This window comes from Anolis carolinensis, chromosome 4 (assembly GCF_035594765.1).
Source record: "Anolis carolinensis isolate JA03-04 chromosome 4, rAnoCar3.1.pri, whole genome shotgun sequence".
NCBI lineage: Eukaryota > Metazoa > Chordata > Lepidosauria > Squamata > Dactyloidae > Anolis > Anolis carolinensis.
This window is the reverse complement of record NC_085844.1, coordinates 110,574,030-110,718,208: the sequence shown is the minus strand read 5'-3', so window position 1 is coordinate 110,718,208 and position 144,179 is coordinate 110,574,030. Positions and strand designations below refer to the sequence as shown.

The 144,179-nt window shown below is 39.4% G+C and overlaps 1 long non-coding RNA gene across 1 annotated transcript; it reads right to left on the bottom strand.

The window, feature by feature from the left end:
* Nucleotides 1-65,834: 65,834 nt before the first annotated feature.
* On the bottom strand, nucleotides 65,835-128,417 carry LOC103279392 (uncharacterized). Its single transcript, XR_506750.2, has 4 exons — nucleotides 126,973-128,417; nucleotides 97,955-98,074; nucleotides 86,516-86,609; nucleotides 65,835-67,088 (listed from the first exon to the last, which is right to left on the bottom strand). It is a non-coding gene; the product is annotated as an uncharacterized LOC103279392 (long non-coding RNA).
* Between the last annotated feature and the right edge of the window lie 15,762 nt (nucleotides 128,418-144,179).

The window sequence follows — 144,179 nt, the reverse complement described above, 5'->3', positions numbered from 1 at the left end:
ACCCCCCGCTACAGACCTGTCAATATCTGTTTGAGATAGTGCCTGGAGGGACTCTTAATTTTTTGCGTCTCATATACTTAGCATGGGGATTTGGTTAACCAGTTAAAATTCATGAGTAACCTGAAAAATTTGGGGGGGTTGAACCCCTACCCTACCCCCCCCCCCCCCGCCCCGGCTACAGGCCTGGTTGAAGACCTATCTCTTCCAACAGGCCTACCTAGTCAATTTTTAACTATTAGTTTTAAACATTGTTGTCATTGTTGTTGCTATATTATATTTTTATTTTTATTACCATAGATTGAAAGCTATACTTATCACTTCAATTCATCTTCAAGCCCGCCTGATCACACCATGGACTAAAGCTCCCAGAACCCTGCTGAAATATCAACTACTCTATACTACCTCCCAAAACAACACCAACCACAACCACAACCACCACAAGAACAGCAAAAAAACCCAACAACAACAAAAAAAAACCAGATAGTTTCAAGACAACACAGTCTGATCTGAAAACTATTGTCTGAATAATTTGTTCTCGACCCATTATGGATTCGACTAAATCAAGGTGTTTTTCTTTAACATTTGTGGTTCCACTGATCTATGTAATTCCAATTTATTCAATAGCACATTGGAATGGCAACTGATGGGATGCCATTTAATTTTATTAATATCCATTTCAGTTTTATTGTTGGCATGGCCTATACCTATTTAGTGAACTCTGAGGTAAAAACAAATTTCTTCTATATTGAAGTTTTGTTTCTTCCATTTTGTACTGATTATTACATTTGTTACGTGTTAATGAAAATAATGAAAAAAATGAAGAGAAAGCAAGCCACAATAAGGTTAATAAGACAATTTCTTCAGAGCAGGGTGATAGCTTTGCTTTCATTGCCAACAGAGGCTCATTAAAGAATTTTAATTAATTTGAGATATAGAGGGCTTGAAGATCTCCAGTATGAAAAAGAATATTTTCTCACTAGAAGAAATAAGTTGTAACCAAGTACATTTTATATGTGACAAACTGATGGGGAGAACAACCCCAAGTAGAGTGATGTGGCAAAAGATAGAATCTGGAAGCAAGTTGCAAAATGGGGATGTTGGGATCTTCATAATGAGCATTTTCATCCTTTCTAAGGTGTGGGGTATTGCTCCTTCTTAGGCCCCTTCCACACAGTTGAATAAAATCCCACATTATCTGTTTTGAATTGGGATATATGGCAGTATGGACTCAGTTATTTGAGTTCAAAGCAGATATTGTGGGTTATTCTGCCTTGATATTCTGGGTTATATGGCTTTGTGGAAGGACCCTGCCACCATATGGGTTTCCTTAGCTCAATGTTAGGATCGTGAAAAAATTGGCAACAGTAAAGGGTTTCTGAATACCAATTAGACAGTAACATGAATCCGTTAGCAACAACGTTCAGTGCTTACAGTGGACTTTGCAGAAAGCTATATTTCATAAATGGAATATCAGTCTGTTTACCAAGAATTGCAAAAAGCTAATTTATTATCAGCAAATGTTTAATCTATCTATATATCTAGGATTGTGCACAAAAAAAAATCTCAGGCAGAAAGGGGTCATCAAACAATGTCTCTGGTGGAAAGAGGTCACAAGTGAAAAAGGGTGACAAGTGGAAAAAAAATTTAAGCCCTGGCTTAGATCAACAACACTTCATCTCATTCCCTAAGTTTTCAGAACCAAAAATGAGGCCATGGAGTGGAAGATCAGTTACTTTTAGGAAGCTGATAAATTCAATATTCTCCCCCCCACACACACACCTCCCCTATCTCCCCCCCCCACAAAAAAAACTATAGCATTGTTTCAAAGATAGTTATAACTGCAAGTAATTACTTTTTAAAAGCTCTGGATTAGTTGGCAAACTTTTTTTTGTTATGTAAGACATAGAGTGTCTAGCAATGTCACAACTCACCAAGTATAAAAATAATTAAAATTACAGCTATACTATAACTGAAGCACTTATATTTTGTCTACTCATGAGCTCTAGCAAATTTTCTTGAATTACTGCACTAAGATGTTGAAGAAGAGAGTTCTGAGTACTTTGACAAAACTCAAGTTTCTAGGATGTCATAGGGTGCAACCTTGAGAGCTAAAGGGTTTCATGGAGCTCTCTGCAGTGTATAACCCTATACAATATACATATCAGTTGGTATCTATTGTTGTAGAAGCATAATGGAAATAATGAACTTTAAAAATTTTACAAAGAGTAACTGGTTGGTGTCTTCCTATCCACAAGATGGAGCTCCTGTCTTTTAAAATGTTGTACACACAGGCTAACATTGATTTTTTTTAAAAAAAAAAAATCAGCATACAAGCACATGCAGGCACCAATTTGACTGAAAAGGTTTTATTTTTGTTTCATTAAATTAAAGTGACTGTTTGAATTCATTAAAGGAACACCAATAAGAAAAAAATGACATTGGATTTTAAATATCTGATTAGACGAAAATGAAATGAAGTAATGGCCACATTTGCGCTAGTGGAATGACAGCTTTATTTCAAATTAAAGAACGCTGTAAATAATTAACCCAATAAAATAAACGTTGCCTACTGGGTACATTAATCAAGGATCTGACTCTAATATCATTAACTGTGTTGATAGTGTTTGCATATGAGATTCATCCAAAGGACAATTAAATCAATTAAACTTTGTTTCGTTTCAGTAGGTTAAGTCCCGAATGAGTTCAAAATAAAGCCAATAGGGAATTGTTTTAAGATAATCCTTCCAGATTTTTTTTAAAGTGTTGCATCATAATGCCATGTAAGCTAATCTTGGCAAAAATGTTGTTTGCTTTGTTTGCATATATTATTCTTTTTGAAAATATGCTATGAAAAAAATGATGGACTGGGATTTGGAATAACAAGGTTTAAGCCATAGAACCCATGGGATGATACTGATCCAGTCATTCTCTCTCTCCCTCTGTCCTCCCTCCTTCCCTTCTCCTCATCTCTCTCTCTCTCTCTCTCTCTCTCTCTCTCTCTCTCACACACACACACACACACACACACACACACACACACACACACACACACAAAGTTGTTGTGGGGATCAAATAGGTAGGAGGAGATTTATGCCCATTGCCTTGAACTATGGTATTATATAAATGTAATAAATAAATAAATAAATGCAAATAAACTCTGTTTCTATTTTGTCCTGGATTGGCTTTAATGGGCTGAATTCTCAACTAAGAAAGGAGAAGAAAAACCTTTGGTTTTGCCCAGTGGCCACTAATAATGTCAAGTGACACATCAATTGTCTCCTAATTCTGGCACAGAATTTGGCATATGTCATCAGTTATTGTGCACCTCAATTGCCAAGTCTTGAGCTGGCAAATGGCACTGAACATTTGTGAAAAATAATACAGGGAGATATCTATCCAGGACTCTGATGTTAGCTGGCGTGCTGGTAGAAATGTGAATAGCATGTGGATGTGGGAGGGAAGAAATATTGCAAATGTCAAGTCTATACTAGGGTTATAATGCCCTTTACAAAGTCTAATAGCTTTGCTCACCCTGGGGTTGAGTAGGGAATTTCCCCAATTTGTATGGATTGTTTTATCTACCTGAAAAAGTCATGGAGAATCGAACAATTAGCTAAGGTGGTGTTTTAAATGGGTTTCCATGGCAGTTGTTAGTGATAAATATGATCAATTGATATGCCTACTGGCAAATTTTGTGTAGGATAGTGTAATGAAGTGTGAATTTTTTAGTTTACAGATGTCATGTTTAATTGCGTTTTAAAAGGGTCAATATTTCAGTTACTCTGCACTCATGAGTTGGTTGCCATGGAGAAGTGGGCGGAGCCAACTGCCATTTTGGTGGATAAGTGCAGGTTTGAAAAAGAAGCAGTTAGTCTGTGCCCTGATGAGGTACAGTGAAGACTGACCCTCAGTTGAAGGGATCAGGGAGACTCAAATGCTTATTTTTGAGTCAATTTAAAATAAGTTTGGTGACTTATTTTAAGTTAGTCTGTCTCCTGATGAGGAACAGATAATCTGTGATTGTAATTCATAGGGTGACTGCAGTTTAGAGCAGTAAAGAAAGAAGTGACATTTTAAGAAGTTTGAAACACCTCATTATAGCTTTGCAACTGTTAACCAAAGTGCCTCTAAAGAGAAAGTTGCTGTAACCATTAAGCTTTGTGCCAGAATAAACGTGTTATTGTTCTTTTAAACATCGCAGCTTCTGTCATATATATATTATCATCTAAAACAAACAAGAAGAAAGAAGAAAAACAAAAATTAAAAGGTCTCCTCTCTAAGTAGCTAGTGGCTATATCTTCCCATAGTGGTGGCAAGCATGGATAATCCCCTTTACATCTGGTGGCCGCATTATAGACATCTTTACAAGTGATGACAGCAGTTATAATATAATAATATAAATTAAATAAACATTCTGATGTCTCTTTGCCGCAGATAGAAATTTGGAACTGCTTATGTATCATGCAATCTTGGGGTCGGGGGAAAATCTCCTGCTCTTGGGGTTGGTATCTGGGTCTTTTGCCCTCACTTGGGGCTAAAGTGGCCTGGAATCTTACACCCTCTGTCTAGCCTTCTAGTTTATTAGCTGGACCTGGGAGTATGCCTGACTTTAGGCATTCTTCTTGGGGATTATGGTGTTTCCTCTGAGAGGAGGCTGGTGACTCTTGTCATGGATAGTGTGGATGAGGATTTTTGGAGTGAGGGCTTGGCTGTTGAACTAGAGCCCACTTCCTCAACCACACCCAGAAGTAACAACTACTCAGTCTGCTGGCCAAACACAAGATGCTTCTGTTTAGCAGGCTGATGAAGGGTTAACTGTGCCTTCCTATGTGGAACTAAGATGAGAAAGGACTCAGTGGAGAAGATTAGCAAGGCTTGCTGAGAAGGCCAGCAATTGGGATGAGCTGTGAAAGTAGCATTTAAGGGTTTGCCATGCGTTACCTGATTTCTGGCTGTACCCATGCCTGGACTTTGGAAACTTGTTTCTCATGCAGGTTTTGTAATTTGGACTTCTTCTGAACTTTTGCTCTTGACTTGTGGACAGAATCTTGTTGTTTGGAACTTTGGTATTAGGCTTTGACTCTGGACTAGACATTTGCCTTTCCCTTCTGCTTGTTCCCTTGGTTTTTACTTCTACTGTGGGCTTTGACCTTGGATTGTTGTATTCTCTTGTCAGTGTTTTGAGGTTGAGGCTCATGATAACTCTGATCTAGGGAGACAAACTCTTCCAGCTGTTCCTGCACTAAATTGCTCCATTTAGATTTATTTTTCATCAAAAACAACTAAACAAGTAACAGTTAGAGTTTGCGTGTTTGTTGTGGATGTTCTTTGAATTTGGATCCAATTTAGAAGTTTAGCACTTTTGAAGAGAGTTTTGACCCACCTGCTTGCATGCCCCCCCCCACAAAAAAATATTAAGAATTTGAATCAAAAGGAGCCTTTAATTCTTAAGTCTCTGGTGTCTTTGGATGTAGCTGTGACCAAGCCCTGCTAAGAGGTAAAGCCAAATCTGTTGGTATGCCTCTCAGCCAATCATGGCTGATGGAAGAGGGAGGGGGAGGCAGAGATCGTTCATGTATTTTTTAAAAAGCTTGTTTTTAAAAACTTTGAAAATTCCCAAAAAAAAATCTGCGGGTGAGTGAAACATCATGTAACTTGATAGACAAAGAGTGGTAAATGTGTTCTACCATTGTAACAAGTTTCACCCCAACAGCTTTATAAATGTGGGAGATGGGAGCCCCCAAAGTTTCCCCATTATAGTAATTTAATGGGAAGTGAGGAGGAACCATATGCTCCCACTAACTACATTTCCCAGAATTCATTTGGGCTGCAGAAGCTATCTATGGCATTTAGACTCAGTCTGATTATTGTAATATATAGATATAAAATCATGGAATCTGCAAAGAGGAAAGTAATATATAAATCTGTGCTAAGTTGTGTCATTGTGTGTCAATCGGGGAAACATATTAATTGAATGTCAGGAGAGTTTGAGTGGTGCCTTTCTGCCCGGAAGAAGGGGTTCATAGCTCATTTTGCTTTGTGAAATCTCCACAAATTTAGCACAGTTTCTTCCACAAAAACAATGTTTCTGGAGTAGCACAACAACTTCCAAAGTAAAGACCACACAATGAAACAGGTAATAACACTTTCAAACTAGGAACAGATTTTCTTTATTATTAAATTTTTAATAAAAAAAACTTTGAAAATTCATCAAAACTCTGTGGATAAGTCAAACGTTCTGATATTTGGTGAGCTAACAGTGAGAAATGTGTTTTACCATTGTAGAAAGGTTCACCTCAATAGCTTTAAAAATGATGGAGATATTGATCCCTGAAGTTTCCCCATTGGCAGTGATGTCTTCCTTATTGAGCATGCACAACCACCATTAACAAAGTACTTACAAAGATTTGTAAATTCAGAAAGAACTTTAAAAATAAACTGTCAACACCCCCTACTTTTGAACACAGTTTAGAACCATTTTATTGGATCACACATGCCTAATAACAGTTAATAAAGCTGTATTTATTTTATCCCATCTCTGTTGTCTGATCTCGTTATTTCTCATATTGGGCATTGTGGGCAACAAATCTCTAATTGCATATCCATGAAGAAGTTAGCCTGATGTTACAGCAACATTCAGATGAAAATACACCTGTCTTTAAGATATTATCAGAATTTGCTCTCTGAGATAAATTTTTAAAACTGTTAAAAACCAAAATAAAGATTTCAAGCCAGTGACACTAAATAATTCAACAATAAGGAGGATGTGGAAAAGATGGGTTTTTTTAAAAAAAGTGGAATGACTAGAGCAGCTAAACAGAGTGACAGAAAAATGAGCTCCTCTAAGAACTACCAGAGGGTGCTGTCAGCCTGATTTGGAAGGATCTCAAGGAAAGTGAAATTAGTTTAAAGAATGCTAACAGAAACATGAAAATAATGCATTTTAGTTCAGTCAGTCAATATCACTGGTTATAGAATAGAGCTTTTTGTCATTTTTCATCAATCCCCTGTTTTCAGTTTCTGCTACCATTTCTCACCTTTCTCTAATCATAACTAGGCAAGAGCTCACAGTGGTAGGGTATGTGTCAGCATATGTGCCCAGCTTGGGACTTTGAAACTGTCAACCTGTGTGGTGATTTTTAGCGCATGCGGAGGAACTTGAGAAACTTATTTTTTACATCCCCCTGTGGCAACTGGATGATGCCAGGTGTGTTCATATCTAGAGGTTTTCAAATCTACCTTTTTTTGTTTTTACTGAATTCACCGCAAGCTCACTTTAGTGCTGGCTTGCAGCAATATCTGGCAAAACAAACAATTGCTTACTAGGGGTGTGCAAATCTTTGTTTTTAAATCATAAGTTATATCTAATTTGTACATTTTTATATATGAACAGATATTAAGAAACACATGGGGGGGGGGGAACGAACCTTGCAAAAATTTAAGAATTAAAACTCACCCAATACTTTTTCATTTGAATTTTGTAATGCTCGGAAAGCAGTTTCATTTTCAAAGAGGCGAAAGTCAAAAAGGCTGCCATTCCTGTTTACATTAAGACAGTGGTTCCCAACCTTTCAGCCTCCAGGTGGTTTGAACTTCAACTCCCACATTTCCTAACAGCTGGTAAGCTGGCTGGGATTTCTGGGAGTTGAAGTCCCAAACACCTGGAGGCCCAAAGGTTGGGAACTATTACATTAAGAAGATATGACCTGCCTCCCACCATGAGGAGAAGAAAGCTGCGGGGCAAGATGAGCAGAGTGAGCTTGGAAAAAGATAGAGAGCACAGAATTATGGGAAATGTAGTTTGGGAAGGCAAGGAGTCCTATGGCAGAGAATTCAAATGACCCGGCCTAAACTACATTTCCTAGAATTCTGCTCAGCATCAGAAAGCCCCAGTGAGAATAGGGGAAAGCTATTTTCCCTCTGTAGCAACAGCCAGCCAACCATGCAGTTTACAATTCTGCAAAGAGGACTGACTGATAATAGTAGGTAAATCTGAGCTGGGCTGGGAAGAAATCCCCAAATCAAAAGTCTATTGGTTAAAGATATTCAATAAGATATTGTGGCTTTTTCATTTAAAAAACTATTTTTGTTTTAAAAAATTCCCCAATATCAGTATATGATGAATATTTCTGAAACTTGGGAGGGAATGATCTCCTATTATCTTGTGTTATTGTATAGAAAATTCAAGGAGATAGCTCTTGTAATTTTTTAAAAATGTATATTTTTGTAGAAACTTTGAAAAATCCCCAAAAATTTGTGGATGGGTAAAACAATCTGAAACTTGATGGCCTAACAGTGGTAAATGTGTTTTATAATAGTATAAGGTTTCATGCCAATAGCTCTAACAATGTCCTGTTTTGTCTTTCAAGAACAGCCTTAAAACACTGTGGTAAGTAAATGAAAACTGCTTTACTTCAGCAAAACATAAAGTACAGCACACTCAATGGAATAATGCAAAAGGAAGCAAGGAAGTCTTAAAGTAAACACAGTTCTTAGTCTTTATTAAATTCCCAAATCAAATAGCAGTCATACTTCAGACAAAGAAACAGCAATAAATCCTTAGGAGCAGTTTCTCAGATGCAGACTTGAAGCAGGCACAAGGGGAGCAAAGAGTCAGTTTGTTACCAGCAAGAGCTGGATGCACCTGCTTCTTCTTTATAGCCCCAAGTCCCCTCAAAGCTGCTAGGCCAGTTCCTAATTACTCAGCTGCATTTCTGGAAGCTATTCTAGCTGAATGACGTCTTTGCTCTGTTTCCTTTCACCTCTCCTGAAATGTGAGTACTTGCAAAATCTCCTCCTCAGATTCCAACTCAACGTCAGATTCATGAACACTTTCCTGCTCACCTTCCTCTTCTGAAGAAGAGGAATCCCTAACAAACAATGAGGGAGAAAGCAGCTTTTGAAGTTTCCATGTTGTCACAATTACTTAATGAAAAATAATGAAAAAGTAGTTTCTCCATTACAGTTACGATACGGACCTCATCCAATTTCAGAAAAACTTTAGAAATGATTTTTTCCCCACCCCCCTAATTTTGTAATGAGTATTGAAACATTTTTTTTCATTGATCACACAGGCCTATTATGCACAGTTGTTCAAGAATTTCCTTTGAATATAGTGTGATTCCTTTGTGTTCCCCTTATATACATTTTTGCATATTTTTGTTAATGCATTCATTTTGTATACATTTGAACTTCAGATCAGAATGCTACTTTCTTAAATGGTGCAGATTTGGGGAACACAAGTGTATTCTGTTTCACTCAGAAGTTCAGTAGATTCAAATCTGGAGATCCCACTAAAATAGATCTAATGAATTTCTTCAATGTGTGACACCTAAAACAATTACAGCTTGGAGTCCATCTAGAACTACTGCAGTTTAACACCACTTTTACTGTCATAGCTTAATGCCATGGAATCATGGGAGTTCTGATCTTTCAGATCTTTAACTTAGGGTGCTTCCACCCAGCGGAAAGGTCCGCTTTGACTCAAGTTAAAAAAACCCAGGACAGGGCGCACACCAGCTGCAAAAGCCTGGTACGTTCCGGAAGGACACCCAGACACCGTAACGCCCTCCCCAAACCCCTTTAAAAAGCATCAAAAAAGTAAAATAACTTACCCGGCTGGCATTTCCCTTCTGCCGGCCCCCTCCTGGCACTTAAGAATGACATGCAAAGGGGGGGGGGGTAGGAGCGATTTTCCTCCTCCTCACCCCTTCTCCTGGCACGTCACTCTTAAGCACAAGAAGAATACGGCAGAAGGGAAATGCTAGCCGGGTAAGTTATTTTACTTTTTTGATGCTTTTTAAAGGGGTTTGGGGAGGGGGTTGTTGTCCTCATGGTTTTCAGGGCTAATTTAGCCCGGAAAATCACAGGACAGCTGTCTGGACTGCAGCTTCCTGGAAGGTGCGGAATAAACCCACTATCAAATTAATTCGCCACAAACCAGGGTTTTCCTGGTTTCTGGAGAATTAATTCATGGTTTCCAGAAACATTGTCTGGACAGTCCCTTTTTTGATGCGGGAAGTCCCACATTAAAGGGGCTATCTGGAACTGCCCTTACTCTGCCAAAGAGTGATGGTGCCTCACCGGGCTATACATTCCAAGATCCCATGGCATCAACTCAACAGTTAAAGTGGCGCCAAACTGTCCTATTTCTACAGTGTAAATGCATCCTTAATTACTGTCAGTAAGTTATCAGTGAAATATGTTTGAGTTTGGTCCCCTATTTTTGGTTTTGGCTTTGGCATCAGTCAACACAGTAATGCAACTCCTCTGAAACTGAATTTGTACTGCATTTCTGCACCCTTGATCTGAAATGACATACAAAGGTAAAGGCCCAAGGAGGTCTTGGTTTAGCAAGATTTCCACGGGACCCCAAAAGGAATTAAATGAGTTTTAATCTTTCGTCTAATTTCTCAGGAATATTTTCACATTTACTCTGAATACCACTGTGAATATGCATCTGCTTTTAAAATCACTGGGATATTTTTTCCTATGAAACTGTAATTTTACAGTTGTGCATCAGATGGAGATATCTCCTCATTTATTCATATTTAAATAGAATTCTTGATTGCTGAAAAATGAATAACACGGGACTCATTCCTTTATCACAATTTGGTGAAAAACCACAACTGTGTCTATGGATGAAAAGTCATGCTGAACATTTAGTTCTCACAGACATACTGTCTGTTTAATAAATAAAGTATGAAGAATTTTAGAGCCTTTGCTTTGGTCCTTCCAATAGTCTTATGCTTGTTACACCTTTGTCATGGCTGCGATTTCATCTTTTATTTGAAATTTATTACATACTAGGTTGGGGACCAGGCGATGGCCGGGTTATTTGAAAAAGGCATTATTTGTCTTTGAGTGTTAGGTATTCTCAGTTTGGAGTGGGTGAACTACAATTCCAAGAATCGTGGGACAATCCTGCCCAAACCTTGCCAGTAGTCAAAGAATATCTGTCAGTATCCACAGCAGGCTATGTTGAGTCTGTGTGCAAAGTTTGGTCCAGATCCATCGTTGGCTGGGTTCAGTGGTCTTTGGATACAGGTGAACTATAACTCCCAAAATCAAGGCCTATTCCCACAAACCCCAGCAGTATGTTCAGTTGGTCATGAGGCTTCTCTGTGCAAAGTTTGGTCCCAGTTCATTGTCAGTGGGGTTCGAAGTGCTCATTCATTGAAGGTAAACTATAAATCCCAGTACCTACTACACCCAAATTTCCAGGCCAATTCCCCTCAAAACCCACCAGTATTCAAATCTGGGCCTATTGGTTATGCATGGCAAGTTTTGTCCAGATCCATCATTGTTTGGGTTCATAGCATTCTGGGTGTAGGTGAACTACAACTCCTCTAAATTCGCCAGTAGGGGTCACAAGTGCTCTGACTTGATGCATGTGGACTCAATCCCCCAAACTCCTCCAATAAGCGTAGTTAGTTGCTGGTCAGTTGTGCTCTGTTTGTGATGCAGACAGATTTGAAAGGTAAGGGCAGTAGGCGGGGTCATGCAAATTCCACAGCAATGAAGAACCCCGGGATGTCTGCCTGTGGTGTAGGAAAATGCAAAATATAGGATGAAATGGTCCCCAAATGAAAGCATTCCTTGGGTGGTGGGCCATAGTGTTTGGGAAGGACATTGGCAGGGTTTAGGCTACATGTTCATGGAGCTCACTGTAACCGTAATGTCAGTGGAAAAGAGTGACTTGCTGGCTCCTTAGCACAGGGAACTGTAGCCTGTTTGTGGAGGCCGGAGGCTGTCTGTGTGAGCAGACACCCTTGCCACATACACACATACAGGTTTTTACTTTTATTATGGATATAGATCTAGATATAGATACATTCCACCATTCCTCTAGAGCCAGGAAAAAATACTTTTTCAGACTGCAGTTCCTAGAATTCCCCCACCCAATTTTGGGAAGCTGTAGTCAAATAATGTATTTTTCCCTCATATTCTGCTTTCCCTCAGGGAGTCTGAGGTGATATACAAACTTCTGTATTGTATCTTCACACCTTCCTTTCAGGTAGGCTATGGTATAAGACAGTAAATGAACTTCCCAGATGGGTAACACCCTGAAATTGCAGGAAAGTCATTATCTAATAATATAGGTAAGCCATCAACTAATGACAGCAATAATTCTGCAACAAATGATACACTTTTTCTTCAGTTAGTCTTGATCATAGGATTTTACCCAGGGAGGGGTAGGAAGGAGAGGGGGGGTACCAATTCGCTGTTCCTCTCACTCATCACCCATCAGAATAATTGACCATGATATTGCATCATCTTCAGATGAGAGCCTTTTAGTACACACATTTGAAAAAGTTAATGCTGAAAAGGGTCAGCAAGCCATTTAAATGACTCTACAGCACATTCAATGGTGCTCTTAGATGAATGGAATACAATTAACCCTGCTGCTGGAGTTAACTGCAGAAAGCTATTTCTCATATGGCAGAACTCCACATACCATAGTAAGCCAGTTTTTCTTCTTCCCTGCAATATCAAATAACTTTCCATTTAGCGAATGCCCTACTGTTGCTTTGAGAAACCTCTAATTAATATATTTAGCTAATTATTTCCTACTATGAAAGTAGGTGGTAAGTCACAGAAAACAAGAAATGCAAAACAAGTCGACAAAGACAAAAAAGTGGAGGCAGGGGGGATTTGAAATGCAACAATGCAGAAAAGGGTAGTTAAGGCTCACTGCAAAGATGCCTGAAAGAAAGTCAGGTTGTAATTTAAAATAACATCTCATTAGTTTGTTTAATTACTCTCTGCCAGAGGTAATTGATTTTAAGGCTGAAAACAGAAATGCACAGTACTTAGGGAAAAAGTAATTTTACCTCAAGTAAATTGGAGAGAAGATAAAGGTCCCTCCAAAGATATAGGCAGTTCTAATTATGAAGTGTGTGTTTTTAATTTTTGATACAGGAACAGTGCCAATGAAATTTTGATTCTGACATTCTATTATACTGATCTTCCCTTTTTTTGTACGCCAAAGGGGGAAACAGAATTGCATGAGAATCCAATTATAAAACATACTGCAAAGAATCCACCATCATGTGAATAAGTTTCTTTTTTGGAACAGGACATTATTTTTCACTCCTGGTGCCCCTTCCAAAATATATATATTGAGGAATAACCATGAAATAATGGGACAGACACAGATATTTGGTTTTTAATAAAGGTAAGTTTATTTCATCTAGAAAACTAATTTAATTCAATTATATCTGACTATAAGGGGTAACGAGAAGGAACCTGATGTAGGTCTGCCTGAGGCAAGATGTCTATCTGTGACCACTTCCTCAACTTCCATTGGACAAAGATCCAAGCTACCAGGCTTTATCAGAGGAAACCACAATCTTTCACAATGGCCCTAGTCACTGCACTTAAAGAAACCATTCAAGAGCACTACCCTCTATCAAAAAAGTGCCAATGTCTAGATTAAACTCTATATTCTCCCTCAAAACTTGCTTCTGAGTACCTATTTATAGATGTTACCCTAGGCCAATTCAAAAAGTCCTTCAGGTGCAATATGAAGTATGCAAAAAAAAAATCCCCATCAATAAGAGGAAAAAATCTTACCTAGTCCCAAAACAACTAGATAGACTCACACTGCACTAAGGTTAGGAAAGTGGGTGAAATTTCATAGAATCATAGAGTTGTAAGAGACCACATGGGCCATCCAGTCCAACCCCCTGCCAAGAAGCAGGAAAATCGCATTCAAAGCAACCCTGACAGATGGCTATCCAGCCTGTTTAAAAGCCTCCAAAGAAGGAGCCTCCACCACACTCTGGGGCAGAGAGTTGCACTGCTGAACAGCTCTCACAGTGAGGAATTTCGTCCTAATATTCAGGTGGAATCTCCTTTTCTGTAGTTTGAAGCCATTGTTCTGCATCCTAGTTTCCAGGGCAGCAGAAAACACACTTTCTCCCTCCTCCCTATGACTTCCCCTCAAATATTTATATATGGCCATCATTTGGAGCAAAGAGAAAGACATGAGGGGTCAGGACAGGCTGACCACCTCATCACAATAAGGGTTTTTGGCTCCTTGATTGTCTTCAGCGATGGAGCCTGCCAAGAGCCATCACATGTCGCAAGATGTTTTCTCACCAACAACGAAAGGTAAAGTCTCTTTTGGTTAGCTCCGGTGGAGCTACCCATGGTTTTGGTCCTTTCTCCTGTCTGGTGGGGAAAGGGCATCACACGTTGATATCCTTTTCCCCATCTGATGGGGGCAGGAGCAGGGTACCAATGTGCCTTGTCCAAATGCCCCATGTGATGGGGAAGGAGGGAGGGTGCATGGCTCACCTTGAGGGTGCATGGGTCACCTGGCATTGCCAACAAAATGAAACTAAACAGGAAGGGGGATCGGTATGATGAGGTCCCTAAATAGGGCTCTATCCCCTTCCTTGTGCTGTCTTGACAGGATAACCAGGCAATATTTTTTTATTTTGGCTTTGCATTCATGGAGGCCATCAAAGAGCCCCATACCAACAATGTACTTTGCTGTGTAGAAAGAAAAAAAATTCCCTACCATGACATTCAGTTGGTGTTGACATTGGTTTCCTTTTGGTGTCAAGTTAATATTTAGCTTGCTAGTATAGCCCTTTTGACTGTATGAAGCCATCAGCATATATACCTGATTTTAAATTGTTTTTGTCAATAGAATAGTGGAACAATACACTAGGGAAAAATCATTGATTGATCTACTCACATTTGCATGTTTTCGAACTGCTAGGTTGGCAGAAGCTGGGGCTAACAGCAGGAGCTCACCCTACTCCCTGGATTCAAACTGCTTATCTTTTGGTCAGCAAGTTCAGTAGCTCAGTGGTTTAACCCACTGTACCATCAGGGACTCCCAAAATATATTTATACATACTCAGATTTCACTTAATGGACTATGTCCACAGCATTACAGAAAGGACTATGCAACAGTGCACACAATTTCCATGCAGAAATTCTCAGCATCAGTATCTGGGATCCATATAAGCAGGTGATGGGAGAGACTTTGATTTCAAATTACAGTGACTTGTTACCAATGAGGCCAGGCATTGGAGGACTAGATGGACAAATCTGCCCTCTTATGAGACGATTCTCATGGTACTACCGTATAGCGTTATTTTTGTAATATTTTTGTGGATATTGCTTTTCATTTAGTAATTGAGAACCCATACTCTTGAATGGTTATCTGTGAAAGATGACTTCTCTCATTGGATGGTAAACTGCATTTACAAATGAATGTCTTGCTGTAGTTTTTGCCCAAGTGCAACTGCTCGGATTATGGGTATGTGAATAAATTGCAAGAAAGCCATCCTGTAGTAGTCTGGTCATTGCAAATGCAGAATAAACAGACAACAATGAATCAGCATTCATCAACTTAAAGCCTAAATTTTAATTGGTTGCTTTATATGAGACTTTGTGTAATAATAACAAATGTAGAAAACATCTTCCTAATCAAAGTGTTATCTAAATCTGTAAAAAGAGAAGTTACAATTTTACATAAATAATTTCACAAAAAGATCAAAACCTACAGAGGGTGGGGAATGTAAGCAAGGTTTTGGGCCAAATATTGATCCATTATGTTTAAACAAAGTAAGAAATAATGTTAGAGGCTTTAGGATTTAAAATTAGTGTAAAACACAATCTCTCGGGGGGTGGGGGGATCCAATATTATGCACCTCTGACTTGCAAAACTGAAAGATAGGTAGACCAACAGAGAGAAGCTGTCATAACTGAATATTACAAATGATAATGAAATAATTGTAAAATTCACAGGTAAATTATGAAGCAAACAAGAAAATATGGATCATTAGGATTATTACAACTAGCAGTAACAAGCTGTTTCCAAGGAAGAGAAGACCTGAGATTTAATTATCTCCTTTGTTCATATTTAAAAAGAAAAGATTGGCGCTTCTGCCAGTCGCTTGACAGGGCGTGTAAATACAACCACATGCAGGCATCTGAGTCCTGTCAATAGTCCTATGGGAGAAAAATATGGGAGCCATATTTTTGTGCTGTAAGCACAACTGCCTTAAGCAAAATCCAAGGCAGAATAGGAAGTGTCTGCTTTGGCAAAACATCTGAAGAATTCAAGAGAAGGCTAATGAAACAGCTCAGTGAACAAGTATACATCACTAGGATGCTGCACTGGTTTTCCCCTCCTGTTAAATGGGAGAAAAATCTGGAAGTTCCCTGGGCAAACCAAGAGGTCTCAAGAGATTTAAAAAAAAAACAAAAATCAAGGAAGTGAAATTATTCAAGAGAAATGTTGAATGTTGATAGTTCTATATAAGGAACCAGATCCAGCTAAGTATTATGCATACCATTTGAAACATTGTCTAGCAGACATTGCTCATGGTGAAAAAAACAATGGCATGACTATCTGATTTTTATGCAGTTCACATCACTTGGTTTTGCTTTGCAATGTATATTTCCATCACCAGTCATTTTCCTTGTTTAGCAGAGGATCAGGTAGTACAATAGTTTAAGGGTGGATAGATCTCTTGATTTTGGTTTCCGGTGGCTCAGTGTGTAAAAGCGCTGAGCTGCTGAACTTGCAGACCAAAAGGTCCCAGGTTCAAGTCCCGGGAGTGGATTGAGCACCCACTGTTAGTTCCAGCTTCTGCCAACCTAGCAGTTCAAAAAGATGCCAATGTGAGTAGATCAATAGGCGGGAAGGTAACGGTGCTCAATGCAGTCATGTTGGTCACATGACCTTGGAGGTGTCTACGGACAATGCCGGCTCTTCGGCTTAGAAATGGAGATGAGCACCAACCCCCAGAGTCAGACATGATTGGACTTAACGTCAGAGGAAACCTTTACCTTTACCTTTTATTTTTTTTTCTAATTTGACTAATCTTAATCTCAGTTCATCTCAAATGCTGGTGATTTTGTTAGGCTGCTTTAGAACATCTTTATGTGAGACCTACAATATCTAAACCCAGGTTGTTGCCTGCTCCATTTTTACCTGGTTTCGGAGTATTCATCCTGTCTGTCTTCAGCTGAAAATACAGTGGCAGCAAAAGGAGTAGTGCTCTGAAATTATGAGAGAGTATGCTGAAGTTAACATTTAATTTTGGAGAAACAAATGTGCTTCAGCTACCATTTGGATTTCTGACTTTTTTTCTTGGTGTTGTTTTGATCATTACAGATCTCATAGACATTACATGTAATATACCTAGAAAGGAGTTACACAGCTTCTCGGCCACATGGTGTCCAGCACCTATGATTTCATAAGGCTTAGATGATACCGCTAATGTAGTGGAAAGAAGAAATCTGTATGGAACAAACCTCCTTTGTAGTCCAGCTGTGAGATGCTGAGAACATTTGGGTAAACACCTGCCAGTAGTGAGATATTGATTCATGATAATCTTATTCAATTTGAATGTAAATAACCATAAAAAGGGAAGAATCCATAGATCATACAGAGGAAAGAAAAAGGAAAACCAGCAGGAAAAAATGCCTTTGTAGTTGCAATTGTAAAATGTTCAAGTGATCAAACATATACTGCACAAGAAAGTTATCAATCTATTTGTGTTGCTATTTAAACCCTTAAATTCCAAAAAAAGTGGAAGTTATGAGGAGGGGGACACACATTTATATTGGGCCATATGATTAGAAGATTGTTATATCAGCCCTATGTAGTGTTAGCCACAGTTTTGCCTATGCTGAATACCTACACACATGGGGGAAATTAAACTAAATTTGTATCACATCACTCTGTAAAACTGTCAATTTCACATAACATGTTCAAGATGTAATAGGTGACTTCAAATGACCCCAAAGAGAATATCAGACCTTCTTAAACTTTATAAGCAATAAGAAAACATTTAATTGTCTGGTATTAATGGTGTTGAGTTTTTTACCTGTATTTTACTATCCCATTTCCCCTGTCCCTAAATGGCCTTTGAATGCATTGAAATTCACCCAGACCATCTTAACTGAAAACAGAAACAACATCTGAAACAAAATTGGATGCATGTTACACTAAGTTTGACATGTTTCTTTTCCTGCATTATTATTATTATTTTTAAATCATTGGCTGAAGAAGCCAGTGAAGCTTCAAAAGCTTGCATGATGTATTTGATGTATTTTAGTTGGATTTTAAAGGTGGATTTTAGATATTGTTGTGCGTGATGAAGAAAGAAGGAAGCAAGGTGTTTAGAAAAATGATATACTCAAGATCTTATAAAGGGAACAATAGAATTTTAAATACTGACTGGGGACATTCTAGAGTTCTGATCCAAAAAAATAATGTCTCCAAATTCTAGAGAACACTAAGGCGGAGAGAAAGAAAAGAGGGAAGGGAGGATGTATTTTTGAAAGTCCTAGCTAACATCCCGAAAATAACTTTAACATAAACCCAATTTTCCAGAATTTATCATTGAACTTGATGTTATGTTTTCTGTGTATGGAACAAATTGAATTGGTATTTGACAATTTCTCCAGTGTGGTCAAAATGTGTTGATCTTGACCAGTTGGGAAAAATTGACTGGAATTAACACAGCCCTTGAAAAGATTTCATGAGAAATTTAATCTCCCCCCTCCTTTAAGAAAAACTGTACAACTTTGTCAACTTTGTATAGCTTTAAAAACTGCACAGTTGGAATGAAGCAGAATTCTTCAAGACAAAATCACACTGTTTGAATAATTCAACATTGGAGTAGAGTATTCCTTGACTACTAAGCCCTCTGGTTATGTACCTTAACTTTAAAAGCAATGATTATTTTCTTTTCTAATTTGCTTCATCTTTGCAATGGCTGCTCCTTTTCTGCTTCTCCTTTCCACTCTTTCTCAGCTTTTTAAAAAAACATTATTTGGGAGGGGCACCATCTGGTCCCAGAACTTTCTGGGCTTTGAGTCAGTGCTTCTCATTTTTCTTGACCTGCTTGCCTACTTCTTTTCTTGATAAGCAAAGCAGGTGGGGTGGGAGTTGCAGCAAAAGAGGAACAGCATTGGCAGGGATGAGAAGGAATCAGGGAACTTGAGTAGGCAGGCAGCTCAAGAAAGAAGGGAAAAGTAGACTCAGAACACAGACTTCATGGACCAAGATATGCAAAGAAGGTGTTATGGATAGCTTGCATAGGGAGGGTGAGGTGATGCTGGTTGAAGGTCCAGCATTAGAACTGCAGCCCAGCAGTGCTTAGTTGGCATGTGAAACCCAGAAAAAAATATTTCTATACTCTCTTCAAAAGTAGGGTGCGCAGGCACTTCATTTCTAAAGTCATTTCTGAATTTTGAAGGCAAAAAGTTTGAAATTTTCCAAAACTTCCAAATATTTGTAATTAATTCATTAATGGTGGACATGCATGCACAATAGTGAAAAACAGCACTGGGAGGGAATTTTAGGGGACTCTCCTGCCCTCATTTTTGAGCTATCCTGATGAAACCTGCCACAGTAGTAACACCCATTTACCACTGTTAGCTCACCAAATTTCAGAATGTTTTCCTTATCCTTTGATTTTTGGTGAATTTTCATAGTTTATATGGAAAACATTTTTTAAAAATAATTACAGAAATCTGTTCCTGGTTTTAAAGTGTTATTTGGTTGTCTTTACTTTGAAAGCCATTGTTCTACTTCAGAAACTTTGTTTTTGTGGCTGAAACTCTGCTAAACTGGTGGAAACTAAGCAAACCATAATGTGCTATTATAGCAACAAGTCCCTTGCGCAAAGACAAAGTTCTCACAGTGTAATAAAGTTTTGCCATGTTTTTGTGACAGAACCAATTAGGAAGTGACAGTTATCAACCAAGAACAGAAATCATAGCACACTATCAAGCCACTCCTGACAGATGCCCATCAGCCTCAGAATAAGGAAATCTGTTCCTGCTTTGAAACTGTTATTTCCTGTTTCATAGGGTTTTTTGGGGCTGAGAGTTTGTGACTTGCCCAACATCACCCAGTGGGTTTCCATGTCTAAGTGGGAAATCAAGCCAAGGACCAAAGGGGGTTGGGAATGTTAAGAGGAGAGAGGAACTGGGACATCTCAGGTGAAACAAACAAACAAAACAGATGGCCTTGAACCCAGAGGATTAAGCTATGTAACTTTGCTGCTGCTCCCCAGACGCAAGGAGGACAGTCCACCACCAGCAGAGAAGGTTTTTCGGAATGATGGGGCAGCAGTGCTTTGAGCAGGACAAAGGCATCAGATTTTTAAAACAAAACAATCCCTTTCCCCTCCAACACCCACTTTTGTCTCCAAAAATAAATGCTTCTTCTTACTCCTTTATTTTAGAAGAAACTGCTTCAGATTTTTAAAACAACCCCTTTTCCCTCCCCAAACTTCCAACACCCACTTTTGTCTCCAAAAATAAATGCTTCTTCTTTTACTCCTTTATTTTAAAAGAAACTGGCTGCGTCAGATTTTTAAAACAAAAAACAACAACCTTTTCCCCATCCCACCCCCAAAAATGCATTATCTTCTTTGCAAAGAGTTGACTCCTTCTTTTTTTCAATGGCTGCCAATCCCCCTGCAACAACAGGCCAGGCAGGCTGGCAGCAGCAAAAGACCAACCAACCAACCACCCTCCTTGCTCCAACTTCCAGGCCAGAATGAGCCTTATGGCATGCAGCAGACGTTTTTAAAGGAGGATGTCCAAACCCCTCCCCTTACATGAATGTCCATACCAATTGGGCAGGGAGGCAAGCCCAGGCTAGGCTGCTCCTCCCTGCAAACAAAGTTTGGTTGCTTCAAAATCGCTTTCTCATATATCCGGATAAATTACGAGCCCATTAAATGAATGGGCTCCAACACTTCGGAATTGAGCGTTGGAACCCCATTCGCAAATCGGAATAGATCCGATTTTATTCCAATTTCCGACAATTCCAAGGAATTCGCAAATGCCTAGTGCTTAGCAGCTCAATTTAGAAGAGCCTATGGAGGTACTAGTTACCACTTCTCAGCCTGCTGAGCAAGAACAATTAAGTTCCCCTGAGAAGACAGAAGAGTTGTTTCCAGCTTTTGTGGAACTGTGAAGAGAGAAGACTCAACTTCACAGGTCCTCTAGATTAGCACAGAAATGAGCTAGCAATAGGTAACACATAGGAACCTAGCATATAAGAGGCTCAAGTGTGACATCTTGTTGATGGCAGCAACACCAGTGTTTGGAGCTGTTAACTCAGACTGTTGTTTATCTTGGATTTGTGATCTCAGAACTTACCCTTAGACTAAGATTTTTCTGAATGACCTTGGACAATAGATTCTTTGGAATTCAGCTTTCATTGTTGGAATGGACTATTGACTTCTCTGGTGTGTTACCCTGTTGTTGTTGCCTCTTGCCTGGACTATTTGACTTAAATTGGGATAATTTGTTAACTCCCCACTTGTAAATGGGGTTGAGGCTCATGACAGAAATCAGCCTAGAAAGGATGGTGGAGGTGATAGGCAGTTGCGTTCATACATTGTCATTGTCACTTATTTCTTTGATTGTATAATAAAGTTTGAGTATTGAAGAATTATTGGGTTTGCTTGTGTGATATTCCATGGTGATTTTGCAGTACTGTGCTGGCATATGTCTGCATGTGGTCATTCTCACCATGATAAGACACTAATGAATTGAATCCTTTATATATTCAACCAGTGTACATTAGAACTGCTTGCCTTTTTGACAGCCTTCTCCTCTTTAAAAGTTACATAGCTCATAAGCACAGTGGGCAACTTCATGCTGGATGTAGCTATCTTGATTTGGCTGGTGAAGATGAGTACATTTTTGTTTTAGGTTATATTTGAAAAAAAAAACCCTCAAATTGTGTATTTATTTAATATTCAGGATGGAAAGAACATGAGGTTTTTAAAAAATCAAAAGTGTGAGTAAGGAAAAAGCCCACCCTGGTTTATAGCTCCAACTGAAAATACTTATGAGAACAGAATTACAGTGATGCTTAAAGACACCTTGGTTCATTTAAAGTATCCAGTTTCTGAGTCACTTAAATAGGGTGGTTCTAATTTTAAAATAGTATCCAACCTATTTATGCTATTTCCTTTGTTTGCTATTTTTTAAAAAATAGGAAATGATTAAGAATAGTAAGGATATTCAAAATAGCTTAAAACTTGTTTAATGATGCTTTTCTCCAATCTTCATGGTTTTGGGCAGTTAGTGCAGTTCTTCACAGGAACATAGTGGAGCTCCAACTGGTATGAAAAATACCGGTTTGGAGCACCTTTATATGTTGAATCCTTAGTATGTTCAACCAGTGTGCATTAGAACTACCTGCCTTTTTTTGACTGCCTTTTCATCTTGTACAGTTATATAGCTGGTAAGCACAGTGGGCAACCAGTATGAAGTTTCAAGCAGTATAAAAAAGTACTGGGTTAGAGATGCATTATAACTATACAGAGTTTCTGTCAATTGCCAATTTCAGCATGGCTGGAAATGAGGCAGAATTCCAATGGGGCGGCACTCCAACTTCTTTCCAAAAGACAGAAATGTCACTTACCTTAATTTTCTGTGTCTCTTCTTCCTGGTTTGCCCCCATGCAATTGAGCAAAGCAGCTTGGGACAAATAAATCCCTTCTCTCCTCTCAAACTGCTAGACCTTGACACATGAGGAGGAACAAGATAGTAAAGAACCCACAGATCAAAATAAGGTCTGCTTTCTGTATTTTGGGAGATATGAAATTGGAGTTCAAGGGGTTGGTGGGCATAGTCAACCTGCCTCTCCAGGCTACTTGAGCCCAGGAAGGATACGATGGCTTTTGGGATACAATTCTGGATCTGGCAAAGGGATCCAGGATGGCTGTTCCCACTCCTTTGAGAAGTAAGTAGGGTCTGGATTTCCCCTGAGTTTTTATTTTAACCCAGAGTGCAGCCACATTAAGCAGTATGCTCTTGGTTAACTTGCATCAATCTTCAAGTAGAACTGTCCTCTGTGTAAAATTTGCAATATTTTTCCATTTAATAGCATTTTCTATGTAGCAAGTCCCATTTCTTGCAACAAAAAATGATGTTTTCTGCAGAAAACAATCACATGTGAATTTTGTGCAAAACAAGTCCCAACTTTTAAACATTCTTTGAAAACTGCACAATCTTTGAATATGTTTTCAAAAAGAAAGACTAATTGCTAAAATTATCTCTAATTTCTTTCAAGAAACGAATTAATTAAGATTACATCTCTATGTATCATGGTTAAATGTCTTTCTCTTAAGTGACAGTCCTGCTATATGCATGACTGGCTACATTTACTTGAATGACAAAAAATGGACGGATACATTATTGGACAGAAAGGTTTAGATAGATGATTAAGGATCAGTTACAGCAGGAAGACAAAGAGTAAAGTAAGTAAGTAAACCATGCTCCACTTTCTCTTTTTCTTGCATCCCAAGAATTTACTTAGTATTGTCAGTCTCCATAAAATGATCCTATATCAAATCAGAGAAATTCTACTATTCCTTTCCCTTTCAAATCTATTCCCAATATCTAATCCTTCACATGTATTGATATTATATTCTATCAAAAGTAAATCATTCACTCTGCAGACTTGCCCTGGCATGCAAAAAACAAAAACAAAAAAACAACCAACTAACCAAACAAACAAACAATGGCTTATCTTTACTTATTAAAATGTTTTAGATATAAAACCAACTAGAATATGGAAGTAATTTTTCTTGAGTAGGATAGTTTCCTACTCACCATAAGGAAGGCTGAACGAAGGAAGATAGACGCTTTTGAACTCTGGTGCTGGAGGAAAATCCTGAGAGTGCCTTGGACCGCAAGAAGATCCAACCAGTCCGTCCTCCAGGAAATAATGCCTGACTGCTAACTGGAGGGAAGGATATTAGAGGCAAAGTTGAAGTATTTTGGCCACATCATGAGAAGACAGGAAAGCTTGGAGAAGATCATGATGCTGGGGAAAATGGAAGGAAAAAGGAAGAGAGGCCGACCAAGGGCGAGATGGATGGATGGTATCTTTGACTGGCTCGACCTTGAAGGAACTGGGGGCGGCAACGGCCAACAGGGAGCTTTGGCGTGGACTGGTCCATGAGGTCACGAAGAGTCGAAAATGACTGAATGAGACGACGACGAGGATAGTTTCCACCAAGCTAAAAGAATCAGATAGGAGTGGCCGCAAAAGATGGTAAATTCTGCTTAGGACTAGGGCTGCTTCCACACAACAGAAAAGTCCAAGCCAAACCAGGTTTAAAAAACCCGGGTTGAGTCAGCTTTTGGTCCACACATGACCCCCCAAAGCTTGCACTTTCCATGGGGGGGGGGTCTAGATGCCCTCCCGGTACCTTCTGGGAGGGCACTGAGACACCTAACCCCCCAAAGGCTTTAAAATATAAAATAACTTTCCCGGCCGCCATTAAACTAGTGCTGGAGTTCAGGTGAGTAGAAATGACACATAATTTCTACATGCCAGGAGAGCTCTGGCAGCAGTGTAACGGTGACTGGGGAAGTGATTTAATATTTTAAAGTCCTAGGGAGGATTTGGGGAGGGCTGTGTGGACTGACCCCTTGGTAGTTCCAGGACTACTGAGGGATCCGTTCACACAGGGCTCATACTGCATTAGACCTGGGTCTTTCAGGAAGTATCAAATTAATTTGGGAAAAAGCAGGGTTATCCTGCTTTGTTCTGAATTGATGCGGTTTTACCAGAGACATCATTTGAACACCTCCAGTAAAACCGTGGGAGCTACCGCATTATGGGCCCTGTGTGGATGGACCCTAAGTCTTTACCTCTTATCTGGATGTCATTACATGGTAGTGGAAATGATTAGGCCATCTGGACAGTGGTACCACAGCTATAAGGTTTGTTACTCTAGAAAGTGGTAACAGGCTTTGACACTGCTATTTCTTTATTATGTTTCATTAGTCCCATTATATTTTTACATATCCTCCTGCTGCTACTGCGGATGCTTTTTGTCCTTTGTTGGTGATGTCTATTATATAACAGTCAATATAATTATGACATTTAATGCATTTTTATATCAGCATTGTTCAAAGGGAAATTCAAGTTGGCAAAGAGTTTTCATAGAGTATCTCATGCAGAATGCAGACTTTTTAAACTTCAGCTGGGTCAGACATGCCTTTTATTGTATCCTAGTACTAACTTGTTAGATAGGAAGCCAAATTGAGAATATGCAGTTGTACACAGGTAGGCTCTCAATTCAAGAATTATGCTCAGCATGTAAATATTCCAGGAGGACAGGAACAAAGTGTTATTATAACTGATATGCAAGTGCAGTGTGATGGACAATGAGGTGATGACTAAAACAAGATAAATTACTCTGGGTATATGCACTAAGGTATATTTTTAATAAGCCTTCTGTTGATAGGTAAATCTTTTTTTAAAAAAACCCTTATGTTTATTGTTTTAGGGAATCAATCAAAGATAGGGAAGGAGATAAATTCTTTGAATTTATTACAGTAGAAAATGAAAATAAACATAAACAACACAGAAGAATAAGTATGAAAATAGGCTGGCAAATTTCTCATATGAAACTACCACTTCTCTAATTATTGGGAAAGTCTGATTGACCTCTTCAAGAATAATGAAATGACCTGTGAGTCATACCATACTGAACCAGTTTTCTTTTTAAAAGAAAAATAATAATAATGACATTCCCATACTATAGATTGAATGTAGCTTCATACACATAAACTGCTATGGCTCAGTTCTATGGAATCATGGAAGTTGTATTTATATAAGATCTTTAGCCTTTCTTGCCAAAGAATGCTGGTGCCTCACCAAACTACAATTCTCATCATTCCATAGCATTGAACTATGTCAGTTAAAGTGGTGTTAAACTCCATTAATTCTACAGTGCAGATGTACTCAGTATGTCATTCTTGGAAACTTGCAGCTGATGGTACAAAGTTCAGTGAATGCACACACACATGTCCATTCACACACAAACACGCACATAGTGCTAAGGAAGGCAGCCTAGCTAGTGTATGGCCATTGCTCAATAAGAGAATCTGTAGCCTGGGAGAGATTGATGTCTTTAGATAGCAGGGCCGATCTACAATGGAAAAGAGTAAAAGGAAAGGAGGGGGTGCTGTAGTGACAAAAATGAGTGTTATTTCAAGCCCCCTCCCCAAAGTGATTTTCTGAAGCCCTGAACTGAGAGACACTGAGAGCTTTCCCACTACCTGATGAAGGTGCAGCCAAGCTCCCAGCAACAGATTAAGGATTAGACTGGAGATAAGTGCTGGGACTATTTTGATCCCACACAAAACACGATGGACTGAGAAAACTCAAACCCATAATCCTGAAATAACTATACATTGTTCAAGCAAAGAGACTTTCCCCTCTGCTAGCCGATATTAATCATCAAGCATTGTTTCTTCTAAAGCAATCCCACCCATGTTAATGATCTCCTATGGGTAGAAAGGGATACAGAAGAGAGGCTCAAGAATTATTCTGATAAAAAGTTTTAAGTATCCCGCCATAACAATCACAAACTGTAAAGCTTACAACAATGAGTGTATTTTTGAACCAATAAGATTGTGGATCATGATTTGTATCAACCACAACACTGTCTATTCTTTCAAATGTCCATAAAATGACCATGTCTCTACTGTGGCTCATGTCAGATCTGGCCAACAGAACAATAAACTCTCAGTCTCTGTGTGTCTCTGTTGGAATGGATTGGAGTTGGCATGCCAGGAACAGAAACTGAGATTTCAGACAAGATAAGGATGATCTTCCACTGGATGGTCAGGAGTCTTCTCCTACTGCTGCCAGGGCTGGAAGCAGAGACATGGAAACACCACAGACTCCAGGGCTGGTCATAAGGATTTGTTTTTTTGGGTCATTGTTTTGTGGGCTGTGTAGATGACCCCTGTAACAGATTAGCCTACCTTAAAAGGCTGGTGTACAGGTAGCTTCAGGCCTTGCTTGCAAAAGCTAAGCAGAGCAAGGGGGAGGAGCGATCAGGCAACCATTACTGGAAGTGCAGTCTGATTGGCTGATGTAAATGGAGGGAGTTGCTTAGCAACTGGAGATGGGCGAAGCCAAAGTGACAGTTGGAGCTATGCAGTCAGAGAATGTATTCAGTTACTTAGGGAGTTAGTTGGTTGGTGTTGGAGTTTGAAGATAGTGATAGTTTTGTGAACTGTGTTATTAGAGAGATACTTCTTTGAGGAATATAGTTAAGAGCCTTCAGGGAAGAAGGGCTAAGTACTATATTGAGACTCTATAGTTTAGAGTGCTAGGGTCAAGTAACAGGAGAAAAGGTTTTTAAAAGGGTTTCATAGACCTGAACTGTACTCCTGTATGAAGGAACATATCTCCCCAAAATTCAAGTTATAAAACCATCCTTTGTAAGAGTAAAGCCTAATGAGGCCCGGCCCAACACGGGACACTAACCATGCCCCCGCATTGGGTGCCATGTTCCCAGGGCGCTATCAAGCCCCTGGGAGGCATGGCCACGCAATGCGGGATCGCGTGACGTGGGAGGCATGGCCAGGTCTGGCCCCACCTCCTGTGGCATGTGACCTGGCCCAGCCAGGCTGCAGCGGCAGTCCTTCCAGCGTGGGAGGCGGGGTCAGGGCATGGGAGGCAGAAATATTTTTTTACGTACCCCTTTAGATTTCCTCGGGCCGGTCCTGAGCCTAATCTTTTATTGAAACCACTATGCATTTTTTACTGTTCCAATATAAATAAACATCATATTCTTGTTTTACTTCATCTAATGAGTTTGTGTGTCTTCCTGACAATTCTAACAAAGAGGTGACCTGTCAGTTTAAAATCCTGACAAAGAGGTGACTGAGGTGTAATTAAATGGTGGTAGCAAAAGAAACCTGAATATTTGATTGGTGGCAGCAAAGAAGAAATATAAATTAATGAAACATATCGCACCTTATAAATAAAATACTAGTCTTGAGCATCCCCCCTGTTCCTGTCCTCTGTAGCCCCTTTGATAATGAAGTATCATTATAAACCTTATGTGTTTGTTTCAATGTGTGTGCACGTGCATATACGCACACCCATTCGCTAAATTTCCATCACTCAGAATGCCACTGTCTTGTAAATATAATGTTGATGAAATTCTGAAGGTGTATTGCTAATTTCGGTGCAGTTACTGTTCAGAGTATAATCTTCTTAGTATATTTCTTTGAAGAGAAGCTAATTGTAGTTACTGCCTTGTGGCTTTTAGGGCCTCTGGGACACTTTTATAACCAATCAAGGTACCTCCTCATTTCAGAGTTAATGAACCAAAAAGATGAAATACTTGTTTAGTTTTCTACCCACCTACTTCCAGTGCTATGCTCATCGCTCTAGTACGCCTTATGAAGTGCTGAATTAAATGAAACCTACATTTGGCTGGTAATGTCAAAGCAATCTTCATGTGAAAAGCTGATTGAATCTGTCCTAATGGCAGCCTATTATATCTTCATGCAGCTCCTTATCACTATGAATTATGTGGAAAATAAAAAGCACGAAGGAAGTTGCTTATAAATGGATTCATGCCTACAGTGTCCTGAAGGGGAGGCCCATGAAATAAGCACAGTCATCCTTTTCAAGGTCTTCCTCATCTGTTTGCCTATAATTGAGAGACCAGAGTTCACTTATCTTCTTGCTCACAAGAAAGGTAGAAAATTGAGGTGTACAAGGTTGCGGCTGTGTTCTTAGCCTTAGGAACTCTTTTTGATAATGCACTCTCACAACCATTTATAGGATAAACAATCTCACAGGGATTAATAAGACAGAAATAAGTGTATTTCTAATCTAATGAGACTTTTGACATTGGCTTTAGTGGAAGGTGGACTGTACCCATTATTTTTAGTTCTGTCGAGCTGTTTTGATGTTACTAAACAAGACAAGTACTAGAAATGTTTGGTAATGCATTGATTTACTTTCATATTTGTTTTTTTGTTTTTTTCATGTCAGGAGCAACCGGAGTTGCTTCTGGAGTGAGAGAATTGTCCATCTGCAAGGACGTTGCCCAGGGGATGGCTGGATGTTTTTTGATGTATCATATTTGGTGATACTTAGAGGAGACCTATGAACATCAATACAATTCATTACTCCATAAGTTTGCTTTACATATGATGCAGTGTGGATCAGGTTTAGAGTTGCAATACTTCAGCTTTGAAATTTAGAATTTATAGTAGTTTTAAACTGTAAGATAATTGCAGTACTAGCAAAATATCTGAGGAGCACTCTCACTTCAGAAAGTGAGGTGTGAGTACTTACTTTCAGTAGAAGTGGTCAGCAAGTTGGACGAGTCCAGAATCAGATCTAGTTGAAGAAAGTCAGAATATTGCTACCAATTGCCATACAATTAGACATGTCTACAGAACATGTATTTGGAATGCTTGAACTAACAATCTTTTTCCCGGGCTTCTAAATGGTTGGATAGAGTGCTACACATGCTCAAAGTGGGGGGCTATGGTTAAGCATTCTACAAAATAGGTGGATAGATGGGGTTGAATAGGTGAAGTTTACTGCTTCCTTCCCATTTGTTGAATGACTGAATAACTGGAGAGAGGATTAAGATATAAAGATATATTGTTGAAGGCAATCCAGCCTTCAAAGGGAAGATAAGAAAATTTCAATAAGCCTAGCAAATTTCTCAGGGGGACTTTGCACATCTCTAGAGACAACACTCTAAGCGTCATATTTTTCCACAAAGAAGAAATACATTACATTGCTCCTGCCTCCTCAGTCCCTCCCCAAGGCCTGACTGTCTTAATTTTCCTGTGTCCATATCCACAGTGAAATGTGTTTCCATATCTGTTTTCCTCTACACAAACACTCAAACATGTATTTAGTAGGCTTGAGCGATCCATGAAAAAATTGATTCTAAACTCGTTTCAAAAGCAGGGGGCGCCAGTGTTTCGTTTCTGATGTCATTTCTGAATTTTGCCCCCCATAAAATTCGAAATTAACGAAAATTCGTTATTTTCTAAATTAATTCGTTAATGGCAGACGCGCATGCGCAATTCCCAAAAACAGCACAGAGGGGGAGGACTTTACAGGACTCTCCCACCCTCATTTTTTGAGTGATCTTCTTCAAACTTGGTACAGTGGTAGAACACATTTAACACTGATAGCTCACCAAAATTTGGAACGTTTCCCTTATCCTCTGATTTTTGGCGAATTTTCATAGCTTTTATAATAAACCATTTTTTAATAATTGCAGAAATCTGTTCCTGGTTTGAAAGTCTTATTTCCTGTTAAATTGGGTTGTCTTTACTGTGAAAGTCATTGTTCTACTTCAGAAACTTTGTTTTTGTGGCTGAAACTTTGTTAAATTGGTGTGTGTGTGATATATACTGTGTATATATATATAGTCCCTGCATATGTGTGTGTGTGTGTGTGTGTGTATAGGTAAAGGTAAAGGTATCCCTTGACGTTAAGTTCAGTCATGTCTGACTCTGGGGGTTGGTGCTCATCTCCATTTCTAAGCCCAAGAACCAGTGTTGTCCATAGACACCTCCAAGGTCATGTGGCCGGCATGACTACATGGAGTGCCATTACCTTCCCGCCAGAGCGGTACCTATTGATCTACTCACATTGGCATGTTTTCAAGCTGCTAGGTTGGCAGAAGCTGGAGCTAACAGCGGGCACTCACTCTGCTCCCGGGATTTGAACCTGGGACCTTTCGGTCTGCAAGTTCAGCAGCTCAGTGCTTTAACACACTTCGCCATCGGGGCTCATGTATATATAATATACATACACATACACACAATGTGGAGAATATGTGGAAAGGTAGATAGATAAGTTGGGAGCCACAGCGAAGGCAACTTCCTGGGAGCAAGGTCTAATAATAATAATAATAATAATAATAATAATAATAATAATAATAATAATAATAAATCCCTTACAATATCCAAGATGGCTCACTGCTACAGAATCTTGGGAGGTTTAGTTTGGTATGGTACCATTATTGGCAGAGAAAGCTAAGCTGTAGGAGTTGAAATCCAATCATTTATCCTCCCTATAGAATCAATTTTATATGCATTTTTAGCTACAGAAAAGCTAAAATCAGGACAGTAAAAGAACAACACCCAGAAAATGGGAATTCCAGACAGGAAACAATCAGGGCCAGCTAATACCTCCCAACAAAGGATTCCCCCCAGGTAGGAAGCAGCCAGGCTTTGAAGCTGCAAGGCTATTCAATGCTAATCAAGGTGACCAATTGCAACATTCACACTTGCCTCCCACAGACAAGAGTTCTTTCTCCCACCCTGGACCTTCCACAGATATATAAACCTCACTTGCCTAGCTTCGCACAGACGTCAAAACCTCTGAGTATGTCTGCCACAGATGTGGGTGAAATGTCAGGAGAGAATGCTTCTGGCACATGGCCATAGAGCCTGGAATACATACCACAACAGTGTGATCCCGGCCATGAAAGCTTTCGACAACACAACCACAGTATCCATTCAAGTTCATGTAGCGTCGTATGGAGACCTGTATTGGGGGGAGGGAGGGTGCGAATCTGGGCCCCTGGGAGTCGTAGTCCTCCCTCCCTCCCTCCCCGGGAGCAGCCGAGGACGGGCCTGGCCTACACCCCCTCACATCCCGGGCCTCTTCCTCCTCACCGCCGGGCCCCTCTCTGTCTCTCTCGGTCTCTCCATTCCCGGCTCCATCCGCTGCCTTCTCGCCTCACAGAGAGACACCAGGCCTGAGCTGAGGCGAGGCGGCGGCGGCGGCCATTTCCCCCCTCCGTCTTCCTCCTCCTCCTCGGCCTCCTTCCCCCTCGCCCCCTCCCATTGGCTGAGCCCTTAACGCCCCTTTTGCTGAGGGGCAAAAGGAAAGGGCCTGAATGGTGGGAGTTTGGGTGATTTGCAAAAGCTTTTTTTTCCTAACGAAAAAAACGACGACATAACAAAAAACGGCCTCTCGCGGTTCGAAACCACGATATCCAGACGTGTGGACAATCAAGGCCGTATATTGCTTCAAAACTAACGAAAGTAACGAATTAATAACGGGTAACGGGGAAATCGAATTATTTGAGCAAGCCTAGTATTTAGTGATGATTTCAGTGCCATCTTTGTCAAGTACACTGGAATTCTTTATTGCTGCTAATTAGAGTTCAGATTAATCTCATTAAAGGGTTCTTGTAACTTTCTTTTCCCTCATTGAGCTAGGGCCAAGAATTCATTACCTGGAGAAAATAAATAAACCCTGCAATTCACATTGCCTAATGGGATGTCTGGAGTAAATAAAAACCACTTAAGACTGATTGACATCAACTGTCATGGGATCTAAACAGTACCAGCCTAGAGACATTTTGCTCCTGTTGCTAAAGGTCAAACATGGGTCTCATTTTGAATGCAGATTGGAGACAGGAAGATAGCACCCATGTATAGTTTTGTTATTGACAAGAATCAGATCATATTATGCAGGATGGAAGCACACACACACACACACACATATAGACACACACACACGTTTATTATGTGTTCCATTTCTCCAGGTCCTGCCCATTTAGAGAGCTGGGCATGTTTAGCCTGCAGAAGAGAAGGCTAAGAAGAGACATGCAATGTATAAATATGTGAGGAGAAGTCACAGGGAGGAGGGTGCAAGCTTGTTTTCTGCTGCCCTGGAGACTAGGATATGGAACAATGGCTTCAAACTATAGGAAAGGAGATTCTACTTGAACATGAGGAAGAACTTCCTAACTGTGAGAACTGTTCAGCAGTGGAACTCTCTGCCACAGAGTGTGCTGGAAGCTCCTTCTTATGGAGACTATATAAGCAGAGGCTGGATGACAATCTATCGGGGGTGCTTTGAATGTGATTTTCCTGCTTTTTGGCAGGGGGTTTGATTGGATGGCCCATAAGGCCTCTTCCAACTCTATGATTTTATGATTCTATTTCTTCCTCCATTTTTCCTTAGCTGTTTCTCTTCCTAAGATCTCAGAAAGGTAGCACTAAGAATCAGACTATAGAAATTCTAAAGGTGAATTTTTAAAAAAACACTTCCAAGAGAATAATCATAAACTGTTAGGATACAATATCGTATCCTATTATCTCTTTAAAGTCTGGATTTTATTTCCTATGTATTCAACTATGTTTGTTGTTGCTGAATGAGTGAATCTTTTTTTCTAATAAGCTCTTCATTTCTACCATTTACTTGTTACACAAGTACAAATGCATCTTTCCATGCTGGTTTTCATGCAAACCAGTATGCAATGTGTTGGATTAGTGCAAATGAGTGAGGATTCCATTCCAGGTTTTGTTTTGGAGGGGAGAGGGATACATTTTATAAATTTCTATAGATTTTTTTTCACATTTGGAGAAAAAATAATTAGAGATTTAAATCATGTGAATGTATTGCCTAATGCCAATGTATTGCCAACAGATTACTATTTATGTATTTACAACAGATTTCACAATGTGAAGGATTCCTGCCCACTCACCTTTTTCTTTTATAAATATGAAAAGGTGTGGTAGAGGGTTCTATGTTTTCTGAACCAAATGTATTGCTGTTGATTTTAACTTGCCATAAGCAATTCAGTTGTATATTTCATCCATGGGTTTTTATTTTAAGAAGACAAGCATTTAACATCTACTGCATTTCTGCAAAGAATCACCTGCTTTACGGGATAATATTAACATTCATTATAGAATATTCTCTCACTTGAATCTGTCTGTATATCTGAATCTCATTAACTATGCATTACTAGTTTTCCTGGAAATTGCTTTCTGCATATGCACTGCATAACTGCTGGGTGTTATTATTAGGCAATATTATTATTTTTGTTCTCTGTCTGATGCACAAATCAAAATATGGCATGTATAAACTTAATAGAAAATTTAGGTTTTGGAGCAGTTCCTTTTAGAAGGAATGGATTCTTTTTCTTTTGGCATAATTTTCTGGGAACATCATTTGCAACAAACTTGTTGAATGGAATGAAAAAGCAAAAGATGGCATTGAAATCTTGAATTTTTGCCAATAGGGCAGATTGAAGTGTTGTATAGTATATTATCCATGAAGGATAAAGCTACATCTTTGAAAACTTCATGAGTTTTGCATGTGAAGTTCATGTTCTTTTCCTAGAAAAACATTCTTGGAATGTTGTGTTTCCAGCAAATTTTCCCAATGCAATTCTCATCTACCTTTAAAAAGATCCCCCACCACACACACACACACACACACACACACACACACACACACACACACAAACGGATGCAACTTTAGTCATTGTGAACATTTTAATGAAACTCTTTATGTCATTAGATGGATCCACTTTGGGCCTCATCTACAATGCCATATAATGCAGTGTAATAATTGCATTACCTTTGTGCATCCATACAATGCACACAAGCTAATGCGATTGAATCCAGTGTAATCCCATTAATCTGCCTTGTCTCTAGGTTAAAAAAAACACTTGAAAGTGTCCAAATACTGCATCAAGATCTAGACATTTCCCATTTTATGGGCAGCGAGCATTGTTTTCCTGGATCCCAGTGTGGGATCCAGGATTATGTCCCCACAGCCATCCTGTGCTCCCAAGACCCAAGCAGCCTGGGGAGGTGGAATGCCTGTCCCTTTCTGCCCTCAAATATCTCATTACCCCTCCAAAATTATGGACTCCCCCTCCGTGCTTCCTGATTCTTTGTCATTCAGGAAGCAACAGAGTTTTAGAGGAAGGGAGGAGGTTTACCCATCTCAAAATCCTTTGCTTCTTGAATGACAAAGAATCAGGAAATCAAGGACCGGCAGTGCTGGAAGGGGGCAGATGCATCATTTTAGGAGATATGGGACTACTGGAAGCCTATACCATGCCCCGCTGAATCAGCTCCAGCCCTGCTGGGCTGTCAGACTGATGTCGTGCTGTGGACGTGGCTTACGGCAGTCTTGTGTGAACTCCAAACAAACTTTTTTATGTCGCTTCTAAGCCACATTTGTGCCTGTGTGGAAGGGCCCACAGTCTGCTTTCAGTCATGTTAAGCCTTTTTCATGTTTGTGCTTTTGACTTTTTTTAACAATATAAATATATGATTTGGGTTATACAAAATTTAAAGAGCTACAAATAGCCATCCTTTGTATTTGTTTGTAGCAAGATAATTGCTGAAAACCTGCTGGATCCAAACCTGCCAAAATGTTTTCTCTGGGCTATATGGGAGATACAGTACAGACCATCTAGCTCAACTAGAATAGGGGTAAAAATAAAATCATCCTTCAGGGGTTGCTGGACTTCACATCCCAGCAACCTTAACCTGCACAGCTAATGATAAGAAATGCTGGGAGACACAACCCAATGATATTTGGAAGACTTTGTAATTCCTACATCTGTTCTAGATGCCTTGGTGGGAGAGGTTGATCCCAGAGATGCTAGTTTTTGTTTCCTGGCTAACCTGTGTTTATGTACATGGATAAGTCCTGATTTGTAAAAGCATAAGTATTATCTTGATGAATCAGAGCAAAGACTTGCAAACCAGATAGATGCCTTGATACACCACAAAGAAAAGGTAAGGTAATGGAGTCTTGAACATATGACTGAGAGGCCTGCTCAGTTGTCACTGAACATTAAAGACCCAGTTAGTAACTGTAGCTAAAAGTTAGGGGATTATGTTTTCTCCAAGGTAAAAAATGTGCCCATTATTTAGTGTACAACTGTAGATCAATAGTGTCTCTAAAACTTATTTTACAGTATTCCATCTTTAGTGACTGGCGTTGCTGTGCTCCTTCCCACACCAAAAGAAAAAAAAAAAGAGTGAAACCAAGAAACGGTTTAGAAAGCCTGTATGTCATGAGGATTTTTGCCCAAAATCAATATTGTGAAAAGTAGATAATCATTACCTATATCTGGCACTGAATTTTCTCTTCTCCATTTTCATTCTCTTTTCCCTTTACTGGGCTCTTTTTTATCAAATAGAAATCCATAAAACCTGTATTATCCAGAGAATAAAGTTATATTAATTCTCTTACTCAGAGGGCAAAAACCCTCTTTCTATCCAGTAAGGTAATGATAACACATCCAAAAATTCCATAAAGCTGTGATTTCTATTTCCAACCATGATGGTCATGACCGATGGTGCAAGAAATCAATAGACTTTTTGAGTTTTAATCTTGGCCACCCATATTTTTCACAAATCTCTTGTCACCAAAGGCATCACCTTTCTCGGCAAGAAAATGAGGATGAGGTGAACTATGTGCCATGTTATCCCTTTCCGCACAAGGAAAAGTCAGTCACAGGTTTTTTTAGAAATGTCTTTGGCTTTCAACATTTGGCTTCCCTACTCTTCATACTGCGAGAAAGGCAACTCTTTATCTTCTCTGTTTGACTAAGAATCTACCATGCTTCACTTTCAGGGATATGACTCCCAAAGTACTCACAACAGATTTGAAAATGTCAAATCACTTTATTAATATACACGAGAGTCACCTTTCTTGGTCACTTAATCTTGAACAATCTCTCTGAAAAACAGTTATATACTTGATGGGCTTTTTGTGTTGAAGAAAACTTGTGGCTCTCAAGATGTTCTTAATATTTTACTTTCTAGGTGATGTTTATCTGAGACAGATGCATAGGAGAAAACTTTGAAGCAAGTTGAGGAAGTATGTAAGAATCAATATTTCTTAGAGTGAACAGAATTGATGGGCTTGGAATATTTCTGAAGAAAACATCTGAGGAATTTGAAAAGAAATTAAGAGAATTGCCATAAGAATCAACCTTTGTCTCTCCCCCTTCAAAAAGAATTCTATGTTTCCTATCAATTTGACAATACTTAAAACTCTTGATGTCTCCTAAAGAACACTAGGGACAATAATTTGCAGAAGTCTTTTTCAGCACTGCCATAAAAACTACACTTCCCAGAAAGAGTGTTGGTTGAATAATTTATATCTGTATCATTGTAGTCAGGGATATGTACCTGACAGTTTTATCTTCAGTGAGCAGTATTTGCATTAAAGAAAGAAGGTAGAACTAGGATCCCTGGCAGTAATGGCTTCTTTCTCTCTTACAATGGCCACAAGGTCTTGGAAAGTTACTCTTCAAAACTAATCTTTTTGTATTGCCACACAATATAAAACAGTACAGTGCACTGCTTAAAAAGGAAAATGTTCCTCACTTTGCTGACTAAAGAAATTAATACATCTGATTATTTTCCTACTACTTGTTATTTTTCAATTACCTTCTTTTAATTTTTTAAATTAACAGCACCCACAGAGATGACTTGAAGGCACACAGCAACAAGATCTCAACCTAATCTTATTCGAGATATTGCTGTTATCTGTCTTTGAAAAGAGCTGAGTTAATCCCAGATAGTACCAGTTGTGCCAGTTGAATGCACAAACCTGAAGAAAACAACATTAACCCATACTCCAGTCACTAGCTGAATGGAACTGCTCCTCATGCAATAGATGCTTAAAAATGAAGGTGAATTGCAATCATGGCCAGAGCCGGTCCAACAATGAGGCGAATTAAGCGGTCGCTTGGGGCGCAAAACATACGGGGGTGCAGTTGAGACTGCTTTTTCTGTTTCATGACGTTTTGGTGCTTAATTTGTAAAATCTTAATATAATTTAATGTTTAATAGGCTTTTCCTTAATCCTTCCTTATTATCCAACATTTTCGCTTATCCAACGCTTTTATTTTTCAGTGATTGTTTTTTTTTTGGGGGGGGGGCAAAATTCTGTTCGCCTACACTTGAAAAATACCTAGGGCCGGCTCTGATCATGGCCATAGTATCACAATCATAGTTAAGCAGTGATTGTGAATATGGAATCAATAATCTGTGGCAGAAGACATTTTAGGTATATTTTTAAAAACCTTGTAATCATCTTGAAGCTGACACTGGTAGTCTTCATGATGTGTGATGACTGTAAGGAGAATCTGGATCTTTTTTCATAGTAGGCCAATTTTGGGGAGCCTTTGGAGTTTGCTGGAAATTCCAGAGTGTCCTCAAGGTTTGTGGCTATCTGAGTAGCTAGACTGTGTTGTATTCAGATGGATCCATTGTCTGCATTCACACTGATGCCATCTCCCTTTCATGTGCTAATCAGTGCAAGGACGAATCATTGTCATGTAGCTGCTGCCACTCCTCATTAACCATAGAACTTCCTATGAGACCATGGTCATTTCTCTAACCTGTTATTACCTTAGCAGATACAGCAGTCATGGCCATGCTTTTGCAGGTAGCTCTGATGCTTGGGAGAAGCAGTGTCAGCAACACAAAAGGATGAGCCAAGAAGGGTGACGTGTTCTCAACCCAGCTGGATTTTCTGGACCCTGATGTGATATCATGGAGGATTCTACCCACGCACATGGCTGCCATTGCGGTTGATCCATGACTAGTGTGGAGCAAATTGCTCCAAACTGGCCCCAGACTAAGCAACATGGCCAAAGTATACTTTTCTAAATAGCTGACACAGAATACTGACCAGCATCTAAGAAAACCTGAGAGTATAAAGAGTTTAGAGAAGATAGCCAAATGATCTTTGGGGAAATCAAAAAAAGAGCAACAAAGTGCAACAGCCGCATCAAGTTTGAGGGTAAAGTCATTTTTTGGAAAACAAAGTGATTTGAAAAAAAATATTTGATATGCAGAGAGGTTTGCTGTTGAAAAATACTGAGTCCGTCTGGATGTCTCAAAATCATTGGGCATGCACAAATAGATTTTCTGGCTGTAGCATATAAATTTTAGCTATATTGAATTCATTGTTGAAGCCTAGCCACCTAAAACTTAGACGAGCTATGCAGTAGAGAGGGGGAAAAAAAACATGTGATGGATAGAGTTGTTTGACAGATGGATGGAATCAGCCTGACAGCTTCCATCATAAAGTTTATTTCTTGGATGTGTGTGATTTAAAAGACTAGAGTTCATTCAATCTACCTGTCGATATAGAAACAAGGAAGATGCCAGTGATTTGACAACAGTACAAGAAATACTGTATGTGTTGGGGGATCTATTACATTTTCTCATACTTCAAAATAACTTGTTCCATGGCTATTAAGCTACTCTATAATCGGCTTTTATCTGCGGGTTGGCTATTTATCCCTGCTAGCTATTAATGTGCCAGCTGGTAGGTGGGCAAGTATGCATGAATCAGATGAATAATAATTATTAACTAGAGCCTTACAGGCAAACTTGGCTGATTCCTCCGACTGCATACATTAAATGTAGGTCCTTATTCTCAGTTAGGAATTGTGCCTTCCAATGAAGAAACTCCAAAGGTTTCTTATTTCTTCCTCTCCCTCTTTTCCCATCTTGACTTGTCTTCTTTTAGTAGTATTATGGAAGTAACATATATTAGACCATTGAGAAAATACTTTCAGAAATGGCCTCCCCCCAAATATGCCATTTTCAGCAGCCCAACTATATTTCATTTTACTCAGGTTGAAGACTTCAGCTGATATATTGTAAGCATCTATAGCTCTTATTCTAGATCTCTGAATAGAAGGAATGTGAAGACTCATGACATGATGGTGAAACTCCACATAGTGAGTCATTTATTATGCCTTATTATTACGTCTTATTATGAATCACATTACATTCACTTGCTACAGGATGGCATTTTGGTGATATTTATGTGATGATTGCATATGTACTCATAACTTCCCTTGTTCATGAAGGTTCTGTCCATTTTCAGATAATAATAATAATAATAATAATAATAATAATAATAATAATAACTTTATTTTTAATACCCCGCCTCTATCTCCCCAAAGGGGACTCAGGGAAGCTTACATGGGGCCAAGCCCAAATAAAAACAATAGCAATATAAAACACAACAATAGACAAAAGACATGCACAATTATAAAAATTTAAACATTAGCCAATAAAGACACAGGACAAGAACTAATAAAAACATGGATTAAAATGGAGAGGTTGTAAAAGTAGACTGGGTAAGGTGCACCATATAAATATTGTAAACACAAGGTGACTGATAAAGTGCTGCAAATTCTTGGAAGTGCAAATTGGGATGGGAATAGACCCTGTATCTATATCAAGTTGACAAAGGTAAAAAGAAATTGTCATCAACATTCTGAGTTACTATCCACTCTGGTTTGATTTCAGGACCTCCTGTGGACTTCAAAAGTCCATGGATGTTCATTTGCCATTATATACGGTGATGTCGTAACATGATGTCCCATATATAAAAGCACAGAATCAAGGTTTGCTTTTTAGAATGTTTTTGGCAGGCTGTGAGGGAGGATATTTCCAAGCTGTGGATGATTGAATCCATGTATGCAGAATCCGTGGATAAGGAGAGCTAACTATATGTTCAGAAGGCATTGTACTCCATGCTCTTTGAATGCTGAGTCAATTTACCAAATCATGGGGCAATCTTGACAAATTTGGAAGCAAATGAATGAGGATTAGCACATGATCGGAACACAGATTGTGATAGGGTTCAAAGCTTAATGACTTACCTATGGCTTCCTTTGAGTATTCCCATTTAGGATTTAGCATTTGGGGCCGGGCTGTGGCTCAGGCTGTTGAGCAACCAGCTGCAATGAATCACTCTGACCAGGAGGTCATGAGTTCGAGGCCAGCTCGGAGCCCCGTGTTTGTCTTGTCTTTGTTCTATGTTAAGGCATTGAATGTTTGCCTTATATGTGTAATGTGATCCGCCCTGAGTCCCCTTCGGGGTGAGAAGGGTGGAATATAAATACTGTAAATAAATAATAAAATAAATAAATAACATTTAGGAAGTCTATGGCTGTCAATAATTAGTTTTTTAACATTAAGAAATATTCCTATTTAAACAAACCAGACTTTGAGGTCCCGTTTTGATCTTTGTTACATGAATACTGGAATAAAAATGAGCAAATTAAGCATTAATTATGAATTAATTTCTGCCTATTTTACATGCAGGATTTTCCTTTGAAATACACAGTTGTGAGATCCTAATCTTTCCCCACTTGTACGTTTTATATTTTATATGTTGTTTTAAAATGGTTCTGCAAACATGATTGTAAATAACATCAAGAAGAGACCAGTGACATTTCTATGGAAGGTTGCTTAAATAAAACTCTTCACACCCTCCCTGGGGGAAAACACCAGACAGATGCTTTCCTGACACTGTGATAAGATTTCATAAATTTTTCTTATCAGGTGTCAGGGCTTACCCAAAACATTTTGCTGCTGGAGGCAGAACAGAAAATAGGGGTCTGCTTCTCATTTTGGCACCTGTGGCAGAAAACCTTAAAATACCTCTTCCCATCCCTGGAAATAAAATGTAATAATACTGAAACTGTAAAATAAACAATGCAATACAAGAGCCTACAAATGCCTTCTCTGAGGCTGATGCCTCACTCTGCCTAATGGTAGAGTTGACTCTTTCAGGGGTACAGAATAGAGGGGGGGCATTGTTCCGCAACCACTAAAAAATTCATGTCATATAACAATGGGGATAAATTCCTATGTAATTAATGAATTTTAAATGTGTTATCTACTGTTCAGTGCCTCCACTAAAACATCTAGAATGTTGTTGAAGATACAAAAATTGAGTAGAATTCTGCTGGGCAGTTATGAATATGTAATTTACAGTGAAATATTTGGAAGTGCTACATAATATTCATGATCCCTATCTAGTTCCTAGTGTATTGCCCTAAATCTAACTTATTGGTAAGCAGCTTTTGGGATCAACAGGGGTCTACTTCCCTGGAGATGAAAGAAAGGAGATTTGATCCTGCTGTGTCCTCCCAACAGCTACTCCCTGGACCTGTAAGTCTATATTCCCAAGCTAAATTGCCTTTCTTCTTATTACTAGGCTTTATTTCCAAAAGTGTCAGATTACTATTTATTTTGTTAATGCTTTCAGAGCCAGTTTGCTTTGATGCCTTCTGTAGCAGAAATTCCTGTGCCTGTGCTTCAGAATCAGACAGCTTCTAGGTATGGGAAATGAAAGGAGCCTTTTGGTGAGATGTACTACTTTGCTGTGTAGTGTACCCATTACAATAAGGATTAACAAGAGACAGGTTAGAGGTTTACTCAGAACCATCTAGCTCCCAAATGTATCATCTAATCACAAAAATGATTCCATCTCAGTATCCACCTTCAATGCTTTCTTAAACATGAGTCAAAACATAGAAAGTGTATTTTTTTTCAAGTTGTCCTTTTCAAAGCCATCTGAAGAATAACCTGATGGAACACACACACTTTCCCTCATGGTCTGTAGTGCCCAGTAAGGACTTGCAATGATCTGACATATCACAGATCAGATATGAACAAGAGGACTATGATAGCAGGAATGTAGATTCTTCTAACAATTTATAAAATTAGAGATGCTCCATAATACAATGCAATGTACAGCATATTTCCTGCTTCCAGGGAGTCCATCCTTTCCATCTGACTTTCGACCAAAAAAAAAAAAAAAGATGGATGTTGTACATAACTTTGGATGGGCAAAGAAAATTTTGTGACATGATACAACTTCATTATTAACCAATCAAGTGGTTTTGTGAAACTTGAGATCAATATTAAATAATCCAGAACCTAATTTTAAATTGGAAGGGGCTTTTGCTCCATGAAAGGTTTCTTCAATGAGAATGAAATAAATTATTTTATATTGACATAGATTGTGGATGATTCTTTTTCAATAGTGCTCCTCTTATCTGATAATGGTTCTCCGAAGTGTTTCCCAGCCATCTTACCTAAATTCATTTAAAACAAGATGCCAGAAATTGACTCCTGAGAAATTTGTAGATGAAGAACATATATCATTCACTGAGGCACCTCTGCTTGCCATTTTTGCTTTGCTAACTCCTGAAATAATCTAAGGAAACAGTATAAGGTTTTGTTTTTTAAAAAAATGTTCAGATGTCCTTAATTGACTTTTTAATAGCTTTATTGTAGATGCTTCTGATGATCTGATGCATTCAGCGCACAGCCAAGAGGAAATGGCAGTGACATAATAGTAAGAAAAAAGAGATAGCTACAGGAGCCAAGCACCCTAATAAACTCAACCACAAATCACAAAATGATGTAACTTTTTATATTTAAAATGCACTATATTTATACCAAGTAAGAGAAGACTGCATATAAACACAAAAGAGGAGGAAGCATTTATGAAAAATCCAAGAATGGATATAATGGATATAGCCCGGGGCTGTGGCGCAGACGGGAGAGCAATGAGTCACTGACCAGGAGGTCATAAGTTCGAGGCCCGCTCGGAGCTATGTTTGTTTGTCTTTGTCCTGTGTTAAAAAGGCATTGAATGTTTGCCTAATATGTGTAATGTGATCCGCCCTGAGTCCCCTTCGGGGTGAGAAGGGCGGAATATAAATGATGTAAATAAATAATAAATAAATAAATATAACTAACTATAATTGAGATGCATTAACATCTCAAATATATGACTCAAGGAGTTCAGATAAGAAAAGCATATATATATGCTGCTGCTCAGTCATAGAATCATAGAATCATAGAATAGTAGAGTTGGAAGAGACCACATGGGCCATCTAGTCCAACCCCCTGCTAAGAAGCAGGAAATCGCATTCAAAGCACCCCCGACAGATGGCCATCCAGCCTCTGCTTAAAAGCCTCCAATGAAGGAGCCTCCACCACGGCCCCGGGGAGAGAGTTCCACTGTCGAACAGTCGTTTAGTCATCTCTGACTCTTCATGAACTCATGGACCAATCCACGCCAGAGCTCCCTGTCGGCCGTCACCGCCCCCAGTTCCTTCAAGGTCAAGCCAGTCCCTTCAATGATACTGTCCATCCATCTTGCCCTTGGTCGGCCTCTCTTCCTTTTTCCTTCCATTTTCCCCAGCATCATGAACTTTTCCAAGCTTTCCTGTCTCCATATGTGTGTGTGTGTGTGTGTGATTTTGGTGGAAATGAGTAACAGATTTGTGTGTCATCTGCATACAGATGACACCGAAGGAGGGGGCAAGAGGGACAGTCATTCCACTTGCGGGCGAGTGTGGGTTGACTATACGGACAACTGCTGTCATCCCAAGCTCATACAATAAAGTGGAATTGCTAGAAAGGCTAGTGGAGAAGATGGACACTAGCAACTCTCAGTAATCTATCATGCTGAACTCAGCCAGTGCTGAAGATAAGCCCAAAAATGAAGCACACACCAGTCTGTTCAATCCCCAGTGGGTAAAATTGAAGCAAGTACATCTCACCAAGCTTGAGAAAGGTTAAAACTAGAGGTGTGAGTGGTACCTGTTTCTCCTGTTTCATCCATTCTTTCTTTCCTTTTGTTTCAAGCAGGAGCATGAAATGGGAACCTCTCTCTGGAACAAAAATAAGCTTGACACGAAAGCAAGTGGGAGCAAGTACCATTTCCTTGCCTGCTTTTTGGGCCACGTGGTGCTCCTCATGTGGCCCACAGAGAATTGGTATTTTCTTCTCAGCCCTGCTGAGTCCACCTCACCTGATACCTGCCTCACCTCACCTACCACCACTCGTCTACTCTGCAGTTCGAGGTGAAAGCATCACAAAAGGAATGGTATCTTAAGCCCTGACTTTAAACCCAGTTTTCTTCTGTAGACCGAGGGGAAGGCATCACAGAAATAGTGGTATCTTTAGCTCTGTCTTTAAACCCATATCTCCTCTGCAGACCGATGGAAAGGATCACAGGAGGAGTGGTATCGTAAGTAACTCTGACGCTTTAAATCCAGGTGATAATGAAGGATATAAGAACAAACCATGCCATTGCCAAAAATGATGGGAAGGGGAGGAGAATTCTCCCTATTGCTGCCAGTTAAAGAAGAAGTGAAATAGTGGAGCTGGGCCCTGGGCTGTGTGTATGGTGTGTGAAGCATCTTTGACTTTTGGCAGGAAGGAATGGTGCCCTGCCCTGCCTCCCTTCTGCTGCTGCTCCTGGAGAAGTTAGAGAATGGGGCCAGCGGGCAGAAAGAAGGGATGTTTTTATTTTAAAAAATCCCTAAAAATTGAGGATGATCCAAATGTTATAAAACTTGGTGGGCTAAAAGTGCTAGATATGTCCTCCATGTGTGGTTATTTTCACCCCTCTAACGCTAAAACTGAGAGGAAGGGGAACCTCGGGAAGCCTGCCCATAGTGCCCAATGGGTCAAACATATCATTTTTTGAATGTGGATTAAAATCACCCATTCGAAAAGGTGCCTGTTTTCAGAAAGTGCTAAAAAAAATGGGAGCCTTACAAATGAAACAAACAAAAACAGATAACAATTCTACACAAATGCACAAGACTAGTTAAAACTACCCACATCCTTAGAACAAGTTACAAAAGGTGGGGTTAGGTTATCTGAGAAATGCTTATTGATCAAGCAAAAGTTGAGACTGTGAGATATAAATCCATTCAGTGCTGAGAGTTCCCCGCTGTGGACAATGTAGCTACCTGACTGGAGTCCAATGTCTATTTGTTTCTAGTGCCTCTGACCTTGGATCTGACTGTGTTGCTATTCTGGCTTCATTTCAAAGAAATTTGGACTTCAGGTTCTTTGACTTTGGATATTGGCATTTACTTGCTTGTCTCTGTTTGTTGTTTATACTTTGTACTGTTGATCCCAGACCCGATGTGTAGATATTCTGGCTTGATTTACAAGGACTTCTGAATTTGGCTTCTCCGACTTTGGATTGTTGATTTTGACTGAGCTTACTTGTTTCTGTTGCTGCTTGAATGATAAAGCAAGTGTGTTTATGACACTTGTAGCCAGTTTTATATAGAAACTGACTGTGGGTGCCTGCACAGCCAGAACACAGGAGAAAGCGGGGTATGTACTTCAACCCGTGTTTTTTATTACAGAGTCCAGCTGTATTAAGCATCTTTCTCCAGGTTAATCTGGATCAGCCCATCTCCATTTTGTGGCCTAAATAGTCAATGTAGATGAGGCACATATTGAAAGATAGATGCCACTAGTTGACTTCAAATTTGCTCTATCCAAATCTTCCTTATTATGTTATTTGTTATATATGCCCTTGCCTTCCCCTAAACCCCAACTCAAGATAGCTCAAGCTCCAAATATATCCCAATTTACATACGGGAGTTCCTATGGAATTCAATACATGGAGCTCCATTATCATATCTGTTTATTGACATTAATAAATTTCCAACTTTGAATAAGCAGGAAGATACCTGTGCAGAGAGGCCATTTTCATTAAAATGAAAGGAGATAGTCATTGAAATAAATGCAAGTAGTATGCATTTGCTATGTTAACTGAAATCTCCAAAGGATTGGATAGTGGAACAAACCAGAACAAAAGTTCTTACATAAATTCCATGCATACAGTTTTTCTGTGATGGGAATGTTTTCTGAAGAATCACGGTTAAATATTTTGCTTTTGCTTACTAGTTTAATTTGTGGGAAACAGTATACTGGCCCTGATGAATGACCATTGGACCTTCTGCACTTCACTGAAACCTTGTGTGAATCATTTACTCCTCAATTAATTCTAAGCTAATTAGCCATAATTGGTTCAACCAAGTTCCAAAAATATCAGCAGTCATTTTGAGTGCAGTCCTTGTCAATCAGAAGGAAAGGATTTATTCAGATATGAGCAATAATGAACAGGTTTGAACCACCTCTTCCTGAGATGAACTTTGAATATTTAGTAAGTAGTCTGGAAAAGGAGTGTGAAAAAACTCTCACTGTTCTTTAGATATTATATTATTCTAGTTAACACTGTATGAAGAGACTACATTTTGAATTTTCCTTAAGCTACTTTGGATGTCTCATACCTGCTGAGACAGCAACTGATTTCAGTGGAGGTGATTGTTTTCACAATTTGTCTTAAATGTAATTTGTGTAAAATTCTTTATTAAAAAACCAAAACGCTTCTGCATTTTTCCTTTTTCCCACAGAGTGCAAATCGGAGGGGTAGCTGGCTGATCACAAATATGTGAACATCCTATCCAATTGCTACTTTTGCTATTTCATACAATTAATCAACAAACGTGTTTTTGATGCAGATTATCTTGCTGGAATGTGAAAAAAAAAACCTTTCACAAATGTATAGACATTTTTCCAAGACTAACCCAAAGAAAACCCACTATCTAAAATGATTCTGATCAAGGATTGTTGTTGATCCCATTTACAGTGCAAGGACATATTGAGTCAGGATTTATATCCCTAGGCTAGAAGTGTGTGTTACAGAACACATTTGATTTAAAGCAGAGAACTACTATCAAAACCCATTTCCCAAGCTATTTTCCCACCCATGAGAATTACACGTGAATGCATTTATACCTACAACCAGGCATCTGAAACAGCATAGTGGGAAAACTGCTGAGGAGGAGTGATATGATAAGGGAAAAAACATAAACATGCACTGCTTTTTTATTTTAATATCCTCTCACAAGCTTCTCTTTTGTAATGTTAGTAAGACATCAGGCTTTTACAGCAAAACAAATCTAAAAATGTGTACTTATGCGTAACATATGGATTGACACTCAAAAGCACTCTATTTCTGAAGAAATTTGAACATTCTGACCAATATAAGGCATCTGGAGATGGAATGCAATATTTCATCTAGGCAAAATAATGCCACTTCTCTCTATCCCTGTCTGCAAGCCTTCTCCGTCTCTTGTGGAATCCTCCTGATATAACCATTTATTGGATTACAGAAAGCAAGACACTGTGGATGAGGGTCTCACTATGTTGCTATAGTGAGACACATGCTCAGAAAGACAAACACATCACTCATCATTTCTTGGGGGTATTCCAGAGGTCCCCAAGGATGGTTCTATCATTTTGTATCCAACTAGTGGAACATAGCCAAGTACTCTTCTCCTGCCCTTCACTCTTCACTAGCCCCTAAATGGCTGCAAGAGACAGGTGAGATTTGAGAGGATGGCAAATGTTTAATTCTTCATTCTGCAGGACAAAAAGAAAAGACAAAACATGGGCCATGTTGAACTTGTGTATGTCTCTTGCAGGATGGCAGCTTCCATCTGGGATTTTTATCCTCTAATGGCTCAGTTGTACATGCAAATACTTGAACAAAATAATCATAGTTGTGACAGCACTAGGTGATCTTTTCACACAGCCCAACCACACAGCAAACCTGTCCATCTGGCAGATTGTTATGCAATGATTCAAGTCAAGTTGTGATGGGGGATGTAAATAAGACAATTAATTTGGGACCTTGACTCTATGAGCCATTTAAATTCTGAAATGTAGAAAAACGAGCTGAAGGAAACAAGATGGCAAGGCTCTTAAGAAATGAAATGCTCTACAATGTTCTCCACTAGTAATTTAATAAATCCCTATTTCAAAGCAGAAAGGAGATTGAAGTGTGAGGGGGGAAAAGGCACCACTCCAGCACCTCCAAATCAAGAGAGAAGATGGGGCTTTTTAAAGTAACCTCAGGGTATGATACCTCCAGGTCAATCCCTGTTCTTTCCCTGGGAACTTGGGAAGTCTCCTTAAAATGCCTTGGAAAACTGTCTGCTGCAGGGAGAGAGCACATGAGCTTGCAGCTCCTGTCTCCTCTAGAGTAGAAACAGCTTTAACAAAGCATCAAAACTAGCCTCATCTACAAACAGAAGTAAAAGGATCAAAGAAAGAGTGGTATCTCAACTTTAATATTTTAATCCAGGTCATAATCAGGGATATAATGTCAAACGATGCCTAAAATGATGGGCAGGGGAGCCTGCAGGAAGTCCCCCCGCGTTGCCACCAATGAGCCAAATAGAAAACAAATATTTCAGCTTCATAGATTGAAATTGGATTTCTGTCCTCCCGAATCAGGAGGCTCCTGAAAAATGGATCGGGACACCCAACCGTAACCTGGTACATCAAAATGGATCATGGGTTACCAGGATTGCACAAGCCTAGTTTATATACATTTCATAAGAGAAATAGATACAGTTCACAGTTTAAAAAGATACAAATTACACAAAGTTCATCAAATTGATACAATGTATTAAAAGGTATAGTTGATGGGATACAGCTGCTGCTGGGTTTATTCCTGGTCTTCTAAAGTGTCTAAAGTGTGCAATTCTGGGCCTCTGGGAAAGGTCTTTTTAATAAAAGAAAAAAAACATATATTTATTTGTGGTCTGTTAGTGAACTATAAATCATTGAAGGGATTAATGTGGCTTGATAACAACATCATTTTTATCTCTAAAATGATGGAAATAATTGGTTTTTGATCTGCATAAATCACTAATAGTATGCTAGCTATTACCTCCTTTTGAAATTTGTATTGGACTTTGATGTCATGGAATAACAAAACTATCATTTTGGGTTGCTGTGAGTTTTCCAGGCTTTATGGCCAAACAGCCTGGAAAACTCACAGCAACCCAGTGATTCTGGCCATGGAAGCCTTCAACAACACAACTATCATTTTGTTTGATAACTACCACCATTCCATAATTCTTTTAAAAAAACAACTAGTAATCTAAATGGTGCTTACTTAGAAGTGCAATGTGGAAGAGGGTTTTATTTATTTTATTCCCATGGGTCAGCCATCTTTCTCCTGGGAACAATGCTACACTGTAGTTTTGCTGCAAGAGGAGATCATGCACCCCAATTGTATTCTTGGGCTGTAGCTCCCAGCACCCCTCTCCAGCATAGCCAGTAATCAGGAATGCTGGATGTTGTGATGGAGTCTTTGAGTAGTGATACTACTAGGAGTACTAGAAGGGGAAGAAAGACTACTCATGAGCAAGACTCCGATTATTTATTTATTATTTATTTACAGTATTTATATTCCGCCCTTCTCACCCCGAAGGGGACTCAGGGCGGATCACATTATAACACACATAGGGCAAACATTCAATGCCCATAAACACATCAAACAGAGACTGAGAGACACATGCAGAGGCAAGTTAACCTTCTTCTGAGGGGATGTTCGATTCTGGCCACAGGGGGAGCAGCTGCTTCATCATCCACACTGACGGCACTTCCTCATTCCAGGTCGTAAATTAGTTAATCTTGCCTCCCCACTTTATAAGTGGTACCTTATCTCCTACTTGTGATGAACCATGGGCCTTGTAGTCCTGCTCAGGACATTGTAATCCCTGATGAAGATGAAAACTTGGGTTTTTTACCTTCCCAGTCTGAACTGGATTCCTCTCAGCCAGATCCTTCCCAGGCAGATCTGGAAACCTTGCACCTGCAAGAAAGTTGTGCCCCAGAAGTATGTCAAACAACCCCAGAGCCTACTTCTCCCGTGTTCTTGCGCCGGGAGTTTTGTAAACAACAGAGAAGTTTGGATTCAGCTTCGCGCAGGAGTGCGAGGATAGCAGCTAAGAATGTTGCCAATTAACATTGGTTCTCGTGAGAATCTTTAAGGAGTTTAACATCTGGTCTCAGAGTTTAGCTTTCGTTTCTGATTCCCAGAGAACCGCTTTGGTGAGAAAGTTGGACTCTATATAGGTGTTTTGCCCGCGTAGCAACTTCGCGGAGTCAATTCGTCAGCCTACGGAGCGAGTTGTGTCTGGACAGCGCGCTCCGATTCAAGCCTCGCTTCAGCTCAAGCCTTGCCTTGCTATCCAGCCTTCGCCTTGCTTCCCAGCCTTTGTTTACCGACGGACTTTGCCTTGTTTCCCAGGACTAATCCTTGCCTTGTTTCACGGATTTTACCAAGTTATTCCACGGACCTTGTTCTTGTTCTTAGTTACCTTGTTCCACGTTCAAGCCTTGTTTCAAGTATCAAGTTATTTCCTAGCCACGCTCAAGTTTTATGGACTAAGGACCTTGTCATCTCCCCTCACTTTGCTTGGCAAAGTGAGTGTTTCGGTTATTGGATTACAACTTTGGACCTTAATATTTCTTATTGGACATTGCTTTTTTGGACTAATTCTGATCTTTCCTGAAGGGTCTAATTCTGGACTATTTTCTATACTTGTTTTTATTAACTTTATATATTCCTTCAATAAAGATATTAGTTAGATTCTGGCCTCTGTGTATGGTTATTGGTGCCTCTGCCGCCTGGGTCGTGACAGTTTGACTCCGCCACCCATAAGCACCAACTAACCGAGGCCAGGATGTCTACCGGAGCCGCGCCGGCTGGACAGCCGCTCAGCTACACCATCAGCAAGGACGAAGTGGACCGCATCCGTGACAGACTCAACGCGCAGGATGGAGAAATAAAAGGGTTGAGGGAGCGCGGAGTTCGCCTCCCGGCCATGGCGTTGCCTACCAAGTTTTCTGGAGAAGCTGCTAAGGTTCATGTTTTCCGCCGCCAATGTCAAGCTTATCTAGAGGCCCGTGATGCCGAGTTTCCCCAAGAAGACATCAAGGTGGCGTGGGTCTACAGTCTTCTAGACGGACCAGCGGCTAGCTGGGCGACGGCCCTGTTTGATCAAGCCTCCCCCCACCTAAGTTCAGCACAACGCTTCTTGGATCACCTTAAGGAGACCTGGGGAATCGAGGACAATTTGGAGGCAGCCGGTCACAAACTCCGGCGCCTCCTTCAAGGAGACAGACCCATGTCTCAGTACATAGCCGAGTTCCGCGTGCTGGCCCACAACACCGGCTGGAACGATGTAGCCCTCAGAGGACAATTTCGGGAGGGTCTCAACATTGAAATGCTGGAAGAAATCTCCAAGGTGGATCCTCCCCAGACCCTCGAGGCACTCATTGATCAATGTTTACGGGCTGAAGTCATGATTGCCAACAGGAAACAATGGGTTCGAGGCCAGGGCGGTAGAGCCGGGGCAAAACCCCCCGCTCCCGCCAGTGTTCAGCCACGTCCGGTGTGGAGACCCCCGCCGCCAACCCCATACCCCAGAGGAGGCGAGGAGGTGCCGATGCAGTTGGGCAATGTGCGTCCCAGACTAGATGCCGCCGAGAAGGCCCGTCGTCAACGCTTGAACCTCTGCTGGTACTGCGGGAACGGGGGCCACTTCGCCAGAGAGTGCCCAGCCAAAGGGAAGCCTGCCGCCCGTCTTGCGGCGGCGTCCTCCACGGAGTCGAAGGCGTCTGAGCCGACTGGCACACAGCCGGCGGGGGAAGCCAACGACCGGGTGTAGAGAGGCTCGCCAACCCGGTCAAAAAATCCATCCAAGAGCCGCCAACCGGGGTCCTGTTCCTTCTCGTGGTCACATTATGGTCAGCAAAAAGGGGACCCGTCATGATCCACGCCATGATAGACTCTGGAGCTACCAACAATTTCATCGATAGAGAGTATGCCGACTCTCTGGGATTACAATATCATGATTTCAAGAATGCCCGTGTGGTGCAAGCCATAGACGGCCGTCCCCTCAAGACGGGCCCCGTAAGCCAGTGGTCGGAACCCACCAGGATGTGGATAAGGGAACATATGGAAGAGATTTCCTTCTTTGTTACCGAGGTTCCCCATTTCCCTGTGATTTTGGGAATTCCATGGCTGACACTCCACGACCCTAACATCTCCTGGTCCAACAGAGAACTGCAGTTTGCTTCACCGTACTGCCAAAACCATTGCCTCGTAGCCAAGGTATGCCATGCCACAGACTCCGAGCCCATCATCACCTTGCCAAAGAAGTACTCCGAGTATTGGGATGTATTCAATGAGAAAGAAGCCGAAAAATTACCCCCACATAGACCTTATGACTGTGCCATTGACTTGGTGGAGGGGGCCCCGATCCCGCGAGGGCATCTCTACTCCCTGACTGAACCAGAGCAAGAAGCTCTCAGGGAATTCTTAGAGACAAACCTTCGCAAGGGGTTCATCAGACCCTCTCAATCCCCAGCCGCCTCCCCAGTGATGTTTGTGAAGAAGAAGTCAGGGGAATTACGCTTGGTGGTGGACTACAGAGCATTGAACAATATCACCAAGCGGAACAGCTATCCCCTGCCCTTAATCTCGGATCTACTGGACCGACTTCGAGGAGCCAAGGTCTACACCAAGCTGGATCTTCGGGGGGCTTATAATCTAGTTCGCATCAGAGAAGGGGACGAGTGGAAGACCGCCTTCCAGACTAAATTCGGATTATTCGAGTCCCGAGTTATGAATTTCGGTTTATGCGGAGCTCCCGCAACGTTCCAGCATTTTGTCAACGATATTTTTCAGGACTATCTAGACAGATTCTTGATAATCTACCTGGACGATTTTTTGGTGTTTTCCAGATCACAATCAGAACATGAGAACCACGTCAAAATGGTGTTGCAACGACTGCGGGATCATGGACTTTATGCCAAGCTAGAAAAATGCGCTTTTGACCTACAAGAGGTAGATTTCCTTGGCTACCGCATCTCGCCTCTAGGGCTTTCCATGGATCCAGCCAAAGTTTCAGCAGTATTGGAATGGCGGGCGCCAACTAACAAGAAAGAGGTGCAGCGTTTCTTGGGGTTCGCGAACTACTACCGCAAGTTCATTCCAGATTTTGCCCGCTGGTCCGACCCCATCACTAGCTGCATCCGTGGAAAGCAGCCTTTCCGCTGGACTGATCAAGCAGAGAAAGGGTTCCAGCAACTGAAGAAACTATTCACCTCCCAGCCAATTCTACAGCACCCAAATCCTGGAACCCCTTTTGTGGTGCAAGCGGACGCCTCTGATGTGGCAATTGGGGCTGTACTCTTACAACCGGTGGGAGATCACCTCCACCCCTGTGCCTTTTATTCTCGTCAACTAACCACACCAGAGAGGAATTACACCATTTGGGAAAAAGAACTACTGGCCATAAAGGCAGCCTTTGAAACTTGGAGACATTGGCTAGAAGGGGCCAAATTCCCCATTGAAGTCCACACTGATCATCGTAATCTAGAACATCTAAGAACTGCCCGCAAACTAAATCAGAGGCAGCAACGTTGGGCTTTATTCTTTGAACGTTTCAACTTCCAGATCCATTATGTGACCCCAGCTCAAACCAAGCAAGCAGACGCCCTGTCACGTAAACCGGAATACGCTGCAGGACGCAAGGAGACCTTTGAATCCCAACTGCTACAACCTGAGAACTTTGCCACGCTCACAGTGGGGAACACCAAATCCAGTCCCATTGGTTCAACTTCCCCTACTCCAGGACCCATCTGTGCTCAAGAAATCAGGGCTAGTCAGCAAGCAGATGCCTGGGCGCAGGACCAACTTCGCCAAGGTCTGCATTTTCCCTTTTCGCTTAAAGATGGGCTGCTCTGCTATAGAAATCATGTTTATATCCCACCCGGACCGGGCAGGGAAAAAGCGCTTCGTCTGTGTCATGACTGCAAACCAGCAGGACACTTCGGACTATTTAAAACCATGCATTTGATCCTAAGAGATTTTTGGTGGCCCAAGATCCGCAAGGATGTGGAAAAATATGTCAACACCTGCCCAGTATGCCAGCGCTCCAAGATACGAAGGGAGAAGCCCTCAGGGCTTTTGCACCCCCTTCCTACCCCATCTCGCCCATGGGAAATAATTTCCGCGGATTTCATCACTGACCTACCACCTTCCTGTGGATTCACCACGATCTTAGTGGTGGTGGACCTATTCACCAAGTTAGCCCATTTCATTCCCTGCGAAGGCCTCCCCACGGCCAAAGAAACTGCGGATCTATTTCTTCAGCATGTTTTCAGACTACATGGATTGCCCAAGAGTTTAGTCACAGACCGTGGATCTCAATTCACCTCTCGTTTTTGGAAGGCACTACAAAAACTACTGGGCATAGACTCTCGCTTATCTTCAGCTCATCATCCCCAAACAGATGGGCAAACGGAGCGCACCAATGCCACTTTGGAGCAGTATCTTCGCTGTTATGTAAACTACCAACAGGACAATTGGGCTTCTCTGTTACCACTGTCTGAGTTTGCCTACAATAATGGAGTTCAAGCTTCTACAAAAGAAACGCCGTTCTTTGCAAACTACGGTTTCCATCCACGTTTCTTTCCCCCTGTCATTGAAACTTCAGAAGTTCCCGCAGCAGAGGATTGGCTGCAGGAACTCACAGCGGTGCAACAACTTTTGCTCCAGCAACTGGACCAAGCCAAGGAGGACTATAAACGCCACGCTGACAAACACCGCCAGCCGGGCCCCGAAATCAAGGTAGGAGATCGGGTTTTTCTGTCCACTCGCTTTCTGCCCTCCCACCGCCCATGCCGGAAGTTAGATGCCCGCTTCATTGGCCCCTATCCAGTGGTGGCGCAATTAAACCCCGTGACTTTCAAACTCCAACTTCCGCGTTCAATGCGCATTCACCCAGTGTTTCACCGTTCCCTGCTCCTTCCGGCGGATGGTGTGCGTCCTGATACAGACCAACCGGCCCCCCCTCCTGTTTTGATGAATGGGGAGGAGGAGTTCGAGGTTGAGGACATTTTGGATTCTCGCTTTCATCGCCGCCGCCTACAATATCTCATTGACTGGGTGGGTTTTGGGCCTGAGGAACGCTCTTGGGAAGACGCCTCCACAGTCCATGCTCCTGATCTAACCCGTCGCTTTCATCTGACCTATCCCACCAAACCGCGACCTCGCGCCTCGGGGAGAGGACCCCAGTTTGGGAGGGGCCCTGAGGAGGGGGATAGTGTGATGAACCATGGGCCTTGTAGTCCTGCTCAGGACATTGTAATCCCTGATGAAGATGAAAACTTGGGTTTTTTACCTTCCCAGTCTGAACTGGATTCCTCTCAGCCAGATCCTTCCCAGGCAGATCTGGAAACCTTGCACCTGCAAGAAAGTTGTGCCCCAGAAGTATGTCAAACAACCCCAGAGCCTACTTCTCCCGTGTTCTTGCGCCGGGAGTTTTGTAAACAACAGAGAAGTTTGGATTCAGCTTCGCGCAGGAGTGCGAGGATAGCAGCTAAGAATGTTGCCAATTAACATTGGTTCTCGTGAGAATCTTTAAGGAGTTTAACATCTGGTCTCAGAGTTTAGCTTTCGTTTCTGATTCCCAGAGAACCGCTTTGGTGAGAAAGTTGGACTCTATATAGGTGTTTTGCCCGCGTAGCAACTTCGCGGAGTCAATTCGTCAGCCTACGGAGCGAGTTGTGTCTGGACAGCGCGCTCCGATTCAAGCCTCGCTTCAGCTCAAGCCTTGCCTTGCTATCCAGCCTTCGCCTTGCTTCCCAGCCTTTGTTTACCGACGGACTTTGCCTTGTTTCCCAGGACTAATCCTTGCCTTGTTTCACGGATTTTACCAAGTTATTCCACGGACCTTGTTCTTGTTCTTAGTTACCTTGTTCCACGTTCAAGCCTTGTTTCAAGTATCAAGTTATTTCCTAGCCACGCTCAAGTTTTATGGACTAAGGACCTTGTCATCTCCCCTCACTTTGCTTGGCAAAGTGAGTGTTTCGGTTATTGGATTACAACTTTGGACCTTAATATTTCTTATTGGACATTGCTTTTTTGGACTAATTCTGATCTTTCCTGAAGGGTCTAATTCTGGACTATTTTCTATACTTGTTTTTATTAACTTTATATATTCCTTCAATAAAGATATTAGTTAGATTCTGGCCTCTGTGTATGGTTATTGGTGCCTCTGCCGCCTGGGTCGTGACACTACTTGATAGATGCAACTATCTTTCGGGTTGCTAGGTCAGCAACGAGCAGGGGCTATTTTTATTTTATTTTTATTTGACGGGTGCTCATGGTCAGAGTGATTTAAGGCAGCTGCTCAACAGCTGCGCCACAGCCCGGCCCCGATCAGGAGCGACAAAGGAGGCAGATCCAGGAGAGACTTACGGAGCCTACTGACAATGACTCAGTTGAGAAGGATGATGGGGTTGAGAAACAGGAGGATGGGATGATGAGTTCAGAGGATGAGGTAATGGACTGGACTAAGGTGCGGGAGATCCAGGACATCTTTAGAGAACCCACAAGTAGCGACACGTTTGAGGGTTGGCACAGTGGGGATCCGGCTGAATCTTAAGGAGTTATGGGTTTGGATAAAAGATGGACAGAGTGGAGGGCTCTGCAAGGGGTTTCAGCTGAAAGGAGGTCTGGTGGGGCGTTGTCTGATTCCAGTTCTGAGGAGGAATTGAGGCAAGAGGCTTCAGCTGCTAACAGGGTGTTGGCTGATTCCTGTTCTGAGGAGGAATTGTGAATAAAAGTGGGGTTAGGCAATGGGGCGCCTTTGCAGTTGGCAAGGTGTTGATGGGTATTAGTGTGTCCTTGAGAGCTGTTTGGGAAGACATGTTTGGGAAGACGATTGTGGACGTAAATTTAATCCAGATTATTCTTGGCTACGGGGGTTGGAACGGTGAGGGTTTTCTCTGGACTGCCTTGTGCATTAGCTGCCATGCTGAATTCTACGCCTTGGCTCTGTGTATGACATGGACTGGATTCTTGTCTTTGCTGCCTTCTCCTGCTTTGACCTGGATTGGATTCAACGACGATGATACTGTGTTTGACTGACGTCGCCAGACATCTTCAGCCCCCCGCTGTTTGTCTCTTCCTGCCTGCTGGCATCCTGCTGTGAATTGGAGTGCTTTTTCTGTTGTTTTGCAAAGTTTGGAGTTTGATCCAGATTATACTCCGGTTAAATTAAGGTTATTTTCCAGGGTTTGGGATTTTGCTTTAACTGTGGGAAATACTGTGCTTCACACTGAAGATTAAGTGTTTTGAGCCTTTTTGAGTTTGTTTTTGGGCTCTTTTTGTTGTGAATTAATAAACTCTACTTTTACTAAAGACTGGTCTGGCACTTTAAGGGGTCTGTCTTACAACACTGGATGTTATGGCTCTATAATATCTCTAGGGCTACATAATTCCTGTCCCTTGTTAAATCACTCCTAGGTACATATATGAGACAGCCAGCTGATATAGTGGTTTGGCTGGTGCACTACAGATGCTGGAGACTAGGGTTTGAATCCTCACTCAGCCATGGAAACCCACTGGGTGGGTGGGTGACCTTTGGAATGTGTACTCTTTCAATCTCAGAGGAAGCAAAGGCAAAAGCCCTCTGAACAAATCTTGCCAAGAAAACGCCATCACAAGTTTACCTTAGAGTCACCAGTTGGAAACATCTTGAAGTCACACCAAAACAATCAACGTTAGAGAGCAATCAAAAACTGGGATGCCAATCCTTACACAGTCAGATTGTGGTTTGGCTTTCTGAAGTATCAGGAGGGGCAAGGAAGCACTACTATAAACTTCATGTAAGTGAACAAATCTTGATTTTCCAGGCTTTCACCACATTTGCTGGGGATCACAGCCCCTATGAAGATGAGAGACAGATAGCTTCCACCCTCACATCCCACTGCCCTTCTTACTACATGACATCCTTGTTGACAAGTCTTGCTGGAAGCAAAAGTGTGATCTGAATCATTTTGTCAAAGTGTAGATCCAGTATTTTCTGCCAAATACGGAGCAATAAATATTGCTGTCACCCACCTAAGGTGTACATAGTAACCTAGTCTAGCCAAATTGTATTGGCTGATAGAAAATCACACACACACACACCTCTCCCTCCCTCTCCCTCTCCCTCTTCTTCTTGGGCAGTAAAAATAAAACTATCACAATTAAAGAACAGCTTGATGGCTCTTATATGGCATCCCAGATCTGTTGCCTGAAACATTTGCCTCTCTTTGCTTCCCAGTATTGCTGAAGCCATCAAGATGTTATGATCACAGGCCAAATCAAACAGGAAATTATCACAGAGTAGAAAAGAGAGCTTCCTCCACATAAATATGGTTGCAAAGTTTCTCTTTGTGAGAAAGTGATAATGATATCTGTTGTCAGGTTCTGAAACATGTTGTTGCTCTCCTACCCCCCTTTTGAGAGATAAATCTCCAGGGTCACAATTCTTTGCCTTTGAGGAATTGACAAAGCTCTAGAGACTCTGTGCAAAGGTTTGCTTGCCATGTTTATCACAAATGACAAGAAGGAACTGCAGAAAATCAGACATTGACATACCCTGTCAATGTTTCTCATTTGGGAGCTGCTATCAAAAAAGTTGACTACTGTGTTGTGAAAACTTTTGACCTTGCAAACATGGAGGTAGAGGGTGAGAGAAATGAGAAACTATGCAAGCATGGTTTTTTAAAAAAAGAAAAAAAAGTTCAATAGTATAAATGTGTCTTTTTATGCAGTTCTGGATTATTTTGTATCATGTTTCCACATCAGGAATGGAAAAATTCTAGTGCTGTGTACCACATTGCCTCTGCCTGAATCTCCAGTGACTTATAGCCCATCTATTATGCCACACAGTTGTAGCAGGGTGAAAAGAAATTGTGTTTTACAGTAGAAAAAAATGATCTTGTTTCATAGTAAAAAAAAAAAATGAAGAGGTGAAGACTACTGGTGTTTTTCTCTGGAACTTGAAGATCATGTTAGCAGGGTGCGTATTGTTCCCATGCCACAAAAAGTTTGAAGAAATTACTTCTTAGGATGATAATAATAATAATAATAATAATAATAATAATAATAATAATAAGAAGAAGAAGAAGAAGTACCCTCCTCTCCTTGCAGCTCAAGGTAGGGTGTAACATAGGTAAAACAAAGCACTATTAAAATACATATAACATACACAGATAAAATGCAGCTTAAAATTTCCCAATAAAATGCAAGTTAAAATTCCGAAGTTAAAAATCACTGTCAAGTTACCATAGACTTAAGAAAACACAATTTCTTATTTCATAGATGTCACTCAGCACAGAAGAAATGTTATAGTTGCCCCATCCTCATTTCCAAACACATATAAACACAGCCTGACTTTGGCTCAATTTTTTTCAGCATCTAGACAGGTTGTTTGAAAATTGTATGCCATGCCCTCGTTATAGCATTCTTTAACTATAGTAGTGATATTTCCCAATCAGAAGCCATATACTGTGGCAAATTCTTAAAATAGGGATGAAATTAACCTTGTGACAGACATAAACATTCTTTATTCTAAGAGGCCATGAAAAGGTTCTGGAATCTAACTGCAGGAACCTAGCACACTTAACACATATGTGGGTCATTTGGAGAGCTATCATATTTCTCTCAAACTTTCAACATTTTCAAGAAAAGATTACTGTAGGTACTTTAAAGATCTGTAGGGAGCAAAAAGGAAAACCTGTAGCCCTTTGAGAAATAACCTTAAGTTTGAACTTGATAGCATGAGACATCTTAGAACTATCTAAAAATGGTACACTGACTAGCAGCCTGGTTCAACTCCGCTTGTAACTGAGATCACTGAAATAGATGCAACTGAAGGGAGAACTCTTAACATTGATCCACGATTTATGTGAAGTCTTAACATTAGACTGGCTGATTCTGAAATAAGTAATATAGTGGTACTTATATGGAGAGGAACAGATCATATAAGCGAGAGAGGTTCTTCAGTACTTTTCCTCCAGCGATTCCCTTTGGTAACTTGAAAAAATGTACTGTATTCATGTTATTCATTCATTATACTTTTAACCTGCTTTATCACTAAAGTGTTATCTCATTCTTACCTTAACAACAATCTGAGAAGTGCAGAGATCACTCAAAAATAAAAGGTCTCGAGATAGTGTTTGAGCAAAGTCAAAGTCAACCAATGAAGCCTTGTGGCCGAACGTAGACTTACACTTCATCTAAATCTTAGCCTATGTTAATAGTTCTTAGCTTTTGGTCACTTAAAAGTTTTAGCATCAAGTGCCAGAATGTTTGACTATTGGCTTTAATGTCAATAATTCCCAGGAATTAAAAGTCTAAAAATTTGAGAACTATTTTAATCCTAAGAGTGCCTTGGACCGCAAGAAGATCCAACCAGTCCATCCTCCAGTAAATAATGCCCGACTGCTCACTGGAGGGAAAGATATTAGAGGCAAAGCTGAAGTATTTTGACCACATCATGAGAAGACAGGAAAGCTTGGAGAAGATCATGATGCTGGGGAAAATGGAAGGAAAAAGGAAGAGAGGCCGACCAAGGGCGAGATGGATGGACAATATCCTTGAAGTGACTGGCTCGTCCTTGAAGGAACTGGGGGCAGCAATGGCCAACAGGGAGCTGTGGCATGGACTGGTCCATGAGGTCACGAAGAGTCAAAAACGACTGAATGAGTGAGACGACGATGATTTTAAGACACTCCATCAATCTTTAAGAAATGGCTGTTAGATGATGTTGTCTGCACCTGGCTGTACACATTGCATGTTCCAAGGAATATTGGGTTTAACATTAAAGATAAAGTGGTTGAAGACCCCCTTCTCCCTCTCCCCATCCCCTCTCCCCCCCTCTCTCTCTCCCCCCCCCCTTACTCTCTTTTAAACATCAAAGCTTTGCAATGTGGTGATAGAACTGCATTTTCAGATTTGACCACACAGTAACATAGCCATTCTTGAATGTTGCTTGGGATAATGTATCTCTACCTCTAGCTAGGTTTGTCTAAGGAATCTGCTCTGATAGTCATTTTTAAAAAATCTCTGTTTTCCAGACTATCTGGGGAAGTCATAGGGAGGAGGGAGCAAGCTTGTTTTCTGCTGCCCTGGAGACTAGAACACGAAACAATGGCTTCAAACTACAAGAAAGGAGATTCCACCTGAACATCAGGAAGAACTTCCTCACTGTGAGAGCTGTTCAGCAGTGGAACTCTCTCTCCCGGACTGTGGTGGAGGCTCCTTCTTTGGAGGCTTTTAAGCAGAGGCTGGATGGCCATCTGTCGGAGGTGCTTTGAATGCGATTTCCTGCCTCTTGGCAGGGGGTTGGACTGGATGGCCCATGAGGTCTCTTCCAACACTATTATTCTATGATTCTATGAAATAGGATGCAATTTGCACAATGACATCCATATAATGACAGAGGACTGTGAATATCTCTGGGGGGAAATTTACACATCTGAGAAGTGCAGAGATCACTCATGCTGTTTGATTTAGTGACTTGGGGAATGTGTTTAAAATATATAAAATATTCACACAAAACATACAAACAAAACAAAATAACAGAACTGTAGATCAAAGATGAAGGTGAAAGGAGAGGGACATTGAATATGTATGCATCCTTTAGAGTTGCCCACATTTTATACAGTAGACAATGAAATACCATCATTCAGATGAAGACATTGCATTTATTTTTTTTTAAAAAGAAATACATTGTGGCTGCTCAAGAAGGTACAGCATTACATCAAGCTAAACCACAGGGTTTTGTTTGTTTGTTTGTTTGTTTGTTTTGGTGGGAAGAAGAGGGAAATACTTCTTCAACACATCATAAGGAATCTGTATTTAATTATTTTGACCCTATTAGAATCTAGTACCAATCTATTTGCTAAACTTGGGAAGGAAGGAAGGAAGGAAGGAAGGAAGGAAGGAAGGAAGGAAGGAAGGAAGGAAGGAAGGAGCAGTATCACAAAGACCATGTGAAAATTCTTGGAATAAGCATTCAGGGAGCTGTCCTGATTATTGTTAATGTTGTTGGTGCCATTTATCAAACATCAACTTCAATTTAGAATAATCCTATGAATTAGACATTTCTATGAGCCCAGATCATCGAGAGCCCTGCTGAGAGCTGTGGCTTCCTTAATTAAAACAATCTATCTGTAACATGGGCGAAAAAATATTTTTGTGCTTCAAATGGACCTGCTGATTCTAAAAATAATACCACTTTCCCCCTAATAGTTCTAGTTTTTGAGATACATAACATGCCACGTGCCAGTCTGTTCACCCATAGAAAATCATGATAACCACATCTAAAAAACTGGAGCTGACGTGGTCTATCCAATGCAAGTTTCTGAATCATTACCCCAAATAAGCATAGGAAAAGGCCTGAAAAGCAAAACACCAAGATATTGTTTTGGTTGGGCTGTGCAATATGAACTTCTTTTCTTTACTGACATTTGCTTTATAGAACATTATATTCTTTTCAACAAAATACAATCTCAAGATATATCAAAAAATACTATAGTCTCAGCTTTGTCATTTTGCCTTCTATTAAGAGTTCTTACTTGATTTGCTCTACCAACCATTTGTTTGATTTTTTAGTAGTTCATGATATCTGCAAAACTCCTTTCCAACATCACATTTCAAATTAGTGATCCTTCCCATGAGCTCTTGTCCCTGTCCACCTTTCATAGCCATACAAAGTAACTGAGAAGGCGATTGTCTGGACAATCTTGTCATTCCAAATTGTAGCCTTCTCTGGATTTCTTGACTATAATTTTCATTCTATCACTGAAAAAGCTCATCCATTTTAAATGCATGTCACTTGTTTTTAGGGATGACCACATCCACTTAAAGTTTATTTTGAGTTATAACTTTTAAGATGTAACTGGGTATCAGTGCTACAAGGACAATCCAAGAGAGATATTTTCTATCTTTGTTGCCTATGCCTACATACACACACATTGTCATGTCCTGTGCACCAAGGTTTTTAAAGGGTAATTTAAATAGACAGTGATTGATCACAGAATCACTGAGGACTTTGATTGATTAGGTACAAGCACCAGAAAATTGAGACAATTTGAATGTGTGGACTCATTTGGCCCATTATCCATTGTCAATTATGGCTTCTTGTTACTATATCAAGTATCTTGCACAAGAACAATGATTCCAATTCATTTTTTACCCCTAATCTGTCTTACGCATATCAATCACTCTCCATCTTAGCTGAAAAGCCTTAACCTTTTTTAGTTTTCCCCAGTATCTTAAGAGCATATTTTAAAATTATATGTGGAGTTTTGACAACTTTTTGACATTACAGTAAAAATAGGCTTTACTTCTCTCCCTGGCAATCCATCACACAAGGTGTTCTGTTCTCTCCATTACCATAAAATTTCCCATAATGTTTCTTATAATTTTACATTTTTGCAACCCCACCTAAAATATTCTAGGAAACAATGTAGGGGGGAACTCCATGACAATCTACTTAAGGCTGAGAACTAGGCAAGGTGGCGATGTGTGTATATGCAAGAGTTAACTTTCTGTTTAGATTAGAGCTACAATCTTTAAAAAATTAGTTTTGTTTATACTCCAGAGAAATCAATAGCCATTATGTTTGCCTTTAAACTAGATTTTTCTCTATCGGAACATGCCAGACGACTGACATTCCAAAATGTTTGTCTCCATTTCTAAACAGGATAAATCTATGTTGCAAGTCAAAACATTGAATATTTCTAGATTTGCTCATTTACAAGTACTGTATGTACTATTTGAAGCCCAGGTGGCGAAGTTTATATACATTTCATAAGAGAAATAGATACAGTTCACAGTTTAAAAGATACAAATTACACAAAATTTATCAAATTGATACAATGTATTAAAAGGTTGGAGCCCCAGTGGCGAAGTGCGTTAAAGCGCTGAGCTGCTGAACTTGCAGACCGAAAGGTCCCAGGTTCAAATCCTGGGAGCGGCTTGAGCGCCCGCTGTTAGCTCCAGCTCTTGCCAACCTAGCAGTTCGAAAATATGCCAATATGAGTAGATCAATAGGTACTGCTCCGGCGGGAAGGTAACAGCGCTCCATGCAGTCATGCCGGTCACATGACCTTGGAGGTGTCTACAGACAACGCCGGCTCTTCGGCTTAGAAATGGAGATGAGCACCAACCCCCAGAGTCAGACATGACTGGACTTAACGTCAGGGGAAACCTTTAATTTACCTATATACAGAAAAATTTTCTTGTAATTTCTTTTTTATGCACTTCTCACACCTTGTTAGAAGATACAATCAATATTCACAAATTTTAACAATAATTTTGAAAAGGGAATGATCTTCATCTCAAAGTCTATAAAATATTGCAATTGAAAGGATGTATCCATGCTGTTGGAAGAGGGTGAATGGAAAATTTCATGAGCCCTTTAGAGTCCTCTGCTTGGTTTTTTATGGATTAGGCAAAGTATTGGATCTTCTCATCAGATTGTTAGGCTTTAATGCATTTTCCACACCATAGATTAACAGAGGGTGGGAAAACATTTCGCTATCCTTATGAGGATGGAGAGCAGCTGTAAATGCGTTCTGGTACCATGTGCCAGGTGGATGGGGAAGGGATGGGGTCTAACTTGTTCTTAAGAGGGGGACTCGCCTTCCATATTTTTTCTTGGATTTCTCCAACTCACCTCCCTCCCTCCTTGTAGAGTATAATTTACTCACGTCTAATTCTCACTTTTCTTTGGCTAACTTACATTGCCAAATTGACATATGCATTACATTCAATGTCATGTTAGAATTGAGCACATATATCCACCCATAGGAACCCAGGAGGCCATACAAGGAGGGAGGCATGTGTTCCCAATAGTGGTGGCAGCCTCAAGACTCTGTGGCACCTAGAAAAGGAGGAGGAGTACCTGGCTGATGACACAGTCATTCCTGGTACTTATTAGGTCTTTCCTCCCAGGTAGTCCTTAGGGTCTCTCCCCACCTCCACCCCCTAGGCTTAGTCTCATGCAGTTCCCAACTGGCCTTATTCATGAGACCTTCAAAAACTCCCCCTTGTTTTAAAGGCCTTGTGAATGAGGTCAGTTGGAAATCATATGAAACTGGCAAGTTCACTAGTCTTGGTCTGAATTGAGCATGTGGCTTCCCAAACAACCTCATTCATGCTACCTGCTTACCTGATGTGCTATGTTAGGTACATTACATTTGAGGGTAAATCCATTTCTTGTCATGTGACTTTTCAAAACTGAGGTGCACATTACATTTGATGGTTCACTACACTCAAGTAAATATGGTCTTACTTAGGCGATCCCTCATAGCTCTAGGACGATTGTCTTCCATCCTTGGTGAATTGGGGGTGGGTTCTTAGGTGGCTGAAGAGACCTATTCTTGACCCGCATATTCTCCCGCAGTGAGGACATCGGTTTCCAGGTGGAAGGCGGTCCCGGTCGGGGTTAGTTTGACGCTCCTTCCTCTTGGCACGTTTCTCCCTTAAGCCCTCCGTTCGTGCCTCTTCGAACTCCGCAGCACTGCTGGTCACAGCTGACCTCCAATTAGAGCGCTCAAGGGCCAGGGCTTCCCAGTTCTCAGTGTCTATGCCACAGTTTTTAAGGTTGGCTTTGAGCCTATCTTTAAATCTCTTTTCCTGCCCACCAACATTCCGTTTCCCATTCTTGAGTTTGGAGTAGAGTAACTGCTTTGGGAGACGGTGATCGGGCATTCGGTCAACGTGGCCAGTCCAGCGGAGTTGATGGCGTAGGAGCATTGCTTCAATGCTGGTGCTCTTTGCTTCTTCCAGCATGCTGACATTTGTCTACCTGTCTTCCCAAGAGATTTGCAGGATTTTCCTGAGGCAACGCTGATGGAAACGCTCCAGGAGTTTGGTGTGACGTCTGTAGACAGTCCACATTTCGCAGGCATAGAGCAGGGTTCTACAAATATGGTAGCTTTTATTGCTATGGGGATGGGTGAAAATTTCCCCTCCTACCTATATCAATTTTTTTATTTACCAATCTTATATTGTCATGGACACTTGACTAAGAGTGGTGCCTCCATGGTAGGTATTGGAGGGAGATATGAACTAGTAATACAACTTCTGGCCGGGCTGTGGCTCAGGCTGGTTAATAGCCAGCTGCAATAAATCACTATGACCAAGAGGTCATGAGTTCGAGACCAGCCTGTGTCAGAGTGAGCACCCAATCATTAAAATTAAAAAAATTAGCTCTGCTCAGTGTTGACCTAAGCAACCTGAAAGATAGTTGCATATATCAAGTAGGAAATTTAGGGACCACTTATGTGGGGAGGTTAATTTAACTAACTTACAACACCATAAAAATCATCCAGCAATGTTTGGAATGAGGATATATATATCCATCAAGGTGTCACAGTGGATGATGAAGCAGCTGCTCCCCCTGTGGCCGGAATCGAGCATATCCTCAGGAAGCTAGAAGCTGGAGAAGGTTAAATTGTGTCTGTGTCTCTGTCTCTATGTTCATATGGCATTGAATGTTTGCCATGTATGTGTACATTGTGATCCGCCCTGAGTCCCCTTCGGGGTGAGAAGGCCGGAATATAAATACTGTAAATAAATAAATACATAAATTTGTGTAGGATGGGAATTTGGAACTCCTCCTGTGTATCATGTGCTTTTGGGAGTGGAAAAAAAAACTTCCTGCCCTTAGGGCTGGTCTCTGGGTCTTTTGTCCTCAGCAGGGGACAAAGTGGTTTGGGGTAGTCTTCTGGTTTATTAGCTAGACCGAGGAACAATGTTAACTTTAAGAGATTCCTCTCAGGAACTATGGTGTTTTTGCCCAGGGAAGGCTGGGAGCTCTGATCTGGGAAGATTGACTGCTCCTGCTGCTTTTACCTCAAATTGATTTCCCCATTTAGATTTGCTTATCACTAAAAACAATTAAATAGGTAATCGTCAATAAAGTTGTCCTCATTATATCCCATCTTCTGTGTCTGGTTTCTTTATTCTTTGGTCCTGTTGTACTTCACTAACTTTATAAAGGATAACCAACGAAAAGCGCCCCAAATATCAAAGAAGTTTAGAGGACACACTACAAGCAAAGCTCAAAAAATAAGCACATCAAACCTTGAAGAAGAATTTTGAAAATCCAGGACAAGTACATGGTTTCTTCCACAATCTGTAAAGGGAAAGAGCACAAGGCAGTGAGGCTTTGCAGGAGCCATTTTTGTCTTCATGTGAATTGTCAAAAGCAACAAGACTGGACTGAGGAGTGATATATGCCTCCCATCACTTTATATTTCATTAAGTTGTAAACTGCATCCAGACCCATTTTGAAAGAAAGGCAAGGTCATAAATCAATCGATCAGCCAAAATATAAAAATAAATATTTCAACATGGACTTGGAAGTGTCTCCTTTGATTAAGCAAGTTACATTTATGAAGGAAGCTAAATGTCCTCCAACATTTCACAGATGAAAACTAGGATATCTGTGGCAAAGTAAGATCAGAATGTGTTCAATATGGTAAAAGTTATTAATTAAGAAAGGGCACAGATGCCAGAAGAGGCTGCAGGACTTTGCCTGTACCTCTCCTCTTCTCTCATTTTGTTTCCTTTTGCTCACTTAATTGAGTTAAAATTACTTATGCATTTCAGAGAAATTCAGAGAAGGGGAGACAAACTGGGACATTTTAATGCACTTAAAAAGTAAAATGATAAGAGTAATCAGGTTTTCCCCTGACATTAAGTATGGTCGTGTCCGACTCTGGGGGTTGGTGCTCATCTCCATTTCTAAGCCGAAGAGCCGGCGTTGTCCATAGACACCTCCAAGGTCATGTGGCCAGCATAACTGCATGGAGCGCTGTTACCTTCCAGCCGGAGTGGTACCTACTGATCTACTCACATTTGCATGTTTCTGAACTGCTAGGTTGGCAGAACCTGGGACTAATAGTAGGAGCTCATCCCGCTCCCTGGATTCGAACCGCCAATCTTTTGGTCCGCATTTTCAGCAGCTCAGCGGTTTAATCTCCTGAGCCACCTGGGGCTCCCTGCCTTACTAAATTGGTAATGTTTCCAGTGTACAGCTGAGAGAATTTCTGGAGTATCAAAAGAGTTTATAAATAATAATAAATAATAAAACTGTATTTATATCCCGCCACCATCTCCCCAAAGGGACTCGGGGCAGCTCACAAAAGCACACAAAAGTGCAGCACACATAAAATACAACAGTATGTGACCAAATAAAATAACAATGTAAATGTACATAACAATTTTACACAAAACATGATAAAACCCTATTTAAAAATTCAGTAAAAATGCACCAGTGGCTGTGGATATAAAATAGGCTGTATTCAAATATAAATCCCTATCCCAGACTTCCCCTTTTCAGCACAAGTACAAAAGTTTAGGAAACTTCATAATACCCAAAAGTTAAATATTATCACATTCTTATTTAGCCCTAAGGAGATGGACATTATCAATAAGTTAAATTACTTTCAGTTTACTGAGGAGATTCCGCATAACTGTGACACAAACATGCACACTTACCATCCATACATAATTAAAGTGTAAAATGCTGTCTTTGCTTCATGACAGCACATTTCACTATTCTTATAAGTAGTGAAATATTATTCTACCTTTCGGGAAATTCACAACTTTTGTACAGGCTTTATATTAGCTCATATGTAATTAAAAGCCTTTCACTTCCTTCATACACAACAGAGGAAAAAGTCTAAAATACAAGAACTGTGCTGATTTTCTCCAATTTCATTTAAATATATGATTTTTAAAAAATCTATTAAAATATCAAAGATGTGAATGCATGTAAGTAAACCTGAAATGAACTCTTTGGAGGAATTATGATACACATGGACTATTTTATTACATGCACTATATTAATGCCAAGTTGTTCACAGGCAAAGGCAGACTTAACTATCATTTTCTGACTGTCACAGAATATAGTGGGTGGAAAAATTGAGCATCCGAATAGAGATTTATTTCACCGCATAAATCGTTTGGGTTTCAGGGGCAAGGGGTTTGGTATAGAAAGGCACCATTTAAATGAAATATTTATCTTATCTTTTTAAAATACAGATTTTGGCTGAAAAACACTGACTGCTTAATGAGAAGGGTAAAGTTTAATGAATATATAAAAGAACTTCTCATAAATACCGTAAAATTCAGTAACAGATATTGCCAGTTTAAATTAAACCAATAAAGTACAATAGAAAGGGCAACATAAAAAATTGATTGAAACAAAATGAGGGATATGCTGAACACGTTGAGTACAGTTGGTGTTTTTAGACCTTTAGAATATATATGAAATGAGTCAAAGGTGTCAGATAATAGAGAAGGGCAGATAATGTGACTTGCCCAACTGAGTAAAAACATTGAATATATATTGTGACTGGCCAGGTGACTGATAACCACTTGAAAGTTTGTTTGTTGCAGTTTTGGGTAGGTGTAGAGATAGAGCTATTACAAAGAATTTTACTTAGTGTTATAAATGTCTGCTCAGCTAAGATAGCTCAGTGGGACACATGTAGGGCTGAGAAAATACTCCTACATTCATTTTTAAAAACTCTCAAGTTCTTTCTTGTAGGATATGACATTCATTGTCCTTTGAAAATTCTAGAACAATATTGGAATGAAATTGTCCTCCATTTGTGCCTGTCAAATGCATAAGGCACATGCATTTCCAACATGGATAAAAAACATGTTGCATCTCTGAATTGTATAGATTTTATGGATTAATAATATATCAGGAAAAAAAATAGTTGGCATTAATGACAGAAAGCCAATTGAGACTTTTAAAAATAATACTGAAAATCCTTGGTGTTTCTTTTAAGTTTATTTCTTTATTTCATCATGTTACACTTTTTTGTTCACAGTGTTTTTTGGGGGAAAACAAAAAAAACAGACTTTCCTATGAAAATTGTGTGTTTTGCACAAAAATAATGCTTTTACAGAAAACAGTGTGTGTCCTTGGAAATAGTGATACTTTAGGAGTTTTTTCCTTCAAATTGTGTTTTTGAATTCATGTATTTTGGGACATAAATGTTAGAGGTGTACAAAACATCGGACGTCATTTCGGGTTTTAGACAAATTCAGCACTTCATAGATATAAACCGCTGAAATAAAACATTGAAGCACCACCACCCCCCCAACTCAAATAAAACAAAACGGATCTCTGGGAAAGTTCCTTAATTTCATTAGTGTATCCTAACCATTTTTCCAAATTGAAGCAAACAATCTCTCACTGGGGATGATAGGGTTGAGTGCAGCTAAACTTGCTGCATCACATGTTCTTCCTCAGCCAGTCACAGGGCTGGTTGTCCCATCCATTTTCCTCCCCTGTTGTGAAGAAACTTCAAGTCAAGAAATCCTTGCCACCTGCTGCATCTGTTCCCCCCCCCCCCCCGCAAGCTGTCTCCTTCTCTCAGTAGAAAAGAGAAACATGTTTAAAAAAATAAAAAAAAAATCAATGCATGAGTGAAATGTTCTGAAACTTGGGAGGAACAATGCCCTAAATATGTTGTGTCATCCCCATTGTTCAAGGAGATCCCTCTTATAGGTTTTTTTTTTTTTTACAAAAAATATTTGTAAAAAAATAAAGTCCCCAAAACTCAGTTCAGGAGTTAAGCATTCTGAAACTTGGGAGGCTTACAGTGGTAAGATTGTTCTACAAGTGTCCCAAGTTTCATCCTGATAGTAATAAAAATGATGGAGAAACAAGCCTCTAAATTTCACCCCTTGCCACCAATGGAACAAAACTAACAAAACTATAACAAAACTTCAGAAATGTGGATTCAAAACAAAATAATAATAATAATAATAATAATAATAATAATAAGAAGAAGAAGAAGAAGAAGAAGAAGAAGAAGAAGAAGAAGAAGAATCCACTTGATTTATATCCTGACCTCTCTCCAAACAGGACTTGGGGCAGCTTACACAAAATGCCCCACCCCCTTGAAGTTTTTGACATATTTTAAAGGTGAAACAGAGCCCATCTGAATTTCAAAATGAAATTCAAAACAAATTTTTGCCGTTTCGCACACCTCTAAATGTTTTCCAAAAAAACCATTGGAAAACTGCACAATTTTTTTCTCTTCAATGTTAGTCTTCCCAACTGGGTTTCCTGTTTTTTTTTTTTTTTCTCAACTGGTAAATCATTAACAGCAATTTCTTCCCCATCCGTATTCAGCATCCAGCAAAGTCAGCCTTCTTCTTCAAAAACTGTCATTTTTCATACTACATTTTCAATATTTAGTTAAAAAGAAGTGTTGAATTAATTGTTGGGACATAGAGAAATTAATCAAATTGACATTTTGGAATACGCTTACTAAAGTTGGAACTGCTGAAGCTATATCAGAACATACCGATGAAATCCATATTTTCTGAAGTTAGCATTCTGGTTTGAAACTCAGTACATTAGTACAAAATTCATAATCTAACAAGGATGTCTGTATTGTATTAGAGAAAAACATGGAAAAGTGAGAACGGATTGTGATTGTCATGTATACTAATATTCACACTCCCAGACTATCTAGCTATCTATCCATCCACAAACACAGTATACCTCCATTGGCATTTGCAGGGAATATCTTCCTGAACAGCTTCTGCTTGAAGTTATCATATAGTCACATCAGAGACCCAAGAAACTTCCTAGAGAAGTATCACCTCTAGGGACTTGATAGGTCCTTCAAAGTGAGTCTATGGTAATTTCCAGAAGAATCACCTGGAGAACCTAGAAAATTTCTAGAGGTTACATATTTTGTTGAATGTGAGTGGGGAAAATCATGGGTGCTTTTCCTGTGACTATGGGGGTCAAACTGTAATTTGCATGTGTACTTTTCTGGCAGTGTCACATAAATGCATACTGAAATGTATGCAAACTAAAATGAACCTCTATTGGGAGAAATGGGAAATTTGACAAAACCAATGTAAGAGATTCATCTATTCCTAATTAACAGTTTCTCCTTCTGATTCCTTTTGCCTTTTGTTTATCCGCATCACTGAAATGTGTCCCCTGAAAATATCACTCTCATTGAACTGAAAGATTTTATTTATTGTTTCTTTAAAAAAAAAATCAGCATGACCTACAATCCTCAATTCAGCCACAATCCATTAACCATATAATGTTATATGCCAGATGTTTGGCTTCCAGAAGCAAAACCAGGACATTGATAGAGTCCCTGTGGATCAAGCTTACTTTTGCGCATCACAAATTAGGAAGCTCTGCCCTGATAGCACTAGTTCCAAACTTTATGTTTTTTTAAAAAAACTCAAAAAGAATAATGATCTTCAGGACAGAGAGTTCCTAACAATATTATTGTCTGGACATTTCCTCATAGTATTATTGTCTGCCTTCAGGTTCCACAGCTAAAACTGTGGAATTATCAGTAAAAGCATTATTTAAAAATTGTTCTCACTAATTAAATTAAAGCTGCTTTGGGCTTGCTTAAATGCAAATTAATTTTTCATGGTAGCATCATATTTCCAAACACCTGGAGGGTGGAAATAAGGCAGTGCATCATTTGTAAATTTAATAAAGGTTTAAACCTATAAAATAATAGGAGAGCGCTTCAGAGTAGTTCCACACTGTTGCTCTGCTGTTCTCGCTGAAGCCACTTAAGCCTCAAAGCTGCTTAAGAAATCCACAGTGGAGGAAACAGGTTTGTCGAGAGAGCGGCACGACCTTCAATAGTATTTTTATCCTTCTGAGAAAGGAGTGGATAAAAGAAAATCTGTTAAGAAGGGAAGACATAAAGCCCACAGGCTCTACCATACAAGAGGAGCCAATCCTCAGTAAAGCCTAAACCTCAGGGCCAATTTATATAGCCACCTAAGAAGTACTCATTTTGATCCATTATGAACTCCTTTTCTGTCCACCTGCAAAATTAGAGAAGTGGATCCATTTAATTAAAAAAGGTAAAATTCATGATCAGATATCTAGCGGTTTGAATTGAATGTCTATAGATATCCCCATTAAGGATGCAGGTGTGTGCAGTCCATTTTATTCCTTTTCATGTCCTGTCCATGCTTAGTTCACTGGTTTTTTTTCTTTTTTAAAAAAACCCAACAACTTTGAGGACAATATCCTTTTCCTCTTGTCTTCTCCAATTTCCTTACTTCTACCTTTCCCTGAAACTAGGATATGAGGCATATTATAAATGCAAACAAATACATCCATTTTTTAAAATTTTCTGTAGATGTTGATGCTGCTTATATTTAATGTTTACTTATTCTTTGTACTGCTTTTAAGTATGCTAAGCATGTTTTTCACAAATTAGGAACATGCATATTTTCCCCCAGGCATATCCACAGTTGAGGGTTCCGGATCCATTCTGCACACATTTCAAGAAGTGCTGACTCTGGTCCCTTCTACACTGCCATATAATCCAAATTTTGAAAGCAAACAATCCAGATTATCTACTTTGAACTGGATTATATGAGTCTACACTGCCATATAATCCAGTTCAAAGCAGATAGTCTGGATTTTATAGTAAAGGTAAGGTAAAGGTTTCCCCTGACGTTAAGTCCAGTCATGTCTGACTTTGGGGGTTGGTGCTCATCTCCATTTCTAAGCCGAAGAGTCAGCATTGTCCGTAGACACCTCCAAGGTCATGTGGCCAGCATGACTGCATGGAGCGCCGTTACCTTTCCGCCTGAGAGGTACCTATTGATCTACTCACATTGGCATGTTTTCGAACTGCTAGGTTGGCAGAAGCTGGAGCAACAGCGGGCGCTCACTCCGCTCCCGGGATTTGAAGCTGGGACCTTTCGGTCTGCAAGTTCAGCAGCTCAGTGCTTTAACACACTTCGCCACTGGGAATTTATATGGCAGTGTAAAACAAGACCATAGCCCCATGCTCAAACCTCTTGAAATTAAGGGCCCTTCCTGACAGACCCAAAATGTGAGACCTGTCTCACTTTTACTGGAGGTGTCCAAACGATGCCTCAGGTAAAAGTGATTTTTTTAATCCAGTTTACTCACATTATGATATCACATTAATTTGACACCTGAAAATATCTGTACCTTAAGCTAAGGTCCAGACCTTTCCAGGTGCTGAGCCTGTGGGGATTGACTCCCAGGTCTACTTCTGCGATCCCGGGGTCAATCCCCACAGCCATCCCAGTTCTTTGGCTTCTGCAGCCAAAAGGAGTGGGAGGGAGCCCACACTCTCCCCTACAGCCCCCATTTACCCCTTAAAATGTACCAGAGGGGTCTGCTGGGAATGCATGCCCCTCTGCAGAGTACTCCTGACACACAAAAATGGTGTATCAGGAGGTGGGTAGGGGAGGAGAGATTTCCCTCCTCCTCCCCTCCCACGTCTGAATGTCTTTACAGGTCTAAAAAACTAAGGTTTTTTGGGGAAAGTGGGGCTTGAGCCTTTGGTTGAACCTGGATGGCATCTAGTCAGCCCTCGAAGGAAAGTCGGGGTTTTGCATTGGAGATAGTGACTGAAAGTGGGTTATTTTAATTCATTTCCTCCCTGATTTTAAGGAGTCCTTATATCCTAGGATCTGGTCCCATATCTGCTTATCTCATATTATATGGCAGTGTAGACTCATATAATCCAAAACAGATAACTTGGGATCAGATCCTGGGGTATAAAACAGTGTATAAGGGGCCTAAATTAACTCCAACATTTCTGAAACTCTCAGTTTATCACAATGATAATGTTTTCATTTATGGTTGTTACTCTCTCCCCACCTTTTTTGAAGACATACAAGACATAACAAAAAATGCATTTGCTCTGATATGTCCATCTTTCCTCTCTTTCTTTTCCATTCCCAAAGCTTCATTCTGCTAGGGAAATTAGGTGCGGGGAGAATTATTTCTCTCAGCAAAGCTCATTAAGGAGAGAAGCTTTTAAAGGGAAACATTTAGAATAATGATGTCGTCTCTTTTTACTTTGTAGATGGCTGTCAACCATCACCATTCTTTTGCTTCACATGTAGCTTCATTCAGTAATTGGGACTGTTATGATTTTACACAACCTTTAGCATATGGTGTGTCTGGACTTTTACCTCCATTGTACTAGCTTTTTGTTAATTCTTTGATTCTATGTATAGATTCTTGCATTTTCCCCCCAGAAGGTCTACAATAATTTGAAATGCTGTATTCTGGCTCAATAAGTTTCATGTGTATTATTATGAGTAATAATTGCATTTGAAAGGTGTACTTCATGAGTGTCTACTACAGTACAAAATATTGTTTCTTGCAAAGGATTGGATGTATCTTATCACTTTTATATTACAAAATAGCACTTCCTAAAAAGTAGGTATATAACAAAATGTGCATATATTGTTCCACATATTGCTCTGTTTTCATCTCTTCCTCTTGTTTAAGATTTTTTTAAGTCCCTAAGGTATTAAACATTATTAAGACAGGCTGTGAAACTAAATACTCCATTTCTCCAGAGTAGAGAAGACAAACTGTTTAAAACATTGCAAAAACACCCATATTTTTCAAGTGTTAAGAGACTCTCGTGGGAAGAATTCTACACTGATCAGAATATTCTAAGTTTGAGTCCTGTTCTGTACCAAAAAAATGCAGTTCATTTTCACAGAAAAAAATTATGTGCGAAGCAATTCTATGTGAATATTGTTTTTGAAAATTAGTCCTCAATTGCAAACAGATTTTAAAATTGTGTTTTTAAAAACTTTCTTTTAGCAGGAAGCATGGAAAATGGAAATAGGAGAATACACAAAAAGTATAGACTTCCTACAAAAAAAGACAAAACTTGAGTTCCCAAGTATGCTAAAGCTATTAGAAGAATTGGAGAAGGCAAAATTGCTAAAATTCCTCATTGCTTCCTTTGATAAGCAAAGAAGAAATACATCCCTAGATAAAAGATTTGGCTTGTTCTATGGTAGGGAGATGGATTTCTATTTTAAAAAATAATAAACGGAAAACAAAGTTATTCTTCTGCTGCCCTGTATTATCTTGAATGAAAATTGATAAAATTACTGAGTAAGTTATATTTGGGATTATCGTTCTAGAGAAAATATGTTATTACCGATTCCCAAAATGTGTGTATCTTAAGCCAGTCCATCCAAATATAAATTAGAATTCTTTTCATTTTAGTCTCCCTGTAACATTTTATTAATTTCAGCAAATTTTATTGGACATCAATGCTATCTGACAGGTGTTTTGGTAATGTTTTACTTCAATTGTGAAACTCTAGACCTAAGTTTTGTAAGGTTTTAAACTATTCATCAACCAAAATTCCAATGTTCCAATGTGCCTTTGATTAATCTGGTCAACAATTGACTTGGCTCTTCTGGCCCTAACCTTATATCTGGCTCTTTCATTTTACTATCGGTCCCACCCTTGTAGTATATTGCACAAGCCATTGCACCACCCTCTCAGTTCTGAACATGCCCACTGTGCTCGGCTACTGGTTGTTGTTGGTGATGGTTTATGGTTTTATGATGTTTTATTTATTTTTTTTCATGTCAGGAGTGACTTGAGAAACTGCAAGTCACTTCTGGTGTGAGATAATTGGCTGTCTGCAAGGACATTGCCCAGGGGATGCCAGATGTTTTGATGTTTTTTCCAACCTTGTGGGAGGCTTCTCTCATGTCCCCGCATGGAGATGGAGCTGATAGAGGGAACTCATCCGCACTCTCCCCAGGTTGGAGCAGAACCTGGCAGCCTTCAGGTAAGCAACCCAACGCAAGTCACAAGGCTTTAACCCACTACGCCAATGGGGGATCCATGTTTTATATGTTTTAAAATTATTGTAATGCAATGTATTTTATGGTGTTATATTTTAGTTTTGTTTTACTGGGTTTGATCCCCATGTAAGCCACTCCAAGTCCCTTCAGGGAGATGGGGCAGGATATAAGAATAAAGTAGGACCCTGTTTCCCCTAAAATAAGACATCCCCAGAAAATAAGACCTAGTAGAGGTTTTTCTGAATTGCTAAATATAAGTCCTCCCCTGAAAGTAAGACCTAGCAAAGTTTTTGTTTGGAAGCATGCCCGCCGAACAGAACACCAGAGCATGCAGGATTGGTAAATGTAGGTACCATAGAGTGTTGTACATGGAAATATTGGTAGTAACAAGAAATTCTTGATAGGATTCAGTTTGTCTGGTTATGCTGCTTTGTGATAACAACTACTGTACAGTATATAATAAATGTTCATTTTTTTGTTCAACAATAAATGTGAATTCTTCTTCTTGGAAAAATAAGACATCCCCTGAAAATAAGACCTAGTGTATCTTTGGGAGCAAAAATTAATATAAGACACTGTCTTATTTTCGGGGAAACACGGTAGTAGTAGTAGTAGTAGTAGTTGTTGTTGTTATTTTACCCTCTATCCAGAGAACACAGGTTTTTTAAGCAAACAAAAAATGCACATGCGAACAATTGAATAAAATCAATTCAGCCCCATACATTTTACTGAATAAATGTGTTTTTATCATAATAAAAGTAAAGTAACATTAGCACCAATTGGGACTTCCATAACTGGGGTGCCATGATAGAGAAGGCTCTCTCCTGTATTCTCCCACAGCATTTCCCCTGATTGATGGGACACCAGGAAAGGCTTCTCCAGCAGATCTTGGGCAGGGCTCTCCTTCAAAAATGGGTCAAAATTCAAGAATTGATGGTCTAAGCTGTTAATGTCATGATTAGCATGAATTCAGACCAGAAACATATTGTTAATCAGTGCAATTCCTTTAAAATATGTATTATGTGATTTTTTTTGCTTGACATTCAGGTGAACAGTTTAGTTGCTGTATTTTGTATTTCGCTTTAGCTGCAGTTTTCAAGTTATATTTAAAGGAACCCCCTTCTAGAATCCATTGCAATAGCTTAATGGAAAAGGTTACTAATGCATGGGCTACTGTGGCTAGGTTACTCCTGTCCAGAAAAGTTGGTTCTAAGCACTATGAACCAGATATTCCTCTTAAGTGCAACCCTATACAGGACAGGTAGTTTACCTAATATCCAGACCCAGGAACCACCAATCCATGTGACCTCCATTTCTTCAGCATTTAGATTCACATTTATTGGGCATCATCCAGCTCCTTACAACTTCCAAGCACTGATCTAGCACCAACACATAATTGTCTTACTTTAATGACAATACTGCTGGCTGCTGCTGCTCAATCGTTTAGTCGTCTCCGACTCTTTGTGACCTCATGGACCAGTCCACGCCAGAACTCCCTGTCGGCCATCACTGCCCCCCAGTTCCTTCAAGGTCAAGCCAGTCACTTCACTGCTGGCACCTCACCCCAAAATTCCTTACAAACTCCCCCAGTGGCTTCTCCAAGATATTGAATAGCCCAGATATTATGAGTTCCACAATTTTATGACCACAAGGCTTAACGGAAATTTCCCCTGCTACATTCTGGAACTGATTTCACAGATAGGAGCAGAACTATTGCAACAGAATGCTTCCTACTCTCATTCACTGCAAGTGGTCCAGTAGGATACCATGGTGAATGGTATCAAAAGTTGCTGAAAGATCCAGAAAGAGCAACAAGGTAGTACCTCTCCCATCTTTCATCTGGGATAGATTACCAGTCAGGGGTGCAAAAGAATTCAACTCAAGTGAATGCTGATCCTAATGTCTTCTCAGTCAGTAGAAGGAATCTCAATCTGACAGTACCATTTCTCTTACAGCTGTTTAGCAGGATTTGGACTATGAATAAAATTCATGAAGAAATCAGTTCTAGAACATATAGTTGCTTCAAGGGTTACTTTAGTTGGGTCTGAATGTAGCTTTCTTTAATATATCAAGATGAGCACCATACAGTTAAAAATAGGTCACCTTGCTTCTTCAAAGAGAATCTTCAATAAGTGCACATGAAGGAAAATATATAAATAAATATGTCAGACTGTAATAAAAGATTTTGAATATTCCCATGGGTGAACATCTCATTTCCTTTTTATTAACTGCTGAAGAACAAAACAAATGACTTCAAACACCTTTAAAGTGAGCAATCTTTTATTAGGAAGATGTTAAAAATGATTCTTTTGCTTCAAGATGGAAAACTCTGTACCCTATCAGCTTTATACAAAATGGACTTTCAGACACAAAGAAAAGAAGAAGTCACATAAAAGTTGTAACTAAATTTCTCCTTGAGTAGCCTTTTCAACAAAACTGGGGACCATATTAAGAATCTGGATTTCAGTAAGGCCTTTGACAAGTTTCTCCATGACCTTCTGGCAAACAGACTAGTCCAATGTGGGATAGGCAAAACTACGGTTAGGTGGATCTGTAATTGGCTAAGTGAATGAACCCAATGGGTGCTCAATAATGCTTCCTCTTCATCCTAGAAAGAAGTGATAAGTGGAGTGCTGCAGGGTTCTGTCCTGGGCTCAGGGATGCTTTGAATGCGATTTTCCTGGTTCTTGGCAGAGGGTTGGACTGGATGGCCCACAAGGCCCATTCCAGCTCTATGATTCTATTAATACAAGTGGAAAAGAAAGTTTCCAAACCAAGATGGAGTGCAAGCATTGCCCACAACTCCTTATATTGCCAGACAGTTTTGCCTAAAAGAAAATGCAGAACTGAGATTGACAAGAGATATGATTAGTAACATTTCACAGAGTGAATACAGTTTCACACCACCTACTGTGTTGTTATGTTTTAGGATATCTTTAGGAAACGTTAGCTTACCAGAGATATGCAAAACACTGCTCTTTCACACACTTTTTAAGGATACTATGATGTTTGAGCATAATTATTAGTCATGTACTATGATGCCTATAGGACTCATAATAGATTTTTACATATGCAATAAATAATCAAATAATTGGTGAGTCACATGATACTGGTAGGTATAGGTAGTGAAACATCCAATTTCATTTGTTCTTGTCCACAATACAGTTTCTGGAAAGCAAACACAGACCTCATGATTATCAAAGTCTAAATTTGTGAACTTGCAATGCAGAAGCAAAAGCAATGAGTTCAAATGATGTGTGCATTACAAAAAATTGCCCCCAAGTAAATACAAATCTTCATATGGAAAAAAAAATTGGGAGTCAGAAAACCAATTTGAAGACAATTCAGAACAAGAACTGAAGTGGGATTTGGGAACTCACCAGATCTTGAGTTTTTGTGTTGAGATTTATAGATCCACATTGCTGGGCACACAAAATTAGTAACAGTACCAGAGGTGACTGTAACCTGAACCAGAGGTGGCATACGGGCTAATCTTTGTGAATAAACAGTACACAGATTTCAGTGAAGGAAACTACATAGTATGTGTACACACAGAGTTTAGTCATGGTTGATATTCATGAACATCTTAGGCATCATTTTGCCTCAAAAACATAATGGGTTTTATAACCAACTTTCATTTCCCACAGATAGATAGATAGATAGATAGATAGATAGATAGATAGATAGATAGATAGATAGATAGGTAGATAGAGATAGATGATAGAGGATTCATATGCGATTCTTTTCTTGTGTGAATGTAAGAGAAGTATAAAGATAAGTAAAAACTATTTGCTATAAGAAGTATTTTCATCAGTCAATAAAATATAGTTCATGATAAAACATAAAAGAGCTAATTTAGGCCATTAACTGCAACATAATGCCAAGTATGTGATGGCATTTTATTTTGAATAAACAATGTTAATGGTACTGCAGGTGAAATTTCACCTGCTGTTATTTTTGAATTTATAACATCTCGATGCATACATTAATCCCATCATAACATTACTTTTTATTATCATTATTGGCACCCAAAGGTATGCTAATTTGTTTTCATTAAGTGCATTTGTAGACAGTGGCACAGGATAACACGATAACATGTCTGTGATACGCAGTTGTTAAGTTACAGGAAAATGGGCTGAATAGAAATTGAAAATGCAATTAACCTTCAAAGCTTTGCTCAAAATCCAAATAACATTTGGTTGAAGCAATGCCAAAAAAAATCACATTGTCTGACTATTTACAGATAACAAGATGTGTTAGATACTGAGTTTACAGATATAGTTAATATTTTCTGAATCTTGATTTAAACTCTCTTATCCACATGAGCTCCTACCCTGAGGCTAGGAGGTTGAGTAAACAGTCAGGGTTTCCTGACAAAAATAACTATGCTTTTAACAACATGCTGGCAAGGAATAATTCAACAGATGCAGCTTTGCCCAGGGCACAACATCATTTTACTCTCATACACAAAGAAGCAATTTTGCTTAATCTCTCATGTTCTTCTAACCAATACCCAAAGTAGTGCTCATAGTTTGCTGCCAATGATCCAGTCTAGTAGATGTGAAGTGCTATGGTTCAAAGCCATGATTAGTCAGCTTATTCTGATTTTTCTCTCAGCTGTGAATTTTGATAATTTTACCATTCGGTCATGTTAAAGGTTGGGACACTAGAAAACCTTCAATGAGCCATCTAAATAAACTCTACATTGACACTGATTATTTTCCAAAAGTTCCCCAGTCACAGTGAATTAAACAAATGGTCAAATATCCAGTAATAAAGCAGATGGAGATAGAGGACAGTTGTTGTCTACCACAGAGAATATTAAACCCAAATGTGCTCAATTTGTATTTATTTGTTTGCTTGACCTTGTATATAATCAATGTTACTAGAGGACCGGTTATGGACTGGAAAATGGTGAGTAAATTTGGATGGCATGTGGTGACACATCTGTGAATCACATAGTCATCTGAGATTTCGCTAAGAAACCTTGTTAAGCATCATTTTCTGAAGCATTTCTCTCACTTCTTGCTCCCTCAGTAAAACATATTAGTATATGGAATAGTGCCCATCCCATTCAATTCAAAAGTCAATGTTGATGTGAATTTGATCAGACAGAAATGTTGGACCCAAAGACCCAGGGAAGTTGTAGCTGTCACTGAACACATATGTGGTCATTATATCAATGAAATAGTGGAAGGCAGGGTGCCTTCCAGCTTTGCTTCTCTAATGGGTCTTTATGTTAAGCATCCCATTGTCCTACATGTCAAAGGTTTTGTTAGTTATACAATGTTATTCCTATTTATTTGTACAGGCTTTGACCTATAGATGCAGATCTAGTAAAATTACACATTTAGAATAAAATAAAGTAAAATCATCTTCAACTCTTCCCCCCCCCCCCCACCACCACCACCACCACTATATTTGCAGCTTTACAATGTCCTAAATATTTCAGTGAGGAGACAATTTCCATGATAAAGGAGCAACATTAAACACTTTGGCAGAGTACCTTTGTAACTAGTTGCCAATGACCTAAGGAGCTGCCCCCCAAAGCTCATCTCAAATTCAAGAGAACTGATCTATGTGAACCTTCTGGTTGTTACAGCATGGTGTGAAGGCAGGAGGGGACTCTACTGCACTGTGGCTCATGGAACCTCAATCAACTGCACTGCATGTATGGTTAGGAAATTCTTCCTAATTTTCAGGTAGAATCCACTTTCCTGTAATTTGAACCCATATCTCTGAGTCTTTGGCTCTCATCCCATTGAGGTTGAGAAGCATCTTCTCCTCGCTTTTCTACGCAGCCGGCAAGCTGCCAGCACGGAATTCCCTGAAGCTCATCATGTGATACAGGGCTACTTCTGGTGGGGCTTCATTGGGATTCATGCCAGCAGGGTGCTGGCAGTTCAGAGAAAACGAGCCCAGAGGAGTCAAGTGCACACCCAACTCCTTATAGAAGCCAAAGAGAAAGTGGGAGGAGGTGGGGACAGAGGGAAAATGTCATGGGAAGGGATCCCACTACCCCCGACAGTAAGGGAACACAGGATGAGGTTCTGGACACATTCCATTTTGTCAATATCTTTCTTAAACTGTGGTGTCCAGAACTGGACATAGTATGGCCAAAGCAGAATAGAGGGTCACCATTATTTCCCTTGATCAAGACACTATACTCCATTGATCCAGCCAAAAATACCATTATTTTTTAAGCTGCTCTATGACACTATTGGCTCATGTTCAACTTGTTGTTCACTAAGGACCTCATCACATGAGGAATTTTTAGCATCCTAGGAAATGTCTGCCCCAGTTGAGCGATGGAGTCTCATATCACCCATCACACGGAGTGTCCTCACTTCTGACGGGGCTCAATTGCTCTACTAGGGTGGCATTCACCCGCACAGGAGCTTCCCCTTGTTCCATTTGGAACAACAGGGCTACCAAGGGGATAAGCAACATGGTAATGCTTCCCCACGTGTGATGAGGAAGTGTCACTGCCAATTGGAAGGGGTACAGGGTGCCGGGATTGCACCACTTCCCCACCGATTCACTCATCAGTGTAATGAGATCCTAAGACTCCATGATCTTTTTCACATAGACAACATCCTAAAGACAAATGCTAGTGGCAGCTAGAGTGAATTAATGAAGCTTATATACATGTTAATTTATCATGTCCTTATTCAGTGTCATCCATCTTATTTGGGACTATCAAGTACTTTACGGTGAGAAGGAATCTTTCTTTAGGAGAAAATTTTCCATCTTTGCTACCCTATGCTGAGAACATTTGCATTCTTATACTCCTATCTTTTGTGGATACAGCAGTATTTTAAAAAAAGGTTTTATGCAAAAGACAATGGTTTAAATTTGTTATTTGAAAAATCTTCTTTCAACATAATCACATTTCTGAATTTGTGACTAAATGATACCCTTTACTCAACACTGAATATATTGTCCCTGGCCTTCAGAATGAAATAATGTATATATTTGCATCTGTAAAAAAACTTTCTGGGAATATTCCCTTTGAACTCATCACTCACATTTGTTTGTGATTCTGATGTCAGATAATCAGGGAATCCACTCCTCAGTTTATTCTGGTATAAAAGCTGGTTTTCAGGTGAGGACAAGATTCAATTCAATGATAGATTCTTTAACATATTCACTAATACTATAGTAGAATTATTACCCTACTAATTTGAAACTACCAGCCTCAACTGGTTTTGTCTGAAATTTGTCAGGAGAGAGTCCCACAAATAAGAAAATGATGCTATTAAAGTTTCATCTAATTCTGTCAAAAACAGAAATGTTGTAGGTATTTTGTATTTAGAAGGATCCTAGTACCAATAACACTGTAACATCTCTGCAGAACAGTCAAATATATTAGCAAATTATATGCAATTATTAATATAATTGAATGAAATTCAGTTTAATTAAAAAGTTGAATTAATTCATAGGCTTCCTATCCTATGATACTCAGTCAGAGACACAAAGCTTTCCAGAACCTAGATCCCTGCTAAAACCAAATTAAATCAAAAGGACTTTTGCATTTGTGTTGTATAGGTAAATTATGCAATACTTTCCGTAAATCTCAGATGCCAGCTACACTGCCACTATAATGCAGACTGCAATGCAAACTACTTTATATGGCTGTGTAGATGGGGTCTCTGATACCTTAAAGTGACATCTTGAATTTCAGAATCAATTGTCTTGAGACCGATGGCAGGTCTAAATAGCATAAAAGTCCAGACTCACACTGAGTTGTCTTTTGGCTGTTACCAGAAAGATGTGGAACTACAACTTAGGTAGTCACTAGAAATTATGGGTAAAAAATGGAAATACAAGGTACATTAAGGAAAGAAAATAGCATTGAACTGGGCCACATCTAGGAAGGGGTTATTCATTTCAAAATTTCAAAATGCTAACTGTTTTCATCAGTTGTCTAATGTTTACTAAATACAATAATTAGTATTAAGCTGGAACAAAATTACATTAAAATTAATCTGCAAATCCTACCTTGCAGGAGCAGGGGTGTATAAAATAATAATGGCAGCATCTTTTAAAAAATACAATTATATTACCCGATGATGAATGACCTATGATGTTTTATTGTTGTTAATTGCTATCAAGTCAGTTTTACGGCATTCTGTTGCCATGAATAACAGCCTTCTAAGGCATCTTGTCATCAACGACCCTACTCAGATCTTACTGACTCGGGGTGTGGATTTCTTGATTGAGTCTATTCATTTGGAATGCAGTCTTTCTCTTCTTCTTCTTCCTTCTACTTTACAAGCATTGTTGTCTCATATAGAGAGTCATCTCTGATATGTCCAAAGTAAAACAGTATCAGTTTAGTCATCAACTTCTAGGGAGAATTAGAACTTGATTTGCTCTAGTGCTTATTTATTTCACTTTTTGGAAGTCTAAGATGGCTATAGAACTCTTTTCCATCATCTCATTTTTTTTTACAATCCAGGATATTGTCTAGCTCCTTCATAGCTTTCTTTCCATGTCCTTGTCTTCTTCTGATTTCTTGACTGGAGTCTCCGTGCAGATTAATGATTGAATGAAGATATGGAAACTCTTGAACTGTTTCAATGTCTTAATCATGTTTTTAAAGTTATGGAAATTGTATGTAGTTGTTATTTTTGATTTCTTAATGTTTAATTGTACATTTTGCACTTTCTATCTTGTCTTTCTTCAGTAATGATTCCAAGACTACGATTTTCTGCTAATAATATGTTATTGCTGGCACATCATACATTGCTGTTGATATTCTTTCCTTTAAATTTCACACCTTTTTCCTCAGTTGCCTCTAGTCCTGAGTACGTTAAACATCAAGATAACCAAATGCTGTAGTAAATCCATTTCTTTAAGAATGATTTTCAATTATTATGATCTACAGAATCAAAGGTTTTGCTATAATCTATAAAGCACAGGGCAATATTCATCTGAAATTCTTTAGTGTGCTCCATTATCTATCTAACATATGTTTGCAATATGATCCCTAGTGTCTCTTCCATTTCTGGATCCCCCACTTTTGACATATTACGTTTCTGACTCTATATGTGGTAAAAGTCTTTGATGTAGAATTTTGAACATTGCTTTAATAGCATGGGAAATTAATGCAATTGTCTTGTGATTACTGTAGTCCCTGGTGTTGCTTTTCTTGGAAAGTGGAATGGATATTGAGTGTTTCTAATCTGTCAGTCATTCTTTTGTTTTCCATATTTGTTAGCAGATTTTAACTAGAGTACACTCTGTACCTTGAAGCCATTCTACAGCCACGTGATCTGTTCCTGGTGATTTCATTCTCCCAAATACTCTGAGTGCAGCTTCCACTCACTTTCTTCAATTGTTAGTTCATCTTTAAATGTTTTTTCTTGACTGAATATGTCATCCTTTCATCTCTTTTATACAGTCCTTCAGTGTATTGTTTCCATTGTCTTTTTATTTCTTATTGCTCATGTAATATGTTTTCCTGTGTCTCTTTCTGCACAATACTAACAAGTATGGTGCCACTGTAATCTCTGAGAGATCCTCTGTCAATGTCATTTCACACAACTGCTGTTGCACAGCACATTTATTCTGGCTCTTCAGGAAAAAAAATCTATCTAACTTGGGATACCCTATAAGCAGCATAATATTCTAACTCTACATTCATACATGAACATATGAATAGTACTCAAATATAGATTTCTGGGGGTTTGCCTTGCTTTTGAAGGCAACTAAAACTGAGTTTGGGTACTTCATAAGAATTTGGAACTGGTATGAACTGAATAGAATGTCCATATTAGTCTGAGATGATTCTTGATCTTCCTGAAGCTTTGAGAGGGGCATAGTTTGAACAAAATGGACCCACTTTCCGTAGAGATGAAATAAGATGAGATTTAAATTGACTTTAGTCTATAAACTTCATCACATAGATGTACTTACCTATCATAGGATGCAAAATAACCTGCTGGATCCCATCAAATGACACACAGCCACTTCCAGTGAGGCTTCCTCCTTGAACTGTATGGGAAGCATCCTACAACAGAGCAAGGAGAAAATAGGAGACTTCCTGTGTTATCTGTGCCAGCAACAGGGACAGCACAGGGAGAAGCTGGACAGCAACAATTTCCCCCGTGGGACGGGGACGGCACTTCTGGGCATGCATTAGGGCACTTAATGTGATGAGGTCATTTGTCTGTATGCTTGGAATGTTGGGGTGGGCATAAATTGGGAGAGAACAAATTCAGAATTTCATTAATTTTGTGAGTAATATGCTATCCATAAGTTGATTGTGCATGTGAATATTTGATAACATAGTGAATTATTAATGCATTACTATTGATTTAAGAGACATAAGACCCCCACTAAAATGACCAGATTGACCAGGTCAATCTCCAAATCCCTTCTCGAATTAATATTTCTGCAATGAGTAGGTATCACACCTTATGGGAGAAATTCTGTTATATTGGGCTGAGTTTTCTTTAAATCGTTATACTGTAGGAAACACTATGCAACCTCTTTTAGTAACCAAATGTACTAAATAATAATCTTATTTTAATTTCATGCTGGGGGGGATGATAAGTGCCTGTTAAAGATGTATAGAAAATGAAGTATAAAGTTTGATAAATTTATTACAACAAGTCTTGACAATGTGTTTTATAGAAGAAGTATTTTCTCTTGGCTTTTACAGGTGTCCATTGAGTGAAAATGCAAATCTCAATATCAATTAATAAAAATACAAAATAGAGCAATACTTTTTAAATGAACAGAAGGTAAACCATTTTATGAAATTTCTGCAGAGCAGTTAGCAAAATAATTTCTGCTATTATCTTAATATCAATAATTTTTGCATATTTTAATCATCTGGTTCATGCTTGTAAAATGGTTGATCCATAATGCTGACCCTCAAAACCAAACCATTACAGAGGTTTGGTTGGATAGTCACTTGGGTTTGCTGCATATCCAAATTTGCAAAAAAGAGCTGGTTTGAAGCACTTCCTTGTGTCGTGCTTTTACAAGATGTGCAAAGTTGATTTGAAATAACAGTAGGAGACCTGTGTGCATTTGACTTTCGCTCATATTATCTTTGATAATCTTTGATCCCAGTCATTCTGGCTTGGACTGATAGGAACTGTACTTCAAAAACATCCGGAAGGAAGAGGTCCATGTCCTTTTGGGAGACTATTAGTTTAACTAAAATAAACTGGATTTAATCTATAGCTTAGCTAGTAAACACCAGCTGTTTAAACAGTATCCAAATATACTCTATAACGATCTCTATGGACCCATTCAAAGCATCAACAGCTGCAAGTTTGTTTCCCATTTTCCTTGTTTTCTTTTGCATTCTAGCTCCCAAACATTTCTTGAGTCTGTAGAATGTTAGGGAAAGTATTACTTGATTTGAGTCTATTTTCATTTCCCCCACTTACCTTTTATGTTTAGCAGATGTTGGTAGAAAACAATTAGGCAATGATCCAGAAGATTTTAAAACCTCCCACAATAAATTATAGCACAAATATATGTGAAGAAAATCTGCATTAGACATTTTCTCACAACAATTATGAAACAATTGCCTAATAATGAAGTTTCTACATTTCTTTTAACAGATGGCCAGGAAGTGAAAGTACATCAGATCATGGTTAATCAGCAACCTTAATAACCATGGCATTCACAGCTATCAATCTGTTGTGTTGCTTTAAAAGTTGGTAAAAGCTGTAGTTGATGCCAGCCTAGGATCAGATGAACATTTTACATAATTCCTGAGTATAAGAATTTCTAAGCATTTAGGACATTAACAGCTTTTTTTACCATACCACCATGAGATTTTTTTTGTTAATACATTGAGCATATAAAGCTGCAAAACACTAATTCATACCATCATTCTGTTTATCTCGAGCCTGTATATTCTTACTGGAAGCTATTGTACAAGGTTTCAGAGGTTTCCATTTCATCCCAGCTATGCCAGTGATTCTTTTCCTTGGAAATATTAGGGCAACAGAACAAGAAGTCCTCATAATGTAGAGAGTGTTGCATTTTACTAAATCATGGCCTCTTCTTATTAAAAGATCTTCTCTTTAATATACAGTTGTCCCCCCACATTTGAGGTTTTTATTTTTATGGATTTGTTTACTTGTGTATTTTATTCAAATGTTATTTCTAAGAATCTCTGTCTCTTCCAGTGTGCCTTTATAGTCAACTTCATCTAGTCATGCTAGAGGATCTAGAGGTTTCTAGAGAGAACAAGTAAGATTTTATGATTAGCTTCCATCATAGAGGCCGTGGTGGTGCAAAGGGTTAAACCACTAAGTTGCAGAACTTGCTGATCGAAGGTCGGCAGTCCGAATCCACGGAACGGGGTGAGCTCCTGTTGTTAGCCCCAACCTCTGCCAACCTAGCATTTCGGAAACATGCAAATGTGAGTAGATCAATAGGTACCACTTCAACAGGAATGTAGCAGTGTCCATACAGTCATGCCGGCCATATGGCCTATGGACAACGGCAGCTCTTTGGCTTAGAAATAGAAATGAGCACCAACCTCCAGAGTCAAACCCGACTAGACTTAATGTCAAGGGGAAAGCTTTACCTTTACCTTTCCATCAGAAGTCAACCACAGGTCATGGGGGAGACCTAGGAATTCCAAGAGGGTGCTCACTCAAGTTAAAAAAAGTCAGCAGATTCTTTATTCATGTTTTTCACTTTCACAGAAGTACTATTCACAGAAGAAAAATCTTCTGTTTCAGCCCTCCTTTTTTGCAAAATATATAAACAACAAAATGCAACAGGTACATTAATACAATTCTTATTAAAATGTTTACATATGTTTTTTATAAAGACAAAAATGAGCCTTTGCATATGATAAGAGGCAGAAATTCAGGGACATCGCTTAGAACTCTTCTGGTGAAAATGCCATAAAATGATGGTGCTGTGTGTATGAATTTCTGCAATAAAACACAACTATAGCAGCCAGGGTGAGAGTTAACATTGCTTTTATTATTCACTTTTAGAACATCTTTTACTCTCTTATTATTATTATTATTTTATTTTTTACTATTTGTTATTTATACATCTTTATTGCAGCAAATGCAAAAGAATAGGTACAGGTAAAGGTTTCCCCTGACGTTAAGTCCAGTCATGTCTGACTCTGGGGGTTGGTGCTCATCTCCATTTCTAAGCCAAAGAGCCGGCGTTGTCCGTAGACACCTCCAAGGTCATGTGGCCGGCATGACTGCATGGAACGCCGTTATCTTCCCGCTGGAGCGGTACCTATTGATCTACTCACATTTGCATGTTTTTGAACTGCTAGGTTGGCAGGAGGTGGAGCTAACAGCAGGCGCTCATTCCACTCCTGGGATTTGAACCTGGGACCTCTCGGTCTGCAAGTTCAGCAGCTCAGTGCTTTAATGCACTTCGCCACGGGGCTCCTGCAAAAGAATATCTTCCCTCAATTTCCAACCCATTCACAGCAAAGGAACAGGGCATTTAGCCAATTTTAGAGGGCACACACATACAAAATTATCATTTGCATGAGTAGGGAAACAGTTTACACACAACAGTCTTGCTTATAGAAAGCATGGTTTTTGGGGGAAAAAAATTAACAAAAATGAGTTTCCATACCAGGTGTCCTATCAGCCTTATGAAGTCCAAGTTTATTATGGGCAATTTTCTACCATTAGTGCTTTGAGAAATGCATTCAGCTCTGTTACAATGTTTAAGTTAGAAATCCAGGCTTCCAAGGGGATGTTATAATAATACCACATCAATTAACACAGCACTGCAGTATTATAGAATAGCATGGCCTTTATTGTAATACTTTATTGATGTGACAAACACCAAGGAAATATGGCCATGTATTTTAATTATGTTTTGACCCAAATCTATATAATTATTTTATATAATTTGGCCTTTTAAAAAGTATTAATATCACTAGTCCATTGCTTAGTAAACATATCCCCTATGGACTGTAGCATCTTCAGCTCTATTTTGCACACATGCACCAATAACTTTTTTAAAAAATCACTCCACATTTATTTCAAATATGATTTAAATCAAAGCCTCATTCTTTCCCAGCTTGATTCAGCATCAACTTACAATATGAGTTAGTGATAAGGAAGCATCTTTCATGTAGGTGTTGAACTCTGATATTAGATGTGTTTTTCATGCACAGCTGGAAAGTGAACTACATGGGCCTTGAGTTATCTTCCAATTCTATGGTTTTATAATGCATGTGAAACTGTTGGGACAATGTGGAAATTCTATATCAGAATTATAATAATAACTAATATTGTTTGAACCATGTAGATACAAACACCACTACATCTGTCATTTTATACCCCCTTCCCCCTTGGAATAAGACACAGATAAACAGGCACATCCCTGTAGTATAATTCCAGATTGCTGGTAAATGTGCATTCATATTTCTCCTTCCAGTTCACATCACAAAGGAGTTTACATCAAGTTGCTTATCAGATCTTTTGGGGTTTTTTTGTGTTTTGCAGAGATTCTGCAGATCATTTCCCATCATTCACAAAAAGCAGAGAGCAAAGACAATAGGGGCTCATTGTCATTGGAAATATTAAATACATTTAATCTCTCTCCTACTGTGTTCACATTGTTCCAGCTCATAAAAATCCTTTTTTTTTTAAATAGTTCGAGTCCTTGGTATATTTAGTTTGCATTAGGATGAGTTGTCTCTCTTTCTAGCAGTTTATTCCATTATGTAAATGATGTGTGAAGGAGATAATATAATATATTTGACTAAATATGAGTCCCAAATTCAACAACTAAGAAATGTGTTTTGCCATAAGTTGTTATAGAGATTTTTTTTTTAAAAAAATATCAACTGTAGGGAACTGGTATAACTGATATTACCAACAGATTTGCATTGAGTTATATAGGTTAAGGAACCAATCAATGGCATCATCAAAGAGCTTTGGACTTTCCTTTTTTATAAATTAGTCACTGCTTTCCTATAAACTGGCATGTGCTCTGCTAAATAATTAAGCACCATATAGCTATCATCTATAAAAAAAATCTACCTGAATGTTAGCTGCACTGAGCTGTATCACTGAGCTCCACTAAACTGTATCTCCTTATATGTGCCTGCCTGTGCTCTAATATCTTCAGGGGAAAGTTTTCTCTAAGGATCTCATGATATTGGCTACCAGAATCCCTATGGATTGTGGGGAATCTGGCAGTGCCTGTTGGGGGGTATGAGGTACCCATTGCCCCACGCCATGCATTGCCTGACATACCACTAACCCCATCCAATAGTAGGAAGCATCCACCACCTGATTCCCCCCCCCCCCATTGTTGCCAATGCAACACAGGAATCCTTCTGTGTTGCCGCTGCAGTGGTATACACTGGTTCAGCTGGGATGGGAGCAGGTGGGCTGAAATGGCATATGTCGCTGAAAACAGCCCCATCCAATGAAGTCGTTAGTCCCATCAATGTAATGAAATATATAATGTCATGAAATATGTGTGGGTATGTATGAAAGATGAATGAATGAGAGTTAATAACTTTGGAGACACCATTCTAAAAGATTATGGCCTGCAATGACAAACTACCGGCTTGCTGAACTGTAATTAAAAGTTGCTAATGAGACCTGAAATAGTTGACCTGCCTGGTAAACTGTGATAAGAACTGTGACTGATAAGAGAAATGTTGACATCAAGTTAAGGAAATGTTTACAACTGTTAAGAAGGAAGTCAACACAAGGCCAACACCAATCAAGAAGAGTCAATATCTGGTCCAGGAAATTGAGACGGAGCCAGGATATTCCAGGATGGAAGACGTCTATCATTCATTTACAACTTTGGAACAGGATCAGCAAAATATTGCTATGTAAGTGACCTTATGACAATCCAGAAAGTTGGACAGAAAGTGACGCTGTTCACCTGCCATGCTCAGTGGAGATGGTGTATGGGAGTGTCAGTTTTGCAAGGAAGCAGTCTGGATACTTGCTTCCTTTTTCTCAAGGGAAGAGGAAGGAGTGCATTTTGGAGTCATGATACGTGTTTCAGGGAGTCAGTTCTGTTGTATAGAAACAGGGGTCTGATTCTTGGCATTGTTCTTAGGAAAAAAAAGATGCATTTTGAAGTTTTGAAGTTTTGGAACTATGTGTTGGCAGGCTGCAAAGGGCTTGGTCTAAGCAGGTGCTTCTCCAAGGAGGGAGAAAATGATATGGTAATATTTCGATTTGTGTATGAAGATGAATGCATGAATATGTGTGTGAATGCTGAGTGAAATTGTAAATCTCCCCTTTTTGTCTGTTTGTTAGCCAATGTTACTGTAGGTTGTTTGTGAATCCAATTTAGATGCATAGAATTTGTATGTCTGTATGTCTAAATGTTGTTCTGGAAAAGTTCTGATATACCTCTCATACTGAAATTGCAATAAAAGAACCTATGCTTTAAACTTATTGAAAAATTATTCATAACATCACCTTCCATGATACATCTGGTGACGTTATATGTTGTAGCCCAGCTTGCACCTGAGCTGTCAGGTGAGCCTTATGAGCCTTGGGATGGACCTGTTAAGCCTGTGATTGTACCTGCACCTAACTTGTCAGAAGACTCAGGGTTGGAGCTTAGAATTCCCATGCAGCCAGATGGGTCTGCTGGTTCTGAACACCCAGAGATAGAGGAGGTTGCTGGCCCTGAGAATTCTGGGAACAGGTACATAATGGTTTCAAGCAGGCAGCTTGAACCGCATTCCTTGGAAGAGTCAAGATCGAACTTTCTCTTGCCAAATGGGCATTTCAGTTGTGATAAGTCTAACGAGGTTGAAAGTAAGAAAGCTATATATCAACAGAGACAAGCAAGGGAGGTTTTGAGATGCAGCAAAAGGCTATTAATGAGAAAAGTTTCGAACTAACTTCCTACTGGAAGAGCCTTGATTTCAGCTTTAAGAGGAACTACTTCTGAGAGAAATTTTCAGAGGTAATAACTTTGTTCTTCGAGCATGGTTCGTGTTCATGGACTCATAGAATCCTCTTTTCATGTACCTGTGGATTTTCATGCCAAGTTCATGTAGCCTTATATTTTGAGTTTTGTTCCAGTCTTTGTTCTTGCTCTTGGGGAATTTTGGATTATCCAGTCATTGTTCCTGGAAGTTTTGCAGTTTAGATTCCTTGTTCCAGTAAAGATGCTATTGTCTGTTCCAGTTTCGTTCCTGTTCCCTGGACTAATTTTGATACCTTGTTGAAGTTTATTCTTGTGTTTGTTTTTCTGGGACCCTGGCTTCAAGACTCTCAAGTATTTTGTACCTGGTGGACTAAAAACCTGTTTCATTGACCTTGAACTCTGATTTGCCTCTCAGCCAATCAGGGCTGACGAAGTTAGGAAGGAGAGGTGGAGGAATCGTTCTTGTAGTCTTTTTTAAAAAAGTGTTGTTTTAAAAAACTTCAAAAATTCCCAAAAAATCAGTGGATGGGTGAAACATTAAGAAACTTGATAGGCAAAGAATTATAAATATGTTCTACCATTGTAGCACGTTTTACCCCAATAGCTTTAAAAATGAGGAAAAAGGAGCCTCTGAATTTTCCCTAATTATAGTAATTTAATGGGAAGTGAGGAGACACCGCAATGCCTACACTGAACTACATTTCCCAAACAGCATTGGGCTGGAGCAGTGATTTGTGGCATTGAGGGACAGTCTAATTATTATAATATATACAATCATGGAATCTGCAAAGAGGAGATAAAGAAATAATAGTATATATAAACCACACCCTCAGCCCCAGAAAACCCAATCAAACAGGAAATAACACTTTCAAACCAGGAACAGATTTCCTTATTCAGAGGCTGATGGCCATCTTCTGGGAGTGGTTTGATAGTGTACTATGATTGCTGTTCCTGGGTGATAAATGTCATTTCATAATTGGTTCTGTCATAAAAAAAATGGCAAAACTTTATTACACTGCCAAAACGTTTTCTTTGTGCAAGGGACATCGTTCTATAAATAGCACATTATGGTTTGTTGAGTCTCTCTCTCCACAAATTTAACAAAGTTTTAGTCACAAAAACAAAGTTTCTGATGTAGGAAAATGACTTTCAAAGTAATGACAACCCAATAAAACAGGAAATAGCACTTTCAAATCAGGAACAATTTTTTGTTATAATTAAAATGTTTTTTAATAAAAACTTTGAATATTAGCCAAAAAATCTGAGGATAAGTCAAACATTCTGAAATTTAGTGAGCTAACAGTGGTAAATGTGTTATACCACTGTAGTAAGTTTCATCAGTATAGCTCAAAAATGAGGGAGAGAGAAGCCCCTCAATTTTCCCCATTGACAGTATTTTTTCCTTCATGCGCATGCACATCCGCCATTAACGAGGTACATACAAAGATTCAGAAGTTTAGGAAAGTTTCAAAATTTTTGCCTTCAAAATTTGGAAATTACTTTAGAAATGAAGCGCCAGTGCCCCCTACTTTCAAACAGAGTTTAAAACCATTTTTTTCTGGATCGCACATACCTAGTGCATACCCAACACTCCTGGGGTACATCTACACTATCCACTTAGGTTCGTGTGACTCTAGATCAGGCCCAGAGTGGCTAAATGCCACATGGGGCTGATCTGGCTTAATCCAGGGGAAGGCTGCCTTAACAGCGCTTTCTCCTGGGTTAAGCTAACTCAGGGAAAACTGGCTTCTGCATCAAAATGCAGGTTTTCCCTAAAGACAGCTAGACTGGTTTCTAATCAGAAGTGGATGCAGCTGCTTTGATAGCCATACGGTTGTTCTTAGACTCAAGCAACCCATAAACATGGGATGGCAGTCCCTTCCTCTCTGCTCTCCTCGTTTTGTGGCTGTTGACAGACATGACACTCACACCTACTTTTCCTGGATGATCTGTTTGTTGGTAGCCAGACCACAACCTTACTAAGAAGGCTAGGTGGGGAGAGATGGGAGATTTTCCCCTTCCTCTTCCAGTTGCCTTGGTGATGCACTGGCTGACAGCAGTAAGGGCACCCAAAGTGTAAGATAGGTAGAAGTATTGCAGCTGATGACAGTTGCAACAAAGGGGACAGGGTGACATTTTAAGGTGGCTGTCCAATGACATGGAAGCATGGGCAGTGGGGATTCTACTGTTTCAAGATGGTGGAGGGATTCAAGTGGGTTTGCTCTGGATTCCAGTATGAAGGATCATATCAGTTTGACAAGACAGTGCAGAAGGCCCCCTGGATTCCACAAAATTAGAAAAGAGCTGATTACGGAATTCTATTGACCATACAAATGAACAGACAATGGTGGGATAAGGATCTTGCCCTGTCCCCCAGTCTGTCATGTTCAAGGAACCATGAGTACAGTCTCTGTATACGGGCATCTGGGTTTACAGATTTTTGTGGACTCATGAATGCCAGCCAAACACTCTTCCTTTCATATTCACTTGCACTCTTTATTAACATTTGCTACACAGAGTTAACAACACTAACTGTTTTACAATAAATTCTTTTTTTATATTTCCTTGGGTGGGAAATTCCTTGGATGTTAATTGGTTCTATGAATTATTCTTGGCAATATTTTTAAATCCGAAGGGAGCGTTATTGTATTTTATTAACCTACTGTCTCTCTGAGAACTGCGCCAAGAGAAAGAGGCACACACACAAAGAGCTTTCCTTTTATTTATCATATTTCATGAAGTAGTACAGGAGAAAACCTGGGTATTAATATATACTTGGAATCCTTTTGGGGGTAATATATCTGAGGGCATGAGTAGATTTTTTTCAGGTTACAAAATGTTAGAATTTTGAGAACATCAAAATTTAGTAATGCATAACTGAACTGATGCAGCTATTTTATTTCATTTCATTGCCAGTTTATCCTTTTTTATTTTTTTATTTTTGCAAATGAGTTCAGCATCATGATTCAGAGAAAAATAAGTCAGTTGAGAAAGTGTATGTGCAGCTACCTAGGTCAAGTGCTCTGAACCTTTTGCCCTCCAGATGTTTTCGACTTCAACTCTCAGTAAGTCTGAGCCAACTCATGCAATAATCACAAATGATCAGACCTGGAGGATTTAGGTTTGAGAATCACTGATCTAACATCATAATTCAATGCACATAAAAGTTGCAACCCACACTGGCTCTCTGTTTTTTGCTGGTTTTAGGAGGATTTTTAAGTTTTGTTTTTTAAAGAAATGTTTGTGGATTGATCATTGGAGGTTTCATTTCTCTGTCTTTGTTACTACTGATTTCCTTCAAAGAGTTTATCACACAAGGTAGGCACACACACAAACACATATATCAATAAATATAGTATTAAGCAGTTATGCATCTGGAGCTAAAATATTTCAAAGTGTAAGTCCATTCTATGTTTATCTTGTTTGTGCATGTAGTTTCATAGACAACCTGACAATAGCATTTGTGTTATACAAAAATGCTATTGTCATTTGTATAACACAATGAAGCAATAAAAATAAGATAAATTCTACTTTTTACAATAAAGTGGCATCTGGTTAAAATCTAAAATTACAGTGGTTCACGTGCACATCCTTTTTTTGCCTATAATATTGTCTTTTTTGTTTTTCCTCAAAGAACTTTCATATCATGGTACATAGCATGGAGCATATATCACAGTTATAAGTTCAGCCTTCAATTTCTACAGAAAGTCAAAATGAGTCAGATGCCACTTTCCCCACTTTTAACCTTGACACTGCCTTTACATCTGTCTCAGGAAGACATAGTAATCTTGTAGAAGCTCTATCTGTATTATATGAATCCTGAGCAAAGCTAACAATGAGAATTTAAATTATCTTGATTAAACCTTGTGGCAGATATATTGCAAATCTAGAATTATATTATGGGAGATGGAAGATAAAAACAGAATCCTGATGATGAACCCAATAGTATTTCACATAACATATTTTCCCCATATAGGGCTTCTTGGTCTATACTTTTGATAATTTGCTTCAGTTTCTGAAAGGAATAAAATACAACGCAAAAATGATACGCTCCTTAACCCCTATTTTTTCTTAGAACTGGCTGGCACAAAGAAAGAAAAAAGCTGTACATCTCCCAACAAGTAGGGAAGTTCTTGTTGTTCTTCAAACTGATTTTCCCCCAGAATATTCAGATTATTGTCCCAGAAATATCTTTAAATTGAATAAATCCATAGTCCCATCCTTTCCTTATCATGATTGATTGATTCTTGAGATTGACAATGGAACTGTGGAGGTCATGTGTTTGCGCCTTTTGTAACCCACCTCTAGCCCCGAGGAGAGGTGAGTAAAAAATATCATCATCATCATCATCATCATCAACAACAACATCATGGAAGGCCTTTCATAACCACCTTTCCTCTCAAAATGTCAAAGGAGGCACTATCTAGGGTAATTCCAAATTTCAATCCCTAGAGTTTTAAGAACTGAAGCACTAACCTGAGGGACCATATCTTCCACAAAAGTATCCTTGAAGGTTTGTCAATCATGATGTCATATTTTCCATGCTGTCTGTTAATCCTTAGGGCCATTTATTTAGCAATGGCTTCACCAACATAACTGTTCAAAAATAAAATAGAATATCCCTTATTTTTTGTATATAGCTAGAGCTAGACATATGGATATACTGAAATAAGAAAGTTTCATTATCATTTAAATCAAGTTCTTCAAAAGAGATATGTAAGACAACAGTCAACTGGATGAATATAAAATACTAAAAAAGAAAAAAAGAAAAAAATAGAATAGCAGATAATAGATAAGACCATGATATTGAAGGAATTATTTGTAAAACTTAGAAATAATCTTTTCAAAATGGGGCATTTCTGTTTTCTTCATTTAGTTCAGCTTTGTTTCTTATGGTTCATAAATTAATAAGCATCCCTTAATGACTTTCTCTAAAGGGTGACATTTTCATTCCCAAAGGAAAAAGCTGGCATTTGCAGATCTGGTGTGTTATGTATAAGAGTTCTGAATTCTAAGTCTTCCTCTATCCCCTGTTGCTTCTCACTACACAGAATATGTGGCAGCTGAAAAACAAATCGGTGATTTTTTTTATTCTAAGATAGTGAAATACTCATTCAGTTTTGCTTATAAGTAATATGGGTGAGGAAGAAACATTTGGAGTGCAAGCTCTCAAAGCCCTGAACTCCTAATCTTAATCTTAATCTTAATTTCAATATCTAAATTGGAGTTTAAAATGTTGTGATGAAAGCTGTACTTCCAAAGTGTGAAATATGGAGGTCCCCTATTGATTGACCACTGTATTATATGTTCTCCAACGTGAATCCTGTTTAGAGTTTGAAAAGGATAAGGGGATGAAACTTTCCAAAATTAAGTAGCAACAACACAAGAAAATTATTACTTTAAAATTTGTTGTTAATTTCAAATTAGTGAATGTCTGCAAACAGATTGGAAGATGTAATATAATCTGCATTGCTAACTTCACTGTTGCTGACATAAATATAGATGTCCAACCTTATGCCATGATAGCCTCGACATTGCAAATGGTGTAATGAGTGGATCTTTAAAAATCTCAGACTAGGCTCCTTTGTGCTTATAATTTGGGAAACTCTAAGAAGTGTAACTGTGTCTTGGAAAATTTTGTCCAAAATTAGTTTCTTCCATTTCTTTCCAACTGCAATTTTTAAAACATTGCAACATTTGCATTGTGGAACTTATTTCTCCAAGCCATAACATTCCAAGGTAGTAAGTGCAATTGCAAACTGTAGTAATCTGTATCATCACAAATTTCCAAGAGTTTATTTCAGCAGTGGTTTTTTGTTTGGAAGACAATTATGCAGTGGAGCTTGACTTAAGAGCATTTTGCCTCAAGAGTGTTTTAAGAGCTATCATTCAGCCCAGGGTTTGCTTTGACATAAGAGCAGAATTTTGAGTTAAGAGCTAGCACCAGAGGGAGTGCTAGTGTGAGAGTAGGCGCAGGGAGCAGCCTCCGTGCCTTGTGCTCTTGTCCACTTTGGGAGACTGCTGTCCGCTTTGCTATTGTCCACTTTGAGGTACTTTGAGTTAGTTGATTTTGTGTGATTTTTATTCCTTGTATTTTTGGCTTCATGAAGAAAGAGTGAGAAAGAGCGAGAGAGAAGGAGGCCGGAATGAATACAGGATGAAGAAAATGATGCTTCTGCTTCTTCACTTTGTGCTATTTTGCCATAACTTTGTGCTTCTACCATTTTAAAGTTGATTCTTCTTTTGTTATTGTTCCATGTGTTGCCTTGCTGGCCAACACACATTTTGTTCCCTCAGATATGCTTCATTATGACAATTTTGTGCTTCTACTATCTTAAAGTTGATCTTTCTTTTTTATTGTTCCAAGTAAATGTGCATTTATACATTATTTGTTATTTTTAAATTACATTTTCTTATTTAAACTAAACATAACAAAAAATTGGGTGGAGTGGTCGGAGGACAGGAATGGATTAACAGCATTTCAATATATTTCAATAAGCAAAATTGCTTTGAGATAAGAGCTATTTGAGCTAAAAGATCAGTCACAGACTGAATTAAACTCTTAACTCAGAGTATCACTGTATATTGTTAATCCTGTTTCATTCCAAGTGTTATGCTGGAATTTTAATTATCAAGCCATCATCATTCATTACTAGTAGTTCATTACTAGTAGAGCAACAATAGAGCCCCCATTAAAATATCTTCCATTATGAACAATCTCATCAGTGGATGCTAAATTCAGCCAAGGGCCCATCCAGTTGGACCAAATGAGCCAGTGTACAGAGTGAATGGACTCTGTGACAGCCACATGATGGGCAGGATCTATTGTTCATAATGGAAGATATTTCAGTCCTTAGTATGGAAAAAGGCCACTTAATTCAGACATCTCCCCAATTAAAAAAAATAGCACAATGTCCCAGAGCTTCTCCAACCCTCCGGATCCATCTGCACTTTCTACTGGTGTACTTTAGTTAGGTTATTTCCTATTCAAAAGAGACCATGGCTGTTCACACTACCATACCTCTTCTTCCCTTAAAGTTTGGACAGTCTGGGAGCAGGATATGAACCTTACCTCCCCTCCTCTCCCAATCAATCGTCCTTAGTGATGACTATCAGAATGGTGATGGTCATTACTCAGCACTTATAGTAACACTGGCTGCAGCAATGAAGCAATTGGAAAAAGGACCAGGGTGAGGAGGGGACAATTACTCCTTCCTCTCCCTTTTGCTGTGTCTCTTTGTCACTCCAGCTAGCATCATTACAATCACTGAGTGATGGCCACCACTAGTTTTCAACCTGATGGTCCCTATTAAGACTAGATTGATGGAGAAAAGGGTAAGAATGGCGGTCCAGCAATGCCAAACTAGTTCCAGTATCACTGGAACATGTGGATGCCATCCAACCACCAGACTTTGCTGGTGCTGATCCCAATTAGACTTTTGTGGTGCTGATCCAGTGTACCCCACTTGTAATGAGCACTGCCATTTCTGGCATGTGTAGATGGTCCCCAAATCATTGATACTAGTAGACATTCTTAAGAACATCTAATCTAGAAATAATGGCTTAATTTGTTCACTGATAACTGATTTACTTAGGCCCATAGTTGTCTTGGAGCTAACCAACAGGTATACTTTCCTCTGTAAGCAAAAAAAACCCATATTGATATTATTCCTTTTCATTTTCATAAACATAAGAGGGATGGCATACTTTTTTAAACATTACCAAATGTCTATTATGTGCAAACACACATGGAAGCATTTCGAGAGTCTAGATGAAATTACACATGATGATTGCACACATCCTACTAGCATTAATATGTTACCCCCATGAGGCGACATATATAAAATCTGGCTCCTAGAAAACCTAGTGGGTCTATAGGACCTTTATCTACCATTATTTATTTATGTTAAAATCATCTGAAGCATAATTTGGTGTGTTTGTAAGATCACATTTCAGTTCCCTTTTCCCAGCTCCTTTAGAGTTATTACCGAACTATCAACAGAAATATATATGGTGTCTTTTTGTATTTGTGGTTTTTTCCCCTCACCCATTTTAACTCCTTTCTATATTATGTGCTACTGGATGTAACCAAACTCACTTTTAAAGCTATATGTTTCAGTGTAAGATGATAAAAGGAGAGTTCCAAAGTTCATGTTATGTAATGATTTTTTCCTAAACATTTATAAATCGAAACTGTAGTGTGAGCTGTTAAAAGGCACTATTTTGTCTTGTTGTCTGGGGGTGTATGATTGTTTTTCAATGTATTGTTTCTTCTCAATAATAAGTGATTTTTAAGAACCGTTCATCTGCCTTATTTGACTCCAAGGATACTCCTTTCTGATAAGCAGCCAAATAATTGCAAGAGATTCCCAATGCCTCAGATAGAGGTTGATTCTTTTGGAATCCAAAGCCAAAAAACTGTTAAATTACAAACCCTGAGTTTAAGTTTCAGATGCTCTGCTCACAGTTTTCTCACAGGCAAACAATTTAACAGTCTTGAGCTGTTTGAAGGCCTTGTTGTTCCTATCCAACCCTGGGTTTCTTTTATTTTTTTTATTTCCCATTAAAAACTATTATCAGTTGTCATAGCGGGGGGGGGGGGAATCAAAATATAAAATAGTATATTCACAATGCTTTGAATTCCGAATTTTCAATCTTGGAATGTCATTAGCCAAGTGGCCAGTTATAAATTTAAAAACTATATAAACAGCCAATACAAAGTGTATGAAACTGCAAGAGAAGAGGAGACAGCAATGCACAGCATCAAAGACTACATTTACACTGTAGAACTGATGCAATTTGTCACCATTTAACTGTCATGGCACAATGCTATAGAATCATAGGAATTATCATCTTACGTGGTCTTTTTGGCCAAAGAGTGCTGATGCCTCACCCTATAATTCCCACGATTTCAAAGCATTGCACGTTGGCAGTTAAAATTGTGTCAAATTGCATTAATGACAATGTAGATGCCCCTGATGTGCAATAACAAAATAAAGATGAAGCAATTAGGGCAAGAATGAATGGGACACAAAGATATAAGATATTATGAGATCAGGTTAGTTCCCTTCCTCTTGTCCTTTTGTAAAAAACTCAAGACTCAGTTATGGGAACAGGCATTTGAGCAGCAGATACAGCATTAATTGTAAAAACAATTTTATGAGGGATAACGGACAGACCTGAATCACGACTCGAAATGCGTCTTTAAATGTATGTTTATATGAATGTTTTTAATTAAAGTTTAATTGTTTTAACCGTAATTGTTTTAAATATTATGTTGGCTAGTATCTAATGATTGCTGCTCTGAGTCCCCCCTTGGGGGTGAGAAGGACGGGATATAAGTGCTCAAAATAAATAAATTAATTAATAAATATTAAAACATGTAATTGTGGTGTTTTCGTAAAATCTGCATCTGTCGGGGGTGCTTTGAATGCGATTTCCTGCTTCTTGGCAAGGGGTTGGACTGGATGGCCCATGAGGTCTCTTCCAACTCTACTATTCTATGATTCTATGATTCTATGCACAAAATGAATACATTTGCAAAATGGAAACTTTTAAATTGCACATAAATTTGATTTTGTCAGTGGAACAACACACAGAGAGTGTGATACTTTTAGAAATTGCACAAAAAACTATGCAGAGCTTGACAATATGCACACCAACATGTGTATGACATGGGCAGGAGACACTCTCAGAAAATCGGAATGAGCTTTTAAATGCAACTTGGAGAAGCTGGATGAGATTGTACATGATAGTTAGAGACATCCATAGAATGAAAATGTCACTGTGACATTCTAGGGATCTATTACAAAGCCCATGGTTCAATTTGTCCTTGCAGACTATTTCATCTACCTTCATATGAAGGAGACTCATGGTGGATCACATTATATACATATAGGGCAAACATTCAATGCCCATATACACATAGAACTGAGACAGACAGACGCAGAGGCAATTTAACCTTCTCCTGAGGGGATGTCCGATTCTGGCCACAGGGGGGAGCAGCTGCTTCATCATCTACTGTGACGGCATTTCCTCATTCCAACGTCGTGAATTAGTTAAATTTACCTCCCCACTTTATAAGTGGTATCTTATTTCCTACCTGATAGATGCAACTATCTTTCGGGTTGCTAAGTCAGCAACAAGCAGGGGCTATTTTTTATTTTTTAATTGACAGGTGCTCACCCCGCCACGGGCTGGCCTCGAACTCATGACCTCATGGTCAGAGTGATTTATTGCAGCAGGCTGCTCACCAGCCTGCGCCACAGCCCAGTATAGATATAGATACAGTCTTCCCTCACTACTTTGCGGTTTGCTTTTCGCTTTCTCACTGTTTTGTGCTTTTTTTCTGAGCGGTGGTGCCTGCCAGTTTCCCTTTTCCCTTCCTCTCATCGGCATCCAGCCGGGTCACTCTGGATGCTGATGAGAGGGAGGCGCATGCACAAAAGGGAAACTGGAAGGCGCCAGAGAGGAGGGTGACAAGAAAAAGCGCAAGAAGAAGGCTTGCGAAGGGGAGAAAGGCCACCTAACTACTAATATAATGTATAAATATATAAATATATAAATATATAATATAATGTGTAAATATTAAAATAAATATAGTGCCCCTACTTTGCGGGTTTTCACTTATTGTGGGTGGTCCTGGAACGTAACCCCCGAAATAAGTGGGGGAACACTGTATATCCATTTTTTAAATCAAGCTAGTAAGTTTTTGATTTGTTACTCATGTCACAGCACCCTTCAGGAATACACACTTTAGTTAATTTATATTTCAAAAAGCAGCAGCATTGTTTGTATAAAAATGAAGTTTATCTACACAGTGCCTATTACATTTAGAATTTCTTCACACCTGTTCATGCAAAGACATAATTTATAAGTACAAGAATTTTGGAAAAGCAGATGGAGAGGTAAGACATTTAGGCAAAAGGGGAAAACATTTCAGAAGGGATTTGAGATGAGATGGAGAGCTGATGATCCAAAGAAATGCCGCAAGGCTGTCATTCCAGGTATAATATGCCACTTTCATTGGAACAACATGTACATCTTATTACACAGTGTTGCAAAGAAAAAAATATTTACCCTTCAGCTGTCAGCTTGATACAGAATTCTAACACTATAGAAAGCTATAAAGTTGCTTCTCTTAGGTTACAGGAAGATTTATCTGAAGTAAAATTCTTTTACTGGTGTTTGCTTTTTCACTGAAATAAATAAATTATGATAACTCTGAAAGTTGAATGGTCACAAAAGATGGGATTGGTTCAAGGGAACAGCTTCAGGGGTTATAATTCTGCTTTTGGGTAGAATCCAAAATGCTGATTACAACTGTAAAATCCTATGTGACTTGAGACTACCATCAGAAAGACAGTATATCTAAATGAATCAAGATTTAATATCTTCAGAAAGGGGATTTCTTTTGGTTTTACTGCTGTCTAGGTTTGTGCAATTCAGCTGGAGGGTGATCTGTCCGAATTTTGTTGGGTACCCAGATCTGTTTTTGGGAGCCTCCCGAAAAATGGTTAATAGAAAAATCTGTTTCTGGCTAGGCAGCCAAAAGATCCAGGAAGATCCAGCCAATTGGCAGTAATGGGGAACTTCCTAGGCTCCCCTTTCTGTACCTGGGATCCTTTCCTTTCCTTTCATGGGAGTCTAGGTTTGAGGAACAGAGTTAAGGAAGCCTACTTCCTGAGACCCTTTCCTTTCTTCTTTCAAGGGAGTCTGGATTTGAGCAATGGGGTTAAGGAAGCGCCCTTCCTGGGACCCTTTCCTTTCTTTCCTTTCAATGGATTCTGGGTTTGAGGAATGGGGTTAAGGAAGCATGCATCACATACTCCTGAACAGAAGGGAAGAAGTCTCAACTGGCAGCCACATGGGCCAAAACAAACAAGGTGGCTGAGCCATTACCATTATGGCCAGCTGAACAACCTAGACTGGCCCAAGGGAACTGACTAAACTGAATCCGTGCACAAGCCAGTTACTGTCACCATCATGTTTAGAGAAGACACATGGAATGGACATAACAAAGAGCCTTTTGATGTCTATTTCCTAACTGCGGACATTCCTTGCATGGGAGATATGTTTATCCCTCTATCTTCTCTTTTTCCATTAACAGGTGAAGATCTATTTAGGGAAGCCTTCAACCATCAATTCATTGGGGAAGAAAGGCTTTTAAATGGGGAATAATGTATTTTTATATCTTCTTTACTACATTTTAAATACATGTTACACTGTTTCAAATTAGTGTTTTCAATGGGATCATCTAGTTAATTGTTGTTTAAAGCTTTTGCTATCAGTAGATATTTAACTGTACTTTGTTTTAATCTGTGTTGGGAGCCACTTTAGATGTCAAAGATGGAATATAACTTGAATAAATAGAGGAATAGTTTGGGAAGAATTGGAAAATGACAGCTTCCAAAAAGAAATAGACTATTTTAAATTATACACTTCTAGGAATCTCATGCCAATACATTATAGTACTGCCATATTTATTTACTTCCCCCTTCTCCCTTTATGTTCCAGCAATAGTGCTTCAAATACATTACCATCACACAAAGATCTTTCAGCTGCTGACTTGGAGTCTGCTTATTCATTCACTATTACCATTCAAGGTGTTTGTGTTGTGTGTAATAACCCTCCTCTATTCTGATGAGTTAACATATAATACCAAATTTCTAATTTCCTTGGCTATAATATTAACTGGAGCCCCGGTGGCAAAGTGGGTTAAAGCACTGAGCTGCTGAACTTGCAGACCAAAAGGTCTCCGGTTCAAACCCTGGGAGCGGCCGCTGTTAGCTCCAGCTTCTGCCAACCTAACAGTTCGAAAACATGCAAATGTGAGTAGATCAATAGGTACCACTCCAGTGGGAAGGTAATGGCGCTCCATGCAGTCATGCCGGCCACATGACCTTGGACGTGTCTATGGACAATGCCGGCTCTTCGGCTTAGAAATGGAGATGAGCACCAACCCCCAGAGTCAGACATGACTGGACTTAACGTCAGGGGAAACCTTTACCTTTTTATAATATTAACTAAGAAGTGTTTGTTTTATTTATTTTATTAGCTGCCACTCAAACTTGCCACAAACTTTTTATGGGAAGTTAGATACAATGATGGGTATTATTTGTGATGAACTTCTGTGAACATTAGAAATTGAGAAGAAACAACACAGATTGTAGAGCCATCCCTACAGTGATATCTGGTAGGTAAGAAGCTATGGTGAAGTGCTAAAATCACATTATGTACCATACATACCTTAAAGTAGCTTACCCTATATATTCATTTATAAATCTAAAAAAAAACAAAAAAAGTGAGTACTGTACCTTAATTTTTACCAAAAAAAGCATTCTGTTCTCTGAAAAGGTTGGTGAAAGATAAAAGCTTTATTATCCTGGAAAAAACTTTAAAGAACCAATAACTACTCTCTCTGATGTTACATTTCTTCTGGCCTTTTTAATGCTTAGGTGGGGAAATGGCAGTTGTAGTGGCCAGGGGAAGTTGACCCCCTTATGTGGCCTTGGTGCTTTCTCTCTTCATGGAATGACTCTCAACTTAGCTTATATCAAAATCCATAATGGTCTAAAATGCAGGCTTTTTTGTTGGTGACCTATGCAGACATAACCATGGGTTACATTTACATATGCTATTTATATGGAGGAGATAAAGGAGATATTCACAATGCTTTTATAATATCCTCTCCAATAATTGCAGCTTCTCTTACAGGAGATAATACTCTTTGTAGGGAAGGATTGAGGTAGCACAGAAATTCTTGGTGGCAGGTTTTCATCAAAGTAGTGGAACAAGACATTGGTTTCACATTCACAACCAAGTACAAACCCACATGATCAAGATCTGGAAAAATAATGTTTCCCTATCTCCCAGCTAAAAAACAACAGCTAGCCACAGCTCTGAAATCTACATTGACCCCTAATCTCTACATCAGACCTACACAACATATAGCCTGTGGGCCGGGTGAGGTCCACAACGTACTTCAGTAGAAGGCAGGTAGAAGAAGGGCTGATCAGTGAAGGAGGAGCCTGTTTCTCACACTGTTCTGGCAAAGGGGTGAGGCTGGCAAAGGGGTGAGGCTTCCCTTTGTCCCTTTCACTGTGGGCTTGGTCAAGTAGGCAGCGAAAGGTCCAACCAGCGAAGGGGAAGTCCAAGGCTCTTTCTTCAAACTTGGTGCACTTCTTTTTGAAGCTGGAGGCTTCCGACTTCCTCAACTGCTTTTAAAATGCCCCTATTTCTCTCGTCTCCTTCAACTTTCCCCCTTCAATGGCTGTAAATTTGACTTCAAAGCAGAAATAGATGGTGATGAAACAAAATCTATAAAGAACCCCTCAGTCCCAAGGAAGTTATTTTACTGCCACTAATGGAGTTTAAATGTTGCTCTCCTTTGTGTCAGGGTGTGTCCAGATTTTATCACCACTGCATAATATGCAGCCTGCTTATCTTGGCAAGGGTGGGAAGGGTAAGAGAGAAGGGGTGGGACAAACTGGTGGTCATGTTACAGGTTGCAGCCAATCATGATTAAGCACAGAGGGAGGGAGGGAGGGAGATTTGGTCCACAGAAGTGTAAAAATGTTTGCCCTTAACAACTGTCAAGCTGTGCAGATCATAGGGGTACAATCCCACCAGGGATGCTGTCTTTTGCAAGATCAGAAGAAAGAACTCCACTGACAGAACTACCATATAGGACCTCAACCAATGTCAGTACATGTTGCCATGTGAGGTGAAGTTGTGTTCCCTCTTATCCTTTATCCAAAACAACAAAACATTTTGGTCAATAGAGGTAACTATTGTTAACTTCTTGGGTTATTTGTGATTTCCCTATATTTCTGTGATGTAACTGATTCATTGGGCCCCCTGCATCACTTATCTTATATAAAGTCACACATGTTTCATCGAGGAAGTTTCTGGTAAACACCTGCTTTTAAAAAAGGATATACAGAAATAAATCTTTGCCATGCCCATAATCTGTGCCTCAACATGTCTCTAAAGATTATTCTCTAAGTGACACTGGAGGTCCCAGAATAAAGTTAAATGTGATAGAAGATGAGATAGATGCTAACCACTCTTGACAGCATGATAAAGATGTGCAGTGAACATGCCAGGCACACTAAGAACTGATATGATAATGTTAGTGGCTTTACTGCCAATCAATAAAAGAAGTTTCCTTTTGTTCTGTGGCTATATCTATACTGTAGGTATGTAACTGGTTTTTAAATTACAAGTCAAATGTCTCCTACAGTAAGGAGTTCTTCTGTGTGTTAAAGCAGAAAATTATTATCATCTTGTTAATTGTGTATGTCTTTTTCCTTTCATACCTTTTCATTATAACTGCATACAGTTGACTACCTGCTTTGTTTGAGTACCCACATCCCCTTGAAATTCAAATATTGCCTGCACTGCTTTAAACATAATCATTTAGTGGTTGGTTGTGAGAGCTGGACCATAAGGAAGGCTGAGCGAAGGAAGATAGCCACTTTTGAACTCTGGTGCTGGAGGAAAATGTGCCTTGGACCGCAAGAAGATCCAACCAGTCCATCCTCCAGGAAATAATGCCTGACTGCTCACTGGAGGGAAGGATAGTAGAGACAAAGCTGAAGTATTTTGGTCATATCATGAGGAGACAGAAAGCTTGGAAAAGATCATGATGCTGGGGAAAATTGAAGGAAAAAGGAAGAGACGACGACCAAGGGCGAGATGGATGGACAGTATTCTTGAAGTGACTGGCTCGACCTTGAAGGAACTGGGGCCGGTGACAGCCGACAGGGAGCTTTGGCGTGGACTGGTCCATGAGGACACGAAGAGTCAAAAACGACTGAACGAGTGAGATGACGACGAGAACTAGAGAAGGAGGGATAGAGCCATTCCTCCATGTTCCTACAGCCAAACACACAATCATTATGTCATCCTCCAGAACTTCCAGAAGACCCCCAATAGGTCCTGAAGATATAATCATCACTGAGTGTGTAATTGGGGGGGGGGGAATAGCTGATTTTTTACCACTATTAACTCCACACTGGTCATTACATGGCCAAGTCAGTGTGTGTGTGTGTTGGTGTTTGTGTGTCATAGAATATCTGAATCCTGTAAAATGAGAGAGGTGAGATGGTAGACTAGAAATGTATTGTTTGTTTTATTATCTTTTCACCAACTTGGCATTCAAATTGGCTCACATCATAAATTTAAAATACTAAATTGAATGTCTACTGTGTGATTTCTGCAATACCAAGAAAATGTGCTGGACTGAAATGACCCTAGTGACCCCTTCTAGTACTGGGAGATTATAGCTAAACGGGTCTAAAAGGTAGGATTGTTAGAGTGAAAACTGGAGAGGGCTAAACCCATTAATCATAGCACTTGAATAAATATATATTTTCCCAAAACAAGGACTCAAAGTGCCTTAAAGTATATAGAACAGCTAAGGAGAAGAAGAATTTCAGCAAGTGCTAAAATACCCTCTTTCATACAACTATTAAAATACAGGAGTTTTCTCCAGTTTTCACTTTGACAACTATACTGTAGGATCAAACCTCCAATTTACTTTCCAGGAAGCCCTTTTGAATGCATTACCTGTTACTAATGAGTAAACCATCATATAGGTGTGCTGTATCCTTCCACCACTTGAGACTATATACATTAAAGCCGTGTTTGTGGTCCTCACATCCTCTATATCATACAATTTATTTTAAGAGTAAAAAAGAAAATCTTGCCTCAAGGAGCATTTAGGGCACTTCCACACAGCTATATAATGCAGCATATCAAGGCAGAAAATTCCACAATATCTGCTTTTAACTGCGTTATCTGAATCCACACTGCCATATATTCCAGTTCAAAGCAGATAATGGGGGATTTTATTCAGCTGTGTGGAAGGGACCTTAGTCTTCTCATTGCCATGATAGATTGCTGGGATTCTTGTAATAATATGTTATTCTGTCCACATTATATGTTCTAAAATTGTATGCACAGTTTGAATGAGACCCACACATGCTACTGTAATAACACATTCATTCTGTTGATCTTATTTTTCTCATCTTTGCTCTTACAACCTCCCAGTAGTTGGATCCACACTCTCCCTGGGTGCTTTACAAATGAACTCAATTTGTGGGATTTCATTCAGCTGTGTGGAAAGGGCCTTAGACTCTCCTAAAGTAAGGTCCCTTCCACACTGACCCAATATCCCAGGATCTGATCCCAGATTATCTGATTTAAACTGGATTATATGAGCCTCCACTGTGTGATAATCTGGGATAAACAGATAATCTTGGATCAGTTTCTGACACACAGGGGCAGTGTGGAAGGGGCCTAAGTATCTTCCAAAACATGCCACGACCTCACTGAGTATGTTTTAGAGATCACTTCAAAAACATTAAACTAACACAATTTACTTCCCACTTCTGTTGAATGACTTGTGTGGCCTCTAGAATGTTAGGAACAAGTGGGAGAAAATGGTTCCTGGACTTATAAAGCCTTCTATCCCATTTGTCAATGCTAGAAAGTCTGTTTTTGATTCAGTTTTTGTTCTTTTCATGCACGAACACACACCAGCATATGCACTTTATTCAATTTTTTATTTCTTACTCTAGTCTATGTTATAATGGCTTTATTTTTAATTAAGATGTAGTTTTAATTAACTCCATCAGCTCACTTATCATTGCTCATTGTTCATATTTGATAAAGCTACTTAAGTCTGCCTTGCTAGATAAGCCTCCATATGGACTGGAAGACATATCACATTTCTTGAAGGTCTTGTACATAGCTTCTCAGTGAAATCTGCAACATTAAAGCTATTTTACAAAGAATACCTTTTCTTCATTTATCTTAAAGTTTGGTGCCACCTTGCACAGAGGTTCAGACCATATAGGAGGTTGAGACAATTTCTCAGTAGAAGGCATAAAATAACATAATCAAATCATTTTCTATATTGAAAAAAAGAAAGTAAGTATTCCATAAATGCTATCATAAAAAGGTAAAGGTTTCCCTTGATGTTAAGTCCAGTCATGTCTGACTGTGGGGGTTGGTGCTCATCTCCATTTCTAAGCCGAAGAGCCGGCATTGTTCATAGACACCTCCAAGGTCATGTGGCTGGCATGACTGCATGGAGCGCCGTTACCTATTAATCTACTCACATTAGCATGTTTTTGAATGCTATCATATTCCAGGGGAAATGTTTAGGTCATATTCACTTTGTTAGTTAGATGAGTAATATGTATACCCCAGTTTGCATTTGTTTGATGACCAACCATGAAACAACAAAACCTGACACAAAACATTAGTTTGAATCAAAATAACTTTCTTTAGATCATGTTCTATTTTTCTGTTTGTAGTTGAAAGAAGTAAGAGTAGGCAATAACCTGTTCAGATCCAGCTGAGGCTCTTGAGAGCCTGATAACCTCTCAAGACCCTTCCACACAGCTGAATAAAATCCCACATTAGATGCTGTGAACTGGAATATATATATGGCAGTGTGGACTCAGATAACCCAGTTCAAAGCAGATATTGTGGGATTTTCTGCCTTGATATTCTGGATTATATGGCTGTGTAGATGGGCCCTCAGAGGCTACCTTTGGTTAAATCACGTTAGCTCTGATAGCAGTCCAAATGTTTAAATTGCTGGAAAGTAAACCTTGGCCACTCTCACCAAAGCTGCATAACTTCTAAGTGAGAGTGAAATCCCAAGGTTTGCCTTAAAGGTATACTCCTTCCAAAACCCTCCAAGCTACATGAGTTGTGGAGACTGTTTCAGAGCCATATTCTACATCTAAATGGGTGCCAAGATCAACACTGAATTCTTAACTTCTCCCCCTACCATTGTCTGTTTTTGTCAGGTCTCTTAAATTGTGACTCTGGGAGAGCTGACTATATTCTTTAGAGCAATGGTTCTCAACCTTGGGTCCCTAGATGTTTTTGGCCTACAACTCCCAGAAATCCCAGCCAGTTTACCAGCTGTTAGGATTTCTGGGATTCGAAGCCCAAAAACATCTGGGGATCCCAGGTTGAGAACCACTGCTTTAGAGATGTGCAAAAAAATCGGATGAGTCGGAATTTGTAAGAAAATTGGAAGTCTTGTAAGTCAGAAACCATTCCAAAGCATTTGCGTGACCCTCACCAAAAACTTAAGAATCAAAACTCAACCCATACTTTTAGTTTTGTAAAACTCGAATAAGTCCCAAAGTCAGTTTCATTCAATGCAAAGCAAGAAAGCAAGCTAAGTTAGTGAAAGGAAGCATAAGAAAAGCTACTTGCCTCCTTTGCAATTCCTCTCTCTGTAAATTGATGGCTTCTTGGTGTGAAGACTTGACTTAATGGTTTGTCGGCATGAAGACAGGGAGCACTGCATTTTGGGAACAGCACAGAACTTGGGAAATGTAGTTTGGGAAGGGGAGTAGCCCTATACCAAAAAATTCAAAAGGATCTACCCTAAACTACATTTCCCAGTATGCATCAGAATCAGAAAGCACCAATCAGGTGAGGAGAGAGATATTTGTCCTTCCCTAAACAGTACATTTTTATCAAAAAATTTCCTAAAATCAGCAGATGCATGATCATTTCTGAAAGTTGGGGGGAATGATCCCCTGTTATCTTGGGTCACTGGATAGAAAATTCAAGGAGCTAGCTCTTGTAGTTTTTTTTTTAATGTTCTTTATAAAAACTTTGAAAATTGTAGCATTGTAGCAAGTTTCACTCCAAAGGCTTTAAAAATGAGGGATATAGGAGCCCGTGAAGTTTCCCCAGTTATAGTAATTTAATTATGCACATGAGTTAGTCTTGTTTTTCACTAAGTATACTTCACTATACTTTTGAAAAATTGTTTTGGAATGCACATGCTTAATTTCCTGCCTCAATTTATAATATATCTGGGCAAAAGAGTACAAAAGAGGTTCCCAAAGGGTCTCCTTGGGTTTAATATCCAAAACTTCCTCTTAAAGATGAACAACTACAAAATATAGATATAACATATACTGTATGAAACATTCAGTCTCCAGAAATATGTAACAATGTTCTGTTGCATGAAGATTATGGTTTTGCAAATGTGTCCCTATTTGTGCTCATGAAATGTTGAACTTTTCTGGGTCAAAATTAGTCCACTTTCAAAAAAATATATCACAGTTTAAGGTTGTAAAGAAGCTCTACAACTCATATTACAATATCAGTCTTATAATGCTTGAATCATGACCTTTTATGCTAATACCAATGTTATATTCACAGAGCATCTTTTAAACCCTCCTTACTTTTAAAAGCTCTATATCTTTTTCAAAAATCTAGGATGAGAAAAGGCAAGAAATATGAAAAATGAAGATGGATGGTAGGTCATTCATAGGGTTTCAAAGGAACTGGCAGTAATGTAATACACTTTTCAAATGATGTTCTCCAGGATGTCTTCCAAAGAATTTTGCTCAATGTTTAGAAGAGAGATGAGGTTATCAGTTCTAACCACACATTTCCTGAACCAAGGACAGATTCAGATGAAGGCACCCTCAGAAAAATGATTTCTGGGTGCATTGAATCACATTATTTTAGGGCAGATTTTTAAATACACTGCAGAATTAATGCAGTTTGACATGACTTTAACTGTTATTGCTTAGTGCTATGGAATCATGTGAGTAATATTCTGCTAAATAGTACTGCATCAAATAACTCCCATGATTTCATAGCATTGAACCATTACAAAGTCATGTCAAACTGCATTAATTCTACAGTTTTAAATGCCCCCATCTTATTAGGTGGGTCATGGCTAAGTTCCCAAGTGGACAAGGACTATTATCTTACTTAGTCCTGTCTCACAATTTCCTCCTGAAGCTATAATGGAAACATATGTGGTCCACCAGCCCAAATTAGCATAGACACTGGTGATGGTTGGCATAAATTGCAATCAAATAAGGATTGCCAATTCCATGCTTCCCTTGAGCAATACAATGTCTGCTGGTGGAATCAGAGAAGGAAACAATGAAATTGGTAAGAAGACTTTAAAGTGGTGAATACCCCTTCTACTAACCAGTCATAATCAAAGGGCATAAATATTACAAGATTCAAGGAAGAAGAAGAAAATGTTCTTTTAATATCTTATATGAAATTGTCCAAAGGGCTAAACCAATTGTCTACTTTGCACTTATATTTAGAAACTGAGAAGCCTTATGGGAAATTCCTACATATTTTATGACTTTATCTAATCCTCTCAAAACTCCTCTAGTATAGTTTCTCAAAGAAGCTCTGAACTTTTTCAATATCTTTAACATGCCTGCTACTTTAATAGTACATCTTTCCCCAGTCTGCACATTAGTTTAACTGGAATACTTTCTGAAAGTTAAATTAAGATTTTGAGTGCCAGTGAACTTTGGAATTACATTATCAGATATATTATACCAGCAGGTCGATGCCAGTAAAAAATGCTAATTATTACTTAAGTCCAAATGTAAGTTGAGTTTTCAAAATGCAATAAAGTCAGATTTGCTAAGTATTTTTATAATGTCCTCTTCCAAATGTCATAAAATTTTAAGATACTAATAATAATTCTTCTTCTGGCAGCATTATGAATTATGAACAAAGCATATTCTGCCTTTGACACAATTGTTGAAGGTTGCTTTTAGTGTAAGTAAAACTAAAAGTTTCAGCACCCCATTGTCTTCTAATGTGATATTTCTACTGTCACCTTAATTCTGAGCAATAAATATGCATTAAGCATACTGAAGTGAAAATGGAAAAGATGTGTTTAAAAGAGAGAACACAGCAAGATGAGAAATACACAGACAGAGCATTGAACTATATTTATTTTAATGTTTTCAAAAGAAATATCAGAAAACAACTCTTACAGCTCAAACCTCTCCACTTTTTTCTTGCAAACAAGTCCCAGTATTTGCAAGGAAAAAAACAGGGATTTGATTACTTCCGGTGGGACTTATCATGTATAAAAACCTGCATGTATTTCATTTTGAGCAATGTGTAATGGTTTGAACTCTTACCTGGAAGAAATAGGCAAAGTATACATACGTGGTATACTAAGGCCACTACAGGGTGTTTGAAAAAGAACTCCCTAGTTTTAATGTGTTTTACATTAAAACTAGGGAGTTCTTTTTCAAATACCCTGTACTTTAATTTTGAAACTTTCACTGACAGTATGCAGCTCTAGAAGTATATACTGAAGAAGAGTCACCTTGAGAGCTTCATCCATATTTATACTATTTATATTTATATTTATATTTATATTTATATCCTCTCTGTCCCTGAAACAAATTACATATCCCTGGTTTCCTTTCCATTGGGCATCAGAGGTTCTCATGGCTTAACAGCCCTCTTCCAACCCTCTGATCTGTGAGTATATGTTGTGAAAGTTCCTAACTGAGGTGTAATAGTAATGGAAACTAGAAAACCTGGGTTTGAATCCTCACTCAGTCACAAAAATCTATTTAGTTTCCTTGGGCATGGCACACTCTCTCAGTCTCAGAGGAAGGCAATGGCAAGCCCCCAGAACAAATCTTGCCAGGAAAATTCCCTGATAGGTTTGCTTTAGGGTTACAATAAGGCAGAAACAACTTGATACTCAATACTACCGGTGGAGTAGTGGGTTAAAGCCTTGTAACTTGAAGGTTGGGTTGCTGACCTGAAGGCTGCCAGGTTGCTGACCTGAAGGCTCCCACCCATGGAGAGCGCAGATGAGCTCCCTCTATCAGCTCCAGCTCCATGCGGAGACATGAGAGAAGCCTCCCACAAGGATGGTAAAAACATCAAAACATCTGGTGTTCCCTGGGCAACGTCCTTGCAGACTGCCAATTCTCTCACACAAGAAGCGACTCAGGTTGCTCCTGAAACGAAAAAAAAAAACAGACTCAATACTACTACTGCCACTATGAAGGACCTCACAGTAGTTTGCGTCCCTTAATTCTAGGTTCAACAATTCTGAACACCATAGTAATTATTAGGCTTGTACAATCCAGGTAAACCTTGATATGTTTCAGTGTCTCGGATTGCAGTAGGGGACCCAAATTGTTTTTTGGAAGATTCTGAAATTCAGGAGGACAGTAATCCATTTTTGATCCAGAAAGCCGAAAGATTTGTTTTCTATCTGGCCCACTGGTGGCAATTGGGTGGGGGTGGGGGCTTCCCTTCCCCTTCCCATCACTGTTTGTTCTTTCATCCTTCATTAAGACTTGGATTAAAAGCATCGAAGATAAGATACTGTTCTTTCTGTGATCCTTCTGTTTGTAGAGGAGACTGGGCTTGATGCCTCATTAAAGCTGTTTCTCCTTTAGAGGAGATAGTAGCTCCAGGCACATACCCTCTATCCCTGAAGCAGGCAGTTTTCCAAAGCATTTTAAGGAGGTTTCCTAGTTCCCCGAAAAGGAAGAGGGATCGACCTAGAGGCATCCTACCTGGGCTTCCTTTAAAAAGCTCTCTAATCTCTTGATTCGACTTTGGATTTAATGATTCATTAAAGCTGTTTTACTCTAGAGGAGACAGGAAATGCAGGCACTCTCTCTCCCTGCATCAGTCAGTTTTTCAATGTATTTTAAGGAAGCTTCAAAACAAGTTGAAGGCAAGCATCCATAACAAATTCGTGCAGAAATCTAGTAATTATGTGCTCATTATGGAATGTATTGTAATTTATCTTGCCTTGCAATTAAGATTTACCTTTCTACCTTACATATTTTACTATTCCAATTTCCCCATATCTCTTGGCTTTGCTAGTCATCCACACAGTACCTTTACCCCAGGACCTCCCAGTTCAAAATAGAGGGTGGCTAGATGACGCCAGCTGAAAACACAGGAAGAATCACTTTAAAGCACAAAAAAACCACAAGATTTAAAGTTGTGAGAATATCTGACTCTGGCCGGAAGATGTGCATATTTGAATCTCCATATGTTCCTGCACTCAGAAAATACAGGATTTAAAATGTTGGTTTGTTCCCGGGTTATAAATGTCAGTTCCTCATTTGTTCTATCATAAAAACATGGTGAAAGTTTATTAAATGGTGAAAGCTTTCTTGCTGCAGAGGAGGGACATTGTTAAATGGGTGGTGATGATGTCAAAGTTCTTGCCATTTACTAAACTTTCCCCACATTTTTTATGATAGAACCAATGAGGAACCAAGGAACATCACCTCATTCTTCCAGGCACGAATACACTGCCAAAAATGTCCTGACAGATGGCCATGCAGCCTCTGAATAATGATAAATAGTGATAAAATTCTGTTCCTGGTTTAAAAGTGTAATTTTCTGCTTAATTATGTAGCCCTTACTTTGAAAGTAGTAGTTGTACTCCAGAAACTTTGACTGTGTGCCATAAACTTTGTTAAATTGGTGGACGATTATTCCCTCTTGCCTTGACAAAGTTTTTGCCATTTAATAAACTTTCCCCACATTTTTATTATAGAACTAATGAGGAACCAACATGTATAACCTGGGAACAAATATAGTACCAGTGTTGCCCATATCTGCATCAACGCATTTAATTAATTAATTTTTTTAAAAAAAAAAACACCAGAATTTCTGGCAGATGTTCTGTGGCTATCTTGCAGGCTTCTAAGACAAAGCCATCTGTATGGATGTCAGAGGCAGAAATCCCAGGATCTACAGGTTTGTGTGTGGACCTGCTCTCAGGTCCCAGGTTTTTGTTTTTGTTTTTGTTTTTTTGCTCCTATTACAAAACCTATGATTTGGTGCTGTCTGGAAGCACCCTTAGTGGGAGGCAGCTATCCAGTCAGAAGTGGCTGTATTACATCTTATGTGTTGCATAGAATGATCCAAGAAAGTTCTCAAGGGTAGAATAGGCAGATGATAACATGGTCCATGTGGCAATGGTTGTGAAGGCAGATGAAGACTACAATAGATAAGATGCCACGAGTCATCATTGTATCTATGCCTTGGATTAGAACCTCTTTCTGTGAAGATTGTACATTGGTCGCCATGCACTGATCTGTCAAGGGTTCAAAACAGCTTCTGGAATTCTCTGATGTACAGCAGAATGGACTCTCCACTCTTTGCTGTGAAGGATTCTCCTCAGGAACAAGAGACAGCACAGACACAAAGCTGTTCATTCCAGCTAAAAGACTTTTCTTTCTTCAGTTGCAGCAATAGTAAAAAATACTAATACAGTATTTACAGTAACTACACAAACTCTCTTATCGCTTCATTGAACTCCAGCCCTCATTCAACTAACACAGGATTACTACAACCTATATACAACAGTCTCAGCACTGGCCACCACATTCTAATTACAATTACACCTGTGGTTAGAACTGAGACACTAAACTTGTTATCAGTTAAGAAATGCTGTATAACTTACATTTCCTGACATTACCCCCACACATAAAACAAATTCATGCACAGGCATTTTCTAACCAAAAATAATAAAAGTACCAAGGCAATCAAGAAGTGGCAACAGAAGCAGGACTGGGAAATCTAGAAGCCCCTAGTTATGGACCGGCCCATGGGTGGCGAGTATGAACTCAGTCGTTCCAACCCAAAACATTTGGAAGACAATAATACTTGATAATGAGTTATAACTTATGATGATGATCCCTTACCGGTATAGAAACTAGCCAGAGTTGTAGGCATATAGCTGAAGTTCAGAACTAAACAAGATTAGCACTGGTCAGGAAAAGAATTCTATAGTCTCAGACCCACCCCAGCATGAAGTATGCCAGGAATGCCTGCATGCATCCTGATACCTTTGACCTAACTAGCTATATTGTCCTTCTCTGGAACCCAGAAAGCTCCATATCCAGTCACCAGTGATCAGATTCAAGACAGGGAGCCCCGCACTTTCCAAATAGACAATGCAGTTAAGAAACAACAATAGGAACTACAAAATTACTGAATGGTACCTTTTTTACCAGGGAAAGTGTAAACTGGAATACACCTCTATTAACGCCCCTGGTATACCACAGCCCGGACTGTGGTGCAGGCTGGTGAGCAGCCAGCTGCAACCAGCTGCAACAAATCACTCTGACCAGGAGGTCATGAGTTCGAGGCCAGCTCGGAGCCTGCGTTTGTCTCTGTCTTTGTTCTATGTTAAGGCATTGAATGTTTGCCTTATATGTGTAATGTGATCCGCCCTGAGTCCCCTTCGGGGTGAGAAGGGCGGAATATAAATACTGTAAATAAATAAATAAATAAATAAATAAATAATATGCCTGATGTAAAGGGATGTTATGTGCATTTCATTCAATGAGGAGGAGCAAGACATCACAATATCTACATTGATTAGTACATCTGGGTCCAGTCTGGAGCAAAAATTATCTGGACTTGCCTTGAAGTGGCCATATACCCATCCCTGCTGTGGTTGTGGCCAAACCAAGATTGCTTCATTGAATTGTCACCTCATTGTCTATCCATGGGACACTTTTGCCCCATTTTTCCACTTTGTTGTGTGGCAAGGATAGGGCTTGCCATGCTCCATCACGTGATGCACGGCAGGCCGCACCCACATCTCTCCCAAAGTGGGGTGGAAGTGCTGAAAGGCACTTCCTCTACCACTATTGGGAAGAAAATGTAGATTGGGTAGCTCCAAATGATGAGGAAAAGGGCAATGGGGCAACACGTGTTAGTGCATTGCCACCCTTTCTCCCATCTAATGGGGATAGGGAACCAACCCGCCCTGTCTTGTCCCCACCATGTGATAGGGGAAGGAGAGGGGGCATGTGGGGCACCATGAGCTGCCTCATGCCCCTTCCCTTTCGCTCGTGCAATGTCATGGCCCAAAGGGGCCGTATGAAGAGGTCAAATGTTACCATCACCACTCCCAGGTATTTGCAGAGCTCCACTTGAATTCCTGGCAATCATAAGCACACTGTTCTGATATCAGCAGAGGTGCCCATGTGACCAGAAAGAAGGAGAGAGGTTTTTTTTGTTCGTATCAGGAGCAACCGGAGTTGTTTCTGGAGTGAGAGAATTGGCCGTCTGCAAGGACGTTGCCCAGGGGACGCCCAGATGTTTTGATGTTTTACCATCCTTGTGGGAGGCTTCTCTCATGTCCCCGCATGGAGCTGGAGCTGATAGAGGGAGCTCATCCGCACTCTCCCCGGGTGGGATTCAAACCTGGCAGCCTTCAGGTCAGTAACCCAACCTTCAACTCACAAGGCTTTTATCGCCTAGGCCACCGGAGGCTCCAGGAGAGAGTTGATCTCCCAACTTTCATCTTGGTCTCCTGGATACCTTTGCTGATGTCGCACGAGGCACCCGCAACATTCAGGAGATGCATCATTTTAGAAACTGGTCAGCTACCATATGATTTTTCACATTTGGGCTTTTTTTTTTTTTTGGTTTAAAAAAGTACATGCAAGAATGAGTCTTTTTGAAGACTCCCACAATTTGGGCAGAATACCATTTGCTTTTTATTGTTGTTATTATTATTTTGCAAATAGTATTTTAATTTTAAAAATTACTGTGAAAAAGCCACAAAATTATTGTTGTCCCAGCTAGTAGGAAGAAAACATTGGAAATGATTGATGTGTGTATGTTAACAACAAAATACTTAAGCGATTTACATCTCTAGTATTCCATTCACTTTTCCAAATGTGTTAATACTCCCAGTAATGACTGTGGTTACAATAACAATTTTACCAAGTAAATAACCAATAAATATCCCCTCATGTTGAATAAATATTATAGATATTGAAATGGCTGCAAAATAGATGGTTTTAGATTCAATTACTTTACAAGAATTGGAAGCACATCCTAGAATTATTTTCTGGACAAGCTACCAAATACATATTTATGTAACAGTGATATCTTTTGTTTTGCCATCTGTGATCCACAGTGACCAACTGTCTATTTAGTTAAATATTATGCTGAAGTTTAAAGCACATCTTGGTCCCCAGACAGCCACATTCCAACTCCCCAATATATTAATTTATGACAAGGATCATCAGCTTTAACTCAGTTAATTTTGAATCCCAAGAAGTGTCTGGAGAATTTCTATGGCTTTTCCCTCGATGCTAATTACTGGAGTTCTATATTTATAAAAGAGCTGGCACCTCATGAATTTCTCATTGTACTGATATCTTCATACATTCCTGCTATTTCCCTAAATATAGCACAACATTACAAGTAGTGCTAGAGATATGCATTAAAAATGAAGGTTAATAAATAAGTAAGACTGGTATTTGCTTACCAAAGTACAAAGCAAAGATTTTGTTTGCTGGTCCCCCTGTGATTTGGATATCTTAATACTACTTGCTTAATTATAGCTTAATTGAAAGGTGGATGAGCTATTATTATATAACAGATCATTCTAATTTGGTTTGCAAAATGTTGCACCTTTTCTTTCTTAATCAAAGGCATCTGAGAGAGAAAATATTTTGGAGCTCTGTTCTTTTTAAAGTGAATTATTATCCTATCAGCCTCTATATCTGTGTGGCAAACAGAAAAGAGAAGTGGGACATGCTGTAACCAAATGTGGTAGATATTCCAAACTATTAGAAAGAATGCTGCTCTTCAAGCAAACTTTTCATGAACGGATATGACTTCAGTATACAGATTGTTTATCCTTTATCCAAAATGTTTGGGACCAGATTCTTTTGGATTTTGAAATACTTGTGCATACATAATGAGATATCTTGGAGATGGAATTGAGACCTAAATACAAAATTCATGTATGTTTCACATATATCTTATATACATATCATGAAGGGAATTTAATACACAACATTGTATGCATGAAACAATGTTTGTGTACACTGAACAATTATAAAGAAAGATGTCATAATATCAGCCATCCATGTGGACATTTTTTTTTTAAAAAATGGAATACTTTGAGATTCCAGATAAGAGATACTCAATCTGTACTATACTCTACAGAGTAGAGATGGATAACAATGTTAGGGTGATGCGTGGCTCCAGTCTTCGTGGCCTAGATCACATCAAACATTTGGCCATGTGGTATAGGCCCCTGGCCCCAGTAATCTTAATTTTTGTGCACATTTTCTTTCAAACGCCTTGAAATACTCTGGCAAGTGTGACTAGGGTTCCAGTTAAAGTGTGACTGAGTTCCAGTTAATACAGTGTTTTTGAAAGTTTATGTTTCATACTCTTATCAACATGCAAATCAAATCAAATCATCCCTCATCTGTGACTGGAAGTTATTTTCATGCTTATTAGGAATGTATAACAGATTTGGATGATACCCAAAAACCAAAATTATCGATTAGTGTCCCCTTTCTGAGTAAGGCCTTGGAGTGTGTGGTGACCTCCCAACTCTGGATTATTTCTGGATGATATGGATTATCTAGATCAATTTCAGGCCTAGCTATGGAAGAAAGACATCTTTGGCTGCCTTGGTAAATGACCCCTGTAGAAACCTAGACAGGGTGTGTGTGTTCCTGTTGGTTCTCCTGGATCTCTAAGAAACTTTTGATACTTTTGAGACTTTTGATGGGTCGTCTCGCTGGGATGAGACTGGGATTCACTGTTTTACAGTGGCTCCGGTCCTTCCTGGAAGGCCGTACCCAGAAGTGTTCAAACACCCAACTGTTGACCTGTGGGTTCCTCAGGGTTTTCTGCTGTCTTCCATGCTGTTTGACATATACATGAAACCATTGGGCGAGATCAGCCAGAGGTTTGGAGTTCGGTGCCACCTATATGCAAATGATGTCCAACTCTACTACTCCTTTCCACCTAAAGCCAAGGAAGCTGTCTTGACCCTAAACCAGTGTCTGTCATCAGTAATGGACTAGATGAGGGCAAACAAATTGAAACTTAATCTAGACAAGAGAGAGGTACTCCTGGTCAATCGTAAAGCAGATCAGGGAATAGGGATCCAGTCTGTGCTGGATGGGGTCATACTCCCCCTGAAGACACTGGTCCACAGTTTGGGAGTCCTCCTGGACTCCATGCTGAATCTGGAAGCCCAAGTTTTGGTGGTGTCCAGGCGGGCCTTTGCACAATTAAAATGTGTGTGCCAACTGTGCCTGTTCCTTGAGAAGCCGGATCTGGCCATGGTGGTACCTGCCTTAGTTACAATCCGTCAGGATTACTGTAACGCGTTCTACATGGGTATGCCTAGGAAGAGTGCTCAGAAACTTCATCTTGTTCAAAGAGCTGCAGCCAGGTTGTGAACCGGGGCTGGCTACAGGGAGCGGACAACCCCCTGTTGCATCAGCTCTAGTGGCTGCCAGTCTGTTACTGGGCACAATTCAGTGTTGGTTATGACCTTTAAAGCCCTAGATGGTTCAGGTCCAGGCTATTTGGCCAACTGCATCTCCTTGTATGAACCTGCCCAGGACCTGAGATCTTCAGGAAAGGTCCTTCTCTTGGATCCACCTCCATCTCAAGCTGGTTTGGTGGGAACAAGAGAGAGGGCTTTCTCGGTGGCTGCCCCTCAACTCTGGGACTCCCTACCCAGGGAAACCAGAATGGTCCCCTCCCTGCTGCCCTTCTGGCAGCAAGTTAAAACCTTTTTTTTATTCAGGCAAACTTTTAAGGAAGAAGGTTTTTAAGATTGTCAGGGGCTGCTGTGATTTTAAAAGCTTATATGGTTTTAACCTGAATTAATATTGACGTTTAATACTGTTTCATTGTTTGTATATTTGTTTATTTTAAGCTGTATTGTAATGCTTTTAGTTGTGAGCCACTTTGAGTCTCTGTATGGAGAGAAAAAGTGGGATGATAATAATAATAATAATAATAATAATAATAATAATAATAATAAGAAGAAGAAGAAGAAGAAGAAGAAGAAGATTGCTTCATTGTCATTTTGCTTCTCAACAAAGTTTCTATAAATTAACTTAAACAGGATTCCATTAGAGTGGTATTTGTGATTCTGAAATGTAAAGAGAAATAACAACTTTTAATTTTGAGAAAAGTTTGAGCAAGAAAGGGAATTGAGTGGCAGACAGACCCACTTTTTCACCTAAGAGGACGTTTTATAAAAGGGTGGCTAATCACTGAGCCTCCACTGTGAAATATTGAGACCAGAGACTGATATATGGATGGGGTAAAGGACCATTTATTGACCTAAATGTTTGTTAGACATTTCCTGAGCAATTCACTATTTGGGGCAAGCAATCTGATGTGGGTAATTTGCCAAGGTACAGGTATCAACCCATGATCACCTCTTCAGCACACCCCTGGGTGAACACCTAGCTCCAAGGGTTACTCTTCATGGGTTACTCACCCAGGCAGTCATAACCAAAGAGTCAACCCAGGGCATTCTCTTAAAAGCCACAAAACCTTACCAGAGATATCTACCCACCACTACCCTGACCAATCCCAAGGGGAGTCTCTTTCCCAGTCCACAAGCCAAAGAATTTAGACCATCTCTTCACCAAAGGTGGATACCAAAGTGAACCCGGATGACTACTCCACTTCTTTCCTGCCAGTAACAACCTATAATGAAGACACCACCCTGAATAAAACTCCTTGCTCCATATTGATATGGGTTAGGAAAGAGGGGGTCCTCAGTGGGGAGTCCCTACCTAGCCCTAAACGTGACTGAAATCCACCCGTATCGTATTGAGGCTAGATCTGGATGGAAAGCAAGAGACCAATGAGTGGGGCTGGCTGCCTCTGAACCAAACAAACCAACCGGACCAGCCAAAGACATTTTTTGAAAACCCATCCATGCAAGCCATATATGTGTGTGTGTGTATGATTTCATCTCACATTCTGTTGCTGTGATAATTGGATTTTGAAAAAAAAATTGGCTTGTTGTGGAAACAAGGATTGGTGAGAAATCTTCAATTGAGATACGTTTTCCCCATGATAACTCTTTCAGGTACAAATCTCCTTTTCTAGGGGTAGATTTCTCTCACTTCCTATTGCCTCACTCTCTTCTATGAGTTGTTTGTAAGTCGAATATTTGTAACTCGGAGACTGCTTGTAGTACAAACAGTTGTGCTAACAAGTAAGGACTTGTCCTGTATCACTTCTTCTGAAACCAGGCAGCACTGACTATCTTATAAGAAGCAACCCACCCTATCTATCCCTTCCATTTTTGTCAAGAATAAACCCACTCAAACAGTACACATATGTACACACAGTTCCATTTGTAAAGAAATACCTTAACATTACATCCCCCCTACACATACTGTGGTCAATTGCTTGTAATCTGGCAGTTATAATCTCTTCCTTAGGAATTAGAATTGCCCCAGATTTTGTCCATATCTGATAAAGACCAAAACTTGTTCCCATTTTTGAATATCCAGTTAAAGCAAAATAAGAAAAAAAATAATCAGACCAGTTCCAAATTGCTCTGAATGCAAGAGGGATGTTTTCAAGGCACAAAACTTATATTGCATCACTGTTTGCCCATAATATTGTGGGTGCTTTGCAAGTTTCCTGTTGTTCTTTCATTTGTTCCTTTCCCTCCTTCCACTACTCAAGGTGAATTGATGTCAAGAGTGATACATTAGAACTAATACTAATGTATTCTTATGGAGGAAATGAAGGACAGTTAGTTAAATACAAATCGACTGAAGGAAAATAAATGACAGTCTTCAAGTTATGTCAGTTAGAATTACATGGTTTTCACTCATGCATGGTGTTCCAGGATCCAGGACTCCAATTATATATATACACACAAGCACACAAATATTTTATGATACGACAGAACTAGTTGTGCATTAATTTTTAAAAATATTTAGATTTTAAAAATACATTCCAACATCCACTTCAAAATACAGAATAAATGGTAGGGACAAGCAATGTGTTCCAGATTTCAGCATTATGTCACACAGACATAAAATTAATCCAAGTATTACAGCTCATCTGCATCTTGGGAAAGTGCCATTAATTTAACACATTTTAATAATGAGTATGGTTTGTACATTTTACATTGTTTTTTTAAGAATCTTGGCAGATGTCAAATTACACCTAGTGTGACTTTTTTAAAGTTTCAAATCCTCCCCAATTAATTTGCTTTTCATATTTTCATCTCATTTTTATTTTTGACAGAAGAACGAAGCCTGAGTAGACACATAGATGTAAATCAGAATACATTGGGGACATGCTAAGATTTTGGGGCTATATAAGCCCTTCCCTAGTATCTTCTAGGGTTGTGCGTGGATATCGTTTCCTGTTTCCTTCAGTACCTTCAGTACTTCAGGAACCTATAATGGTAAAGGCCCTCCTGGTACTAAAACTCACCCAACATGAAAATAAGCAGGAGCCGAACTTGGCTCATCCTCCCCTATTCGGCATTACAGTTGAATCTTTTTGATTTTCCTTTATTTTCCTGACTCTTATTTAGTGGAACTGACTGGGAGTTGGGGACCTGAGGGATGTGGATGGGGTATGCATGCATGCGCTTGGGGGCTTGGAGATGAGAGCCACCCTTTTACCTTCTTTTTCTCCTTCCCTTCCTCAGAAAATACTTCTAAAAGATAATAATAATTAAAAGCAATCCCAGCAAACAAAAAGAAAAGTCTACCTCTCTTCTAGAGTAGAAGTAGAAACAGCTTTAAGGAAACAAAATTGGCAAGCAGAAAATAAATTGCAGGCACTGAAAACAGAGTGGCTTTTTATGGTTGTCCAGCTACAACCTACTGAGCTACATGTCCTACCTCTTCCTTTCCTGGACCTCCTTAAATGCCTCTTGGAAAGCTGTGTGGTGTGCTGGTGCTGTTGAGAGAAAGAATGTGAACCTGCCTCTTCTGCAGCTGCACCTCTCCTCTAGAGCTTTAAGAACAAGAAGCTTCCTTAAAGCACACATGCCTGTCTGCAGCTGAGCACCTCTCCTCTAGAGTAGAAAAACAGCTCCAAACTAGAAGCCTCCTTAAAGCACGTGTCTGCCTGCAGCCAAATGTCTCTCCTTTAGAATATTCTATGGTTTAAACCATTGTTATTTTATAACCATAAAGCTATCTTATGTCAAACTATGCTTAGTAAAGCTAATATTGATACTTGAGCAGATGTATCCCATTATCAGGTGCAGCCTCCTTAAAGTGTGTGCACCTGTCTGCAGCTGAGTGCCTCTCCTCTAGAGTAGAAAACAAGAAGCCCCCTTAAAGCCCACACCCACATGCTGCTAAGTGCCTCTCCTCTAGAGAAGAAACAGGTAAGAGGCCTCCTTATAGGACGTGTGCCTGTCAGCAGCCAAACACCTCTCCTCTAGAATAGAAACAAACAGCTTAAGTGCCTAAAATGATGGGAAGGGGAGCCTGGAAAGCCTCCTTCTATAATAGACCATTCCAAAATGGATCTTTCAGCATCCCCAGTGCAAAAACAGATATCTGCCCTTCTGTATTCGGGAGGCTTCCAAAAACTGATTGGAACCCCTGCCTAAAGCTGGGATACGAAATGGCTCATGGTTTACCCATATTGCACAAGCCTGGTATCTTCCATATATAAAGAGCTTGGAAATATGGTACATAGAATATCTTGGATTCTACATAAGGCAGTGCAGGATCAACAACATAATCAGAAACCTTTCCTGATTCCAGACATTCAATGTTCCCCATCAATACACATGCACAAAAACTATTCTATAAACAAGAACAAATAGTGAAATCATGTCACATAGCACCTGATAATGAGATATATCTGCTAAAGTATCAATATTAGCTTTGCTAAGCATGGTCTGACATGAGATAGCTTTATGGTTATAAAACAACAAAGGTTTAAACCATAGAATCAATAAGTCAGTTTCATTTTATTTCTCCCTTAGTGTGCAACTGTAAAGCATTTCTATAAAAATAATTATTTTCATATTTTTATATATATTGAAAATATTTTGTATCACAAAATACACATTTTATACATCTATCTAACTTATGTCAACATTCATTTTATAGAATGTGTTTGATCCTAAAATGTAGGTAAAGATAAAGATTTTCCTCTGACGTTAAGTCCAGTCATGTCTGACTCTGGGGGTTGGTGCTCATCTCCATTTCTAAGCCGAAGAGTCGGCGTTGTCCGTAGACACCTCCAAGGTCATGTGGCCGGCATGACTGCATGGAGTGCCATTACCTTCCCGCAGGAGCGGTACCTATTGATCTATTCACATTGGCATGTTTTCAAACTTCTAGTTTGGCAGAAGCTAGAGTTAACAGCGGACGCTCACTCCACTCCCGTGATTTGAACCTGTGACCTTTCGGTCTGCAAGTTCAGCAGCTCAGTGCTTTAACACACTTCGCCACTGGGGTTCCTACCTAAAATGTACAATTCTTTTAAAACTGAAATCTTCGTCACAAAATTCAGAAAAGTATGCTGAAGAATAATTACGAGTTGGTGCCTATGATAGGCTGAGGTTCCCCAAGAATGACTTCATAATCATTCTTCAAACAATAAACACTTGGTTACAGGAAAGGAGATTCCACCTGAACATCAGGAAGAACTTCCTCACTGTGAGAGCTGTTCGACAGTGGAACTCTCTCCCCCAGGCCGTGGTGGAGGCTCCTTCTTTGGAGGCTTTTAAGCAGAGGCTGGATGGCCATCTGTCGGGGGTGTTTTGAATGCGATTTCCTGCTTCTTAGCAGGGGGTTGGACTGGATGGCCCATGAGGTCTCTTCCAACTCTACTATTCTATGATTCTATGATTCTACATTCTAGAATCTAACATGCAACTTTAAAAGAAACAACAATTGATGGATAGTGAAGTCACCTCATTTGTGGTTGACTCAAAGCATAACATACCCCATTTAATATAATCTCCTGAGCTATGTCTAGCATTTTAAAATGTTGAGTGAACTGTCATGTGGATGATATAGTAAAAGAACATTTTTGTGCAGCCAACAGATGAAGCCTTAGGTTCACTAGGGAAGGGAGAGTATTGAATGTCCCATGGTGAAGACCAGAGTTAGTTGGGGCCAGTTAGCTTCACTGGCCCCAATCATGTGATGATGTGTGAATCAACAGCCCATTTAAGACCATGCCACCCCTTCTGAGTTCCAGTGACCCACCATTCCACCCTAAGGACAGTGTGCATATAAACTTATCACATAAAGGCCAGGTAGGATTTTCCCCCTTAAAGTATTCTTCTGGTTGCCTATTCCATACAGTTTCAACTTGGTGTAATAATAAGGTTTACATAACATGGTAAAGGTGACATAGGTGGCACTGTGCTATCCCCTTTAGGGGATTAAAGGTTGACTTCCATAACATTCATGAATTTTGGGGGGTTCCCAAAGGGGGCTACCCTTGGGGCTAGAATGAGGGTTCTCACTCTTGAAAAATTCTGAGGTTTGGGAGGGAATCCCCTCAAAATAGCCTTCCAGTGAAGATTGGCTGAGAGGTGCAGCCAAAGAATTATGGGTGGCCTCTGGAATCTATGATGTTCATATGTCCTAGGAAGTGGTTAGAGGGAGTGACACCTGGCCAAGGGACAGTTCTTACTAGATGATAATCCAAGAGTTATATTTTTACAGGTTATTCCAGAAATTTTAAATAAATAAAGGGGTCAGGAGTTAGACCATTAGAACAAGTTTCCTGTATCTGGTCTCTTTATTTCATGGTGGAAGTTCAAAAAGTCCTCTAAATGTTTTCTAAGTCTTTCAGTCATATGGAAGAGCTCCTAGACATTACTAGTTACCATTGCTGATCTTCTTTCTCCCTGGTTGCGTGGGTACATTTGCTGATGTTCAGGAGCTCTCTGGAGATCTGTAGCTATCCCCTGCCATGGCAAGGGTGACACAGCCTTAATCCTTTCCCATAAGAGATGGTAGCACTGACCCTTGTGCACAACAGACAAGATGCATTGGAGCTAGTGTGCTGTCCACACACTACCTGATCTGCAGAGCTACTCCAAAGTTTCAAGAAAACTCTGGTACATTCTCTGGCTTTACTTAATGTGGGACTAAACTGCCGCAAGGCTAGTTTACTCTACATTAAAGACTAGATGTCATTTGGATTTCCAGGAGTGACTTCTGGTTCACTTTGTGTCTTAAAGTTAGTGTAGACAACCCCTGATTGAAAAAATTAGGTCTCTACCCGGGAGGACAATGAACTTAAACACAACATGACTCTAACAAAGTTGATTTACAACTCAACAATTACAGAGCTACAATGACACAGTAGTCTAAACAAAAATTCGATTCTGTTTACTAAGCTGTAATTGCAATTTTGAGAAATTATATATACAAGATAAATTTATGACTTTCATCTGACTGCAAAAAACTTCCAACTATGAAGTGATTTAATTGATTTATAGTGCATTTACTTGTCTTGGGAAACAGCATTCTCAATCAAATGCTAGTTTTCTCTGATTGTAAGCTATTTAGAATTTCTACACATAGAAAAAAATAAAATACAATGAAATCTACATAATAGAAACTAAATTAGTTTACAGTTAATATCACCCCCACTAATGTTAAGCAGTTATCTACTAAAATATTTCTGCCTCTAGGATTATCATGAAATACAATCAGTATGGTAGATCTCCTTCAGAAAAATCCACTTTTGTAATCATTTATATGTATGCTGTATCTTCAAATTGGTTGTCATTCATTGCAAATGCATCTCTTAAAATGAATACCCTTGTCAAAGATGTAAAAGTGCAGATCTTAATGAGTACCAAACAAATGTGCATAGAAACTCTGGAAGACTACTAGGTTTTAAGGAGGCAGCATCATTTCATGATTGTGTCATTAAACATAAATAGACAGGGATGGATGAATCTGTTTTCAGTCAAGTCCTACAATGCTTTCTCTCAAAATTCTATCACATTCATTGCCACATTTATATGTATCTATTAGGGATGTGTATAATTCCATTTCTAATTAATTTTTCAGATCAAATGTATTAAATTTGAGCATACAAATCGATATTAGAAACATGCAGGAAATATGGGGAAAATTTCAGAAATGAAACACTCTCCAGTAATTTTTGTTAAGATTCTGTAACAATTGGATGCCTCCCTCGGTCAATTTAATTTTCAGTATAAGGATTAAGCAACGTTGGTAAAGCCACAAGAACATAAAGTGTTTAAAAAAACCAATCCTTTCTCTTTGGCCCGATCACCATAAGGAAGGCACTGTGGACAAAATTAGCAAAGTTAATTGGTGTGATAATGAGAACAGTATTCTTAAAACTGTAGTTTGAAACAGCGAGGCCCCCTGTGACAGAGAATGCAAAAGGCCCTGCCTTAAACTACATTTCCCAGAATGCAGTTCTCAGCATCTGAAAACCCCCATGGCACCAGCTGTTTAAAGTCAATCTAGTAATAATAAATAAAATTATTGAATCTGCAAAGAGGGCTTAAGTAAGTAAGTAATAGTATATATCTGTGGCAAATTGAAGTTATGTAGTTGTGTGTCATAAAGACAGGCATTCAAGGGGATTACTGTTGTCATTTTTTTGGGAGATAAATTAAATTGGTTTTGTCTAAACTTTTAAAAATCCCCCAAAATCTGTAGATGTGTGAATCTTTCTGAAATTTCTGGGGATAGTTTTCTTGGGCATTGCATATAAATTCCAAGTAGATAGATTACGGTTTGTTTGTTTTTTTTAAATGTTGCTTATAAAAACATTGAAAATTTCCCAGAAGTTAGTGGATAAGTGAAACATTCTGAAATTTTGTGGGCTAACAATGGTAAATGTGTTCTACCATTGTAGCAAGTTTCACTCCAATTGCTTTAAAAATGAGGAAAAGAGCCCCTAATGTTTTCCCAATTATAGTAATTATGTGCATGCACAATTACTGTTATGAAATAGTAATTTTTGTTACTCTCATTATAATTTTGTTAATCTCAATTCAAGGTGCAGGTCATTACCTACAAAGGCCTAAATGGTTTGGGACCCACCTACCTTCGTGACCGCATTTCCCCCAATGAACCTGCATGATCTCTTTGCTCGTTGGGGGAGGCCCTCCTCTCGCTCCCACCACCGTCACAGTTGCGGTTGGTGGGGACGAGGGAGAGGGCCTTCCCTGTTGTGGCCCCCTGGCTCTGGAACTTGCTCCCTAAGGAGATTAGGCAGGCCCCCACCCTTCTCTCCTTTCGAAAGAGCCTAAAAACATGGCTATTCCAGCAGGCCTTTGAAAATTAATCTAGTAAGATTGACCAGTTGCCTTTCACTAATAATCCCGTTTGTACACCTCTCCTAGCACTTTTGATGGCTATGACACTTTGGATAACCACTCCCCCCTGATGATATCAACATAATTAGCACTTTAGCCCAGTTTCCTACAGATCTTATCCCTGATTTTATCATGATGTATTGTATGTGTTTTTATAATTTGTTTTATTGTTGTTTGATTTGATTTGTTTTACTGCTTGTTTTTATATTGTCGTGACCGGGCTTGGCCCCATGTAAGCCGCCCTGAGTCCCTTCAGGGAGATGGGGCTGGGTATAAGAATAAAATTATTATCATTATCATTATCATTATCATTATTATTATAGTAATGAAATTTTCACTAAGCATACTTAGGAAACACTTTAGAAATAAAGTGCCACTCTCCTTTTATAATGACTTTTGAACCATTTTTGTAATGGATTGCACATTTCTAATATCTATCTATCCACGGCCTCAAGCATAGATGCTTTTCCCACCTCCTAGGTCCAACAATCTAAAATGACCACTTCAGCGCACTATCCTTTACCAAAAGGTACCAAGGTGAACCCAAAAGCTTCTTCCCCACACTACCTGCCAGTTAAAGCTGATTTATAGGCACTGCCCATAGGCAATTGCTGAAGTCCCCTAGATACTGTATGTGGTAGGATTCAGAACAAAAAAAAAACAACAGGCAAAGAGGGGAAAATGTCTCCCCACCCCTGAAATGACCAAAAAAATTCACATTACACTTGAGGTCAAAATGTTGAACCTCTGACTCTACCCTTATCATTTGCAGCACATTGGTGCACCACACCAACAACCTTTTGCCTTTATCCATGGAGATCATCAAGCACATATCTTTCCCTGAAGCAAAGCATCCTCCTCCTTGCAAGTACAGTAATGGTGCTGCTGCACACATACACACACATGCATGCACATTTTTTTAAAATTTTCCGTTTCCATGGAATTATTGATTAAATTATTGAAAATAACGCTTATTACTGATGTCAGAAAGCAAATGAGAAATAGAATGGAATTGATTTTAGAACACCATACCTCTGTGTAACATTTCCTCCTCCATGGGGAATGGGATAACATACCCCCTCAATCTCTAATGTTTAGTAATGAAGCAAAATCTAAAAGGAAGGGCCATGATCAGGGTGTCCTCTATACCCAAGTTTCCACATGATCAAGCCAGGAGAAGAAGGTCTATGCAGAATCTAGTCCTAGATAACCATCCACTAGTAGCCTGAGTAGCCAAACAGAGACCTCGAGTTATTTCTTATGGTTTCAGGGGCCTTTCACTCCTTCCTTCTTCCTTCCATTTACCTCCTGTGTAGACTGATGGATCTCCTTTATTTCACTGCCATTTCCTCCTCCTGTAGCAGTTTTTCCAGACTAAGCCAAATCCAGCATTCTCTCCCCAGTCTGTCTGCTTTTGTCTACCACTGTTTTCACTTCCCTGGACAGAGCCTAATTTTTATACCTGTGCTTCACCCCTGGCTGCTGAATTATCAATTTTTCTCAGTTGCAGAGTGGCAGATCAATTGCATATCGGCCAGGATTCTTCTCATCACTGATCAGCACAGCAGTTTACAGCTTTCCTAGCTTGGCAGAAGCATCAGGAGAGGAGGATAGTAGTGTGTGGTCCCTGATACACCCTCACACAACAAAAAGAAATCAACAATTAGACATGGAGCTATGAACAAGAAGTAATTAAATTTGGGGAAAAGCAGAATCCCAGATACTGAAGAAACCAGGCAAATCACAAAGGAGACAGCAGCTGCCCCAAAGCATGTGTTAGGTGGATGTCTCTTAATAACTAATCCTGAAATAACAAGACCAGACATATGAAATTGGATGAAATAAGAGCAACCTGATTTGATCTATGTACTATTTAAGTTTACAAGCTTGAAAATGTGTTAGCGAAGAGGAGCAACTTAGTTGGGGTCTCCATTGGGGCAGGTGTCTACCTGCAACATACCTCTTCAGTCTTCTCTTGGGCAAAAAAAAAATCCAGTCTTCTGGGTTGCTAACTCCAGATGGTCATATTTTGTAAGACAGACTTAGAGAACTTTCACCCCCATCCTGTGCACAAGCTATAGAATTCAAAAAGGGAGAGCAAACCCCATGTCAGCTCAAAAGTCAGGTTTCTTCCCAGCTACCAAGTCCCAGAATTCAAGGAGACCATATCAGAACCCCACTTTTCACTCAAAGGGTGCCAAGGTATGCACTGACTTCAAGTTGTCTGTCACTGCAGTCTATTTAAAGAATCTACCTTGAAGGCAATTCCCCAGTACTCCAGAAACAGTATGGGGTTAGTGATCTCCACCAAAGAGATGGGCATGATCTACTTGGATCCAATAAGCAACCAGATAAAGTCAGGCTGCACTGAGAGCAGGATGGTGGTCATGCAAATTCAAAGAAGGCCCATGTGAAGGCTGCCAAGATTTAAATAAGCTCTGTCTCTACCCTCCACATTTGTTTAGTCTATGTGTGTGCACCAAACCAATTTTAATAGACTTCTATCCAGGGAAATCATCAAAACATTTTTTTACCCATAGCACCCATTGCTTGCAATCTTGAGTTTGAATTCATCTGACTATGGTATGCTAAGATCATAACACTGTTTCTCAGCATTGCCATCTGGGATATCTTCCCATATGAACAGTAAGAGCATCAAATCTGTATGCTTTGACCTTGTTTTGTATGAATATGCCCTATTTATTTCACTTGAAGTTACCAGTCTATTTGTTACTGTTAAAACTGTGCTATTTTCTCTGTAGCAAATGAGCAGCAGACAGATAATTTGTGGATTTCAGACCAGAAACTACATCAAAAAGCAAAGATGACCCTACAGCTTCTCCTATCACTCCAGCAGCAAATCATAAAGACTAAGCAGCTGGCATATAATACAGTTTTTATAATTAGCATTTCTTGTACCTGATTAGAATTTGGATGAAGTAAAAACCCACCAATATTCCTAGCTGATCTTCAAGGATTCCAGAGGGAGATGGAAATGGGACATTTCCCTGGAAGACTTTGCATACACAATAAATGGCAAAGTTTTAAAGGTGCACAGATTTGAGCACTCTAATCAAAATGTCATTTAATGCAAATTTCCACAGTGGTATCAACACAGAATTAGAAATTTGACAGTGAAGTGTCTTCCATAAATAAATAGTTAAAGAGCAGGTTAGGATATTAATGTCTCATACCTTGCATCTATTTGCTGTCAAACTTCTTCCTCTTCCATGCTTCAAAAACTGAAGTTGTCAAAGCCCATATTTTACAAATGTTATAACAGCCTTTTTTGATGTGATAAAGTATGTCATTTGTCCATCACTGTGTTTTAAAGAGGGGGGGGGCAGCTGTTCACATAAGAAGGATTACATCCTAGTGGTAGGGTACAAGCTTTGCATGCAGAAGAGCTGAGAGACAATCCTCTGTATCTGTATAGTTGTTGTGAACTCTCATGCACCAAGAGACAATAGATGTGTGTGTGTGTGTGTGTGTGTGTGTGTGTGTGTATATATATATATATATAGAGAGAGAGAGAGAGAGAGAGAGAGCTGAATGAATTCTTGTGTATAGAGAGTTAAGAGTCATGAGGTGAATCAGGACTGTGCATTTTATGTATACTTCTTTTATTTCCTGTCCTCCAATGTATCATCAAATGGGACAACCAGTTTACTGCACACCACTACTCTCCATCACTTCTCCACTACATTATAGATAATCATACATGGGACTGAGTATTTGTTTACTTTTGCTTTTTATACGGGGGAGAACAAATCTCCACTGAATAGCAAAAAGTGACCTAGTGTCACACACCAGGGCAGCGGAGCTCCAAGAACCAAACACGGAGGCCAATAAAACTATCTAATATCTTTATTAAGGAAATATATAAGAAGGATAAAAGCAAGTAGAGAATATAGTCCAGAAACAGACCTTTCAAATGAGGCCTAAAATAGTCCAGGAATAGTTTGTCCAATAAATGATATTAGAGTTCAAAGGTAAAATCCAATAACCGAAACACACACTATTGTCAGGCAATAGTGTGGGGAATTTTCCAAAGTCTTTCAAGGCACAAGGTAAATCCACAAGAAGGCTGGGAATAAGGCTTGGATCTTGGAAACAAGGTCCGTGGTTCAAAACAAGGCAAGGTAGTCCAAAAACTTGATTCTAAGAACAAAATCCGTGGCTGAGAACAAAGCAAGGCAATTCTTGGATACTTGAACAGGCGAGGCAAGGAAACTGGATTGCGGACTTAGCAAAGTACACACTAGGCTGGAAACATGGAATTCACTCCTGAAGCTGAGCTGTTGTCTCCACCAAGAATCAACAGAGCCCGATACTTTTATCTGGGTCTCGTTTCCCGCCAAACGGGCGTCCAGCGTTCTCTTTCCCTAGAGAACAGGGAACGAAACCCAACTTGCAGGTGTGAGACTCTCTGGATTTTCCCAGGGGAAACATGGCTAATCAGTCTCTTGCTTGGCAGCAATTCGGGCACTCCTGCGAATTCTCTCTTTCACTCCCCTATCTGCCGAGAAGGATTGCTTTCTAGCGAAGGGAGGTGAGCGTTGGTCAAGGTCAGTTTTAATTGGTTCTTGGACAAGAACATCAGGCATCTGGAAAGACTCTGGCTGTTGATCCGGAGAAAACCCCATGTTTTCATCCTCATCTACCACAGTGACACTAGGCACAGGACTACAAGGCCCATGAGGCATCACACCTAGGGAGAGAGGCACAGTGGTGGAAATCATCCACCAGTCATCCAGCACCCTGCCAACAACTTCAAATGCCAACTTCCCTCAAGTTGTGATTAAGGCATAAATACAGAACAGTGCAATAACAAACACAAAAAAGTGTGAGGGAAAGGAGAGCTCAAAAGCAACTGAGCTGGGGAAGGAGACATGCTGGGATTTATGACCAGCAGGAAGACCTGAGTGAAGACATTTTCCCTCAGGTCCACTCTTGGTAGCCAGTCAGAGTAAGCTAAGTGGTTCACCCTGATTAGTTGTGACAAATAAGTTTGCCAGGATCATGCAAAAGTACAAAGGAGCCTGGGGAGAAGCAGCCCCACCACATGGCTGAGAATGCCCATGTTGCAATAGACCTGACTGGTAAGTCAGTAAGGAGATTTAGTAGAAGAAATTGAAAACTGATTCTGTTCACCTTTCCTAACTAGTCAGACATTCAGCTGTTAGCCATAAAATTTTGCAAAATCAAAGAACAGATATCTGTCTTGAATCATCCCTGTCCTCCAAGCTCCCACTATCAGTCTTTGCATGAAACCAAACATTGTTATAACAAAATATGAAGGATTGTGTTTTCATGAATTGATTTTTTAAGCAAGTTATAATGTCATCTACATGCCTGAACCTCTCTTTTGATTAACTGTTGAATTTAATTCATAGCATTTGAGCAACAGGTCTGGTTAATTTTTTTTTTAAAAAAAGAATGCTTGATTGAAATTGGATTTTCCTAGTAATGACTAACGGTAATACTGATTTCTCCCATCTCTGTATTAGTCCTACAACCTGATTAATGAGGAAACATTTCCTAATTTACATATGGTTAACTATGTTTAACGTTTTACCTAATCCAGGCTTCCATTGCACCTCAGGGGAGGGAGCATGCTAGCCTTACTCCTTCTATAATCATTTCCACCCACTCAAAGGAACATGTCTGAAGAGGAGAGTCTGGGCCTTTCCACACAGCTTTATAACACAGAATATCAAGGCAGATAATCCACAATATCTGCTTAGAATTTGGTTATCTGAGTCCATTCTGCCTATAACCGAAATCAAAGCAGATAATGTGGGATATTATTCAGTTGTGTGGAAGGGACCCCTGCTCTATCTGTTGAGTCTGACCCTGTAAGCCAGAATATAGAAAAAGAAATCAGTAATTACATGCAAGTGAATAATAATAATAATAATAATAATAATAATAATAATAATAATAATAATACTTTATTTATACCCCACCACCATCTCCCCGTGGGGACTCGGGGCGGCTCACAATGTTACAAAAGTAACAGCGCAAATACATTAACAATATACACAGTTTAAAACACAAGAAGATGATAAAACAGAAGTTAAAACAAAGGTTTATACAACAGTAATAATATCAAACAACCACCAATGCAATTCAGTCAACTTCAAAGATGGGGGGGGGGCTATAGCAGCAATATAAGATAAAATCATTAGATTAAAATGTGAAGAGACTCCATGGATATAAAAGGATTTCTTCTTCATATGCATTCACTTTAACATGATAAAATCAATGATGTAGAGTGGAAAAAATTAGAAAATTGTCCTTCTTTCAGAGGGATTGCACATGCTTAGTGAAAACTATATGAAAATGTACACTGCATACATATCAAAAACCAAAACAGAACAAAACTTTAGCCACCTACATTATCATATTGAGATGTCACTATTGAATTTTTGGCCCATAGATGTATGTTAAGAAAAAAACATGGACATTATTTCTAGGTTCTATATTAACAGCAGCCCAAAGTCAGAGATGTATAGTTCAGGAAAGACCAAAACCTGACCTCCCATCACTCAACCATTAAACTCATTGACTAGATGACAATGCTGCTAGATTATCAATCTGTTAAAGGGCTAACAAGACAGGTGGTATGTATTCTAAAGAGAGATAGTAAATACCAACAGATGGCTGAGATGCTTATTCAGTGGGGATTGGTTTTATGTAAAACAAACCCATTTAACAGCTGTTGAAACTTAAATTTGCTTTTAATAATCAATTAATATTTAATTAACAGATTGACTATCCTTAAAATTACAAATGGATTGTGTAGTTAAACCTATTACCATAGTTGATTTGCTATTTCCTCAATTAAGCTGATTTATATTAATAAAAATCAAAAGTGACACAGTGTCAGTTTTCAGACATATAAATGGAGATTCTCATGAGTGCAGGTAGAGGGGATATCATCTTAAAATGTGTTGCACTTCAAATAAATAATTCTCTGAGTTTAAGATGAGATGAAAACTTGAGTACATGCTATCTTTTAGTTGAATGTTTACATCTACTCACAATTTTATTAATATATTCACTATTCTAACTGATATATTTGAATGGTGAGCTGTTTGACAAAGTAATCCCTTGATTCCTTCAATCATTCTCTAAGCAGCATCTTCCAGTTAGTCCTGGAGCTCAGGTTTTCTGCCATTTGCAACTCTGAAGAAGATTTAATAATAAATAGAGCAGATTTGCTTATTTTCACAATCCAATTGTTGTGGCTGGTTTTATTATTTCCCAATTTGGTCAATAAAAGCTACTTTTTCAGCCAGGAACTTCAGACAACATGTTTTCTAGGGAGATCAGACTCTAGGAAATGATGCTGTCCTAGTCAGTGGTCACATTGAGGGAAGCAATTATGCCAAGATCCTGAAGAGCTGCATCTTCTTGAAAGTCCTCTCAACTGGGACAGGGTATTTGATTCCATTTTCAGGTGCCATAACCTGCATGATATCTGAAACTTTACACCTAGGGTGCTACCCTTATGGTTGAAAGCTACCCTTATGGGGAAGGGGTGTGACATTTTTTGTGTGTGTCAGGAGCAACCTGAGTTGCTTCTTGGATGAGAGAATTGGCCATCTGCAAGGACGTTGCCCAGGGGACGCCTGGATGTTTTACCATCCTTGTGGGAGGCTTCTATCATGTCCCCGCATGGAGCTGGAGCTGATAGAGGGAGCTCATTCACGCTCTCCCCGGGTGGGATTCGAACCTGGCAGCCTTCAGGCCAGCAACCCAACCTTCAAGTCACAAGGCTTTAATCCACTAGGCCACGGGGGCTCTTGGTGTGACATTATGAGTTGTAACTGCAGTAAAGCTCTGTTTTCATAGTAGCATTTAACAATGCATGATCCCACCCTCACTTCATTGAATCACATACAAAGGGGTGTTGTTACAATTTGAGACAAAGCCAGTGAAAGAAGTTTGTAGGATAAACTTCTTGTGTAGGCTATAGCCCATCTACACTGTCATATAATGCAGTTTCAAGCTGCATTATATGATAAGTGTAGAAAAGTGGTTCTCAAACTGTGGGTCCCCAGATGTTTTGGCCATCAATTCCCAGAAATCCTAACAGCTGGTAAACTGGCTGGGATTTCCGGGAATTGTAGGTCAAAACCCCTGGGGACCCACAGGTTGAGAAACACTGGTGTATACTCATATAATATGATTGAATTGTATTATATGAGTCTACACTGACCATATAATGCTGTTTGAAGCTGCATTACATGGCAGTGTAGATGGGACCCGAGTCTATTTCATTAGATGCTACAACCCTTCTTTATTCAGATAAAGAGCTTTCACTTCCACAATTTCACTGAAAACATCTGAGCATCTGAACATCTGAGCCTCTCCTGAACTCATTGTGATTGCAATAGGTAAATTGTTAATTAAAAAATTAAAACAAAAATATCGACAAGCATTTTAAAAGAACCACCACTGTGCCAAGATAAGTGTCTCCCTTATAAATTGTCAACTGAATGGCATGCCATCATCCCCCAGACTTGCAAGAAATGAAGGCCCTATTCAATGCCTCACCTTTCAGATTACGATAGATAGCTTCACATAATTTGTTCTATATAACTCTAGGCAAGATATAATACATCCAAAGCTAAGTGCATGCCCCACTGATATTCAATGAGAATGAAATACAAAAATTGTCAATCTTTTTGCTGATATTCATGGATGGATGATAGAGAATGAAAAGTGAGTCCCTCTATCGGTTCATCTTCAGTAATTCATAGCTAACCTTAAGGGACCAGATAAAGTGGTAATTTACTAATTTTATATTAAGTTCAATTTTTTGGTCAAAGAAACAGTATAACAGACTTAATGGTATGTCATTGAGATCAGCACAAAAACTTAATGTATACTTTAGAATAAATTTTAGAGTTCTTGGTATGCATTCCCATTTAGTATGCAAACAGAACCCAGGAGAAAACAGTGCATCATATTTTCTAGCATAATCATAAGATGGTGGAAGGAAAAGGAGCTTGAATTGCTAGTTGTTATTTCCCTGAAGAGAAGGCTTTTAAGTTGTCTAATTGAGCTAAATTTGAAAATAAATGTATAATTAAATCATAGGGCAAATGTATGCACAGAAATGCCAATTAGGGGGAAAGGGGCTTCATATATAATTTTCTAGCTCCCACGCATAACTTTTGAAAATGTGCCCCAAAGCCTACACATAAAGAAATGCAGAATGATAGAAATAAATTTAAAAACAAACAATTATATTGGCTAACAAAGCTGGGAAAGGGTGGGGAGCAAGACCTCTTTAGGCTTCAGATCAAAGGAGTGAAATGTCGAGGGACATGGGGGAAAACTCATTTGCAAATGGAATGAATATCAATTGAAAATGATAAATTCTAAGATCCCAGGGGCTGCCTTGGATCCTGGGTTAGGATAGAAAGCAGAATAAAAAATAAAGATGATAATACTGATTGTATTATCATTAACAACAGTAAAAGTGAATTGGGAGGCATGTCCTCAACAGAGAACTGTTGGGATATGAATGCTCCATGGGGAAGTGAAGATGTAAAGAAGCCCTGAAGCTCTCATGCATATTTTTTCTCGTACAAAAATTGCAATACAAGATAATTATAGGGCCAAATCAGCAAAAATAGAGCAGACATGAAAGGAAGGAATTACTACTACTTCTTGCCTTCGACTCTCACATTATGAACCTGGAAGGGCTTTGGGTGAAGTGCTTGGTCCAAATTTGAATCTCCCAATGCAGGCTAGTAGGAATGCTCTATCCCAGCACAATCTTATGCATTTCAACAACAACACATTTGAATTAATTCTAGCTTAGTCTGGAAAAGGTGGATAAAAGCTTTTGCCCTTAATGTTCTAAAGAGTTATATAAATTGATTTTAATGTTATAATTAAATGTTATATTATATAATAATTTAATGTTATATTAATTTATATCCCCATACCAAAAAAGGGAAATGCTAAAGAATGCCCAAACTTCCGTACAGTGGCACTTATTCCCCATCCCAGTAAGATAATGTTCAAGATCCTGCAAGGCAGACTCCAGCAATACATGGAGTGAGAGTTGCCAGATGTCCAAGCTGGGTTCAGAAAAGGCAGAGGAATGAGAGACCAAATTGCCAATATCCGCTGGATAATGGAGGAAGCCAGGGAGTTTCAGAAAAACATCTACTTCTGCTTTATTGACTATTCTAAAGCCTTCAACTGTGTGGATCATAATAAACTATGGCATGTTCTTGGTGGCATGGGGATACCAAGTCACCTTGTCTGTCTCCTGAGAAATCTGTATAAAGACCAAGTAGCCACAGTAAGAACAGACCATGGAACAACAGATTGGTTCAAGATTGGGAAAGGAGTATGGCAGAACTGTATATTTTCACCCTACCTATTCAACTTGTACGCAGAACAAATCATGCGACATGCGGGGCTTGACAATTCCAAGGCCGGAGTTAAAATTGCTGGAAGAAACATTAACAACCTTAGGTATGCAGATAATACCACTCTGATGGCCGAAAGTGAGGAAGAGCTGAGGAGCCTTATCACCAAGGTGAAAGAAGAAAGTGCAAAAGCTGGGTTGCAGTTAAATGTCAAGAAAACCAAGATCATGGCAACTACACCTATTGATAACTGGCAAATAGAGGGAGAAAACGTAGAGGCAGTGACAGACTTTATATTTCTAGGCACGAAGATCACTGCAGATGCAGACTGCAGCCAGGAAATCAGAAGACGTTTACTTCTTGGGAGGAGAGCAATGGCCAACCTTGACAAAATAGTGAAGAGCAGAGACATCACACTGGCAACGAAGGTCCGCATAGTCAAAGCAATGGTATTCCCCATAGTAACCTATGGATGCGAGAGCTGGACCATGGGGAAGGCTGAACCAAGGAAGATAGATGCCTTTGAACTTTGGTGCTGGAGGAAAATCCTGGGAGTGCCTTGGTCCACAAGGAGATCCAACCAGTCCATCCTCCAGGAAATAATGCCCAGCTGATCACTGGAGGGAAGGATATTAGAGACAAAGTTGAAGTATTTTGGCGACATCATGAGAAGACAGGAAAGCTTGGAAAAGATAACGATGCTGGGGAAAATGGAAGGAAAAAGGAAGAGAGGCCGACCAAGGGCGAGATGATGGACAGTATCCGTGAAGTGACTGGCTTGACCTTGAAGGAACTGGGGCAGCGACGGCCGACAGGGAGCTCTGGAGTGGACTGGTCCATGAGGTCACGAAGAGTCGGAAATGACAAAACGACTGAGCAGCAGCAGCAGCAGTTCTAAAGAGAACAAGTTTCAGAAAGGGCTACTAATGAGATTGATGATATTTGTATGAAAGATGCTGCATATCTGGAGAATGCATTATAAATAAGGGGGATAAAACAATGTTGAAATAGGCTACAATCTAACATCTTAAAGAAAAATTAGTGGGATGAGAATTTTCTTCCCAAAATCATAAATGTAGCTTTGAAGTGAGAATGGAGAGCAATTATACAGTATCCTTTCCTTTAAGCACCAAGCATAAAAAATGCTAAACTCTGACCAACTATGTAAAATCAGGTTTGAAACTACACTCTTACAAAACAAATTGGTCAATTTCCACGTTCCCCAGTCAGCACCCATGGCAGTGGTTCTCAACCTGTGGGTCCCCAGATGTTGTGACCTTCAACTCCCAGAAATCCTAACAGCTGGTAAAGTGGCTGGAATTTCTGGGAGTTGTAGGCCAAAACACTTGGGTACCCA